Genomic DNA, 122,750 nt, shown 5'->3' with positions numbered 1-122,750 from the left:
GCTGGAATCTCCTCTGCTCAAAGCCATTTCCTGCTGTCTTGGCAGGCAGGAGGTTGCAATTTGCTGCTACCTGGCTAGCTGACTTTTTTGGCGAGAAGGTGGGGGAAGGAAGGAAGGACCCACAAGCTCCCAGCTGACAAAGAAACTTGACCTCTAGGCCAACTGTTCCCCTTGCAGCCAGCACACACAGGACAGGCTGGGGAATGATGCCATATGCCTTCTCCTCACTGCCAAACAGATTTGGATACAGTGAAGCTGACACATGAGAGAAAGCAGAATGCAGTAGTTTCCAGCAACAAAAGAAGTGCTGGGAGATAGAACATTTCTCCTATAAATAATTTCATTTCAGGGGAGGAAAACTTTGTCATTTCCCAAATCAAAAGAAGTAAAGAAACTAAACCAAAATTTGCTAACATTACAAATTGAAACCAAGAAAAGGAAGTGAAAAACTGCTCTTCCACAACAGTATCAGCCTCCAGGGTTCTGCCATTAGTTATGTGCCATAGATTCACTGAATTCAAATGAGTTGCAATTTCCACAGGCTGAGGTTTGGGAGTTTAAAAGTTTCCAACTCATCTCAATCTCCTCCTCTGTCTTGCAGCCTGGCTACTTACTCTGAACACAGTGAAAACAAATGGAGCTTGAATGAATTGATAAGGGCAAAAGGGTTGGCTTCTCAGAATACCTTGAGAAATTAGCACTGTCCCTTGGTTAAAGAAAACCACTCTCTTTCAGGACTGCCAAACCTGGACACACATACAGGGATGTGCACAAAGCTCCAATGACTCAAACAAAGTAAATATGGAAGCATCTGCCTCCTTCAACTCTGATTACCATGAAATACTTCACAGAGCCTAGACAAAAGATTCAAATGCAAGGAAGTAACATTAAAAATACTCCAAAAACATTTCTGTACAAATTGGGATGAAAGTGAAGACATCATAAGACAACAAAGTTAAGTTTTCTAGTAACATTAATTTTATAAGAATAATGTATGGTGGTTTAAGTAGAGAAGCTGTTTCTAGGAAATGATTCTGCCCAATTTAAGACCACAGGGAGTGAAATGGCTCAATATTTATGTCATCAGTAGCATTAAAACATAGGCATAACTGAGTATTAATAATCTGACTGTTCTCACCAAATAAGAACTTAAACCACAACACATGCTGGCTAAATAAAGACAGATCTTTTCTCAACACCAATTTATTCTTACAGTGAAGAGGGACATTAGCTTGCTTAACAAAGCTAATGTGTTAGAAGGCAGAGGGTATTTACCTGTGCTTAGATCCTACTGCAGGCAGACAGTGAAGATGGACAAAAACTATGATTTGACCCAGTACAGTGATGGTTTTTAGCTGCAGTAAGAACTTAAGCACACAGGCAGCACTCCTAACTTAACATTCAGACTGTAGTCATGAGCCCACTGCTTCCCAGCAGCAGGTGAGTCACAGCAGCCAAACTTGAAGGATTCCAGCAAGTCAGCCTGGAATCTGGTCTGAGGTGCTCACTGCCGATCTGTCACAGCAGAGGCTCAAGAGATAACCCCGAGTGATATTCTTTAATGCAATATGCACTGACCCAGAAGCAGGGTCATCAGATGTCTCTGTTGCTTGCCTTTGCATTGTCCTGTCTACATGGATAAACAGTTAGGATAAAGTCTGACCACACAGTGCATGGCAGATAAGAGCCTTGACCCTCTGTTCCCCTAGACACCAGTATAATTCAATACGTTATTTAAGTTGTGAAACTGCTTAACTGGAAGAGACTCTGCAACCTACAGATAAAAAAGCAGTGCACCACTCTTTGGTGAAATAAGTAACACCAGAGACCATCACCAAGTGCAGCTTTTTCATATCTGTACAGACACATAGAGGTGGACAAGAATCCCACCTTGTCATTACTTCCAACAGAGATCACGACCTGGGAGTAAAGGAGAGACAAGGTGCAAACTATCTGCTCACTGAATCTCTCTGCTCCAGTTGGGACCGCTCAAATCTTTCACATGCTTTGTGCTCTTCTAAAAATAATCACTGTTCACAAAGCCTGCGATTTAGCATCATCTAATAACATATAATTTTTGCCCACATAACACAGGCATCTTCTGATTGCCAAAGATCTTCAGAACATCAACTCTTTTCCCCATGACTTCAAGGAACTCTGTTCCTGTAAGGCTTCCTTTATATCTGTAGCAATCTAAGGCTGTAGATCTGCTGTGGGTGTATATCCAACAATGTCCAAAGTGGGTCTTCACTTCCAAACTCCATCAGGTTCTGGATAAATGATCCTAAATGTCAAGTTTATCCGTTCATCTCTAGAATGATACTCCTTAGGCACTCGATGCTGTAAGTGGCATTAGGGAAGAAGAAAAAAAAAATCAAATAATGAGCTTGTGTATTTAAAATACAGGTAATCAAACAATGACTAATGATGACATCACTGACTGTGATGGCTTTTTATTTGTATTTCTAAACACTTAGGTAAGAAAATCAGGTTCTGACTGCTCAGGGCCACTGAAAACAAAAAGTCTTCATACATTAATGTAGAACTCTTTAAATTAAGTTACAACTTTTTGATATTCCAAATTTCTACATTGATTTTGCTCTTTTCACTGCAGGCTACTACCTTTGTTGCTGAAGTTTAATGCTGGAACATCTGAACTGATTCTTACTGCATCACTTGGCACATGAAAGCAAAAGAATTGTTTCTGAGGCAGAAAGCAATACTAATGCCTTGGAAAACAATTGTGCCACTGGAAGCAGAATGTCCCATACCCTCATGGGAGTGCCTTGGCATATCTGGAAAACAGCACTGCAAGTAAAGCACATAAACAGCATCAAGGAGTTCTTACCTGCCAATCCTCCTGGGTGGCTCCTTCCATCACCAACAGAGTCCCATGATCAAGTGGGATTCTGAGTCTTTCGACGTAAGTATAGTCTCCATCCTCCTCCTAAAAAGAAACATTAGACACTGAAGAAGCAGGCCATGTGCATTTGGTAGAAAACCAGTCCTTTACAGAAGAGCTTAAAAAGCCTGTGAGGGAGGAAGAGGCTCTTCCAAGATCAAGTCTAAGTAAACCTCTCTGTATCCATATTTCATAAATAGTCCAGGAGCCAAGCATTTTAACAATGAAAAGAAGCCATTGTATCTCACTACCTGGATGCCACAGGTAAAGTTCAACAATCAGTTCCTGTATTTAGGGCAAAATTCTGGAGTGAGGCTGCAAACCTTATGGAAACATCTTAAACAGTTCAGTGTGGAGACATTCTGCAATAGCCACCCTAGATTCCAACAGTTAATTATTTCATCAAAAGTAACATCTTCCTGCTATTCTGAATTGTTACAACATTACATGCTGCTATGGCACTAGCTGCTGGAAGAAGAGTTTTTGTTATTAAAAAAAAAATCCTCCTTTTCCCACAATACCTTGTAAAACGAGTTGTCTTAATCACCACTAAGCAAAACAGAATGCTAGACTCAAAGACAAATAATTTGCAAACTTTTGTTAAGCCTTTAGATTATGTGCAACTATTTAAAAACTCAAATATAACAACTAGACATAGTGACACGCTCCAGCAGTGGTCTCACACACGACACATGAGTGTGAACAACAACTCTATTGCTTTGCACTATCCTTTCCAACTTCAAATCAGATTCATACACTGCTAAGTCAAATGTGCAGTAGTCCAGCTTAAAGGAGGTTTGTCCTTTTGAAAGTTCATGGCTTGCTGAAAAGCTCAAAATAATGAGGTATAGTAACAAATACTGGGAAAATTATGCCCTCAACTAAAACAGAGTTTGATTTTCAGAAAACCAACTGGGAGTGTGTGTGAATTTATAAATAAGGTGCACATAGAAAGAGGACTGTACTTTCTAAAATGCAAAAGAGCTTGGTTGGTATCAAGTTAGTATCAAGAAATGTTTTCTTATCTTCAGTGGAAAAAAGAAAAAAATTTCAAAAATAGATACTGTAAATATGACTGTGAGGAAAAGAAGAGAAATATCACTACACACGTACTTTCTATTTCAGAGGATTACATCATTTCACTTTGTGATGGGCAACAGTGAGCTTATTTTTATCTCTTGCTCATCGTAACTAAAAAGGAATTCTGCTAAGATAAATGATTTAGGAGAAAACACCCTTTTGGCTTAGAAAAGTCAGTACGTAAAAACAGCAATTACTTTCCGGTTTAAATGGGACATCTCTGAACTCCATTTTACTTAGAAAAAGATATTTTCATGTCGATTTGCTTTGCAAAGCCAGGGAAACAAGAAGTTTTTACGTTCTTACATGTCGTTACTGTCCACCAAAGGTCATTTCAGAATTTTTATTGCTAGAGCTGATGTCAGACAAACAGAGAACTCACTTGACTTTCAGAGATCAAGAAGTTTATGAAGAGAATTTATTTTTGACATCTAAGGTAGAAAAGACTTTCTGGTAACAAACACCGAAAGAAGTGCATTAGGTGACTTCTTTATGTTCACTTTGTAACTCTATATATGTACCACAAAACCACCTGCTTACAAAAATATGTATAGTAAAGCAACTGTTCTGCTTTTTAATGTATGAGAATTTTCATAGTCTTGAGCTACACATTTAATACAATTCAAGCTTTACACTATCCAAGTACACTGGCTAAACCTTTTTTTAAATCCTTAACTAGAGTAACTACAGTTAATAAGTAAGAAAAGCTCAGTGTGAGTTGATGGGAAGCTGTGAATATAAAATCTGTAGGAATTCCAGGACTCCAACAAGGTTGTTTTCTTGAAATGGTATCAAAATCAGAAAGAGAAAAGATCTAGTATAAATCTATATAAATCACCCAAGTTTGTTTCTTAAGTCTCAGTAATGTTTATTGCTATAGTGGTAGGAAATGGTTTCTGGACTGTGTAGAGGAACCTTCTATAATACGGAAAAGTAAATGGAAACATCCTGTAGAAGAATGTATAAATAATAATACAGTTATACAATCAAATGATGCAAAATCATTTTCAATTGCAAAAGTCAGCATCATTCATGGAGAATACTGGCTCCTAGTCTTCTGCTTCACCTATTCACCTACTACCAAGAGAATTATCTTTACGAAAGCTCAAACCTTGTATTTTTCAGATTTCATCTTGATTGTATCCCTCTTTTCCAGTTTACATCTCTAGCACCAGCTCTGTAAACACCCTCCTCCACAACAAAGTAGTGCTACCTATCAATACTTCTGTATTTAACATGTTTATTTTCACTGTCTCCAACAAAATCCTCACCACACTGCTTTTCTCTACAGACTCAGTAATGATGAATATCAGTTACACTGATATACTCACATAATGCACTGGCCTGCCTATACAGGCCTACCTTTAAACTCCCTCAGTCCTTCTGCAGCTGAGCACTCCCTTCAGCCTCTCTGCTTACCTCCACCTTCTCAAGCCCTGCCACTACTGGTGGACAACACCTCCTCCTCCTCTGCAGCCACCGCTGTCTGTGAGTCTCTTTCATGCCAATCTACAAATTCAACTCACTTCATCTAGATCTGAATCTCTGCCTCTACCATGCTCCACATATTCCCAAATCCATCTTCAATTAGCTCTGTTAATACACAAAGGGTTATTTTTCTGCTTTTTCTAGAAGTACTGGGAGATCTCTACCTTCTGCTAGGAAAAAAGGACTGTGCTTCAGGGATCCATTTGAAGGACAGACCCATCTGAAGGTTGATTCTTTGAATACCTCGAACATCCTGCTATTATCTAAAAGGTGTGAAGCTCCCTCCCTCCCCAGCAGCCATCCTGCTATTATCTAAAAGGTGTGAAGCTCCCTCCCTCCCCAGCAGCCATCCTGCTATTATCTAAAAGGTGTGAAGCTCCCTCCCTCCCCAGCAGCCATCGGTTTCCTTGGTTATAGATGGAAGAGCAAGCTGACAGCTGGCTTTCTAACTCCTTCCACAGTTCACATAACCATTTGCTGGACAGCCACCCAGCTGGTACCTATGGCAGCCACCCCTCTGCCACAGGACACCTCCCAGTGGGACATCAGGTATCACCCTTCCCCCCTGTACTAGCATTCCCCACTCTTCCAGGAGGACACAATCAGATAACCTGGCACTGTCTCAGAGTTGAGCAGTGAACAAGCAATAGTAAAAAATGGTAGTGTGACTGTATCAGAAACACTCATCCCACAGAGTGAAATCAATTCCTCTCGATTGGGAGGAAGAAGTCACGTCCAAGTGGGCTTGGGGGCTTGAGGCTGTGTGGGGAATGGCAGGAGGTCACGGTGCCACAGTGGTGACACTCAGGCTGTAGGCAAGCACAAGAGGACCCACTGACTTAACCAAAGGTGTGTGAACTGTGTATGAATCACAGCTCTAAAGAAAAGAATTTGTCTCCTGATTTCAGTGTAGGCAGGAGCTACAATGATGGGGGCAGGGGGAACAAGCAAGCAGAAGCAAGGTTGAAGTAACTGACTGGAACTGGAAGAAGAAAATAAAAGAAACCACATCACTGTAGACTTTTAACTACGAAGAAGGCATCAAAAAAAAACTAGAAACCATTTAAAGCAAAGGACAAATACCAGCTGCAATCATGTAACTGGTCTAAATAAACAGAAAAGGCTCTATTTAGAAAAACAAATGCTTAAAAAGAAAAATTCCAGCAGACAAAATAAAACAGTTTCTGGAGTCATGTAAATTCCCATGAAGTCTCCTTATTCCAGTGAGAAATTTACACCTGAAATGTATTTGCAGCTTTTTTTATATTCACTGGGTTGAAATCCCAGTACAAATTATTTCTACTTTTCCACAAAGGATGCTTGTTTAAGAAGATACAAACGATCTACACATCTCTGCACTCCTTTACCCTCTCTTATATGATAATATAATCCAATAGTGTTCACCAAAAAGAAAAACAGAGGACTGAACCTTTCCTTACCCTCAACCTAGAACAATTTTCAGGATAATAAAAAAAACACTTAAACCTAAGTAACTTTTTTTCATTTTTGCCAAGTGAAAAAAGATTTCAGATTGCATGATTGTTTCAGAGCGACTTACGAAAACACTACCAAATTACTAACAGACAATTGTTAAAATTCACATAAACATGCAGACAAAATGCAACCCCCATCAATACCACTGGTCATCTTTTCAGTTAGAGAAACAGGATTTTATTCCCTATCAGGTTCATCCACATTTCAAGATACAATCTAGAAAATATTTGCAGAGATACCAACACAAACTGAAGTTTCTGAAGGCTCTGATCTAGTACTCTTCAACTGCCCTTCAAGCTGTGACCTCACTTGTGGTACATACGGTTTTGTATTCAGTAGATGATCCCACACAGGAAATCACATTTTTCTTAGTACCATTTATCCGCAGTGATGTTCTACCATAGTATTTCTCATCTTGTATGTTCATTATATCTTTCATCTCAAAATATTCAAAAGCACTTAAAAGAACAAAGGGAAACAAAGGCCTCTGAAACCCTAGAATCTGAAATAGCACAGAGTTTGCCCTCAAAGAGGCTTAATTTTGGGAGAAAAAGGATTTACTTTCTATTTCCCTCCTCAGTGAAGACTTATAAGACTACAATACGTCTGGAAAACCCAATGCACTGATACTGAAACCAGGGAGAGCCTGAATGTCTGTGATGACTGTTAATCTGAATTCCTTTTCCCTAGATTGCATTCCTCTTCCTGTAACTTGCTTTTTAACAAAGGAATGATCAAACTTCAAAGATCTACAATCAGTTTTAACTTTCCCTTAATGAAAGAGAGAATGCTACAGTACAGTAGAGTATGAAAATTACTTCTTTGGCGGTACAGCCTGAAAGGTTGTAATTTCCATCAGAGCCTCTTGTAACTCCCACTCAGCAAAGCATCCATTGTCATAGGATGTTCTCAGGAAACTTCAGGCTTCGGGAATGTGCAAAGAATACATAATGTGTGCCATGTAATTATTAAGTATGAGTTCCCTTAGACATGGGACACACTTAATAGCAACTATTTCAAAGATCTGCACATGGGGATTCTACCCCAGAGAAAAGTGTCACAGAGTATGTGACAGTTGCAAAAGAAATACACTTCACAGCTAGCAAGACTCAGGTAGTCAGAGATATCAAGTCAAAGGTGCTAAAAAAAAATGAGGAGAGCTTGAGGGATACATCTATAAAAAACCATCCATCTCTGGAAGAAAAGGGAAGAAATTGTGCAGTACAGATCAAACAAGGCAGCCAAGTACAAATGGCAGACTGAATTTCCCCCTTTGCTAATAGGGGTTGTCTTTTCAGAAAATCTATAAAAAAGGCATCTTACTCAAGAACTAGGATTGATTTTTAAGACAGAACCTGCAAAGTTGATACTGAAGTTTAAGTGTATTTTATTCTGATCCATTGATGGGGAACACAAGCATTTCTAAAATTAATCCAAGCACCATTTACAGTTTTTTAGAGGAATAAACTTTCCAGCTGACATTTGATTATCAACACAGCATCAGGGATACTTACTCATGCTATGCCCACTGACATAACAGACTGGTTATGTGATCTCATGCTCAGGGACCAAGATTAAATTCATTTCAGGCAACAAAGAATTTACAAATCGGAGAAGTGATGAAAACTACCAACTATTTGTTTTCTGGCTCAATTTCTGACCTTTGCTGTTCAGACTAGGTGACCCAAGATGACTCTTGATGGGCAGGCTTCAGCATATCAGCATAGAGTTTTCTTGCAGGCTGGTAATTATCACCTCTGCTTTCTGTACTACCTACTCAGAATAAATAGCAACACAAGCAGAAAGAAAACTTCTTTCCAAAGTTGTCAAAGACTGCACAAGCAGAAAATTCATCTGAAACTGGACATCCTAAAATAAGGTCTGTATTCTCAACACATGTGAATCCCTTACTTGGATAAATATGACCTGCAAAGTTTAAGCTGGTTTATAAACAAAGCATTCCCAAACACAGCACTTTATCTAGAAGGAGTATTCACTACTGAATCACCAATTAACTCCTGAAAGGATATTCCACACAGCCTCCTTATCCTTAGCCTGCGAGTACAATGTGACAGCTTCCAAGGCATTTTACAGACAATAAATGAGCTTCTTCCCTTTGTTCACTGCCCCTCAATCCGGATACACACACGTCCAAATGCAAACACTGTTAGAGGATTTTCACTTACAAGAGCAGTCAGAACTACTCTTCATCCCAAATACACTCTGCATTACATAACACTGGCTTGAGTTTAAGAAAATGGTAGCAACTCTTTGATTCATTTGCACAGTGTAAGTCCACTTACAGCATCACTGATCTCATCTTATGCACCCAAAAGGGCCCTTATTTGGGCACAAGACTGCCCAGGTTCCAATTTCTCTGCAGCACTACACTACACTGCTGCACATTATTAGAGGTTTACTAGAGATTAGAGATTTCTTGATCCCTACACTTATTCCACAGAACTTTCCAAGTTGTGTTTTCATTAACTTTGAAATGCTTGAGTAATTAAGTTCCCTTAAACGGGGAAAACAATAAACATATTAGTAGCTATAAGACTCTCTCAGTGTGATACAAACACTCACAGGGGAAGGTTTTTTTCTCATCTCAAAGGTCCGAGTAGCACCAAAGCTGAGTGAGGCAATGACAGGATTTTTTCCCAGTGATGGCTCGTCGTCACTGTGCCAGTCCACGCTGTCCTTCTCATTTCGGTAGAGGTTGCAGAGGAGAGAGTTGAAGGTATAGCCAGTGAACTCTTCAATGCGCTCCTTCAGCATGGTCAGCAGAGGATGCCACTGCAATCAGCACAGAGGTGAATGTAAAATACCATGAATGCAGGCCAGGGGCAGGTAATGCAAAACAGAAGGCAAAAACTACTAAGAAACAAAATATACTGCACTCTAATCACAATAAACTTAAAATCAAATAAATGACTCACAGCAATTCTGATGCTATTTTTAGTAGAGCAGAAGAATGGGCTGGGCTTTCTGAAAAATATGCACACGTTACCCATCGCTCAATACTAAATCATCTCCTTAAAACTCTGAAACCAGGCTGCCTTTCATACTAATGGAGGCAATCAGTGACTAAATGACACTGCTCTCAATTGCCTGCAGCTGTTGACAGAGAACAAGAGGAAATGGCTGGCATATCACAGCCCTCTGTCCCCACTCTGTTAGCACAGCTTGTTGAGCTCAACTCATCACCTCTGGGGGCTTTCACTTCGACATTGTAACTCTTCAGTGGGTCACAAAACCGATGACACTGGCCCTGGATTTCATCTTTCCCCTTACTAACATCTTGCTGAGCCCACAGCCCAGGGAAGCTCTTCACATTCCATTACAGCTCACTCCAGTTATTTAATGTTATAAGCTTACATCATGACTTTCATCTGTCAGAGAGCTTTTAAGAACCACACAAATATATAAGAAAAACAAAAAAGCCAAAGCAATGTAGGTCAGAATTTTTTGTCCATTATATAAGCAAAAACAGAGATCAAGAGAGGATAAGAAACTCATTCCAAATCTCCCAGTGCACCATTGGAAGAAGAAGCAACAGACAGCTGGAAATATTTTCTAGTATCCACCACTAATAAACAGCACTGCACTACCTTCTTTCCAAGCTTCCCCAAGTTTAAAAGGTATTTAACTTAGTAGTTTACAGTGCAGGGGCCTCAACATACAGTGTTTCTCTAATGGGGTATTTCTAGCTAAGTCATGCCTTCAATGATTAAGCATCATGTGAGTAATTAATTCTACATTAACACAGCTTGCAGCTATGGAACATGTTGGGAAAGCAGTAATACCACCCAAAAAAAACCCCCCAAAAAAGTTTGCTTGCAACTGTGCTGCCTGAATGCGCAGAAGACTCCAACAAGAATTATTCAGAGCACTTTTCAGTGACCAACCAGGACTAGATTTCTTCAACTCACATCACAGAAGTATGTACTACTAAAACGCTACCATATGTGAATTTTACAATGTAGTTGAAAGCCCACTACAAACCTGAAGCAGTGGAAGTAGTTTCGTTGAAACATTTGTTGAAACAACTCTATCACTGCTTACAGAGAAACATTTTTTAATAGCAAAATTAATTTAGGCGCTAACATTGGATTATATCTAGAAGTGCTGCAATCACACCAATTTTTACCAAACAAAAAAAGGAGGGACACGAAGCTAATTACTCCTACAGATCAACTGTTTCAGGGAGTTATCAGTTTTGGCTAAGCTGTGCACTAAATTACATTTTATTCAGGATATTTTTGTGATAGAAACCCTATTCTACAGGTAGGGATCATGCTCTTTACACCATCCCCCACTTCTTCTAGCTACAGGTACTTCCACCTGCAAAGCTGTGTGAAATGTCAGCGCCCATGTGCAGTGGGCCTACAGGCAACCTTCCAGCCTGGGAAGGGCTGACTTCCATCTCTACAGCTTCTCCAGTGCATCTCACTTTCTGCTTGAGTTTCTTTCTCTCAGCAAAATGCAGAAATATTCAGGAATAAAAGACAGATCCAGCCTGAGTGATTCATTTAGGACTTATGCCTTTGGGATGAGAGAAACAAGCCAGTGGCCCAATAAGTGCTAACTCCTTGAAGAATTTGATGCAAACTGAAGTGAAACCTTGCATCCGAGGTATATGGGCTCCATCCAATCTCCAAGTAGCAATGGGTTCCACAGAAGGCAGTTCTGAACTGGATTTAAACTGGATTCATTAGCGTACAACAAAATGATTTTGTGAGGGCACTTCCAATCCCTAAAGACATTCAGCTTTCAGAAAAGCCCATTCAAAATAGTATTTTACAAATGAGGACCAAAGAAATGCCTGTTTTTCCACCACAAGTTCTGTAGGTCATAGAATTTTTAACTACAGTATTTTTGAGACTAAAATCTTTTCAACTCATCATGTTAAATAACGCCTTTCCAACTCTTCCCAAACATCCCACTTTGGCAGCAGTTCTGGGGCTTGGGACGCTGTTCTCTCATGCTATCCAGCTTTCAACAGTGACACCTAATTACTGCCATGGGAATTTTAAACAAAGCAATACCAAGAGACAGGCTGATGGGACAACAGGCTGAGAGAGAGAGGTGGGGAGAGGGAGAGAAAACATGAACAAAACATCACTGAGTCACTTGGAAGGTTTTTAACTCTTCCAAAACAGTGTGGGAAATTACATGCTACAATCTGGAGTTGCTGAGCTGATGAGCTGCATGTGTGAATTTCACAGCATCCACATAGGAATCAAAATATGCCTAAACTCTCATTTAAGCAGTATTAAACCTAAGTGTTTCTGAAAGCAACTATTTCAGTAATTGGTACTTACTGTATCTTTAAAACAAAAAAATCAGTATGACTGTGTGCAGTACGATCTCCCATGCAAAGACACTTGGAGTAAGTTACACAGAGCAATTCAGAGTTTTGTTCAAAGCTACAGTGACTCAAAGTAAAACTTTAGAGTAGTAACTTCCTATTGGCAATATTTGGCAACTAAATTACACTGCTCTCAGTCGACTCACTCAAAGTGCATTTCATAAAACTGACCACATTCCTGTACAATCTGCTGCTGATCACAAATTAAATGCTAACAGATTCTCTAGATAATAGAGGAAATTTTTGTCTCTTAATGTCTGCAAAGGATTTCTTTGTAGACAGTAATAAAATACATGCAAACATATACATACATTTGGATTTGGCTGCATTGTTATCCTGGAGTACGTGTAAGGAAGTTCCCCATACCAAGATGTTAGCCGTGGTTCCTCAAAAGATACTTCTAAAAGAAAAACAGGAAGACATTCTCAGTTGACCTTATCAAAGGATTTGAAAATGGAAAGATGATGCAATTCTGCCAAGAAACTTCATCAAAAAGAGACTGTCCATTCACCTAAAGTTAAAAAGCAGCTCCTTAAAATCCTCGGCTTTACAAAATGAACTCAAATGAAGGAAAGAAATTATTCAAAATCAGGTGTGCATCTGCAGGAGGAATTACCTTGTCAAAATCTTGGAAACATATCCATTTTCTGGATGAATTAAAGCTAGCAAATGAAACTGAAATTTTATCTTGTTTTACATTCACCTGGTTCTGGTGCCCAGTATGCTGGCTTACGTTGCAAGATGAAGATGAATCCACTGTAAAGGTAAAGTAGAAAGGGCTGTAGCATCCTTGAGACATTACAGAAACAAAATGTGGCAAGGCTGGACACAATATTTTATCAAATATGTGTGTGCTCTGTGGTGTAACACAAACATCAGGTTAAAAATACTTCTGGCTTCTGAAAAGACTATCTTGGCAACAACTTCTCATGCTTGACAGGTAGCATTCTCCACTATACTGCCCCTTTACTGGCAGCCAAGAAATACACATGTTGAAGACATTTTCCAGCCCCATCCAGTAACTACTCTGATACATTATCTTACATCAGTTCCTGACTGAAAGTGAAATTTAGCTACAACAGGTGCCCCTTAGTGAACAAATCCAGAATAGCAGCCTCTTCTCCTGTTGCACACTGGAAGTAATCACTAAAGCCAAAGGAAGAGGAACATGCTCTGCTGGGATTTTCAGTAAAAGAGGCAAAAAATATACCTCATGAATGAAACCTCCAAGAACACATTTTTTGCAGCATTGCTGGGAGATTGTATGATGGTGACCACACTTAATCTTAAAAAATGAGTGAGAAAAAGAACTGGAGATGACAGAAGAGACAGTACAGCTCCAAGATTTTTAAGACAGGCAATTTTAATTTGGAAAGATCTCACTCAGTTGGCCACAGTAACATGTCATTAGAGATTGCAAAATAAGCTGCAGTAGTCTTCAGATATGTACAGAAACTTAAAGAAGTGGTAATACTGAAAATTTAAACAAATTCTAAACAACACACAGATTCTGTTATGGAATTGACCTGTGAATGACCTGAAAAGGTGGTCTACACACTCCTTACCCTGTCTGATGTGAGTTCGCTGGCCCCAGGGTATGTCTTGCAGGAGTTGCTCAAACATCCAGTCTGCTTGTTCTGAGTCAATAAAGCCAGGAATCAAATGAATCCTAAGGATTAAAAAGAAAAATAGAAGGAATATACATTTCTATATCTTCTTTGGGAAAATATTTTCATTTCCAGGATTCCCAAAGGAGTTAAAAGTGGCTGTAATGCATCATCTCAAAAGTCAAAGCCCAGTATCCTGTTTCTGACCCCAGCCAAAAGCAGGTGTGAAGAAAAGAACAGAAGGGCTCCTGTTGAGTCTTACCCTCACCAAATGTATGTAATTCCTTTTCAAAACTTCTAAAAATGTATGACAACCAACAACATACCATGAATTAAAGAGTCAGTCATACGCTGTGAAAAATGGCATCTTTCTGCCTGTTATTAACTTCACATCTGATAAATCAGATAGACTTGATTATGGTAATACAGTCAACATTAAGTAAATAATTGCCCTTTTTTCTCTGTCTCCACATCACTTAGAATTTGATATCCCTTTATCCCTACTGCCATTCCTATTCTCTTTTTCAAAGCACAAAGGAAAGTATTTAGCATAAGGACAGTACTTAATGTGTCCTATTTTTTCATTTCCATATGTACATCTAATATGTTGATTGGACTAGCAGTCATCCAAGAATTACAGCTACTGTAGTGGGCTGCAGAGTAGGAATGCTGCTAACAGCAGTTTCCTCTCACAAGTATTCCACACCCTAAAGATGTCACTGTAAGAGTATATAGTAAAGGTATTAAAAAAAAAGATTCAAATCTGATTATTAACTTTCCATCAGTGTATTACAAAAACAAACTCCAGAAAATGCAGGATAACCCAGCTGACTGTGTATATTGTCTCTTTCCAGCTGGTCAAAGTTTTTACATTTCAAAATGCTTTAAAAATTTATTTGCATATTTAGAAGAAACTAAGATAAAGGCATAAAAATGAAATAATACAATAATCAGAAGAAATTAAATAAATGCACAAAAAATTACTATGTCCGTGGCATTTTTTGAATTTTCTATCAAATTCAAAAGAAGAGGATTAATATTGATATTGCAGCTAAGTCAGCAAGGTAAAATATATTTTAGTTAGTAGGAATCACAGAATAAGCAGGTTTTCTTTTGAAGTGTCCTTAAGCTGAAATAATTAAGGCACAGCATATAAGCAGAAGGGACAATCCTGAGGTTACCACAATTGCCTATAAAGTTAAATGCTTTTATTGGATTTATTTAAAACAATTCCAATTTACAGCTACAAGTTTTGGGCCACTCTTAACTGTACAACACAGACATCCCACACTTGCTAACACAGGAATACCGATCCAAATCTGCAGCAGCAACTTGTCCTTATTCTGGAAAGAGCACCGGATGTCATACACACCAGATGTAAAGAGGTTTATTTTTCTTCTCTTCAGTGCTGCTCAGAACCATCTCAGTCCCTGCTACCTGTCACTCAAAAGTATTTCCAGAAGTACTCTAAACAGATGACACACAGGAAGTGCAGTGTGCAAATGCTGAAATTAAAACCCTCTGCAGAGACTGGACTTCAGAAAGCTGAGTATCATCACATCACTCTGCAAAAGCAAGTAATATTTCATCCACTTACCTAGAAATGCCAGCTGGTCCCTTGCTGAGCTCATACACACCAGGCTTGCTGAGGATGTAGAAAGGAAAGAGCCATCAGAAAGACAAACAAGAAATTATCTTAGACTGAGCAGGACAGACTGGAATTGCTATAGGCCTGGACTAGATAAAGTTTTCTTTAAAAAAGAAAAGAAAGTTAGAAAAAGGAAGAAATAATGTCTTGGACATAAAGGTCAGAGTAAGGCAGCAAATGAGTTTGCATGTTCTTCCTGTCCCTCCTTTCACCAAAGAAAGACTCAGTACAGTTTTAGGGCTCTTAGAAAAAAATAAAAGAGGGACGTCACAGGGAACCTGAAGGAGACAACCGTACATGACTGCACTCAGATCGCTGTGTTTGCTTTTATAGGTACACTGAGAAAGAAAATTCTGCCAAGATAGCCAAACTGAACCAAGCTGGATTTTCAGTATCTCTAACTCCACCATAAACCACACTTTGTCACACTTCATGCCAAAGTTATCTTGGGAAGACCCCCATTTCAACACAAAGGGTAAATAACGTACAGATACCCAGCTTCAGTAGGAAACTTACCATCAACTACTACTCTGAGCCCTGAAAGGTGCCATACCAACTATATCTCTGGTATATTCCAGAGTAAGTAATTTCCAGCATAGTTTACACTGGGATTGTCCCAGGAAAATGCACACTGCTAACCAAAGAAGACGTACTGGCAATTGTGCTGAACCAGAATGTCCAACTGACCATGATTACTGGCTTCCCAGCCATACCAAAGGCATAAAAACCAGTTAATCGACTTGGGCTCTCCTGATAATACATTCAGCTCATGATAAAAGGGTTAAAAGTTCACAATTTCTGCTCTTACCGACCATGATGACAGAAAAAGCACACAGAGAAACCAGTAGGGTACTCACTCTATCACACCTGCCTCAGGAACCCTGCGCTCCACCTGAAAGGGAACAAGACAGTACACCATGAATCTTAAAATATCTGGCACTCTCCAGTCGAACAGAACTCACAGTCATCTCTAGTGATTCTGTGTAGCCACACACTGATAAGCCAGTGAGAAAAACACACCTCAGGGCAAGAGCGAAGTAGCAGAAAACAGTAGTAGTAGAAAACGGTAGTAGAAAACAACTCAGCCACTCCTTCCTCGTCCCAGAAACTCTCAAATGCAGCTTCCATTGCAGGCTGGTTTTTAGCCATCAAGTGCCCCCTAAAGGACACTGATTTCTAAATTATTTTGATTATCACAATACTTGCTATTTATCAACTGCAATCAAGAAAATGCTTATCTTTATATTTATAAAAATATCCTTATGTAAGGAAAAATTCAGAGCAACCCTAAGAAGCATGAACAAACTGCAGGCCTCAGTCAAATGAGCAAAACACAAAAGATCAGACATAGCAGGAGCTTACACTGTAAAGCGGTCTGCACAGCTGAGACAGCTGTATTTTGTTAAAAAAACAGAGTAATTTAATCCAGCCTTGGCTATCATCCTGGTTGTCTCAGGGATTTATGCTTCTCTTCTCTGAGCTCAGTGGAGTTCTGATTTGCAAGGAGTTACTGCATTGAGCCTACTTGTATTTTGATCCTGCAAGAGGATCAAAATACAGTACCATAGAGATAGCAGGTCTCTGCCACAGGGGAAAGAGAATTTTCCCAGGCTGTCTTCAATGCTTCTGAGCCAAGATGACAGCCTTTCAAATAAGTCCAACTTAGAAAGAAGTGTTCACGATTATTTTTTTCCCCAAGCAAAGAAGTGCTCTGTATAGAGCACAATATCCTTCGTCAGCTGACGGTGATAGAAAAAGATTTTAAAATCATAGAAAATTCAGTGAGTTAGAAACAAAGTTAGGCTTGGCAAGCCCTGGAAAAAATGTTAAAGGTAGGCCCTGAAAAATGTTAGGCCTTGTGCTTGCTAAGATCATGTGAAACTGCACCTGTGCAGTCAGTATATGATAAATGATATAATTGTTAGATATGATTAGATATAATTATTGTTTAAAGAACCATGAGAAACTATGTTAGGGGTTTGAGGGGAACCACGAGAAATCCATGCTTGGATGAAATCAATGTATACAATAGAACAATGTAAGTTTAATAATTAATATGTAAGTTATATAACGATAGAGTATAAAAACATGTTCAGCTCAAAACAAAGTCAGGTCAGATTTGGGTATGTGTACTCCTGACACCCAGAACTCTTACTAAAGCACCTTCATATAATCATTCCTTGATTATGTGTGTTCCTGAACGCTAACAACGGGACATAAAGTATATAAAACAAATCCCATGCTCTTCCCCTGTAACAAGTTAAGACAGATAACCCATCTGATGAAAACAAGAGCTCAAACCATGCCTAGACATTGCACACTGAATACTTAGTAGAACATACTCTTTTAGCTCTCTAAAAAAAAAAGTAGTTATGAGCAGGCTAAACAGAGGGACCATGACTTTCTGTTTGCCATATATACAAAACAATTCCCAACTCTGCTTAGTGAAAGCTCAAAGTTCAGCTCAGATTTTAAACAATGGACTATATTCTCAAACAATTTTTACCTATCATTTAAAGCTTAATAACAGATGAGATTTTGCTATTTACCCTGTAATTTTTACCTCTGATGGCTTTTCAAAGACAAATTGGTTTTGAATGTGAGGCTGATCTTTCTGTCTCCATGCAGGTCTGGCACCTGCAAGGGCAACGCTGCTGGCCACAGGTACCTTAGGTGCTAAAATAAAGAGAGAAAGAAGAAAAGATGCTTCAATTCAATTGAATATCACAACACTAAAAACATAGTTAGGAAAAACATATGGAATCATTCCTTGGAGTATTCTCCTATGATTAGCAGAGATTTCAGGAAATTGCCAAACCTAAGAGTTAAAACTGCATAGAAACTGAATTTTTTATATATATATTTGTTATTCATGGACAAACAGAACTGAAAACATACTTTTATCAGAAAGGATGACATCTATAACTTCTCAATTGTACAGCAAACACCTATCACACACCAGCAGAAATTGCTCCATGCAGCTAAGCTGCTTCCCTCTGTATTACTTTTTTTAGGAAAAAAAAAAACCCAAACTTTTATTAAAACAGGATTTTTAAACCAGGGAGAAAGTGGAAGAGCAACTTCAGCACACCACTTCAAGTGTTTTATTTACACATGCAAACAGGCTTTAAAATGGGCCTGAAACACAAAATCTTCACTCAGCAAAATTCAAACAATGGGGAAATTTTTATTTTTTTCAATCCACTCAGGAATAGGAGCAATGAAGTGCACCTGAGACCTGAGATAATTTTGAGGCCACATGCACAAAAACAGTTGGCTATTCTTTTTCATGATTAAAAAAATCAGCTTGCCTAGGATGCTCAGACTGCAGAGATATGGGAGCTTTATGGAAACTGTAATCAGGTGAGTGGAACATGTTTTGAGCACGTTCACAAAAACAAACCAGTTCCCCCTGGTTTCACAGACTGAAAACCTTCAAAGTACTCCTCTTCCTCTGCACTCTTTGGTTTCAATGTTTGCTAAAACCCCTGTGACGCTGACTCCATCCCTTTCCACTAGTTCTCTTTATTTTACAATGTTTTCACCTTGAAAAGCTAAAAGACACATAATGCGTTTTATGAATAAGTGACTGACTGTTCTTACACAAGTCAGCTCCACCAAACTCTACTCGTCTGACCCGAGCTGCCCCGAGATGCGAACGACGCGCCCACCTCAACGTGCGCGTTAGCAACACATCCACACCCTGCGTTCTGCATCCAAAATCGCCGCACCTGTGGCACACGCCCAAACTTTACTTAAAAGCTGGCTTCGAACACCTGCAGTTCAGTTACCGACGGCAACGGGGCAAACTGGGCCAGCCCTGGGGCCGCGCAGGGCGGTCGGAAGTGCAGCCGGAGACCGGCCCCGCCGCTCGCCCCGCCGCGCCCAGGACGGCAGCGGAGAAGTCGCGGCCGTCGGGAAGGAAGGGAAGGGCGGCTGTGGGCGCTCCTTACCTGCGGGCCGCCCCGCCGGGGCGCCGGCCCAGCCGCCCTGCACTCGGGCCCGCTGCCGCCTCTCCGCCATGCCCGGCCCGGCCCTGCCCACGGCCCCAAGTCCCGCCTGGGCCCGGCTGTGCGGCCGCAGCTCCGCCCGCCGCGCACGCAGGGGCCGAGCTTCAATTAAAGGTGCCCCGTGCCTGGGCAGCCAGCAGCGCTCAACTCGCCTCCCAACCCGCTTGTCCCATTCCAACACGGGAGTCAAAATGCCAAAATTCCAGGCCTTGCATGGCGCCGGTAACAAAAACAGTCTTGGAACCAGCAGAGGACGGGACCGATGCCACCAGAAACCCCCTCCTATTTTCTGACAGGTGCCCAGGGTAGTCCCACACTGCCCTCCATCACCGAGGTGAACACATTCAAAATCAAAGTCGAGGTAATTTAGGTTAAAGTATAAATAAAATTTAGATAAAAAATTAACTAGTGATTCCCTGCTGCAGCTTGGGAAATAGAAGACCTCAGAGGGCATGAGAGGGGGAACCCAACCTGCAGCCTGCCACCACATGAAGGGACATGGGGCTCTGAGAACCTCCTTACCTGCACACCCCTCCCTCTGTGCCAGATGGATGTGCATACCATTCTCTCTGCCATACCCTTCTGAACACCTTCAATAGTTAGAAAATTGTTACTTGGAAATATTTATTAATACTTAACAGTTCTAATAAAATTTGTATTCTGCTGATTTTATATATATATTTATATATATTCCATATTATATATATAATATAGAATATATATATTTTATATACATATATATATTATGTTAAATCATAGAATATCTTGAGTAGCCAGGGATCCATGAGGATCATCTTAAGTTCAACTCCTGGCCTTGCACAGGACAGCCCCAAAAATCACATCATGTGCTTTTTGACAGTGTTGGCCAAATAATTCCTGAACTCTGTCAGGCTTGGTACCATGACTGCTTCCCTGGGGAGCTTGTTCCAGTGCCCAAACATCCTCTGGGTGAAGAGTTTTTTTCCTAATATCCAACCCAAACGTCCCCTGGCTCAGCTTCATGCTGGTCCCTTGGCTGCTGTCACTGGTCACCACAAAGATCGGTGTCCGCCACTCCATTTCCCCTTGTGAGGAAGCTGTAGACCATGATAAGGTCTCCTATCTGTCTCCTCCAGGTTCAACAAACCAAGTCACCTCAACTGTTCTTCATAAGGCTGCTTCTCCAGGCCCTTCACCATCTTCATACTCATCCTCTGGACACTCTTCAGTAGCTTTATATCTTTCTCATATGGTGGTACTCAAACCTGCACATAAGATATTCAAGGTGAGGCCACTCCAGTGCAGAGCAGAGCAGAGCAGGAGTGTCACCTACCTCAACTGGCCAGAGATGCTGTGCCTAAAGACCCCAGATAGGGGGTAAATGACAGCCAGGAAAACAGATTAATATAAGCATTGGTTTTGGCATGTAAAAGTACAGCAATTTTCACTGTAATTACTCACAATAAAGGACAATCAGACACTTGAATGTACCCGCAAACATTTTTAGGAGAAAAAGCAACACATTAAAGACTCAAGAGTAATTTCCATTTTATTTGTTTTACAAAGTCAAAAACATACAGATTTTTATAGTCCAATGCTTTCACATCAGATCCAGAGGAAACCAAATCACGTGCTCTTAGAGAACTAATACCACCAACTTCACCATCCCTGTTCCAAAAAATTAAGAAAACTATGGGATAGGATCTGCATCTCAGATTTGATCAGCACCATTGCATCGGTATTCAGGTTTTTTCAATGTACAGAAATGTTAGCCCCAAATCATGTCTCAGTGCAACACATCTTACTTCAAAATCAGAGCTTGAAATTATTCTTTGAAGGACAGAAAAAACTTCCCCTCTTCAACCATAGGAAACAGTGGTATTTTCTTGCAATTTCATTTGCCTTGCTAGTCTTATACATTTTATGTTTATAAAAAGGAATGTTAGAGACCAAAATCTTTAATAAAGAGTCAGTAAATACAGACAACAGCAGTGCAGACTTCTCATGTACTCTATTCCCTGTGTCCAGGAGTTAGGTAACTTGAGCCTTATAGGAGCATTCCACTTTGGAACAGAACCATGAAACAAATCAGTTAATTTTAATTCAATTAAATTAAAACTGTTCTACTCATTAAGACATTTCCTGGTTCTCATTTTAAAAGCCGTCTAAATATTCAGGATTCACATTTCAAAGGACATTACCAGACAGACTGATACATAACTTCAAAAAGAATTTAACCACAGTTGCTAACAAGTAAAGTAACTCATTTCAAGCTCTGCATTTAAAGTACCCATAATCTGTTACATAGCAACCAGCACATAACATGTAACTTGTGACATTTATCTACATTGTGTTATCACCACCTATTACAAAGAGCAGGCACTGAACTTTTAAAAATGTTATTACAAATCATGAAGATTACATATTACTGAAAAGTTAGAATCCATATTCAAGACCCAAGATTTTAAATGCTTTCTGCAGTGTTACTTTATGTATATATTTATAGATGAGTTATTACACTTATTTTGGTTTTTGGCCTATTTTCTTCTAGTTCATAACCAAAAAAAATCACACTGGACCATGTAAGCAGGGGAGCACTCATGATCTGGCTGATAGTGCAGAATCCTCGCAAGTATCCAAAACCTGAGCTTCAAGAGGTCAGTACTCAGGAAATAGTGCCAGATTACCTTTTCAAATAATTATGCTCCCTTTCCTCCCCTGCCCACCTGTCCAGGAATCTTTGAGAACTACTTTTTTTCTGCCCTTCACCCATGAGCACAATAATATATATGATGGACACTATATAACCGAGATGTTCCTCAACAGTGTGATGTCTGACCAAGTCCATGAAAATATTTTGTAAAGCACAATGCAATTTTAGTTCAAAGCACTTCCCCCCTCATAATATCTATAAACAAATAAAGCCTATTTTTCAATCAATATTAGAAGTCAACAGTCTTGTTTTATCTGTATCCTCAAAACAAGACTGTTCTCTTTGTTAGAAAGCACACCTACAACTGGAGATCTTTAAAACATTAGGTCTACTTGATGTTGCAGCATGGTATGGAATCTGCAGGAGTCCCAGGTTCCCAAGATGAAGTTGCTTCCCACTTACTTCTCCTTCATTTTTTTAAAATAACGAGCCCGTATTTGTTTGTTAGTTTTCATGATTAAGTTAATGGCAGTAGATGTAGGTAGAAGAGACATGAACCATCCCTAAAAAAAAACCAACAAAAAACCCCAATTAAATAAAAATTAGGAGGTGAGGTCTCAGCATTTTAAAACTTGTATTAATTATTCTCTTTTCCATAATAAACACAAAGGACATTTCAGATCCTTACATCTTCCAAGGTGACTTACCATGAGTGCATGAGGTAGGTACCCATTGGTCCGGGACTGCAGGCCCACCGTGCCCAAGGCAGCTCTGACATACGTTTCAGGACTTGGCTTATCAAAGGTTGGCTTGCGGATTTTGGACATTTTTGTTGCCACATAATATGGTAGAACACTCTGCACACAGGAAAACTCATGTTAAGCAGGAAATGCTTTTAAGATTAATTTACCAATCCATTAAAGAGCTAAAGTAACTGGAAATCAGATAATCTGTACACTGAATTCTTGCTTAAGCCAGCCTTATTTTCAGTTCTAAGATCACGATGGGATCCAATATAACATCAAAAAATTTTTAATTGGATAACCTGACATAGTTCAGTTGTCTCGTGACAGTCAGCATCACCAGCTGGAGCCCTAGAAAAACCACTCTTGCAAGCATAGCATTGAAAAGCCATTCTTATAATTTGCCTAATAAGTACAAAACTTCATTCTGTTGTTTAATAGAAAATGCTGTGCTGTTGCTTGTCTCAAACATCTCCAAATGTTTGCTTGGGAAGGAGGTGCAGAAACCAAGACAGGAGTTTTATAGTAAAAGCTCCTCAGTTTGGCACCCGTGCAAAGACAGGAGGAGGATGGAGAAAACAACATCCAGGGACTCAAAACATGGAGCTTGTAACTCCACAACAGGGCTCACAGGATGAAGGAGATTATCAGTACCAGAGTGGAAGGACAGAAGAAAGAATCAAGAAGCAGAGCATAGTTAATGAGCTTTTATAGCAATGTTCGGAAGCAAAACAGAAAAATGATGTTGGGTCTCGGAACTGCAGTGGAGAAGCAAGAGGAAGAAGCGTAGGTATATCTTGATGGAGGGATGTTGACAGCAGAAAGGCATGCCCATGGTAGGGCAAGATAGACCTGGAGGATCCAAAACCTCATTCCACTTATCCCAGTCTCATGCTGCTGGAGAAGGAAAGGGAAATGCACATGTTCTTGCACAGTAGTAAGCAATGCCCTTGGCTCATGGTCATGCTTTTGGCAATGCTTTCAACTTGTCCTCAATTTTTGCTTCTAAAAAAGTAATCAAAAAAGCCCTGATCTACAGTGCTTAAACTGATATTAAACATACCATATCTCAACCTGCTTAGACATGCTTAGACACCACTTCAACAAGGACCTCCTAAGACACTGTCAGTGGCTCTAGCACTTCAATACATCCATCCACTACTGCCCAAGTGGCAAGTGCTCCCACTGCGGTACCTTTACAGCAAGTACCTGAGAAGTGTGTGCCCACCTCTGCTACTAACTCGTCTCCAAATGAGAACACCATCTCCAAAAACATTTGGGCAAAAAATATTTGGGCAAGTTACAGTTTGTAAACCTGCTTCCCCATGTTAGTCTCTTAAAGAACGACCACACATGCCTGATCTCAGAAACATCTGTTCTCAGCCGCACAGCAGGGAAAGGACCCCTTCAGTTCTCATGGAGTGTACATCCATGCCATAGCTGTGCACATTTCAACAGAAATTTTACCACCACAATGGTCTGCTCATTCCTTCATATGAGAACATGAAAACTGTCCCCTTCTGTCTATAAATAGGACTTTCAATAATATATTACATGAGTCCACTTTCAAATGGGAAGGAAAAATGGAGACCTAAACTTCAGAAGTGAAAGCAGCTACATTGCCTTTAAAGTCACCAAAAGCTACAAATACTCGGATAAGAAAACTATTCATTCTGCTACCATAGCAGCATAGGTACCTCATTTCAGCTCCAGAACATGAACTGCATCTATTTTTCAGATCGCTTTTCTAAGCTGAATCTCTAGTTTGATGTTTTAAAAAGTTAAAATTTTAAGCTTCTTACTCACTGCCAAATTATATCTGCAACATCCCCACCAAGAAAAGCACAATAGATGTGATTTATTCTCTTTCTCTGCTCAAAAGACTTCAAAAGTGAACTGCATTACCCATTTACACCACTGGACAGCATGAAGGGGCAAACAATTGTGTATGATGATACTTGAAAAAGCAAGCATATGGTAGCACTACTGTATTGATCCACAGATTTCAAGGCACATAGAAACATGGGATTATACTCCAACATTTTTCTTCTAGATGCACTCCAGAAAACAAAAAGACAGATACTTAATTTCAGATACATTATATTTACCATCTTTGTATTAACAGTACCTTATTTTAATAGGTATCAAGAGACTTGCTGAATCTATTTAGTTTTCTCCCCTTTTTCCTTCCCACAAGGAATTCAGAGATTCATGAACTATATCCAAAATAGGCATAACAGATTTTTTTAAAAAATTTAAAAATCACTCCTTAAAGCCTTTCAGCATTTTACATTCAGATAAATAGAACCCACACTACCTGGATAAATAACTCTCCTTATTCAGGGAAAGCTTATCCTGCCCTACAGTTTCAAAACATGCCTTAAAAGTAGCTTATGTCAGTACATTATGTCCTGCTCACTTAAAAAATTTGCTACTGCTTATAGCTCTGATGCTTATTAAAATTGGCTCACACTCAAAATTGGGTTCTTGAATATTACTTAGATGTAAGAAGCCAGATCTCAAGACCTGAATAGTCAAGTAAGTCCTCTGAAGTCAGAACAGCCTGTTTACACAATTTTATCACCTTTTTAACCTTACTTTAAAAAAAGTAAAAAGATCTGAACTCTTTGATGTTGACAAATAAGCTTCCTTCCCTTTCCAATGGACGAAAAAGGAGATTGAGGAACATAAAAGGGAAATTGAAGAGTTACATCAACCAAGGCTGACCTGTATAGAAAACTAAAAAGCTTTGGAGGAAATAAGGTAATGCCATAAGACATCAGTCTGGTAACAGCACACTTTTGTGAATACCTGGCAATAGAGCTGGGCCTGTTCAATGTTGTAAAAATGAAGCTGATGATGACATCCTACCTAAAATCATTTCAAAGGCACTTATGAAGATAAGAGCCAAACTCTTCTTGGTAATGCCTGATCAAATGACAAGAGGGACAACTGTCAATTTTGGCAATAGACTGTCAGACTGGACATTAGGGAGAAAGCCTTTTTACTAGGACAGCAATATAAAACTCACATAGACTGTCCAGAGACTGCTCTTGATGGTTTCCAAGATTTGGCTGGATAAAGCCACAATTAGCCCATGTCCTAGTGCCAGCAGCATTCCCACTGCTAAGTGCTAGGCAATCCAACTGCTGGGAGAGCAGAAGGTTAGGGTAGAAAATTTTCTGGTAATCTTTTTAAATGGACATTTTCATTAATTTGTGGTCTGGTATTTTATGTAGTAAATAAAATAAAATAAAACAGATAGTGCAAGTTTCTACCGCTATACTTTTGCTACACATAGTAATGAAGTATAAAGGGACAATGCCAATAACTAAGTGAAGCTTAAAAAGAGTAAAAGAAAGGGTCAAAGAACCAAGCAGTATTTCTAAACATATTAAAAGAGCAAAGATTTCATAAGAGTCTGCAGAAATCTTTCAAGGCGAGATCTTTCTGAAAGTCTTGAATAAAGTCATTGTCATCTTCTTCCTTATTTATTTTCTTTTGCCTCTTTTCCCCATGTAAACACACACAGGGTTTTAACCTATGCTATTGCTGTGCTGCTTCTGAAAAAATAAGCAGACATGTCAGCCAGAAGAGTATATTTTTAATCCAAAGATGGGTATGTTTCAGTAAAATCAGTATCAAAGCTAAGCTTCCACAGATAGTAATCCATTTGAGCAAGACACATACTTGAGAGGCTGATAGGAAGAAACTGCTAAAATCCCACCAGCACTTTGTTTCTGCTTTTTACACAGTGGTGCTCTGCAGGTATTTCACAGCAAAAGTTAACTGGTTTCAGTGATGATGATCTAGCTGGAAGGGCAAATATGAAATTAAAAGTATAATGCTTCTAAAGGTCACAGAGATGCACTTCAAAAAAAAAAATCTAAGAGGGATGCAATCTTCCTTGGGGATTGAAGGAGACAGGTCAGCTAGTCTTCACAGGAAGGTACTTGTAATATTCATTACTGGCTTATAGTGATTTAGGCTGAAATAAGAGGACAAGGACACGGACTGCAACAAAATTAGCATAACAAATTGAAGCTGTGACAGTTATTGAAAATCAGACCCACATAACTCAATGGCAATTCACTATCTACACTTAAGTGATAAAAAGCAGTGCTCTGCTGTCAGGAATTTAGCATCCTAAACCAACACCAGAGTCACAAAAAGACAGTTTACCACAACCTGTAAAGGTTTGTACAGGAAAACAGAACTGTAGATACAGAAAGTTACATTTAATTCTTTATTTGTTTATAATGCTAAAAATGGAAGACACCAAAAACCCTTTTCCTAGCTTTTCTATACCCAAAAGCTAGAAGACCTTTCCTATCCTACATACATTCATACTGGTCTTAATGCCTTTAGCCAAGCATGAGTCACTGGGTTATTTACCTTGTCAGTCTTAACAGGTACTCCATAGTCATATACGAACAGTTCTTGCACCTCCTTCTTTCTCCTCTCAAACTGCTAAGAGTACTACTCAGACAAAATCTGGGGAGGAGAAAGCTGCCCATAGAAACAACGCATCTCAAAGATGCAACACTTCTTTCTCCTGCAAGCATCTGTCCCTAAGCACCCTCGCACTAAAGTGACTTAAGAGCAGCTTTGCCCAAGAAAACAGAGGTTAGATATAGTACCACAACACAGGCCCAAAAAAGTTCACACTGTCTTTATTGTCAGTGAAGCTGTGTATTGAAGGGGCCTGTGGCTCACTTTGTAGACAGACTTCAGCAGAAAGGAAGTCTACCCAGAAGACTTGATATTATTGATGTAAGAAAGGGCAATATTCTACCAGTTCCTGGAGTCTCATTTTGAGACACTGATCACAGACACAGAGGGCCACATTGCACATAGATGAATATAGATGAAGAATAACTGTCTGATAGTGGAGCTAAATCTGCTAGTAATACAATTTGAAAGACACTGAGGAGGTAGAAGTAATCAAGAAGGGTAGAAGTGAAGAGAAAGCTGTAAGGAACTTGCCACGTGGTAAACATTGACCCATTGCAGGACACTTTGGAGCTAAAGCTCTGTGAGGAGAGAAAATAACAAGGAGACATGAAACACTGAAAGTTACTCCAGCTCAATCCACTTCAAGAACTGAGAGCTCACAAAATGACTCCTGCATGCTGAACCTGTTCAGAATGCTACCTTTTTATGCATCCTTCATAGCTGCACATTGGTTTAACTGTACAACCCAGAGAGCTAGGGCATAGAATCAAGCACCCAGGGGAGAAGTCAAGGTTTTGGAGCTGTACTCCAAGTTATGTTACCAGTGTAAAACTAAAGTCAAGCAGCTGGAATGCTTTCAAGGTCCACCTTCACTAGCTTCCTCTCCACTGCCAACAGATCCCAAAAATATACAGCACCCCTTCAGATATTTAATATAAAGTTTAAATCTAGGTTTACAGGAGGTTCCCATTAAAAGATTGGGGACTAAATTAATTAAATTAATTAATTCCCATTAAAATGGGAATAGCTCACCAACAGTCTTTTCTCGTAATGCAATCCATTCTCAGGAAATGTGACAGGACATTTTCTGGTGAGAAGTTCTTGTTTTGCTGAATATATTTAAAAGTAAAAAATAATCTAGCACACCAAAAAGGTAACATAGCCTTAATCTGGTAACAACTTCCCTACAGTATTAGCCAGTAATAACAGCTGTGCTCTTTTGTATGGTGATTACACATTTAAAGCAGGCAACTTTGTGCCTCACCTGTCATAAAGCCTTTGAAGTTCAAATGGCTTTGAGAACTACCCCACAGAACAGAGGAATGAGAGGCATGGACATAGTTAATCCTGTTTGTAAGATCCCTAACTGAACTTCAAAAAGAGATACCATTGTTTTCACAGTACAGGTAAGATGTCATACCACCTTTATTCAACTGATTCTTGCTCTGGAGAGGTTTAATAGCAATGGAAGGTTCACTGTTTGTGACCAAATCTGGAAATTTCAGCTTTGGAAGCAAACACTAAGAGTATGTGAGAACTGATATTAAAGCAAAATCCTATAAAACTATGAGAAAGTGGCTTGGTTTGCTTTTGTGCCACACTAAAAATAATTAAAATCAAGGAAGGTAAACAAATGGGGAAGGGGCAAGGAGGGGTGTGAAGCAACACTCCTTAACAATACAGAAAATTAAATCAGTCAGTTACACATGAAGGATCTTTGAGGCTTTGTTCCTTCTTCAACTATGATTAGTTTAGCAGTTGATTCACTGACACTGCAGGGGTTCTATTATTCCAGTCCTTTGAGCTGTTACCTGTGGAATGCCTGCACAAACACATTCCACAGTGTATTCCAGTAGATGAAGCTTCATAAAGATGTATTCCACAGCACTATGCAGAGTTTTATGGAATATGTTATCTATAAAGGTTCAATTAGCACCACCAGCTAAAACCACACAAAACCAAACCATGTCTTTTGTTGCTTCAAGACCCATGGTTTCAGAGTAATTTAAGAAAGCTGCTAGTGGGATCAAAGGAAATCCTTATCCTTAATCTGTGTCACACACTCATGAATAAGAGAATATGCTGATTCCTTTTTGTTGCCAAGACACCAATGTTGCTGTGGTAACCACACTTACATGAAACAAACTACTCACCTGCACAATGATGCCCTTGCTCTTGTATTCTGCATGAAGGCCTCGGGAGAAGTAATCCACAAAAGCCTGGAGAGAGAAGAAGGGAAACATGCAGCATGCTACACGTTACAATGGAAACTCTAGTTTAACAGTTTTGTGTGAGGGTATTTGAATTACGATTTGGAGTTCCTGTTTTCAAAGTGAAAACCTGAGGTATTCAATGAAATTGTGCATACAAGAGCAATGCCATTCAAATAGAAACTCTATGCTTATGAAGTATTTTTACAGAAGCAAGGCTCAATCTAAACAAATAACCCTCTTTTTAATATAGAAGGAAAAGGAACTAGATTTGTTAAACAAAGCCTAGTTAAAAGTGGAAAAGACGACTTCATGTTCACATTGTTCACTACTTATGTCATCTTCTTAGATATTTTTAAGACTGATTTAATTGGGTTCCTCTTGTGCATGGTTTTTAGAACACAGTGTTTAAACAGTCTTCTGCCTTTACAGTTCTAAAAAATGCCACCCTATGGTGACACTTCTTCCTAATCCTCAAGTCCACCTCCACAGATCCTCTTCCAAACTTCTGGAAGTTTCAGAAATTGCAAGACTGAAAGTTCAAAGAAAGAAGTTAAAGGGCTTAAAAGGTGGATGTTAGCACCTGCCTTCAAGATGCTCTCAAAGATGATATAGCCATTTCCTTAACCCTGCCAGGAAATATTGTCTGAAAAATCAAAGGCTACTCAGCAGTTCAAACCAGAAGAGATTTCCACTTCTCAAATTCTTCTAAACCACCTTTCCACCTTATCCTGCTGTCCAGTGAGACAAAAATAGCAGGTTCTGCTATGGTTTCTTGTTTAGTGAAGCGATACAACCAAGTAGGATGAACAGACTATCTTCAACTGAATGAACTAAACCATCCCATCCATGCTTGAAGCTAAAATAAATACTAAGTAAATTAGTTCAAGTATTTAAGAAGCAGTTGCTCCACACCAGATTCAAAGTGAGCAGCAAAGTTCTAGTACTGCACCTCTTGTACAGTCTTCCTTTGGTCACCATGTCTCCCCAGTGGTTTAACACAAGTCCTAACTGAAACAAATACAAAGTTGGCAATGGCCAGTGTTTTTCGTATCAAGGCCATCCCACTGAATTCAGCCTATAAAAGAAGCAACAGAAACACTCCCATATTACTGAACTATTTCTATAGACACTCTTCTGAGCATACCTTGAAGATCTGAAATAAAACTGGATTTTGCTGTATAGCAGGTAGGTCCTTTTACTCTTCAAGTTGCATGCATAAGCTAGCAGAAGGCTCCATAAAAAGCTTATCTGCTGTTCAGCTGCTCTTTTTTAGTCACTCTCCCCTGAGTATAAGTTCATAAGAAAATTCAGAAGTCAACATGAACAAGACGAAGTCTGGCTTAGCAGCAATCATTCAAGTGAATCCTCTGACCATCCTCTTGCAAGAGTAAGGTACCTACACGGACATGCCAATTAGTTTGGTTCAGTTTCTAAACACAGCAGGCAGGTGCATGTGCAATAACTGCACAGAGTATACTGATAATCTATTAAAAATAACTACATTATGCTAATGAAAGTGCTTTGATCATTCAAATTTCTAACTACTCCTCCATGACAAAAGTCCTGATATTAGCTACTGCTTCAGATACAGACATTAAGTATAAAAGACTGTCTTCTCTACTGCTTGCAAAGAGCTTGCTATAAAGAAAACATTCATTTTATATGAGAAGAGAAAGCAACTTCCAGTATACAAATAAGCTTTGGAGTTTTTTTCTTGAAAAATTTATTTCAAGACAAGTTGGGTTTTCTACCTCCACAAGCTCAAGTCCCTCAACAACTTTGAACCTGAAGTCTTATGAATGCTCTCTAAGTAAACATTCCCTGAATACACAGATAAGCATTTCATGTTAGAAAATTTATTCTCCTTGGATATCCAAATATCTAATAACAAATACAAAGGCATAGGGGTGAGGTGGGAAATGATATAATCATATTTCACTTCTCATTATCATTAACGCAGGTAGGTAAACCTGTCAAAATATAGCAGTATGATTCCTTGAAAAGTCTCAATTCAGTGTAAACCAGGGAATTCTCCACAGGAAGGTTAAAGAGTTGGACCACATTTGTCCCTGATAATTAGTCAAAGTCATTGACTTACACATGAAGGGTATTATGCTTTAAATTCCCTTTAAATGGATGAAGGTAAAAAAAAAACCCTAGAAACTGCAGATACAGTCTTTCTATAGCTACATTAGGGGAGTCACTTTCATGCTCACTAATCTTGCTGCAGGAGATGATGGGTAGTGCTGAGAATAGACAGATTACTTGACCTGTAACTTCAGTTTTTTAAGGGGAGGGGAAGAAATATTTCAGATTCCCATTGAAAAAAAAAAAAAACAACCTAACCAAAGCAGTGTAAGGTATGTTAGCACTAAAATCAAAAGCTCATTTGATTGCATAAAGCTTAAAGCACTACCACAACAAAAGTGACCATTTGTATTAAAACAAAGAACTGTCCTCAGGAAACAGTTATTCCAAGGGGAAATTTTATCAGCTAAAGCTACTTCAGGCTTCTAAACTTAAATATCCCCTCTAGTATGAATGAAATAGTGTGCATCAACTCCCTTCTGGGAATATGAAGATGTTACTGAGAGTCTACAGGACATGTGAGGCTGTTCTGACATGAATGACACTACTGAAGGTTTCCTCATCCTGTCAAGGTTCTGCTTAGACTCTGAGACGCTTGAAATAGTCAAGTTAATTACCAGGTATGCTTGAAAAAGGTGCAGTGCCATACTGCTTTAATACCAGTGCAAATGTCTCTTGCATTCTATTTCATCACATATGCCTCAGCTCCATGCTGGGTACCTACATTCTGTCATATGTATCCAGTGTTCACTGGAGATATTGTAGGCAACCTTTTAGAATCCCCTGGGAAAGAAAAAAATAAGACCAGCTGCAAAAAGATGAAACTGTCCCAGTGACACAAAGAGAAACCAGAGCAGATGAACTTAAGATGAAATGTAGATCATAGAATCATCACTGAATTTAGGGGAAATAAGTTTCAAAGAAAGTGTGTTAAACTTAGTCAATGTCCTTTCTCAACTTTACAGTAAGCTTGCTTGGTACACTACTATCCTTTTCCATGTAAAAATGGAATGCATGAGGAAATACATAAAATAGTCATTTCCATGCCAGTAAATCCTTGCAATCAGTTTTCTCTCAACCTTCCAGCTTTCACTATTGGAAAAATTCAAGACAGAAACTCTGTACTTTTAGTTCATGAAAGCACCACTAGATGGACACCAAAACATTTATTCCTATAAGTGTTGCCTTATGTTTGACACTTGATTTCAGTGTGGAAGGGGAACACTTACTTTGGTTGCAGAGTAAAGAGTCAGCAGTGGAGTTGGACACATCCCTGAAGCTGATGCGATATTCAGGATTATCCCTTTTGATCTGAAAGGAAGTAAAGATATATTATAATGAAATAAAGGAAACATCTTTCATGTTTCCAAAAATTACAGCAAGCCTAAAAAAAACCTTTAGAACGCAACTGAAATTAAGATCTGTTTAAAAACCCCAACCAAATCCTGAATTTAAATTTGCTTTATGCACAGTTAAAAGTATCCAAGCAGCTGGTATAAATCAGGAACAACTCCAAGGTCAATACAGCAAAAGAATCAAAGTTGTATTTATATACACACACACTGTGAGCTAAACTATGCAAAACCATTGAGTCAAGCTGTCACAAGTTCAAGAGGAGCTCCTACATCTTAGAATAAGATGGCAGAAATGGCAACACAGTTTTGTTGTATGATTTACACTTTGATAATTCCTTTCATCTTCTAAATATTACTTCATAATGGATCTTCAAGATAGCAAGGATCTGAACTACTGCTCAAATATAGAAGTATTTTAACAAACATAGAAGATGTTCAGTGGATGAACACAGAAAATGAAAGTTGTCTTACAGCTGTATTACAGTAACACTGAAGGTATTCATCAGTAGTACTTTGGTAAATATACCTGAAATTAGCAACCACCTGCTCTGTCAAGCCATTCTAAAGCACATGCAGGTAGGACAGGAAGGCTCCTGACCTCCCAGTACACTGATTAGAGCCATATTTATTTCTGAGACCAGTTTTACCTACCAAATCAGACATATTAAGTGACATGTAGAAAAAATAATTAATTTTAAAACCTTCATGCAAATTAGGGCAATTACTGTGTTAGAAGGTGCTGCAAGACAGTCCAACATAATGAACAATAAATCTCTACTTCTTCTAACCCTGTTGGAAATTTAAGCCATTTTACCTCAACATAGCAAAGTATGCCACGCTCAGTGCAGTGAGAACACTCATGCAGGTGGACATCACACAGCTCAGCTCCTACAGATTCACATGACTTTCCATTGTATTTGATCAGCCAGGTATACCCTACACCACTGCTGCCACAATCATTTAAGTAACCATCTTAAACAGTAATTTAACAGTAATTTAAGTCACCGTTAACAACTAAAACAATATAAATGCTTTGGAAATCATGACAAAAGAGTCAAACCAGCATGGCTTGTGCCATGACATAACCGTGAGTTACATCTGTGACTGATTTGTCATGAGGAATGAGATGGCAAATGTGGCACAAAAGAATAATTTCAGTCATTCAGGATTTCAAGCATCTTTTCAAAAAGTTCATTGTGTTTTTCAGGACTTTTTCAGGACTTCCCTGAAAGGCTTGGTTGGTGAAAAGAGTAGTAACATGGATCAAAATACAGAGCATGGAAAGCATAAGATCACAAATTAATCAGGAATTTTCAAGACAGCAAAAGTGGATGCTAGAAGTTAACAGTGGGTGCTAATAGTTTTTCACATCAAGACAGGTGGTGACTGTGATATTTATTCATTATCTCAAATGAAGATTAGCAATAAAATGAGTATTTATGCATTTTTTAAGAGATTATCAGATTGGAGAATACTATAAGGAACTTTTTAAAAAGCTCAGGCTGCTATGTGAACAGACTACAGAACGGCAGACAAAAAAAACAATATTAAGAGTATCAATAACCAACAATGCATACTAAAGAAAAAATTGTGAATAATCACAAACCTTGAAGGAATCTAAATCAATAGTGTCCTTCATGAAAACCCTGAACAAGGAATTCTCTTTTGTGCAACAGTCGCTAAAACCAGCCAAACAACAGGATGCTGGAAATGGCAGGGACAGATCCTCCACCACCACCAAAATCTTGTATTACGTCTTTATCCCTCAAAATACAGAACAGAAATATTAAGAAACTGATGATTTAAGAAAGGGAAAGTGAAGAAAAAGATCCACCCTGATACATCCATTTAGTTATTTAAGAGACTATTAAGAGTAGCCATGATAAAAGGACACAAACTAACAACTGAAAAAGATCAAGATCTTGATTTATCTTCCCAGAATACAAAAGAAAGATGACATTTATTTAAATGAAAGATGGAAATTTAGATCCAATAAAAGAAAAGTGCTCTTCCCATACTCAGACTAGGGAGTACTTGCCACAAAACTTAACTGAGGACAAAAGCTTAACAGATTGAAAGAAGGATAAGCATTAATATGGATAAACATGAGCCTCACACTTTTAAAACAAACTGAAGCTTTAGAAGAGAGGCTGACATTCAGGCTGCAAGCACAGGTCTCACAGCATCTAGCCACGCTGCAACTTTTTAGCAGGAGTTGTGACCACCACCTAGATGGAGTGAATTAATGGTTTGACCCAGTAAAGAAAACCCTCTTGGAAACACAAAACATTAATAGCAGCCCCTTGCAGAAACTATGTGTATTGGTCTCTTTGAAGCAGTCAGTGCCACTGAAGGTTTTGTGGTTTGTATTTTTACATTTTAAAGAAAATAGTCCTAGTTTAAAAGCTCATAACTTAAAACCTCCAGATAAAATGAAATTGAGAAGCATATGAGTAGGGGGAACAGTCTCAATTACTCCAATTACAATTCTGCTTCTTAAAGGAATTGCAGAATAGACATTTTCAGAGAGGGACCTGAAGAATTACTCAAGCATCAGTGTGGTAAAAATAAATTTGGGCTCCATCTGATTTGACTGTGCCGTTAATGGGGAAAAAACCCAAAACCAAACAAAAAAAAGTTGGTTAAGATGAAGAGAGCCAGGCCCACACCCTCACACCTCCCTGTCATTCTACCTTAAGCAGTCCAGCACCAGGGAGGCTATATTTAGCCATCTCCCTGTTGCTGTGGCAACCAGTGCCTGCTCCAGCTGCATGCCAAGTGGAAAGAGCAAGCTTCTTCTGTAATGTAATTATGCACTTGCTACTTTCCTGGCAATAAATACCATAGCTTGGTATTTGTCTAGCAACAGCCAACTGATTTTTGGTAGCAGTGGCTTTTTTGTTGTTCCCAAAGACATCAAGCCTTATTTTCAGTTCTATGAGTTTCCCATCACAGACAGTAGCCTGCGTATTTATACAGGAACTGCTCATTTAAGTCTAATAGGAAGCTTCAGATAATAAATTGTCACTTTAAGTGTTCAGAGCACAGGAGAGAAGTCACAGCAGAGAACTTAATTACCAGAAGTGGCATTCATCGAATGCTGCTGTGTTTATTATAAATAAAAAGTAAAAGGCACACTAAGATGTAGCTTTGTTTTCTTTTATCAGAACTGGATGCAAAGCATACAAAGAACGCTCTATTTTTGTATTTATCTTGCAATATATTGTCATAAAACCAACATTCTAATATGCAAAAGTACGTACTAGAGCAAGCTGCAAGATGCTCTAACACACTATGTCATATCTATCTACTCAACATGCTTTCCTCCTTGAACAAGTGAGGAATGACAATGAGATTCTTAGTCTAGCCTTATTCTTAGAGCCTGGAGCCCTTTTTCTAGCCTGTGGTCCCGTGTGAGAAATATATGGCTGACCTAACCAGCAGTCAAGTCCAGCTCCAATTCATTCATGCCCTTGGTTTTGCTGGACATCCATGTTCTCCTGTGGTTACAGACTCCTAGAGGTGTTAATGGTCTGTGAGCTATGACTGCAGGAATTGGCAGCTGAAGGCATTGATTCTGTGCACTGCAAACCCAACCAACTTCACAAAAATCAAATAGAAAATGGAAGCTTTTTCAAATATTTTTCCTTGAGACAGAAACCAAGGCTGTCATCCAAATGGAGCAGTCTTTTAAAGTGGTTCCTTATATTTAGGAAAAAGTTCAAGATGTGCACTTAGGTTTTTTTAACCACTATTAACCTTTTCTTTCCAGGCTTCTTGAGCATTTATCCTTGGAATCCCTGAGGTAGTCATGCAGTTAGAGAAGTAAGAGGAAAGATGATGTGTGCTCGAGAGCAGTTAGAACCAGGACCCAGCAGGATCCTGGCTTGCTATGTTTCATTCAAATCATCTTACCCAGGGGGAAATGTAACAGAAAAACCTATACAGGATATTCTATAAGTAGAGTATACATCATTCTGTCCAGAGAAGCTGAAGAGATAACTCTGCTAAATGGATAGCTGCAATATTTCTTTAAAGAAAGTAGAAACCAAGAAACTGTTCAGAGTTTTTAAGTTCCAAAGCCTAATAATGAAATAACATTAAATCTCCTCCAAAGTATAAAGGTTTTGGTCATGTTAGGACCTTCAGGGGACAGTGGTTTTACAAAAACAAGTCCCTTTATCTATTAATAATAGTACAAGGAGTAGCTTCTGATCTGTAAGCCCTGAGTATGTATCACCCCTGTACTATAATCCTCAACCTCTACTTCAGCTTCATTGGGAAATATTACACTCCCTGCCCCAGAGCTCAGTCTTGGGTCTTTATTTCTAATTCAAATCTCTTTAGATGAAATAAATGTATCCGTATCTCCTGATTGGCTAAGTAAAAATCATAGCTCACCATCACCCTGATGTGCTAGATGCTGACTCCCATAGTGACCACTAGCTCTGACAGTCTGCACCCAGGAAGAAGCTTTGTTTTAAAAGTGAAGCATCTATGCAACAACACTTGAATAACTGAATTCTGGTCTGCAATGAAGACTCTCAGAGAGTGAGATGACACAAAACAAACCCTTTTTCTTTTTTTTCCCATCATCTTTCTGAGATTTGGAGGCTTGCCCCATACACGGACTCCTCTTACCATATTCGTTTGCATGGTTCTACAGAGGTTTTCCCAGTATTGTGAACATGGCTCGAGCCTGATCCAGTGCAAACCCCAGCAAGGCAGGGTTAGCACCCCAAGAGAGATGGCAAACAGCCAGCAGAGCCAACATCAGCTGAAAAACAGCCTGGGGAGACTAAATGGAAATCATGAACCTTTTGATTTCACCTGAGAGCTAAGCTGGGAAGTCAATACATGTCTTCCCTATCAAGAGTGGTGTGTTATTCTAAAGAGCTGGTCTCCAATTCTACTTTTCCAAATGATCACAGCTTTTCCTCAATATACCTCCTACTGTATAATGAGAACAAATTCTTTGCATCCATTTTACTTACAATGACTTAGAGAAATAGCCTTAAGAAGGTTATTCCCAGGAACTGTAACCACCCCCTCAGAATAGCAGGTTGTTGAGTTAGTGCTGATGAGTCAGACGGGCTTTTTAATTCTGTTCTAAAAGGAATCACCACAACAGTGGAGAAGGGAGAGGAAAAATAAAAAGGGAATCGAGTGGAAAAGGCTTCCACCGTCTGATGATTCATGCACCATCAGCGTGACTCACCCAGCGTTACTCTGCCATTAAAACATGGAGACCAGGCTGATTAGTCACAGTAATGAATTTTTCAAGAAAGGATTCTCCCCTATAAATAATGATGACTTTGTCTGGATAGTGTTAGCGTGACTCACCTTTCCAGCATGCCGGGCAGCACCAATCGTGTCATCTGCAAAAGGAAAACATTCGTGATGGCTGAGAATGCAGACACCAGACAGCCAGAGACCGAGGGAAGCCTCCCTTCCTCCCAGAAGCAGCTGCCACCCCCTCCACCCCAAGCACGGCTCGGGGAAGCAGAGACCATACTTTGCGTAGGCAGTTTATTTTTATTCTACCTGGATAACTTGGCTCTGTCAAGTAGTGTGTGCACTGAATCTGGTGAACCCATCTAGCTAGTAGCACAAGAGTAAATAAAACAAATGTCTTCACCACTCTGCAGTATCCATGGCCTCTAAAGAACATTAAAACACCAGCAAACTACAGCACATGTACCATCTTCCTCTCCCTGCAAAAAACACCCTTCTTCCTCAAGACTGACTAAATTTACCACCTATGCAAAGATTCAAAACATTATCCAATACATTTTAGCTAGGCTAACTGAACTGCTGAGTTTAAGACAAAAATAAATTATGGAGCAGCAAGAGCACTGACAGAATTAGTGAATGTAAGTTTCCTACATTATTACCTACAGAAAATACTTAAGACTCAAAAATACTTTTTGCTGATTACACAGATGTTTTCACACTGAAAAGACTACATCCCTAAGAGGAAAGTCGCCTGGCAAACATCCTCACTGCTCTGGAAACTCCTGCCGTTATTATGACTCTGAGCAATCCATCTACAAGCTGGCTGAAGGATTCTCCAGAGCAGTAATCCTAAAACAAGATTCCCAGTTGCAGACAGAGCATCTCTGACAAGGGAAACAAATTAAGCACTGAGCCAAAGTTGGGCAAAATTTTAATTAGTATAAAATAGTTAATTTTCCCACTACTAATTACTACCATCCTAAAATACAATTTAAATCCAAAACTTCTGCCTTCTTAAAACAGTATCAAAATTCTGCTTGTGCAAAATTCTTCCCTGCCCCAACTAACCCTACGCATAACTGTCACTGACACCAAAGACAGATCACACAAGAAATATACACTGCTACCACTTTTGACATCAAAAAGGTATTCTAACAAGGTTTTGAGAACATGGGGGGTAGGTAATAAAATACTAAAACCAGCATACAACAAAATGTAATGATACTCCCACTGATGCCAAATTACCTTGACAGCATAAAATAAAACACTGAATATTTGAATAGTATGGAAAGAAAAACACACACAAAACAAATCAGCTTATACAGGCACACAAAACACCTGTAAGAACTTGCATTACAAAGAAACCATTTTTATTGTAGGAAGCTACTCCTTTTATTATCACGACTACATTAGCCCTTACATATGACTCAATCTGGGTTTGAGGTTTTATAGTTTGTTTGTTTTTATTTTTTAATTATAAAACATACCCTTTCAGGAATAAAGGAGGAAAAAAAAAGAAAAAAAACACAAAAGAAAACAATCTCAGTTGATTGCAGACACACAAAGAAAATGCCAGAGGAGGGTTGTGTTTTGCATTTTATTGGCATTTCTTCCTTAGAATAGATTCTGCCATCAGCCACACTGCATGACAGTTTTGATAAGGGACTGTACAGGCAGGAGTTGAACAGGCCTTCCTTTCATGAAGTCAGCTGTTGATACACTTAGCTGTCAGCACTGCCCCAGAAGTCAAACTAAGTATTCAGAGCTGATAAGCATCAACAAGCTAAACAGATCTGATGCAGCTTCAAAAAACCCTCTAGTATTAAGCTTAAGCATACATGAGCTTTTTCATACACTAAGGCTTCAAAAGAGATGTAGAAACAACTATTTCTTTTAATCTTAAAGGATGAAGAATGATTTGGGCTGATTTTAAGACTAGTTCAAGATGGGAAGAGCTTTTATCTGATCCAAGTTTTATGATCTCTTCCACAGATCCCTTGGCAAAAAGCAGCATACTGTTTCTTGCCTCTCAGGGCAGTGTAATGCTGCATATCATCTCCGCAGATTGGCACACGGACATGGACTGGAATTGCCCTCCCTTAGGCAACCCATAAATGATCTGAAAAACCAGTACACAATTTCCCACTGTAGAGGAGATCCCATGTTTGAAACTTTGTCATAAATCCACACAAATGCATTCATTGGTCTAAGTCCAAATTACAACCCACCAAGCAGCTCTAACAGTTTATCACGAACCCACTGGCTACTAAAATATGCTACAATAATTGCTGGACTTACATAAAATAAAAAAAAAAACTATGAAGCCATTGACAGCTGAAATACAGCAATAGGTACACAATTTGGGGGAGAAATCGAGAAGTCTCTCACTACCAACTGTGTTAAATGGTTTGTTTCTGAAGTTCAGCTGGACAATTTTTTTTCCCCTCCACAGGCAAAGCTGGATTTCATACTCAACATCACTTCCATTTGTTTTACTAAAATTCTTATTTTGAGGGAACTTCAAAATTCTGTGAAATAAGGTAAAAATTTCTATAAGTATTTTTACACCTTTGTGATGTGTGAAAAAATGTATTTATGAATATTCAGTACCTTGAGGTAAAAATACCATTATTTTTAAAGAGCAAGATAACAGAAGGCAGCGCTCTGAGTCAGACTCACCTGACCCAGCCAACTGCACACTCAAAGTGCATGATTGGAAAAATGCTGGCAGAGTATTCTGCAGCCATACTCAGGTCTAGCAATTTTATACACTGTACACACATGTAAAATATTTTCAGCATTAATTCGAATAAAACAATTAATAGCAGAAATGTAGTTTTATCACTAATAATGGTGTCAGTGGTGTCCACCTGTGCTTGTATTGTATGATCCTTATCCAAAACAGCCAAACTGGTTCACACTCATCTGCAATAGCTGTAATTTCAGACACGCCATTATGAAAAAAGGCATTTCAAAACCAAAACATCTAGAACTGAATAAATATCTCCCAGATAAAGAATCGAAATTTTAGCTGGGTCTTGTTTAAAGATAGTCGGTTCTGCAATGGTGTGTATTTCATAAATGGCAAAGCCTTGCAAGTCAATCTATAGGAATTTGCATGCAGAATGTCAGAGAACTTTACAATTATTTGAAGGCAATTTAATACAGGTTGAAGGAAGTGTCAGGAAGCCTAAAGGAGAGGCTGGGAGCTACCCTAAAGAGTGCCTTCAGTTGGTGATTACTGAACATGGTTAAGCTTCCTTCACATGACCTTTTTTTGAAGGAATACTACTTTCCACAGAAATATGAGTGCTACAGTTGAAAATACAAATGTACCCAAGACTCTGAAGACTCAGGTAATTCTGGACAAGTAGTTGGACTACATGAAAACTGCCAGTTCATCTAAAACAAAGTGCTTTTTCTTTCTGAAAATTTACATGTCCATCTGACAAATTTGTTCAGGACAGGTTACTCAACATCAGAAGCTGTTAATCTTTGATATTTTACAGGGTCTGGCTAAAAGTTGTATTTAGCACACAAAACCATGAGGAGTGTTGTTGCACTCTATTTTTTTGTGTGTGTTTTCCAATTATTTCATGGACATATAACACTATCATGGAGTCTCGGGTATAGTTCCTTTGGTTTGGAGGGTTGCTTTGTTTTTAAGTCAACTTCTTTCATACCTAACCATCCAGATCTCAAGTTCCAGGATGCTCAGGGCAAATTACTAACTTAAGGCAGAGACTGATTACAGACCAGTTCAATAATCTTTTATAGGCAGCTATCGTTTCTTGATGCCCTTTCATCTGCAACTGCATTTATTACATTCCTGGCAAACACTGGTTGCATTGTCCACTCTTCCTCACCAAACCTATTCTCTACCTTCTAGTTCTGGAAAAAGTAACACCACTTTTACCCTAACAAAGCAAAGATTTCTACTTGCAAATACAAGAATGCACAGAATTATAGCTACATTTACATTCTAAAGCAGGCACTACAATTAAAAGCTGCTATTAGAGGACTAACAAATAAAGTTGGAAATTATAACCATGGATTTCCAGTGATTTTTTCTTCAAAGAAAACCTCCCATTCTTAGTTATCGCTGCATTGTAGTATTTTGTCAATCTGGTCCAAGCAATAGCCCAGAAGTAGAGACTTTGGAAAAAATAGTAAGATGCAAAATTTTTATCATCTTTCAAATGATGTTACTCAGACTACTAAAATACAGCAGGAAAAGGTGAGGTAAATATTCAAAGTCATCCTTCATACCTTATGGGCCCCACAACTGTTATACAACACCAGAAATCGAATACCATGGTTGTATATTTAGAGAGAAATTATTCTATGATGTTACAACTGCATGTCATTCTTTCCACTTAGAAATGGTATAATACCCTTTCTGTAACTAGAGCTAGGCAAATACAACAAAGGGTGAGGCTTAAGAATTTGGACAAGTTTGCTACAGTGCCATGCATCTAAGAAGCTTCCCTCATCCGCAAACCTGGGGTGAAATTTTAACAACTCAGAGCAACATAACTTCTTAAAGATCAGGAATTTCCCATGGTGCTCCCACTCATGTACAAAAACATCATTGCGACCATGAGCCAACTCAAGAGTGTCTGAGCAGAAGATTCACAAATGCAGTAGCTGTTTAACAAAGTTAACTGGTTCCCTTGCCTGCAGATGGTACCTGAAAAACTAAGGAACTGTTCTCATGCACTGGTAATTAAATTTATTGTGAAGCCCATTCTCAGCATCTACAAAGTTTTTTTATGTGTCCGTCTTGAAACAGTAACTTATTAATGCAGCTCATACCCCAAGCCAATCAAGAATTATTTGTATTTGTAAAAACTAGCAAATAAACCTGACATCAGCTCAACTCATACAGTAACCCATGTGGCCATATCAGGGGCGCCAGACATAAAAAGGGAACTATAAAAGTAATAAGGACTGCTCATTTTCACTGACTTTCCTCTGAGCAAGTTTTAGAAGAGAATGTTTTCCATATTTAGAGCCACAAACTTTTGAAGTTAAAAGCTGAAAGCTCTCAAAATAAGCATATTTCTCCTCTTGCCCTTTACACAGGACAAAGGCTACTCAAATAATAAAGCTGAACTTTCTCTTTTCAAGAGGCAAAATATGTGTTTGTGTCAACTCCTAATCTACAGAAAGCCACAGAACTCTAGGATTTCCTGAATTTCCCCAAGTTACTTATACTTTGAAGACAAATCCCCAGTGATTCTCTGACTATTGCTTAAAAATATTTATCAGAGCTACATTTCCCTTGATCCAGCTTCCTGTCTATCACACTCTCAGGTTGAAAGTCAGCAAGGTGGAAAACCACAGCATTGAATTTCTCCCTCTGGAACATCTGAATGATATTCATGACCACCTTCACAGGATGCTTACTCCTTTTCAAAGCACTGGCAACTGTCCCTTCTCAGTTTTAAACTTGTGTTATGTACTTGGCTAGATCATTAACCCCCTCTTTGATTATGACTGTGAATAAATGTTAAAAATCTCTTGACTAGACTGGAATACACACACAGGGTTCTTGCAGGGGACAAGCAACTACCACCTGATTTCTGGTCAAGTACCTTTACAGATGTAGCATTAGGCTGCATTAGCCCATCTGAATACACACTGGGGAGAGAGAGATATCATTTCCTCCTGTCTTTTCAGGATTGCTGCTCCACAGGCTTTTCTTCTTTCTACACAGAGGTCTGCATAAAATATTTCCCCTCTTTCTCAAATACACTAATTTCTGTTCTTCCTTTTAATTTTATATTGGTTTTGGGTTCTGTTGTTGCTTTCTTTCCTAAATTCACAGTTTCAGACTTTGTGGTATTTCCATGTCCTGCCTGAGATTCACAACCTGGTGGAATTCACCCCTCACTACTCCTCCATGACAGGGGCAGCTGACACCAGATATCTCAGTTCAACATGAAGCGTTTATGTATTTTGAAGTCTTGAGAAAATTAAAAGCATCTCAAATGTGACAACAAAAATCCTTGATGTTGTAAAGCCTATTAGCCTTTTGTGCTGACCATCAGTATAGAACATGAGTAAAATCATCAGTGTGAAGACTACCACAGACACAAGGGATGTATATGTACATCATTTACTCTCCCACTTCACCTGTTAATGCCAATTTCCAAGCAAAGCCTGACCTGCAAGCCTAAAATTTGCATCCCCCCATAATATAATAGCCTGTAAACCAATCCAGCTCCTTGCTTAACCAACCGCTAAGCCAGCACTCCCTCCACTATTTAGTCCTGCTCATTTCTCAAGAGAAAATAAGTTTATGCCTCACTCCCAATGCAATTAGCATATTGTAACACTGCAAAAGAAATAAACTTGCAATTCTTTGCGTACCAAGTAACTCTTGCAGCTTTCAAAGGACAAAGAAGGGCTACCTGAAGCATTTGAAGCTATCCCCTGTGCTCATAAACCTACCCACTTTTTCCACGGGACCGCAGTTCTAGAACCCTTGGCTTTCAGAACATTAAGCCAATAGCCAAATCAAGTTTATTTTTCCAAGTGAAACTAAAGGCTGTAGACTACAAAGATGAAGTTAATAGAAGATGAAGTTAATACAAAGGAACTGTGATTAGAACTATACAGAGCAACTCTAATTTTGATTTCTCAACACCTGCTGGTTAATGAAAAAACCCAGGGATTTTGACCTGGTATTTCACTCAATGCCACTAATATTTGTATCTCAAAATGCAACAAGATATCCAAAAGTTATAATACAAACACATATTACCTGAACTGCTACCAACATTCATTAAAGTTCTGCTACTTGAATCCCTCAAGAAATCTGAGATGAGATTATGACAAGAATAATGAAGCTACATATACTACCTCATCTTCTTCCTCATTTATTTGTCAATTAAATCCTTGTATATTACTGTATTAAGTCTCAAGCTCTCCTGAGAAAATACCACAAATGAAAAATCTTCATTCTATTTATGGCATCAAGACCCATAACACTTATTTGTTTGTATATTATATGAAGACCAGAGTAACTCCTGCACTGCACACATGAAAATGTGATATTGCCCTGACTGCTTAAAAAAGCATGTACTTGGGCTGGGGAACAGGGTGATATTTTGTCAATTTTTTTAACCAGTATTTTAAAAGACATGAGATTCCAACATGTTTTAAGCAGTTTTACATGGCTTATCTCCAGTGATATACAGGGTGCTTTAAAGGCACATCACAGTAATTAACACTTCATGCTAAACTGAATGAACCCCAAAATTGCATGACTTCGTGGTTCACAGGTGATCTTATCCAACACTGATCTAAGGACATGATGGGGGCAGGCAGGGCAGCATGGAATTGGATTTGGGAAAGACAGGTTTTAAAAGATCTGACAGAAAACAAGTTCTCAAAACACCTGCCAAAAATCAACAGTATTAGATACTTTGTAACTGGGAAAAATACTGAACAGTGGGACCAACTAGGCTAAAAATTTGTCCTGTGAGTTGAATATGTCATCTTCTCTCTCAGTGTGCCCCTTATTACACACCGCATATCCCCTAGGAAATCCAATGAGCTGATTAATTAAGAAAAAGATGGATCAAAAAGTTACGGGATGAGCATTATGCTTCAGAACTGCCTATACTTATGGCAACAAAACAGATTTCAACATTTCTGCAGAATCAATCTGCGTTAATTATCCTGACTTGCCCACTTCAAGTCCAAGGGCTGTTTCAGACAGAACTGGAATTACTTGATGTACACACCAGAAGAGTTGCGCTGCTCAAAAGGTGCTGCTCATGGCACATGGTGCAGGCTACTGAGAGGGCAGGGGACATCATAATCTTTTAGGCTCTGAGAAAGGTTGGTCCAAAAGGCAAGGAAGTGGATGTCAATGCTCTAGAACATGACAGTATAAGTTATGTCACACCTCTGACAAGGATCTGGAGATACTGTGGGCAGAGCCTGAACAGGTAGTAGCTCTGCTTTTCCTGTACTTTCACATTTCAGCAGACCTTCAGCTTCTTGCCTAAGAACTTTGTGCTCACTTCCATCACCAACTTTGTTTTTAGTCAGACAAGAAGAATATTCTTATTATTGTTTTAAAAACACACACAAATATTCATACATACACATATATATATATAAGAGATGGTATCAACCTCAAAAATGGAACTAAACATTCACAGGATTACATCCTAAAAGTCTAAGTGAAAAGATACACAGACTTTTCCTAAATTTTTTTTTTCCATACCATGATTCTCTAGTCCTATGGGCTCTCCTGAAAAAGGGTTTTACAGATGGCTCACATCCCTAATGTGCTCTTCTCCCCCAAACACTAAGCATCTAGCATGCCTACTGTTTAATTACACAACATGCTCATGCAGGAGAAAACATTTTCAAGCTTGGAATCTTAGGCTCAAATTCTGATTAAATGCAGTAGCAGGAGTTGTTCACAGTCAAGAAAAAGTTTTCAAACAGAAGCAAAACCACCATTAACACACAGCAAGCAGATTTTCAGTAAGTTTCTATATGTGCAAAAATAGCCATTTTTGGCTATTCTTGCGAAGAGGTTGAAAGGACACAAATTTTACAAAAAGCTGTGTGACAATTTTGTTACGTTGTTGATGAACACTGACACTACAACTGAAGCATTAGATTACTTACGAAAACAACACAATCTGGCTGCATCTCTGGAACTTTGGATGTATGCTGATTTAAACTATTACACTACCCTCCCATCTTCAGAAATACATACTGAAGTAGTTGATCTGTAACTTTTCTACTATAACAAAATGCTCCCAGGAAGACTGACACCCCAAATTCTTTTATCACTGAATAGTGCACTCCCTCTGCTGGCACAGCACAGACCTCACACTTCAGCAGAGGAGGTCTTTACTCGACACTTCTTCAGATGTATACCTGATGCAGCTCAGTTAACTTAAATTACTTCCTTAAGAGGAAGTTTTCTTAAGAGAAAACTCATTAATAATTGACTTCTCTGATTAAATCTTGCAGAGGGACAGTAAGACACCATGGGCTGTCCTTGGTCAACTAGAAAACTTGTACTTGTCAGGCTCACGGTCATTTTCCAAGTGAAAGGCTTCTGAAGACTCACTGTTATAGCATTTCTAACTTTCCAACAAGTAGTTCTGAGGTGTTAAACAAAACACACACAGAAGTAAGAACTTGCAGCAGTAAGCTGCCATTACCAACTCCCATTCAATCAAGCAATGGCTGCATTTTCACTGTTTGTCTGTTTTAAAGAAGTGTGAGAATCTTATTAAAGCATTGTTTTAAGAGGTGCTGTGCCTCCTCACATGAAAATCAGAGTTTAGAGTCCCCAAAAGAACTGTACTAGATTACTTTAACCGACCTAATCAGAAGAGCTGCAAAAAAGTCAAGTCTTTCAAGCAATCTTTGAAACCTCTAATATTTTAGCTCTGAGGCAGAAAGTTAACCTTCAGCTAATAGAGATACACTGTTATGCATAAGAAAGTTTAGCAGTAAATACTCACAAGGAGTTTCATCATTACACTGATAATACACTACCAGCATCCCTGTGACATGTAAGCAGCTATTCCCTCTTCTCAAGGTTTGCTATACCAGGATGAAAACCTCATTTTTGAATGGGCCTCATGTTAATCAACAAGAGAACCATCATATGTTTTAGCCTGAAGTCATGCTGATTTCTTCTCAATAAAAACTTCAGTTTAAATATCAAAAAGTGAAGGCAACTTCTGATGTAAAGTTAATGCATACTTCTGTGAACTTGGTTTTCCTTCTTGCTCATATATTTTGCAGAAAATATTTAAGTGCTTTCTCACTACAGTGTATAAAAACCTTAGGCATGCAGAGATAAGGGCTGCCCACCCCAAGAAACACAGATGCAGGGAGAGAAGAATGAAGCACTTACAAGAAGGACTAGAAGAACAATTGTGAAGAAGCATTAAATGCTGTTTTATGTACTTACCTTGCTCCTTTCAAATAGCTAATAGTCATCTTTGCAACAAATTACATTTCACACAACCATCAGAACAGTTCAATATTACAACTGGAACCTCTCCTCTGGGTTTCTCCAACACAAAAAATGAACCTGTAGTCTAACAGGTCAAAGTAATTCCCTCAGACAACTGAATCTTGTTTTCTGGTATTGAATTATCAGGAAGTGTTGTAACTTACCTTACAAACAGATATGATGTTAATGTTAACCATTTTGTCGATCATCTGGAAGAAAACAAAGTTTTGGGGTTTACTCATTTTAAGTTGATTCAACAGTATTTATACATCCTCTGGGTTTAATTATCCTCTGGGATAAATTATCTGCCTTTTCTCCTTGCCTACCTGCTTAAGTATGAGGAACAGTGACAGGCTTTCAAAGCAAAGTCTGTGAATTGCTCTTTGTCAGGTTTCATCTTTGATTAGGGACTTGCATTAACACAGAACCACACAGGTGTATCACGCTGACGCTATTTCCTAACACTATTTGCAGTACTTACGAACTTTAATGAATTCTTATCTTTTTACACATTTTAAAATTAACTACCATATTTTACTCTTCACCATTTTAATGACTTTCAGTTTATTCAGGAGGTAAAAAAATAGGATTTTATTTATTTAATTTATTTTTGCTAAACATCACGGAGCTTATTTGAAGGTGAACCAAACACTAGATGTATTTAACAACACTTAAGCAGAAAACACAAAACCACAATGTACCCAGTAAGCTACAACAGTTTCAGAAAGAAAATCATGCACTAGTGAAATTGTTCATAATCAGAGTTTTCAATGTATCCAGTACAACCAAGATTGTCCCTACATCATGAACTGTCTAAAATGGTCTTATTTAAGTTTTGTAAGTGTTATGGACTACGCAGCTTTCATCTATGAAATTGCTTCCTCCCCCCTTCAGTCACATAAGAAACCCCCTGCACAAGCTAAAGCAGCTCATAAACAACAGCCAGATGAGACCAGGAACAGGAGCAGAAGAAGCAGGGAAAATACGTAAAGAACACCACCAAGAAGTGAGACTGCCATCATTAGCATTGTGTTATGCTGCTTATGGGAATCTCCAAGCTTTTGAACACTTGATTCTAATCAGAAAACCTCATTATGTGTGTTCCTTAACCAAATCTAAATACTTTTGTAACATCTGCTAACCACAGTAGAACACTAGAGGGTACCAGAAAAGCACTTACCTTCTCCAGATCTGGAATATCAATAAAATATTCAGGATAAGCATAGGCAATTCCCACATTGTTGACTGAAAGAAAAATATAAATCACATCATTTGGATGCCCCCCTGATTAATGACAATTTTCAAGCAATTAAATGCTTAAAATGTTGCTTTTAAAGACATTCTAACTGCTTTGGCCAAGTTTCCTGAACTGGAAACATCCCGGCACACACGCAGCGGAATGCGGGAGCACAAGGCCGGGCCATTTTAATGTGTAAGCGTTAATTCTCTCATTGTTTACAAGCTGCCGTGTTTAGCACCTCGCACCCCCGCCCCACAGCGCGGGGGGCACGACGCTGCCTCTGCCACCAGCGGGGTTGTCTGCGGGGTGTGAGGCGGAGAGCAGCTGCCTGGCGGGACAGCAGCTGAAGCCGTGTCATGCCGTTTTTTCCACAAATAAATGAACGCCTGAAGCGCGGTCAAAGGCGAGGCGCAGTGCCCGCGGCGGGCGCGGTGCGCGGCGCGGCCGGCAGGTGGCAGCAGAGGCCGGCGCGGCCGGGCGGGCGCGCCCCGCACCCCGCCCCGAGCGCCGCCGCCCCCGCGGGGACCCCGCGCCGCCACCCGGCCTCCCTGCACGGAGATTCCCCGCGGGAAAGCCTTCTCCCCGTCAGCCCACACCTGCACCGGATTACTTAAACCTCCTAGACTGGGTTTTTTCAATACTTTACACTGGCACGGTTTTATTGTCGGACGTGAAACCAATATCCATCCTCCAAAACCCAGCCCCAACAGGAGAAAACTTCTAATTCTGTTCGAAAACGGTGCTGCTCTGCAGCCTCCAGCTCCATAGAGCACATTGATATGGAGACAAAAAGCAGCAACCAAAAGGGATCTCCGCTTCCTAAGTATCTGTTGTTCATCTTACGCAAGTGAATCGCGTGACATGTGGTTGCTGTGGCAACATTTTACATTTATATAGTGTCTTACACCCCAGAGAATCCCGAAGTGCTGTGTATGCTCAGCAGCACTGTGCACCTCCAGGCAGCAGTCTGCACGGGGACAAGAAACGTCGTCAAAAGGCACAGACGCTTTTTTCAAAAAATAAAATAAAATAAAATAGCCCCTCCATCTGTGCCAAAAGCTATCGTTTTAAGACCCAGCCTGAAAGATAATTTAAGCATCGACAGGGATGCAAGATGTGCAAGAAACAGGAGGAAGAGATTCTGGCAAAGTGCGCCAACTTCATTCAGAATTCCCTCAAGTTCTTTTAAGTCCAGATCTTAGTGTATTTATGGAAGTTCATTAGTCACACTGTGTGTTTCAAATTTTTAACTTTTAGATAACCTTTAAAAATTGAGGTGAGGAATCGAGGGGAACAGGGAGTTGGCAAATTCCCAGCAGACATTTGCTATATTTAGAAAGAGTGAAAAGTTTCTAAAAGGAAGAAGATCCAGTCTTGCTACTGCCAGAGTGAACCTAATTTTTTTTCTTCTTTTCATCCAAAAATAAACTATTTTTCGTTCCATCTCTCTGGAAAGGATTTTGGCTATGAATTGTGGCAGGGTTATGGGACTAACCTTGGTGATTCTCTCCAAATTTAGAAGGCTTATATGATTCATGCTACAGAGACAGTCACACAGAATTCACACCCTTTACTGCAGACTAGGTCCCAGATAGGTACCTTTCCACTTTCTGCAATCATCTCTGCTGCAAGTTTGTAACAGACCACTAAAAAATCGGGTTTTGGGTCATACCACCATATTTTAAAAAGAAAAAAATGGATGGCAACACTGTAAGATACTGTCCAGCACAAACTTCTTTCAAGAATCTGAGCTATTTAAGAACACCAAAGGGAAGATTTCCCACCTCTGCTTGTTTAACATATTGCTGTAGCTAGCACATGTTCGAAGTCACTGACAGACGCTGTTTTGAACACACAGCAAAACATTATGCAAACTCTTTTAGCCTTCCTACGTGGGTGAGAAGAAGCTTCCAAATAAGAAGTTTACAAGGATTTCAATATGTAAGTACTTTAGTTAGACTCTGTGCAACTCCATAATTAGAAGCTCATTCTTGAGCAGTACGTGCGGAGACTCCTATCTCTCCAAATATAAGGTTAAGAAATAATCAGCATTGATCACTGGCAGCTGTGCTGTGCTACCAATGCTTCTCATACTTACTGTTCCAGATGAGACCTGAATGGAGAAAATATGCTGGAACCTGAGAACTCAACCCTTATGGCTGGTCTCATTTAAATCCATGTTTTCCCTCACACAAACATGAGAAATACAGCTCAACAAAAGCTAAATTCTGGATTGCAACAAATATTACATAGTTTAAAATACAAGGCACTAAAGCAAGAGTAATTACCATAAAAAAAAAAAATTAAAATACTATCCTTCTGGAGTAGCCATCATCTCTGTGGAAAAATTACATTGGCAATGGTTTCTATTAATACAGCTATATCTGGGGGAAAGAAAATATCCATGTATCATGTAATCTGGTGATCTTGAGCACAAGATCTACTAAAACTGCTAGTGATTAATTAAAAGAGAGGTTTTTGTAAACCTGCACTGACAATGGCTGCAAGAAAAAAAAAGTGGAGGAACTCAGCTGGAGAATACACAACTCTAGAGCATTTAGTTGCTATTTTTACCATGTTTTTAGCTAAGGTGCTCACGCAAATAAAAGCAAGAAGCCGGCTATTTAAGGAACGCTTTGTTTTCCTGTAATGATCTTACACAAAATTTGACACACACACACACACACTGCTTTAGTGCCCAGTTTGTGCAAGGCTATAAAGTCAGATGTTCATGATTTTGTAAATCACCATAACCTAATCACAGCCTAAAAAATAATAAAACCCCTTCCAGTGGGGATATGTGCCTTGCACAGGAAAAGGTTTGCTGGTGTTTTGAGACATTTAAACGATCTACCATTCTGCAGCAATTGCTACGTGACAGGCAGCTTGCAAGCCTCCACTCTCTGAGTGGATTTTGACAGGATAGATTAGAATGTACATTAATTTTACTCTTCAAAGTTTCTTTGGAACTTATTTCCTCCAGAAACAAGAAACAAGGCATTCACAGCTGTGTCACAACTACTCTTTACACAAAACACATCCTTGACAGTTGAAGTTACTCCAATGGCTTTGAATTTTTATTGCAATTAAATACTGGATGCCATGAGTTGTATGTACTCAAGTCTGTTAAAAGTGGTAGGGAGCATTCTGGAGTTTATCCTTTAATGTTTTTTATTTGCATTTTTATATACACTATTTTCTGGAGCTTTATTTTCAAACAATGAACAACAAGATTCATCTATTAGCAACAAAGTTCATAGAGTATATTATCATGTATATAACAAATCTGTTTTGAAATATGCCTAAAACACACCACAGTTGCAGCTCCAACTACTGCACTTCAGGTTAATAAAATGGAGTGAGGAGTGCTTTATCAGATGACAGGTACTAGGAGATGTCTGAGCCACATTTTTTTTTCATGTGTTTAACCATCGGAGGTTCTCATCCCTATATTGACTAACCATAGAAATACAGGATATGCACTGACATATGTGTTTCCAAGGGAAAAAACCCCAGAAAACCAATAAGCAATTTTTTTTTAACCCCACTGTTCAAAAAAGATTCAGGTAAACTGCTATTATGTTGAAACTCTTCTTAGCTTGTAATAAAACACCTATATGAAGTCACCTCAGTTCTACATTTGACAAAGTAACTGGAGGGATCACCTTCTGTCTTTTCAAGGACTCCCACACCACCTACTCTCCTGTGATGTAGCAAACCATACTCAGCCATATTGTGCTCCTATCAGCAAAATAAACAGCTTACCAACATGCCCAGAAAAGGCTTTTGAAGCAGGAGACAGCTACTTGATGTCCTATGGTAATGATTGAATTTCAACAGCTCTGTAATTAAAAGTTCACAGTTCTCCCACAGGGCTCTACTCCTAAATTGAGTATCTCCTAAGCTAAGTATGTGAAGCTTGCTTAGGATCTAAGATGGCATTAGGTCACAGAATCATAGAATAGTTCAGGTTGAAAATGGACATTTAAAGGTCATTTAGTTCAATCCCTGTGACATCTTCAGCCAGGTTAGGTTGCACAGAGCCCCAACCAACCTGGCCTTGAACATTCCCAGAGATCGAGCATCCCCCACCTCTCCGGGCAATTTGCTCCAATGTTTCAACACCTTTTCTTCTTTATACCTAATCTAAACCTACACTCTTTTAGCTTAAAGCCATTGCTCCTTGCAACAGTCCTATTATACAGGCCCTGTTAAAAAGTGTTCCCATCTTTCTTACAAGCCTCCTTTAAGTGTACTGAACAGCCACAACAAGGTCTCACCAGAGAGAGACCTTCTCCAGGCTCAACAACCCTAAGTGTTCATGACACGGTGCATGCAGTCACAAGCTTCAGTCAAAGGCCTTTAACAATCACAGAGGAACACACTGAACACATTCAGTAAACATCACAAATTCCTAGAAATTAGGCACACATGCAAGCACCGTCTCATGTAGTGTATCAACAGCAAGCTAGAAAACATCTCAAGCATGCAGCAACAGAGCCTTAGTGAGAAAAGTAATAGCTTTTGTGAATTAGTTCCAATAAACTTCAATATGGGAAGAAGTTAGTAGGCATGTCAAGACAAAACACAATGAAAGATTTAGAAAGATCAGTACAAACCTAAAACACCAATCTCCAGGCCTTCCAATCCGGCTTTGATTCCATTGTAAATATCCTCTCTCTCTCCAAAGACTGCAACAATGACTTTTGTTTCCACTTTATACTTCTCCCCTAGAAAAAAAAAAGTTTTAAGAAGTTTTAAATAGTTTACCATTCAGATATTAAGACTGTTTCAGTTATTAGATTCTACAAAACATTTTAAGTAGCTAGCATTACACATGAACGTTTTCACCTCTCCAAGAGGAATCCTTGAATTTTAACATTCCCTGCACAGACATTCATGACAGTAATCTACTTTTGGTGAGAACAAAAATTCTCAAATGATTCAGTACATTTTGTTTGTAAGGGACAAGAAAGGTGTCAAGATAGTAAATTATATATCTTTGCATAGAACAGCAAAAATGGAGAAATCTGTAACCACATGTATACAAGTGTTCACATACAGCTTGACAAGAACACTTTTTTTCAACTTAAGCCAAATGGCAAATGAGTTGCTTCAGACTAAGCAAAACAATTCTTTATTGCCCTCCATTTCCGTTCTTACTTCTGGTCCCATAAAATTTTTGACTCTTTCATTTTCTGAATGTGTACCAAAAAGGGAACGTGTGGGTGAAAAGAGCAGAACTTCAAATCTGATCATTCCAAAGCCCTTCTGATGTGCTGCTGTCATCTCCAGCCTTACTAGAACAGGAAAAATACATGTAGGCAACTGCATTTTGAAAGAGAAGGCAGCAAGTAGTAAAAATACTTCATCTAGAAAGCAATTCTGCTTTCATCAAGCTAAATTATATTGAATTAAAAGCAGTACAATGTCCTCTCAGACTTCAAAAGAGCAGAACAGTAGCTTAACATCGCAGCATCTCTGTTTTGCTGCACCCGACTCCCACCCTAGCATTCCTTAAGGGACCCGTATACAGCTCGAGAAGGATTTTGCAGCACGTTGCCCCCAGAGCCATTCATAAAAACCAGTGCCATGTTAAAGGAAAAGAATCATTCACAAAAAAGATTAGAAGCAGCCAGATTCCCATGATGCTCCCTCCCATTCAAGGGAAAGCCGTGACTCCCATGATCCTGCCATCCATTCATGCAGAATCATGAATCTACTGAACTCACTGGTTTGCTGGCTGCTTCCCCTCCCCCCCCCCCCAATATCCCTAATGGCAGATGAAATTATTTCTGCTCCTTTTCCCATCCTCAACCTCTTCATCTCTCCTGAACAGCTGCATTGTTTAAAAATCCCCTGAGAGATGTTGCTATGTCAAATGACGACGTAAATAGCATTAAGCCCCTACTGCAGCAGCAGTCTTGTGATCGCGTCAGAAGAAAATCAAGTTCAACACTGGAGGGGGGGGCATAGAAATGGTCTATTTTTGAACACAGCTGTTCTAATGTTTAGCACACACATTTGTGTTTTTTACAGGACACAGAATTAAGAGCAACGTTAGAGGCTCATCTCATACGTGCAAATGGACTGGATGGGCAAAGCCCAAGCCACACACTTTACACACATGTCATTTTTAACTGTTCTGTGGGATCTGCAGCTGTCTTCACTGCCACTCAGATGCTTTGTGAAATGCCAGTTGTTTAAAGGACCCAAACACCATTCTCACAAACTGCTCAACTTGTCCTGTCCTTTTTATACTAAACACTCTTCATTAGGATTCTTACCAATCCATCTTCAAAGCTTCCTGAAATCACTACAGAGATACTAAGAGGACAAGGTAAAGACAAATCTGAACACTATAAATACAAATAATACGATAAATTATATACATAATACTATAAATAGAAAACAATAAAGTATTCACACTACTATTCTTTGAGGCTTTAGACCCTTCTTTAAGCCTTTAGAAAATTAGCAAAGAGCCATTACACTTACGGTAGCTAAGCAATACACTTAAAAAAAGCTACAGCACCCTTTGTGGGCAGAGGGTGTACAGTACAACATATAAAAACATGTGAAAAGTAGAAGGCTGCCCACTGGTATAGCCAGAGGATAAGGTCTTTGTGCTGTTGCTCATGCAAACATGCAAGGCTGTCTTGCCCCAGCAGATACCACCAGCTGACCAAATCCTCCCTCCTCATTTCACAGCAGCTTTCAGGTATCCTGTAACTTTTGCATACCCTGTGCTCTGTCCCAGAACCTGCAATAGGTGGGATGATCCCCTACATCAGAGAAAGAAACAGTTCTATGTCAAATGACAATGCAAATAGAATTAAGTCACTTCTGTGTAAACTTGGTCTAGTAGTCAGAGCACAAGGTGCAGAGGAGAGTAGGTGTGCTTTCCACGAAAAAATGGAAAAGGGAATTTCTTTGATCTTCAGGATTAAGATGTTCTCAAACAGATGGGCTAGAAGAGAGCACATTCCTGTTTTATCTGCCAGAAAGACACTGAGATGTAGAGTAATAGAGAAAGAAGCAAATAGGCTATGTCCTTATCCAGGGTATCTAGGAGTGCCTGGGCTACTGCTGTCCAAGAGAAAATCTGAAACTCCTTAATGGAGCTTTCAGCTTGAGGACCAGGAGGTACTTGAGAGCCACAGGGAGTGAAAGGAAGGTATAAGACAGTTTTTGCAGCCACAGCTAGAGGACCTGAAAGAGCTATTACCTGCCAGCATGTCCAACATTCCTGATGATATTTTGAAAAGTGGATCTGATGTTTTGTCTTCAGAACTATATTTCAAATGCTCCTTAGCAGGAGACTAAATATTACAACATCATGCTGTCTACAGTTGTGCAGCAGTCTGTCATCACCTACCCATAGGATGGGAAAGGAAATTCAGCAGACCTCCTTCACAATTCTCAGTTCTGACACACGTGTCCTAATCATCTCATTTACTAAAAAACTTAGGTGAGATCAGTATTGACCCTATAAATAAATTTTAACCTAAGCATTCACATGTCCAGTTAATTTACAGGATCTGTATTACCTTAGCCAAGACATCTGATAATTTAGCAAGACACCAATTGTGCTCAACAGTATCCTGGTAAACCAATAAAAGCAGACATGATCTTCTGCATTCATAGCATCATTTGAGAAGTAAGTTGCTGACCATGAAGAAATTTTCACAGCTCTGGAAAGGTTGAACGAACCAACAGTCCCAATAATGATAGAGCAGGCTGGTATAAACATTGTACAAGACAAAAAAAGATGAAGTGAACTTTTGCAGAAGATACTGGGATGTATTTTTTCCAAGATCCAGAGAGCAACCCAAGAACACAGACTCCAGAGGCAGGGGCACAGCACAGTCCAATACAGTGGTCATGCAAACAAAAGCAGTACATAAGATACACAATGAAAGAGGAACATATGACAACTTTTAAAAGTGCCTATTTTTGCAGTGATAAAAGAACTACTGACTTCCTGAGGCATGATCCCATTGTGCATTTCTGCACAATACAGGAATGAGACAGTCTGGAAACAAATACACTATTTAACTACATTCTTCACACCATCAGAAGTACAAACACTTTCACATATAAGTCCTTGAAGGACACATTACCTTCAGTATCCTCAGAAGAGGACTCCAAATAGTGCCTGAAACCTTGGCTAAAGTGTTACCTATTCAAAAAAAGCATAAAAAAACCTTACAACCATTCTGAGGAACAGCCAACAGGCCAACACTTGCCTGATTTTTAAGAGCATCAGTTGCAACATCAGTCGGTGAAGCAAAAGCTTAATTCATTCCAAAGGCCAGATTTGTCCGATTTACAGGAAACGTATCCAGTCTTGATATGCAAGGAAAATGCTAATCTTAACTAACAGGTAAAGTAGGGCATACCTTGTCTACTAAAAACATTCACTTGCAAAATAACACCACATTACCTAGAGCACCAGGAAAAAGAGAATTACACCATAATTTAAAAAAATAAAGCAGAAAGCTAGAAACTATGGTGAGGTACACCCTAAATAATAACAACTAAGAATTGTAAAATGATTAGAAAGCAAGCACTTGAATTTTTTATTTTTTAGGGTTTTTTTAAGCTTGCAAATAATTCAAATCATCAGCTCCCCTAAACTGAAATCTTTGTTGACAGGCTAAGAAAATGCTAAGGAAGTTTTCAGACATAGATAAACTGGGCTTGAAAGAAGGTTCCCCAAGAGAAGCAAGCTTGTATACTTTGATGCAACAGCAAACAGACGCCAGTTTGGTGGTCAGGAGAAGCATTCCTAATAAATAAAATAATAAAATAACATTATATTTTATCCCTAATAAAATAGCATTAGTTCTTGAACCACCTGTTTCAAAGCAGTTTACTATAGCAGCTTGAATTTGCACCAAGAACAGTGAGGCAAATCCAGTCAACTTTGCAACAGAGAGGTTTGGGATACAAGGCCTACACTGTAAGCAGGTAATGGGGATGGTTCTTTCAAGATCAGGGAAAGGACATAAACTTTCACTACAACTGAAGCATCTCACCACTTTACATTCAAAGCCACATATAAATATTGCCAACACAGTGATACACTATAATGCAACTGCTTGCTGAAACATAAAAAGTCTCACTTGGTCTTTAGCTTCCAGATGGTCAGAGAGTCTATGCAGTAGGAAAACGGCTCTCCATTTTTCATCATACAGAAGAGGACAAATTTCATTAAGTAAGGAGAATGAACTACATCCACAAATAAAGATGCCATCTTTCCAGTACCACTGAAGTGGCAAACTCATCCTAATCCAGCACCCAAGTCTCCAGAAACAGAGTTTGTAACTTTTCAATATAGGGTAAGAAGCTGAGAGATGAAAGAAAAATATTAAAACCACCTGCTTTTTAGTACTCTATCTATGCAGGACATAGATGAAGAATTTAAGACTACAGAGTGGCTTCTGAGAGCTCTACAAAGTATTTGGTTGGTTTTAAGGGAGAGCCATTCATTTTGGGAATGTAACCAATTTAGGACTTTCAGAGTTCACAGAAGTAACTCACAGTGTCATGGATGGATGGAATCAGTTTTCCAGAAGTACCAAGTACTTCCAGACTGGTGATAGCAGACTGTTATTACACAGTGATATATTTACCATGTAGAAGCATGTTAAAATCAGCTGGGTATAACAAGAGCTAGTTTTTTCTGAACATTTTGAAGGGTGTGAAACTCTGAATGCGAATACTGATAACCTAAGAAATCTCTAAAAGGAAGCTCTGTTGCACCTATTGCAAAGGAAGGTTATGCTGCTCCTTCATGGCTTAAGATGCCTGCCTACAAGCTAACAGCACTTGCTATGTTTCCATAAATTTGTTAAAGCACGTGCATATGAAGACTCGGTCAAGCACCTAGGAATAGGTTCCAATTCCTTTCATTCAAGTACACATGCAGGACTTCCAGGGAATTCCTTACATACTGCAACAGTTGCACATGTAATCTTATAGAAACAGTTTCCTTTAAAAGAATGAATATTTTTAAAAATCTGGTCATATAGAACTGTAGAGCAGGTAAAAAAATGACAGACCTTAATTAAAATGTTCTGTTAACTTTAAGTTTTGATATACACAGACATAAAAGTCAGTTCCCCACTTCTGAGCTTTCACAGATGACTTCAGCTCTCCAAGCCAAAGTCCAAAAACCATTGAGCTGTTGGGCTGTGTAAGTGTTTAATGTGTATATACAGTACTACAAAACAGAGGGAAAACACACTTTATTAATAGCTGCCTCCATTTGCTCTCCTCTGACTTCCATTACATCAAAATATATTAGAATTTCTAAGACACACTAACCAAGTCAGAAACACATTCTGAGCAACACAGGATCAATCAATAAGGCCATTCACCCAAATATTTTGCTTAGCATTGTAAGCTTTTCTAAATCAAGCTTGTTCTAATTACCAAGCTAACTAAAAACACAAAATCAAGCAGCCTGTGACAAACAGCTGCAGAGGCTGACAGCCAGGGGGGCTGCACGCTCCAGTCACGGCAGTGTTTGGAAATGCAGCCGTGATTGCAGGCAGCCAGGCGAGCTGAGCTGCGGTGCTCCCCACGCACGCCCCCGCACCCCAGGCACGAGAGGCTCCCGGGCACCGCACGTGCGGCCGCCCTCGTGCCATCAGGAGTCGTGATTCCCAGAATAGCTCTCCTCACCGCAACCCCAAAATATCCACTCTGGCTGAAGCTGCACAAGGAGTCGGTATGGGCACAATCCCAACCTGCTTCAGGGGGAAGCACAACGTGAAGTGTGGGAAGGTTGCTATTGTGTAGCAGGCAGCATCTCAAACTCCCCTTCTGGCTCTTCTCCTTCCCCAACACTATTTTTGAACCCTCCACCAAGATTTTATTCTTTTTTTTATATTCATTGATGTATTTGTTTTTACTAAGCATGAAGAGAGCTATTTTTAAATAAATATTTAATTTACTTAATCATTTTAGGAAGGGCGTATGGACTATTTCCCATACTTCCTGTAATATTTCCCTTCCTTTAATATCATTATTATTGTCTGTGACAATGTGAGCACCTGATACATCTATACATGTAGACATCTATACATGTTAATTTTGCATGACTTTTTGCAAAATGAAGTCTAAATTCTTCAGCCATATACTTATTAGAACAGTAATTATTTTAAAAAAAACAACTTTTTTTTCAGATTTTGGCTCAACACAATGAATTTCAAAAAGACCAGAAAAAATACACTGTAAGAAGAATTTAGGGTCACTTACAGAGACTGAAAGGTGTCACATTGTGGATTAACAAAAAAATTGTGGCCTTGCTCTGAAGTCAATTTCAAGACATTTAAGTCAGTCACTCTACTTGAATTAAAGCAAATTTTAAAAGGGAAACAAGTTGCTAGGCTGATTCAGCATCATTTTATACCTCCAATTCAGCATCCACAGTAAAATGTTTGCTGTAGCCCAAAGTCAGGCAGTTAAAAGCACAAGTTTTCAGGGTTTTCCAAAGTATTATTTGTAAGGGAGAATAATACATTGTTAATTAGTCCACATCTATTGCTCAAAGAAACGGAGTACCCAGCTCAGCACTGAAAGTGTGGCACATGCCTAAGGAGTTACAGCAGGCATACCTTTATCCAGTAGCTACACAATTTTAAAAATTGTTTATTTCTCATATTCAAGGATTATTTTTTTAAGAATTTGTTGTACAGAATGAATCAACCGAGTTTCCTTTCTCTATGAAGAGCTACTAACTAGCATTTTTTACCTCGCCACAACATATTCCTGAAAAAACAGAAGTGATTATCACCATTTCCTCAGCAGAGAAGTCTATCAGGGATTTTTACAGCTTTGACAGATAAAAAGGACTTGATGTAATGGAACTTAACCTGCTAAAAAAGTGATATAAAACACATTCATAGAAGGAAGTTGCAGAAGGAAGACAGCACTGTTTTCACCACACAGTCCTTTCTTGTGCCAGAGAGAGACTATTCCCAGCAGACACCTGAAAGACCTAATTTCAAGTCTCTTGGCAATAGAGCTTCCACCAATTGGCTTAAACCAGATTTGCAAATCAGACTTTCACCCAGTCCAATGCGAAAACAATCCAATACTTATCTTTCCATGAAATGTTCAGCTTATTTTACACTGAAAGTGATATGCAATAGATTGCAACTTCCATGTTAACAACAGGTGTTTAATGGCCCAGAGACCGGCACAAGGGCTCTTGTTTTGGCATCCCTAAAGGCTTATGTTACAAAGAGGTTGTTAGCAGAGATGGGCATTACGTTTCTGAGTATTACAGAAAATGCCATGTATTCCCCCACATAACTACTGCCAGGCAGAGGCAGCAGTGACCCCAAATGTTTTCAGGGAACACAATTCCTGGGCCAGTCTGGGTTTCAAAAGTACCAAGGAAGTTACCTGCCCATTGATCCAATTACCTAACAAGTAAAACTGTAAGACTCAAGAAACCATTAAGTTCCAGAGTTAGTCCTGATCCTACAGGCACAATATACAGAGTATGTGAGGAGAGGGAAGAGGCTACTTGTGCTGTGTTTACTTTCAGACAAGGAAACCCAAAGTACCTAATCCACATTTAAATAACCTTTATACATTTCCTTCCCCTGGAGTTTCTGGGTTTACAGGCTATTAATAAATACTGCATAGAACACAGTGACAGTAAGGTTCACAGCAAGCACTTTCTTTCTGGAAGAGGCTCACTCAGTCTTGCCAGGAGAGAAAAAGCACCACTTCCTAGAGCTTGCCAGCTCACCCTATTGCTTTGTGGAACCCCTAACAGTGACCGATAGACTTCCTGGTTTTCATCTTTAAAACCACCTGTGATATGTGGTCTGTTACTTCATATGCCAACAGATGATACGGAAACAAAGTCCTTCTCCAAGGATATCACTACTCATCTACAGAACATTTTACTTGTGGCTTGTCCTACCTCAAAACTCTCCTAAGAGGTGAAGTAGTTCTAGGACTGTATCGCGCAGCTTGCAGAACATCTGTCAAGAGTTCCTCTCTAAGTATTCTGCTCATTTTCTTTAAATGAATCCAGGAAAAATGTCACCAAGAACATTCAAGAGAACTTGATTAGAAAAGAGGGACTAAGGGGGAAAAAGATCCAGCCAACACCACAGAACCAGAATTCTTCTAAAAGAAGAAAAAAATTCAAAACTAAAAATAAGCTCCTTTTCCAACTGCTCTTTTACATCAGGGTTCACCTATTTAATTTATTAACAAATTAATAAAAAATAATTCAGTTTGAATCCTCTGTCCATTTTCTACAGCGCCTGCCAACCACTCCTTTCATAAGCGGCTCACACAAGGCAAAATCAAGAGATCCTCCTTCACTTCACCCAAGGGAAGCTTACTTCAGAGATGAAATCCAAGACCTCATTTGGAATCAAAGATCCTCACACTACAACTTTATGTGAAAGGTGACTTCAGTGCATCAAAACAAGTCTGTAATATTTGAAGTCATTTTGTCAAGTTCAAGAAATATACGGGGATTTCAAGTATGTCCAACTGAACCTGGTTCAGATGATAGAAGGCTGAAAACACATTCATTTACCTTAGAATAGATCGCCAAAGGTCAGAATAACTGCCGGATTCACTTAGTCTTCAAGTTAAGCTCAGGCAAGTGAATCTTCTAATTTCTGTGTGAGAAAAGTAAAAAGACATCTCCTTCCTCTCAGAGCTTGTCTGCATTTCAACCTCCTCTATTAAACACAAATATTCTTACCTGCCAACTCCAAAATGTGAGGAGGATTTAGTGGGGTGCAGTGGGGAGGAAATCCAAGTGATAGGGCAGAGATGAAGGAGCCAAGTGCTCCAAGGGAGCTGATCATCTGCAGGGAGCAGATTTGTCATGGGGGCATGGCCCATTTCTTGCAGTGGGTCATGGTAAGGGATGGGGCACAAGCACATGGGTCAGCATCAGGTCTGCTTCAGAATGCTGCCCACCATCTGGTTACCAAGAAAGCAGAAGAAAACAGTAAAACACACCTATCTAGTAAACAGGGAAGAAACATTTCTGGGTTTGGCACCACATCCCATTTTTGTACTCAAAAATCATGCCAGAGTGGTAAGAACACAAGAGATCCTGAGCATAACAGCTATCAGTTTACAATACCCAAAATCTTAGAGTTCAAGAGTAGTTCAAGATGAAACTACCATGACCAAGTAACTTAGATACACTACACACTGGGCTGAGGAAATGCATTGGAATGAAATAGCTACATAGATTTTAATTGCAAAAAAATATATATTTCCTTATAGAAGAAACCTGTATTTTCTTATAGTCATGTAGCAGAATCAAAGTTTTGGACATTAGTTGCCAAAATGTATGAAAGGCTTACAGTGTATTCCAATTAAATGTTAACTTGTGAGAATACATTGGAAAAACAATGGATTTCTCATAACTCTAACAATTTAACTGGAGCCAGTTTTATCACCTGGGTGTACGTAACACTAAACCACCAACTTTAAAGCAGTAAATAGAAATTTTCTTTCATTATATAGTAACTGATGACAAACTCAAAATCTGCCATGTTGTTTTTATATGTACTCACCTACAAGCAAGTAGGTACCTAGACTTATAAGTAGGAACACTACCAAGCAGTAACAGTTTTTTTCCTGGCTCTTGCAGCTCATGCTCAACTCCAAGACCTGTCCTGTGAAGGTACCAGCTATAAATGGACATCAATACCAAATTCTCTTGACAATTTCCATATAGACAAACTGAAGTTTTTCTTTGTTTAACTGGTCTGCACTACATTCTTCGTATTGCAGCCCCCAGGTAATGAGTTTCTACAGCAAAGTAGTTCCCAATTCTCCTCAGAACAAACCTATCCAGTGCAGTAACTGAAGCCTTTCTGCCTGCAAATCCATGGTTCGATAACCAACTGCCAGCACAGAGCACCTGAGATGTCTTGGACCATGCTTATTATTAAATACAGCAAATCAAGGAACAGACTCATTATGTGGCACTCAAACAATTGTCTCCATTCACAGAGAAATTTTCTTTCTGATCCTCCCTGAACCTTTGGAAGTGTTTAACAATGTGATGCAACAGACGCTTCAGAAAAGTGGTGGAACAGTGAAGCAGCATGAACTAAACTAAGACAAGCAATTTTTATAGTGACCTTAATAGTCTGTGCTTGTGCATCACAATTTGATTATAAGAACAAATGTTTCCATAAAACTTACATAATTCCTCATAAAGGTTGTCCATGATGACTGAAAAGGAAATTCTAAATTTTTCCTTCAGTCAGTGGCTGATATTCTATTTCTTAGGGAACAGAAAGCAGAATTTCTCTTTCATGGCAAATCCTAAAACACCTAAGTACTCTGTAAAAAAAATAGCCTTAAAACATGCTTGAAAACACAGTGAAAAGTCTTCTGAAGTCTTTAATGACTTGTAATTAACCCACTAATTTTTGTTGCTCAGACTGAGCTGCACACTCAGAACATCTGGCATTCCTGTAACATCCGTTCAGCCACTTTAATGCGCATACACACATGAAAAATAACAGCTCCAGGTCAGCTGGCATTTAACATGCAGAAAGACATATCAGTATTTCCCTTATGATGGTGGTTATACAACTTGCATTTTGTAAATAGATGTTACTCCTAGCAGAAGTCTACCCTATGAGCAGAAGAGTCTTCTGAAACAGAATGAACACACCTGAGCCTCAAAAGCACTCTCATTATTTGTGGCAGAGTGCACCTATCCATTCAGTAGGATAAGCACGAAACTGATTAGTGAAAAGGAGGTCAAAACCAAAAACATGCACAGAATCACACAAAAGAACTGGAATTAGTTAAACAGCCATTCTTCCCTCAAGAGGAGCAATCTCATGCCAATTTGAAGAACAATGGACCACCATAAAGAAGTTTAAAGCTACCTTAGAAGCCTGCAAGGGCAGACCACTCAAGTAATTACAGCTTTAGCATTAAAAAAGTCACCCACCTTATGTATGACATCTGAGCAGACTGCTGAGACCAAATGAGACTGAATACAAGACAATTCTGCCCAACTAAAACCTATCAGGATCTGAAAGTGCAACTCGGGCTTGCTTGATCATGCAGACTATCCTAATCCTTCAGTGTATGCCACAATGAACAAGACAGACTTTTCAGTAGCTCAGTGTTGTCAAAAGAAGTGTTCTGAAAACCCAGCGTGAGTCATCTCATTTCAGAATGGTTTAGGAAAGGAAGCAGAAAAATGTTTGGGTGAAGCCTAACACTAATTATGTATTACAGGCTGCTTCACATAGGTACATGTACCTATTTTTTTTAATCTGAGAACCTCCCCCAACAGCTATCATGTAAGTGCTGAAGCTCAAAGCAGTAGATTTATCGGTCTTGTCAGCATCATGTTTAATTCCCAGGGAAGAAGAGATACCCAGATTGTTACAGAAAGGGTTATGACCACTTTCAGGAAGCTTGACACTTCATGCATAGGTGTTTGATTCCAGAACAAGATTATTTGTATAGACTTCTTTCAGTTATAGTTTGACTTAGCAAAACAACTTTATGTAACGTTGCTAGAAACGTGACTGCACATGCCCACACATGCAGCAAACTGTCATCCAGCTACTGCAGTGAACCACCAAAAAACACCACCTTGTTGTAGCTTCTTTATGTATTGGCAGCAAACATCAGCAGTTACACAGGTTACCCAGGCAGTGACACCTATTCTGCTGCACTTACATTGTCACTGGACCGATCAGAGCATCACAGGTAGGTCCAGACATTGCATTGACAACCTTAAATGCGGGATACTAATGAACAATGCCAATTACTTCCAAATCACTGAAGACAGAACTTGATGAGAGCTTTGCTCTAAGAAGGACTTTTCTCTACAATTTAAACATACACATAGAAAATAATTTTCTGTCCAGAAAACAGTTTCATATGCCATCTTACATTGGACACTAAAAATCAGAAATAGCGACATTTATATCAAATAGAATTGTATGGCCTGACTTTCACAGATCGAGTACAACAGCTACTGTTCAGCAAGCTGAAGTCCTTGATTTTTTCAGTCATCCTTACTTTCACTCAGCAGTCCCCTACAAGTTAGTACAGGACAGTGTTTTAACTATTGACTTAGAGGGATTGTGCTTTATAATAAAGCAGTGCTACTAATAAATTCACAGAAATATTTCGTAAACCTAAGCCAAAATTGTACATTTATGACCTTGGAAAGAGAGCAGTTCTTACCATTATCTATGTTATGTACACAAACCATTTTAGAAAGCCTAAGCAAGACAACGGAGAGTAACACAAAAGCATGATCTTACAGGTTTCTTTGCCCAACATCATTATGCTGAGAAACCTGCTTTATAGTCTACAACTCCTACTCCTGCTTATCAAAACCTTTTCACATGGTTACATTTCTCACTTTATCTTGACATACTCTGCACAAACTAATAACCTTGCGTGAAATATGCCTTAATAAAAGAGATCTAGATTAGAAGAGGAATTCTTGTAGGTTAGATTATACTTTGCACTGATTGGAAAATCATTTGTCAGCACGAGACTTGAGGAAGCTTTTTCCTAACTGGTCCTGTACAAATATCCATTTGTGATAGAAACACTAAAGCTGCTCCCTTATTTTTCCATTACAGCCACTTACTACACACTTAATGAAGGAACAATCCCAAATACAGTAAACACATCAACTCATTCCAAATATTCTTATGACTATGAACACTCATCACCTCAACAAAGCTTACAGGTCTCTAATCTAATCTTTGAGTAGTTTATTCAAACAAAACAAAAAAGAGAGAGATGAGGCAAGCTACCCACAATAAATTTGTACACTTGGTAAGACAACAAGTAACATAAGGGAAATGCTTTGAACACCTTCTAGTTGCAAAGAAACCACATATGGCTGGAGCCCATGAAATCAAACTTGCTTCAAACTAAGGGAATATTCAGATGGGGAAATGACTGCATGTTTCTTACCTTATTATGATTTTAGATGGCTACTACTACATGAATAGGTGGTATTTCAGTCTGGCCTCGTAAGCTGTTCTTATGGAAGATTAACAGTTTTAGGAGTACTTATTCCAGAACTAACCTCGATTGTTCTCAGAAGCTAAATATGAACAGCTGTAAAATTGATCTGCAAGGCCTTTACCACTTATATCTGTAACATTTGCACTGTGCACAAGAGCAAAGCATTTTCAAAATCAAAGCTGTATATATTAGCATGTATGAAATTCATGTGCAATTGTATTTATTTATAAGCATGCCAGTGAAGTGTAGGAAAAAAGTTTTAACTCACTTATTTCAGCAGAAACCTGGTCCAGTTTTTCTTTTGACCTACTGATTAGAACCACTTTCATTCCACGTTTTGCTAACTGCAAGAAGACAAAAGAGGAGACATTAGAATAGTCATAAATCACTTCCAAGTTAGCATCCTAATCAAAGGAATTGCAAGGTTCATAAAATACCGCGACAATATATGACCAGGAAGTCTGGAAAAAATACAGTTTTCAATAGAGACACAAAAGGAAAAACCAGGACAAATACTTCCATGTTCTTTCTTACTTAATTCCCTTCACACCATATTATCTTCTCAGTCATCTAGTATAAGTGGATAGACATACTCATAAAATAACAAATAGTAGATACGTTACAAAACTTTTACACTACCTCTGCAAGTCAGAGCGAAGACATTAATTAAGTTTAACATGCCAAATTAAGATATCCATGGTCACTTGAGCACCTATGTTGCAACTCAATACTTCCTCCCTATAGTAAGGGTCCACTCTGACTTTGTACTACTCACAGATATTAATTTACTTCTACAATTCTTTTAGAGAAGCTATCTGTGGAACTTAAACTGTGGCCAGAGAAAAACCTTGTCATCAAATCAGACCCATTTAAAACCACTGCAGGTTTAAAATGGGCTCTAACAACTTAATTGAAAAGTTGCGGAAGACAGGAAGACAGTTACCTATCTGAATTACTCTAAAATGAAAATTATGTTTGTGACTACTATAAGTAGAAACAATATATCTATCATCCACAGTTCAAAGTGGCACTGCCTTTCAGAGACTTAAGACCTACATATAAAAAACACATGCGTTGTCATCACTCCCATAAAACTCCTTCACTGCCTTTAGAATCTGATGAGAACGGATCTTCAATGGAATTTTAAAAAACAGCAAAAAAAAAAATCCCAACCAACCAACAAAACACACAGATCCAAAAACCTCAAAACACCACAGCATTGTATAGCAACAACCTGAAGTGGCTTCATGGCATCTATTTTTCTAGCAGGAGAACGCAAAGCAGTAGTGATTCTGTCAGAGACAGGTATGGCAGAGTCCATCAGTGAATTTTGTACTTTACTCCCAGAGGTACTACTATCCTCTAAGCAGTAGAAATTTCATACTGGATCCTATGAGCATAGAGTAAGATGTGGTGTAACAAAAGACACCATAGGAATCACTAGCAGACAGCTGCCAGGTTCAGGCTTACAGGCAACTTAAGACTTCTGCTCAAGGAAATGACGTGGTGTTACAAGAATTACTGTCTAAAGGGGATGAACACATTCAGCCATCTCCAGACAAGTTTTACATGAAGCCCAGAGTAGGTTTGGAAGGCACCAGGAAAAAGGGAATAGCACTCTCCTTCCACAGGATCCAGGCAGTGAAGGCCTTGATTACCCAACCTGCTAGGACAATCTGACAGCAATCTATTCAGAATCCAAAATAACTGTGGTCCCATGAGGCAAAAAAAGCCTGAGAGATCTTCTCATGGATGCAAAGCTCCAGACTGGTGACAGAACAGTTTGCTGTCTTTTCATCAGTCATGACCTTTGGGCTCAGACTGCTCCAGTAAGTACCTGGGCATAATGGAAAAGTATTCAGCTGTACTTGTCTCAAAAGCCAAGAAGGAAAGTGATGCCAATACATCCAGTCAGTGGAACCTCACCATATTTAGAGAATTTCTACAAGGGTGAGCTTGGGAGAAATCTCTGCTATGTTCATACTAAAGGGATGCATTCTGAGAAGTACATCTGAAAGCAGAAACCCTTTTGCAAGTAAGTTCTAAGTAGACAGCACATAAACCACCCAACAAAAGACCCTGTAACTAGGAACAAATACCACTAAGAGAAGTAATCAAATTTGGAAAAGATACAGCACTTGAGAGCAGGTTCAATTAAGGTGCCTGATGAGCACTCTACCTTCACTTTCAACCTAGTTGGTTGAAAGGAACCACAATCATCCAAAGAGAGATAATGATCCCCAAAATCCCAGTTACTAATTATATTTTTATATAGAAATCAAGGAAGACCCACTTGCTTTGTAGATAACCTGTTATTATACTTGTCCCTTTGGTCAATATCCTTCAGGTCCTGGAATAGCTGAATGACAAGTCCTTAAAACTTAACATAAAAACTCACCTAGAGTAGCGTATGTTGGGAAGATATCCTTGTAGCCTAAGGATTGACGCAAGCAAGGGTCACCATTCTAATGGAGCTGATGAATGGAGGCGTTTAATTTCCTTAAATGCCATGTTAGTGACTACCACATTTTCCATTCTGCTAACAAAACACAGCTGCTGTTCAAACCCTTTCTCTCCAGGATGGAAAACAGTGACATCAACAGCCAACCAAAGCAAGGTTAAAGCTCTTGTTAGAGTAGACATAGCAAGAGATTCTAAAAATGCTATACTCAACAGATGGGCATAGTAGAGTACTACAAAGTATGCAATGGGATCACAACCTCTAGTTTATCACTAGAGCATAAATACGGCTAAGATTGAATTTATACTAATGATTTTCAAAAGCAAGCAGAAGATAATGATAGAGGGGCAACAAATACTGACTCCTGACCACATCCTCAAAATACGAAACCTTTCACAAAGGGGTGATCTAGCAATGATAAGAATATCACTGCTGGGCAAAAATTAAAGGTCTTAATACTGCAAGAGTGAAAATGTGAAAACAGTTCTTTGCTTGGAAAAGGAAAATAATCTACAGAGCAGAGTATAACCCAAGATTCCACACACTCATAAAGCTTGTCCATCACTTTCCAGTGAGACCATATCAAACTTTCAAAAAGGCAATTCTCAACACTCAGCTGCAATACTCAACAATCTCTCCAAGAAAAAGGAAGTTGTCTGCATGACTATAATCACAGCCATCAGGGCCCAAGCAGCCATATGCCAGTGGAATTTATAGTAGCGAGAAGAAAATTTTTAGTAGAAAATCAAGACTCTGCTGGCAGCCTGGAGATATTTCTAGAGTTAATTTAAAAACTGAGACGTCTTTTCAGGTATTCCACCTTTCACTCTACATCCACACTTGACTTTATCAAGTATTCTTCATCTGTCTAAGCTGTCAAAGGATGGATTTGTGTTTTATTCTAAATAAACACATAAGTACCAATAATAAACACAACTCATGAACAGTGCATTTTATTCTGTAGCCCAAGAATGAGTATCAGTACCCTTTGGGGTGCTTTTGGTGTGCTCTTTGCTTATAGCAACCACTACAAGGCAGCTGTAATAGACATGGTGTTCCAACAGTATCTCATACTCAAGACGGCTTTCCTAATGAGGGTTTGAATGCAGGAGTCAGCCAGCAGCAGACATTCATGCTTGAAAGAAGCCTAGTTCTTAGAGACATTACAGAACATAAAGCAAGCTGCAGTTTTATTCACCCAGTATCTTCACACACAGATCCTGAAACTAATCTCCCATGATGTTCGGAGGGTGTCTCCCACACTAGAGGACTTCCTCCTAATAATGCTCTGCTGTGGGCACAGTGACCTCCTTCCACTTGCTCCAGACAAATTAAATTAAATTAAAATTAAGTGTTGCATCATTTGCTTTGGTGCCATGTAACTGAGATACCTGGCACGTATGAGCTGTGAACAATAAACCAGGATCAGGTGCTGCTGGCACCAGGCTTAATTCCTTTTGCAGTCCATTCCCCTTCCTTGAACCAGTACTGTGAGGTACTACTTCCTGCAAAATAGAAAGGAATTTGGGGGCTAGGGGTGAGGTAGCAGGGCAAGGCACATCAGGATGACAGGAATCCAAAGGACAAGGACTACCCATGAAGAGGAATGCCATTTTCCCTGTGGGCTTTGCAAAACAAAAAAAAAAAAAAAAAAAAGAGCAAAACAACATCAAAGGAAAGGGAATCTCTCACCACTGATCTCACACAAAATCACGCTGGTGTTTCAGAGAACACAAAAATGAGCACAGACAAGCTCACGTTGATACTAGTGCTGAGTTTAAAGTTATTTTTGCTATAAATTGTCGTAGTCAGCACTATTTGTCATTATGTTCTCTGAGCTTACAGGCTAAATTACCCTATACTAACAGGCACTTTCTGTCTTAAGCAATACATTCCATCACGTGAAATATATTTGGAGCCCACAAATCCATCAAGAGCAAAAGTACAGAAAAAGAGATAAAGGTAAAACCCAGCTTCAGAGACTTCACGAACTTGAGGAAGTAATTGGAACATACTGCTGGCAGCTGTAAATGCCATTTAGTCAGTGCCTGGAAATACCAAAAGGAAATACCAAGGGCTGAGAAAGTTAAAATTCTTTTAAAAACTAGAAAAGTTAAAAACTGAAGGACAAGGTAAGAGCTGAAAATTTAGCTCACAAATAAACAAAACTAACAAAAAGAGATACAACTTTTGGCTGGTTACCAGAGGGAGGCAAGGTAGAAGACCTCTTTCTCCACAGGTATCTATCTATGTTACAACAAGGTGAGGAGATATCATATTGCAGCTTGACAGAGTTGAGACAGCTTGACATATTGCCAAGAATCAAGACAGACTTGCAAATTATAAGAATTCTTACCTCTTCTGCATAGGCTTTTCCAATCCCATCAGTAGCTCCTGTGACCACTGCAACAACAAAAAGACAATTCTACATTAGTTGCTTCACAGAGGGAACTGCAATGGGTGTTTTCCTATGTAGGCTATTAAAGTACTCATTCCAGACAGAAACACATCAAAGTCTTTGGAATAGGTGTACAGCTTTTATGAAATCACCTTAAAAACTCACACTAAAACCTTTCCATAGGTAAGAAAGGAGAGAAAGAGATGGAATTAGGAGGCTAATGTGTTTCAAGAATCAGGTTCAGCACCCCTTCTCAAGCCAGTCCTCTGTCCCAATACACTTCTTCAGAGGCTTGTGGACTAAGAGAGATTTCCAAGCCATTTAACTGAAAAAAGCTGACTTATGACTACTAAACCAGCTGCCACCTTAGTTTTAAGTATACAGTAAAATAAAAGGTATCTCCAATCCTGTAAGCATCCAAGATTACAGATTTTAGGACACAGGCAACAGGCCTCTGCTACTGCTCCTCCAGCAGATTTCAGATCCCTATGACCATGGTGCTCCCCAGCAGCAAGTATGAGTGACTGATCCAGACATCAATTGCAAGCTGGGTTTCTACAGCTTAAACTTTCTCACCTGTGGGTGACTGGATCTGTGTCAAGCTTCAAGTCTTTCTAGGATTCTTTTCCACAAGCTGCGAAGCTGTGAGTGACTCAACATGCCATTAGTTTGACAGATTATTCCAGGGCTCTCGCCACACTAGTAGCTGATCATCTCAGTAAATAGCAATTCCTCCATACAGAAACTGCTTTTCCAACCACTTTTTGCTCAAGTACATTCAGCACCACTTCTTTTCTCCCTCAGCTTTTGTTCTCACCAAACCTATTGCCTACACCTCAACATCCTTACATTTTTAGCTCTCCTGTCTAACCTCATTTACCTGTCTCTGCTCTCACTCTCCAAGCAGCCACACAACATACCAGATTTTTTCTGTCTGTCCTTTGATCAGATCAGAACAGCTTGGTTTGTGCTTCTACTGCTTATTGTTGAATGTAAGCATGGCCAAATAACTGGACTTGTTTAATGTTTCAGAACAGTGAACTGGGAGTGCTGGTTTAATTCTCAGGTCAACCTCTACCTGAATGAAACTCATAGCATAGAGGTGCTGTCTGGCATTGGGATTCAGCAGTAACTTCCCTTCAGAGCACCGGAAGGAGATGTGTTTGCAGATGATTTGATTAGTTACTGCTTGCAGATCCCCTCTACCAGTTGGCATGCAAACTGCAGCCAGAATATTTCTGATTGAGTACTAACAGCTGTAACCCCTTAATGCTGTAACCCCTTCAGTCTCTATGCCTGCTATCTATAAATAAATGGAGGTAATAACAAAAGATTAAACTGCCAGCAAAGGTCCTACTTGAGTTTGAATGGTCCAGCAACAATTCAGTAACAGGCTAGAAGGAAAGATCCAGTCATATCCCTGATTTAAGTGAGATTCACAGATGACCACAGATGAAGGTACATACATATATGTTTATCCCTTCCCTAGTTTCAGGGTTCATTTGCAAGATGCCGTAACTCCAGCATATAAGGACGTGCATACTGCACACAATGGATGCTCCAGCTACTAAACAGAGCTCTGGTTGCTGCACTGTCAAAGACAGGGAATTTTATTGAGAAAACCAAGTGTCTGTGTCACACTGCTTTTGCCACTTCCTATCCAGCCACCATTGGAAAGTGTGAGTGGCGGGTTTGGTAGAGAAATAAAGTCATGTAATGAAAGGTGAATCAAGGGTCCAAATGACCAATAAAAATCAGACTTTAGGGAAGAAATCAAGAATACATTATCAGGAGCCCATTTCCTGCCACCAAACTTGTACCAGTATTGTTACCCATTCAGCCAGCCACGCCACAGTCCTGCAGGACAGCACAATCCCTTTAGTTCAAGAACTAACAAGCTTCAGTTTCAGCCTTGCTGACCTGAAATTCGCATTATGTATTATCACACAAGTCATCACTACTTCACCAAAACAATGAAGCAAACAGGAGTACAGTGAAAACAGTACCAGGATCCCTCCCTGTAAGGATCACAACAGTAGCTGGACAAGTTCTAAGCTGACCCCATGTGGAAGACATTCAACCTCAGTGACTCGGTGAAAAGGGTTATTTCTTTCACTATAGTTAGTGAGACATCTAAAGAAGAGCCATTCCCTGTAACACTTAGATTGTTTCTTCTCCTTCCAACTCAGAATTTATGGACTTAATGGTTTTATTCCCAGATAACAAGCTCAGCATTTTTAAATACTGTTTTCTGACACTGCAAATTATTCCACTTCTAGCAGCTGCAGCCAAAAACACAATGCTCCATGAGGCAGGGACTCCAAAAAGCACCTGTAGCCCTTTAAAGACTTAGTAAAGTACAAGTAGTTTCAGTCAAGGATATTTACTCATTTATTGAATCCATTGCTTAGGTAAATGGTAATGGAATCAGCTGGAGCATGAGACATAAGCTGAAGATCAGGGATTTCTAAATGAAGTGTGAGTAACAGGATTTTTTTTTTCCCTTTATAGCCCCTAGTTCAAATTAAAATAACCTGTAGTCCAGAGGTTAAAGTAGCCTCCAGAACAGAATGTGAGAAAATTAAATAAATCTGATGCACATAAAGATTACAAAATCCCGTCAGGAAAAAAGTAGTGCTTGAGCCATCACCTACAGAAACAGACTCCTGGTTGATACACATCCCTGTTCTGTTTCTGCTGCAGGAAAAGGCATAGGCATGAGGATAAAGTATGCAGCTGGTTTTTCTTAGCAATAAGGGAACTCCTTGCAAGATGACACTGAGACCATCATTTAATTAGTGGTTCCATGTGGAGAAGGATAACTCTCTTCTGCTCCATGCTCCCACACCACCTTGAAGAACAAACACAGTACAAGGACTGCTTTCCAACATCTAACCAAAACCCTATTTTTTTCAGGCCACACTTCTCTTCCTAAGGCCCTTTGAGAGAAGCCACCTGGCTCAGTTCCCTCCCATTCAAAGCAAATGGATTTCCCATCTTCAGCTGCATTGGTGGAGAGGACATCTAGGTCAGCACCCATGGACTGCAATGGGAAACATGCACTAACACAGACCTGCCCTGCTACTGACCAGTAGCACCCAGTTCAGCCACCTCTGGTTACTGCCCATTTACTGAATCCTCGTGGGCAGTTTGGCCAGAAAGGCTGTCCTGACAGGAATCTGCCAGAGCGGAAAGCATAACTTAGACCCTACATTGCAAAAGAAGGGAGAAGAGGTGGGTAAAGGCAACTGATAGGACCAACATCACAAAAGTCAAGATTCAGCCACTTTATCTTCCTCCACATTTTGGATTACCTAAAGCTTGTACATTAGAAAGTCACTTACTATTTTCACATTGATTACATTCATCTCAAGCTTCCATACTGTAGAAAAATGTTGCAGTTTTAACCACTCCAAAGCTGTGTCTGTTTAACTAAATTTCTACTATCAACTTGATGTGCCCAAGCTATTTGACTCCAAGTGTAGATTAAGCTTTTGAATTTTGTTTCTTCTACAGACTGCCTTCCAACAAAAGTTACAAATTGACTGCAGTTGGCAGAGCTTAAAGAAGGCAAAGCAAGTAGGATAGAAATAAGTTATTGTCTATACAAGAAAGCTGCACCAGCACCTAAGTGTGACTATACACATTTACTCAGTAGTCAGACTAACTGTAGTAGCTTCCCACTTCAGCCATCTGCTGTCTCCAGGAGAGAAGCAAGAAGAGTGCCCAGGCAACTTGTGTGTGAGCCCACAAAGTAAATGTTTGCCTGAATGGAAGTATTGCAGTATTGGCTAATTTTAGACAAAGAAGTCAACACACATCTTTGCCTTTTCCCCTACAGCCCTAAAAGTCAGGGGACAAAAAATAAGAGAAGGTATCCAGTAACACCACATACTCTGAGAGCACCTCACTCCTAATAAATCATTACATGCACTCACATTGGGCTGGAGATGTTCTACCCTGGGAAGTTCCCACAGGTCAGTCTTCAGCAGCTTTGGATACATGGTATTTTGCAAAATAATTAGTCCTCACCTGGAACAGACTCCCATCTCAAGAACCTTCTTTGAAATTAGTATATGCGTAACTAAAGAGCTGACATATATATACATCACCTTTTTTAAGTTCCAAAAAAGCCTGTCTAAAAACTCCTGTTCTCAAAGTCCACAAAGCCTGGCCCTAGCAAGTCCAGCACACTGAAAGGAACATCTCTTGCTCTTCTAGGAAACAGTATTTTGGGTAAGCCTGGTATAATCATTGTTATAATCAGTGACAGATGTATGTATCATCTTCTAGTTCTGGTTTTCATTTCAGTTTTGCATCAATAGTCTTATATTCCAAGACCTACGCCATTTGGAGTGGTGGGCAAGAAGTTGGAAAGCTGCTAAACTAAAATCACTGTTCATGCTAGCCACTAGTGTACAGCACATCAGTATAAATGACTGTGAACCTGCCCGTGCTTTGGATGCAGTGATAGGGTGCAAAAAGAAACTGCCAATGTAGTATCGAGGTCTCCAAACAATGAGAGCAGTGTGGAGCATCATCTGCTCACACTGTTGGAGGAGGTTACACTATATGTAGGCTGTAGATGTTTCTATTACCATTGTCTATATACAAGTCATCAGCACAAGATCGCAAATAGTTAAATTTTTTATTACAGTATTATCCTTTACATATCATGTAATCATTTCCTTAAATCACCAGAATCTTTACCTCAGGACAGTATAGCATCTTTGCCCTAATGGCTGTGCCAGAATTTTGCTTCCTATGTGGTTGTGGGGAGAGAAGAACGAAAAACGAAACCCATACCTCCCCCCACAGATTTTTCAACTCCCACTTGAAGCTTAACTACGCTTATTTGACCTCTTACAGTGATCTCTTTAATTTAAGATAGAGCTACACAGGCACCCACCACAGCTTCCACTACTAGAACAGCTATTGACACAACTCACTAATTCTCTATGATTTAATACCACCTAGTCAACTTATCTCCTAATGCATAGCTTTTGTCACATACACAACAAGTATGACGTAGTGTATAAGCATTGGCAGCATTTCCTGGCCAGTACCAAACTCAGGGCAACCCTTGACAAACAAAGTTAAAAAACCTCACCAGTCACTGAGGTGTTACCTTGCACTAAAAGGGAACAGCTTTCCTGTTATTAAAAAAGCCATAAACCAAGCCTGTGGAGCACATGCAACCAGACAGTGACTTCAGTCTAGAAGATTAAAATGACCAGTGGTACTTTAGGGGAGAAAAATGTAGACACGTCTCCAAGAAGCCTTATATAGGGGTAAATACACAAATGTTTCCAATAGCACCTGCATCCTTCAGAAATCTCACAATCCATGGCTAAATATGACAGAGAAAGTGCCACTAACTCTGTGAGGAGCTCACATATTTTTCTGATTTTAAGAAGTAACAGCCACTGTGTTGCCAAATAAGAAGTCACCAAAAACCATCCACCACCTCCTAAGAGATATAACAGAGGTGTATTCCTTGCTCATAAAGCAGGGACTACCATCCCAGACCCAGGCAAAAGCAGAACCCAGCTGCCATTGACAGTCTGTTTTGTGACTGAAGTGAGAGTATTCAGGGCCCAAGGAGAAAATTTTTACTTGCTTCTCATGCAGCCAGGACATCTTAAAAGCAGAGTAGTGCAGTAAAGCATGAGGCAGGCATGTAGAAATCATCTCATCTCACAATGGGAGCAAGGACCAGTGTTGACACAGGGAGAGGGAGCAACAGCAAGCATAGAAAATTCTACTGCAGTTCTGCAGAGCAATCACGCTGAAACAAGATTATAGATTCGTGACTCCCCAACTCAAGGTTAGACTACAGTGAAAAAAAAAGCTTAAAGAGATCAAGCCTGCCTTCAGATACAAACACACGTTTTCCACAGCAAAATGAACTTTTGGGATGCCTAATGGAGATAAAGCACAGAATACTTTTATCCATATTGCCTCTAGCAAACAGCACCAGGCATAGTCCTTGCAGTGCTTTGCCTACCTACACAATGAAGCTAGCAACTATTCGACATGTTCTCTACTAGTCTCTTCAAACTACAAATTCATTTTGGTTCAGCCATTTTCCTGTTTTCATTCAGAAAAGCCAGAGTTCTCGGGCAATCTTTCTGAGTACTGCAGATGCACTCATGCATGTCATTACCTAGGAGGGAGAACTCAGGCCACCAGCAATGTTATTCTCCCCAGACAGATGTGGGTCCAGCAATTTGGGAATACCTGCACCCTTTTCCTGTCAGAAAACTGAGCTAGCTAACAGATTTCAAGACGGGTAGCTTAGCTACATCTCTGATCCCCTGAGAAGTGTTCAAATTTGTTGTCAAAATGGTCACTGCAGAGCTAGTCTGTCTGCAACATCCTCCATTCACACAGAAGACCCATCCCTGTCCTGCAAGACTGAACCCACAATTGAGTGAGGGTCTGTCACAGCACAGAATCCAGCTGCAGCACATATCAACAGAAACTAGGACCCTCTGTGTATTGCTAAAACAATACAGTTGAGAGAAACTTCAGAGCACAGCTAACCTTAGCATAGGTTTAAAGTACATCCCATAAATAACTGAAGACTCGAGATTCTTCTGCTACGAAACACAGAGGCTATATTAAGAATATGACAGCTCCTGGGGAAAACAAAAGCTGGCAAGGGGAGAAAAGACTATCCCTGCTTGGCATCAAGCAGTGCTTCATTTATTACTGATTTATATAAATCACTGGCATTTGACCAATACCAAGCTTCTAGATTATCTCTAGCCAACAAAAGTACTTTAGTCTATGCTGGTTAAAAATATTCTACTTTTTGTCCTCAGCTTGCTAGGAAAGGCTATTTTTAGTAAGACTCCAATCAACCTTATCAAAATCAAGCATCAAAAATAGACTGGAGAAACACTGGAAGCATATACTATTTTTAGCTGCTCCATCTATCCCTGCCGTTATCCACAAATTCTGGCTGCACAGACCATGCATGAGTGCTTAGTTATTCTAGGCAGATCTTAGTCGTGACCCTTTTTTTCCCTGAACACCTGAATGCAGAAAACACTCGATTGATTAAAGATTAATACAGCCGCAAACCATGACAGCTGCCTTTCGTCTGAGTGCTTTTGGGGAAGGGGAGAATACAGGATGACAGAGAGCTTACATCAGTATTCCTCTTGGGGATCCATTACATGGAAAGAAAATTGCTATTTCAATTCCCTTTTGTTGCTAAAAATAGCAGCCCCAATTGATTCAAGCAAACAGGGCACCGGCTTAGCAATGCCAAATTTAGAAACCACTGAAGTCCCAAAGAGTGAACGCTAACGCAGTCTAACACATGCCAGCTCATATTTAACAAAGAACAAAGAAGATAAGCATGCCGGCTGCAAGTTAATAAGACAGCAGCAACTCTCCGCATTTTTATTAAATAAAAACAGAAAACTCTCTGCAAAAAATAAGACAAACTTCATATCTATTCTCAATTTAGCTGCTGAAATAGGAAGTCTCATCAGAAAGATCTGTACCCAAGCTGGAATCCTAGAAATTCAGTTTTGTTTTGTTTTTTTCATATAAAGGTTTTCTTTCTGCACAGAGGAGCTAACACCTAATGGTCAGGCTTTGAAAAGACAGGCTACAGAAAAAGGTTCAGTTCCCAAAACCAAACACTTACTTGGTAACAGCTTGTGTCTAGGAGCTAGGATTGTGGGTAGAAAAATATTCTATAAATATCGCAGCACTGACAAGTTCCCAATTCACCCAGAACTACAGCAAGAAAGGTTTTTGGGCAGCACACTCTGAAGATTCTTTAGATTTGAGAACTAGAAGCAATCTAGAAATCCCTACAAGAAAATCATGCTGAAGAATTCATGAAAGTTACACTCAATGCTTCAGCAATTCCAGTTCCAGTTACCTCTATGGGAGCTCTCCCAGTTCAAGCTGGTTGTCTTTTATGCACTCAAACTCCAGCCTTTGCTGCAAGGTCTTTTTTTCCTGTCAGTCAAGGGCTGCTGCATTATGGACCTGGGAGTCTGGGAGAAGGGGGGGAATTCTGTTATCCTATTCAGAAGCCCCCACCCCATCCTTTGCTGCTTTTAAGCCTTTTGATCCAGAAAATGTCAGGTGAAACCAAGATTGCCCTGAATTAAACTTTCTGCAGTAGCAAGAAGTTGTTCGGATCACCTGTTCAAGCCAGTTCGAGTTAAGCATTTGCAAAGGCTACAGCTGCCTTGTGCTCTGTAAAACACTACAGTAAGAGTTACTGCATAGCATTAATATTCAGCAAAAACAACCTCTCGTTTGTTCATCGTTGTGAAATACGTGACAGATGCTGACTGTCACGGCAAGCACGACCAGGCCAAAAAACCACATGCATAGAGGTCACTCAAATTACCATTTCTGGTTCTTCCTGCCTCTAGGAGGGGGCGAATACAACACGAACGTTTTAAAGATCAGATAGCTCAGGACTGGCACCATCTGAGGGCTTTCAGTGTGTTTGCCACTGGAAATACGCATAGTTAAGTCACTTTTCTGAGAAGAAACTAAGCAGCCAGCAGAATGGCCTCTGGGTTTAGAACCTGCAATGCTGAAAGAAGATTTTACATCAGAAGTCACTAAAATAAATCTGAGATTTGTTTTTCCTCTTTCACCAAGTATTAGTAGCAGGCAGAAAAATAATTTCCAGTTAGCGATGTGGCAACAAAGAGCCAACGCTTGCAAGTAGAAGAGAATAAACAAGTGATCCTGGCAAGCTGTGGGCATTTCATTTCAAGTCAAAGCTATGCAAGGTGTCAGAATAATTGTGAACATACAAAAAGTGGAGACTGGTATAAAATGCAGCACTAGATCCATTTTTAATCAAAAGGCAAACTGTGTCAAATTTCTAAAAGGTATGATGAGTTTAGACAAGAATAATGCTCCAGACTTATGAGGCAAAAGAAAATGTTATATGGTGAAACATAAGAATCTTAGAACATCATCAGGGGCTGCCTGAGGGGGCAGCTACAATGGTTCAGACCAAAACCAGAATTTTATCAGGTTAAAAACAAATGACTAATTACACTCCTCAGGAACTGATCTCAGCACAAATCCTGTTCAGCACTGTTACTAGTGACCGTCACACGAAGAAGGAAATGCTCTATGAACTTCACAGACAATCTAGCTCCTGAAAAGGATCATAGTGTCACACTGCAAAGAATGACATGGGTCTACAGACCACACAGGAATAAAACATAATATTGCCAGTTATTACACAGTTGACACGGAGATACCACATGTCAAGATATACATTTGAAACTAACTTTGGTTAGAGGTGAGGTGACCATTATAAGGAATGGAAAAAAGGTATCTGGTCTTTCTATCTGATATAACCTATCAGTGTCTGCATATAAAATTGTCTGTAAATTGTCCTTCTGATGCAACTATGAAGACAACTTGTATAACTACTGAGGTGCTTCCTATAGTAATAAGAAACAATAATACATTAAGGAATTTAAATGGGAACAGCTGCAAAAAGAATTTTTAAAAAAGGGCTGCTAAGATGATTTAGAGTTAGCTGTTCTGGGAGATGAGTTTAAAAGCATTTTGTTTGCTCTGCATAAGCTCCTGTAGGGTAATCACCAGAAAAGGAAAAGTTTAGGCTAAGATAGGGAAGACAACGTAAGTTGGTTGGTTGTGACCAACTGGAAATCACTATACCTCAAAGGAGGAAAAAAACCCCACCCTATTTCTGACTCTGAAAAGCAGAATAAGGGTAAGGAACCTGACCTGCTGGAGGAGATCTGAGATGCAGGTCAAGCCAGAGCTAACTGTGGAATTAGAGCTACAAACTCACAACAAGAACCTGTTCATTACTATCCATTTAAAGGATCAGACAGAAAATGGGAAACAAAATAAGCCTGACTGTAATTTATTAATTGTTTTTGATACATTCTGTCGACTGCATGGTGCCATACTTCCTCAGGTTGTCAGAGGGCATCACAGAAATTATCATTCCTCCCCCATCATCTCAACACACAATTTGACTTCCAGAGGGTGTCTTGTTCATCTCTCCATGAGAAAGGGGCTAGGTGAAGCTAGCGATACATAAGAAAAACAACATGCAAGTCAAATGCACAGTGGTCCTAAGAGAGCAGAGACTCTGGTTCCATGAAGCACTGGAACTAGGAAGGGGTTCCCTCTTGAACCCCTTATCCTGCTGGCAATAACTCAAATCTTCTTACTTAAGCACCTCCTGTTCACAGTGAGGACACCAGTCTCCATTTGGGGCATGAAAAATACCAACGGCACCTTGTAATGGCTTTTTAAAGATCACACCGTGGGCATGAAATTGGTGCAGTGCTAAATACAACCTTTTCTCTGCACCTTTGAAACACTTTGACCTTTCACAGCTTCACGACTAGGATCTGAACTATTTGCAGTTATACGAAACACAGTCTTGAAGAAATTTTTAAATGAAGGTTTGGGTATATTTCAAGCATAATGCATCATTCTGTATGAGCTTGGCACATCCAACGCATCAGGTTATTAGGAAAAAAAACCCCTTGTTAGCATTTACCTGTTCCTTTGCCTTTGCACACATCCAACCATTTGTACTGGTTGGGAAAAAAAAAAAGCACAATGTAGACAAGCTATCTCACAGTATAACCATTTTATCCCAAGAACAGATCTTCCAGCTCAAAACAGAGATCCAGCCAACCCAAAACTTGGTCTCTGGTAGTCATCAGCAAGAGGTATTGAGAGGAGATTTTGAGAAGTCAAGTATAATGGTATCTCTCCAGGATGCTCCTCCTGTCTCCAGCTTGCAATTTAGTGGACTACAGCTGGTGAGTTTGGACAAATCCACATGAGACAAAGCTATTAAGCTATTTCTTTTTTTTTTTTTTAAATCCATATAAACCTTTAGCATGTAATACAGACTTCACAAGAAGCCACCCAGCTGAACTGCATCCTACATGAGACAGTATCACCTCCTTCTGTTCTTTTTGAAACTCATCTGCTAGTTTGGGATTTGGTGCTTTCTCCACTACCTCTTGATAATGGCATGTCACTGGTCACTTGGCATAACTTTCTCTCTGTCCTTTAAATTGATGTTGTGGATTTTCACGTTATTTTATATATTACTAAACAGGTGAATCTAATGGATGTAACAAAATGTATTTAAGAAACACTTTAATGGGAGCCTCTATCAGAATTCCCTTGGACTACAGGTTTGCAGATGGCAAATTTAATCTTAAAAATTAAGTACATTTAAAATACCAAATTAACCATATTCCACTTATTAGAAACACCATGTTCCTTCCCTACTCCCAGAATTAAAAACTTCGTTTCAAATGCAAGTCACAGAGTAGAATTTCACTGCATCAACAATATACCAAAAATAGACAAACTGGGAAGCACAGAAAGACTATGGAGACTCTCAGGAATATAGTCTCACAACGCAGCCTGCCAACTTTCAGCTGAGAAGCCCATCCAGACCTAAGTAGCTCACCCAGAACCACTGTGTGCCTCCATATGGAGTTTTCTGAACTCCTAAAAAGCTAAGGAATGCCTTCAAGTCTTATATTCATCCAGCCTTGCTCTCACCCAACAAACCTCCTTGCAGCACAGCCCCTGAGAAGAAAAACAGAGAGCCTCACCTCTTCTTCCTGTAACATTCCTTCAATCTGGATACCACTATCATTTATGATATTTTGGATCTAGTCTCCAATCCTTAACCAATTACTTACAACGTGGTTTCAAAACCATCATTGACAAAATAGATGAAGGAAATCAAACACACAGGCTACTTAATTTCTTCTGAAATATCACCTACCACTTTACTTTCTTCCATAAAGCCACTTCCTTAGGGTTTCCAAATTCTGATACGCAAAAATTAGAATGTTCCATATTTAAGGAAGGAAGACACAAATCAGACGTAATCAGCTGTTCAGCTGTGCAGAAGCAAAAACAAGTTTTAACCCTGAGAAAGTGTTGTATTACCATCATATATGATTGATAAAGTGTATCTTTGATAGGGCTGATAAAGTCTATCTTTGATAAGCAACTTTTTTAATTACACACATTTAAGGAGGTTACAAATCACACCACAAGCTCAATATGTTTTCTTTCTGTACACAAATGGGTACAACTGTACCCAAGAACCTTCCTTCGGAAGATCTCAACTTTCAATGTCTCTACAAATATGATCAAAATCCTACCCATTTTCTCCCCCTTAAAGCACGTTTAGCATGTGTGGAGATATAGTTTCAATATACTAAATCTCCACTTCTAACTCCAAAAGTGTCAGCAACCAACCATCCTAAAAATTGTATTGCTCTTACATTTGGGAATACCTTTATTACTTATCATAAGCTTGGCCTTGCCACAACAAGCCATCCTGGGTACCAGTGCTCCAAAAGCTTTTAAAACTAAAAATAAAACTAATCAGGACAGAGATGATTTAAACCTTCACCTACTAACAGAGTATATTCACTCTTTTCTCTTGTTTCTCTCAGTTCCCTTTGAGCATTTGAGATCACATGATTCAGGTAAAGCCTTAGGAAGCAGCCAGACCACAATGAAACCCATCACCCTCAGAGGTGAGGCCCCCTTGGGTTACAAGCTAACTTGGCTCCAGCAGCAAGTTGTTCCTGGCATCCACCTCCCATTAGCAACAACTCTTCTCCAACACCACCAAAAGCACCAAAGAGCTGCTCAAAAACAAGCTCCTGTCACTGCTACAGAAAGATTCCCATGTTTGGGTTCAGGGGAGGGAGGGCCATCAGCTGTACCAGTTGCTCTGATGACAACAGTTCCCTGTCAGCCTAGAGGCTCTTCAAGGACACAAAGCAATTCTTTAAGAAAGCCTCAGGTTTTCTCTGCATAAACAGGGCAGCTGCACTATGGAGGTTCTGAAGCCCACCACCCTAGAAAGCAACTGCAATGTGGCACTCCTGCCATAGAATCTGTGCTGCAGATTCACATTTAGTGAATTACCGCCTCACCACCCAACAACTGTGTGGCTTTGAGCCCCTCCTGCCAGGCACTAAACAATTCTCAGTATTACACATCAGAAGATATTGCACATCTTCTCCTGTTACAAGTCAGCTGGCTCATATACATTTATTGCAAAGAGACCTTGAATAGTTTATCCAGGAAGTAATTTTATACCTGACCAGCACCCCAAAACCATACATGAAACTACTTCTCCACAGCACAGCCACGTGGGGCTATTTTGGGGCAAGCAGAGAGGGCAGCTGAGGTGACCAGTCAGGCAGGAGGCTGGTTTTGCCCATCCCATGCTTTTGCTGCTTGCACCAGAGCAGTTCACCCTCTGCAGACAATAAGTAAAGCTGCGTAAGCAGCCGAGCACAGAAGATGAATGAACCGTGTGACGCTAAAGATCTGTGAATTGAAAAATCTAATCCATGAATTAAAATCCATACCCTTGTTCCCCCTCTCCCTGTCCCCCCAAAAAAGAAATGTATATAGCAGGATATAAAAGGAGAAATAGAGAGAAGTGGAAAAACGTGGTCTAACACATTTAAAAAAATTGATGGCCTGTCACCCAGACGCTGATGAATATTTTTTACAGGATAAAAATGGCAACCTAGAGTCTAAAAATAAAATGCTGTGCTGCAGACCTGTCTGGTTCAGCAACACCACTGGAATACAAACACACTCCTTTGCTGGTGATTTTTGACTAAGATTTCAAAATAAGAGAAGGGAAAAAAGCACTGTAAAACATATATTCTGTTTTCAAGAGAAGGGATTTGGGGTTTGTGGGGTGTTTTTTTAGTAATAATTCAGATTAGCATTATATTTCACTTGCATTGTGTAACTGCCATTAAAAAAAACCTCTGCTAAATTTTAAGTGATTGATGAGAAGAGCAGAATACCTCATACTGCACAAAGCAATTTTTTTTCTTCCCCTCCCCTGACAATTACAATATAAGAACATATTTATCAGTGCCTTTAAGCTGTAATTTCAGTAAGCTTAAAAATGTGTTTTTAGAATCATGCTGCACACAGAACTGTGGACAATGCTATTTTGAAACTCACCCCACCCTCAGAAAACAAAACCTTTTGCTTCATTCTCTATCACAGGTTAGATTAAAAACGTGCTTAGCTGAGAAGTAAAAATGACTGAACATCATTCATAAGAAGCACTAAATTCTCAAGACTATCCACACTGCAGACAGGCTGCCTTATGCAGTATAGATGCTATTTTTAGCAAGTGATGCAATAGCTGCAAGGGCTCTCCCAGAACCTTTAATTTAAGAGCCCAAGCCATACTAAAACATGTTTCAAGACAGCTAATATGCCTGCACTGTCACCTTCCCATTCTCTGCACCCACTAACTACCCACACAAGTCACTCCTTTTTATGTTTCATCTTCCAAGAAAGAGACAGATTCTACATGTGAAGAGAAAATCTGTATCTATACATTTTTCAGCAAACACACCTGCCCTGCAGTGTATATGACAAGAAAGTTACACAACACTGTACAGAGTTTTTCTAACCTCTTGGTTTTCTATTGAAATACAAAGCAGTTTGGCTTCCTTGCTGAATTTTTGTGAAGACTTTGAAAAGCCCACAAAGCTAATATATCTAATCTTTCCCCAAGCTGTTTCCATTCTTGGAGATCTTTTTAGAAGTTCTTGTGTATAACAGACAACTGTTAAGACACATTTCTGCTAAGTGACTTTCAACAGCTAAAAATTCTAAAAAACAAGAAGAGCTTCTGAAATGCTAGGGCTTTTTAAAATTGTTTTTAAAATAGAATAGGGATTTTCCAGCTCTTTGGATCTGTGGATCCTTTATGTTCTACAATAGCATGATGTGGACCTCCATGTGACAGAGTCAAGCTTACTGATAAGTTTTGCACTGACCCCTTTTAAATTCTAATTTCATCTGCTCTCTGCCAAAACCCCTCAAGTTAATCCCAAAATCAGAACTACCCAAGAAACTACTCTTGTTTAATTTCTTGTCTCCAGGGGCCCATGGGAGGGGACACCATCCAACAGTTCTAAAAAAGCCTTTAAGTTTTGAATGTGTGGTCATGGACAAAATATATTGTGTGTGTATGTTACATAAACCCATGAGCCAAACTTGCTGCCCTGCAGAATTTGAGTCCATTGCTTATTAACACAGACAGAGGACATATAAGAGCTCTTACCTCCTCTTTCATACCATCCATTTATCAGTCATGGCCAGTCAGCATTTAGGGCTCAGGAGATATTCCTGTATGTGTATCATGTTCCCAAGTTTTACACCTCAACTCCCAGAATGCACTAACAGATTGTGGGAGAGCAAGTATAAAGATGGCTCTGGGGACAGCAAAAGCATTTGCTTTGTGTAAGGATAGCTCCAAGATCTTCCCTCTTCCCAAGTTCTCATCGTGCCATGTACCACGCAAGAAAGACAGAAGTAGGAAAGCTTGACAAAACTTCTTGTTTGGAGCAGAAAAGGTCTGCCTCCCCACCACCCACACTATGTATTCACTTCCTCCCCCACCAACACAAGCATGGGGAAGCAAATGTCAGCAGAATTTGTAAGATCTCCAGGCTATCTGGGAAAAAGGAATCCAATGGCAAAGAGGTGAGACTTGACGAGATTTCATTCAGAAGCTTGCTCTCTCAGAAGAGCCTGACTGCTCAGAAGTAGAACAGAAATTGAGCAGGAAGACACCCAGTGATATTTTATTCATTTAAGCTAGAAGCAGCATTAAAACAAGCTGTAGGATGAGAAGGTAGCATTAGCTCCAGGGACACAGAGGTATGAAAATAAGGATTCTACAGAACAGCTGAAGTAGCAACAAAACTCATACCCAAATGTGTAACCTGCTCAATAGCAGGGAAGTTGGAGCACAGAGACTTCCATATCTGATACCCCTAAACAGCAGGATGGAAAACATCACACGGGGAATTTTACAAGGCCTTGTGAAGGTATCAGGTGGATAACAACTGCAGAATGAAAGTTCAGGCCCTTCAATGTATATACAGCAGAAAACAAGTGTACAAATGTACATCAGCTTCACTCCAGCACAGCAGGAACAATGACAAGCCAGGAGAACAGACCAGTTTCCATAGCCAGCTCCTCATGGTTTTACTGAGACTAAGTAAGAGCACAGCAGCCACATAACATGTGTCACATTAGACACGGAAGTAAGAAACATTAGTGACAGAAGAGGCTGAAAGAACTGCTCCTATCTCACCCAACCCACTGCTCCTCACTTGAGGCTGCAGAACATTCACAATCCTCATTACATCTGTAAGCAGCTTGTCTAGGATAAATGCAGACTGAAACTAACGTGACCATTACAGGTGAAAGTCTCCAGCACTTACAATGGATAATAAAGTGGAAGAGTTTAGAATAAGAAGACACCCGAGCTAATTAGCAAAGTAGTTCACGTTAAGCAAGAACCAAAATCATATTGATTGGAGACAATATTGGATCTTCTAGTAGAATCTTATGCTTCTGTTCTCATGACTGGAAACATTCAAAAACTCAGGTCACCCAAACTGTCAGTTCCCAAGGACAAAAAAAAAGGTGGACTGGACCATTTAAACCACCTGTTGCTATCCAAGACACAAACCATCACCACATAAAACCCTTCCTTCCTTCTCCCTTGCTACTTTGGAATAAAGAATGTGTGCAATCTTACTCAAACCAACTGCTAAAGTAGCTTTTTTGGGGAGAGAGGAAAACACCCTTCAGGGTGTCCCCTTTCACAGGTTCAAGCACAACCACACATATACCAAGATCCACAAGAAGCTTGTAAGCATATTCATGCTATGCTAGGAATGGCTCTAAATCTTTCATAATCCCTAACTCTAAATAACACCGTTATTTCTGTTAAAAAGTAGAGCCCTCTCAGATGTACTGGAAATAGTTTCTCATGGCTTGTTAGAGGCAAAGAAGGCTTCAGGATCATATTTAGTAGACGCTACTCTGTTAAAAAGATGTAAAGAGAAGCAGAGATAAAAGATGCCATAGCTGACAAGCCTTTATTCAGCTGTCAAGATCCTATAAAGGTAAGCCTTAAAACGTAGAGAAGTAGGACTAGAAGAATTTAAATTTCCACTATCACTAACCTAATTATGGTAAGAAACAATCTACTCAAATAGGTGGTTCATACAAACAACAACCTCTAGAAATTTAAGTTGTTGAAAAGCCAAAAAAACTTCTCTTCCAAAGACACCCTGCCTACAAGAAGTGTGAGGTACTCCGTAGTACGTTGCTTCTCAAAACCACATTTTGCACTCTAACCTTTGCAGCGGCGAGGAACACAGAGGGCAGCTGTGTTTAAACTGGCTTTCGCGTCCCGCATCCGCGGAGCGCAGCCCGAGCCGCGCCTCGCCGAGCACCGCGCGCTCCCGGCAGCGCCCTCTGCCCGCAGCCCGCGGCAGCGGCGAGTGCGCCCGGCCGCTCAATCGAGCACAGCCCCACCATTCATAAAAAAGGGGGTCTCGCAGCGCCGAGAGGCCACCCTGCGCCGCTGGAAACCGAGCGAACCTGAATGCCACTCTGCATTTTTCGACCCTAAAATATATAGTTTTAGCTAAAATGAGAATATTTGGTAATTACTGCTCCACAGAGGTCCCTTCCATCCCACGCTCTTAATTACGTTCGGTTTAATTAAGTATTTCTATCCATCGGCGGCGGCGGGGGGGGCGGGGGGGGGAGGAGGATATGAATTATGTTAACACGCCCAAGTTAATCAACTTAGAAGGCAACAGTTGTCTCATGAGAAATGCCCTCGATAAATTACCATAAAGCATTAGGGAGACTCTTACGTTAAAGCGCTCTAGAAATCCTTGACTGTTTTATTCGTATCGGCACTGTTTTGCAATAGGTGCTCGCCTTAAAGATTTAAGGAAGAACTCGGGCAACACTGCCTTTGCTTTCCCGTTTCTAAATAAAGAAACGCCCACCGATGCCTTCTATATTTCACTCCAAGCCCTTGAAAACTTGCAGTATTTCCCCGGTGGAAAACTCCCCAGATTTTCCCATGGAAACGAGGCTGCCATCACGCCTCCTTAAATGTTTCAGCTACGATTGATTTGGTGCACTTTCTTCTCGCTGGCAGAGCAGGGAGGCAGAGGAAGCGCCTGCGGTCACTGCCTGGGCTGGCGCAGGCTGTCCCGGCCCCCCCGGCCGCACGTGGACTAGCCAGTGTCCCTGGCAGGATCCCTGGCACGCGAGGCGGCCGCGCATCCCCGGGCCCGGGCTGGCGGCTCCCACCGAGCGGCGGCGAGCGGCGGCCCCGCCGATCCCCTGCCCTCCCGGGAAACCTCGGGAGGAGGACACGGGGAGCGCTCCCCGACCACCGCCCGGCTCTCGGACGGGGCAGCCCCGCTGCCCCTCGGGGCGGGAAGCCACGGCGTCCCGGGAAGAGCGGCAATGAGGGCGGAGGAAGCCGCCCGGCAGGGCTCACACCGCCTGCCCCCACCACCGCCCCGCAGGGTCTGCCGGGCCCCGTGACGGCCCCAGGCGCTTCTTAAGCGGAGCGGAGGGAGCGCGTTATGTCACCGGTTAGGTAACGGCGCGGGAGCCGCCGCAGTGACGGCACCACTCCTCCTCCTCCTCCGCCCCCTCCCGCCGCGGCCGGGGCGGCTGAGGTGAGGCGGCATTAACCCTTGGCGGGGCCGGCTTTTCTCCGCGGGCAGCGGCTCCCCCGGGAGCGGGGCGGGCTTCCCCCGCCGCCCACCGGAGGCAGCGCGGAGCGGGGTCGGTCCCGCCGGGAGGCCGGCCCCGAGCGCCCGCACCTCCCGGCGCGCCGTGCGGGCCGGCAGGGGGCGCTGCTGCGCCGCGCCGGGCGGGCGGGGGCGGACAGACGGACGGTCGGACGGACTGACGGCCCGGGGGCGCCGGCGCCCTGCAGCCGCTGCTCCGCGCCCACGCGTGAGGCACGGCCCGGCGTGCCAGGAGCACGTCCTATTCCCGAACCCTGATCCCAGCACGCCCGCGTCAGGGCGCAGGATGCGAGCAGCCCCTGATACCAAGCACGCTGCTCGATCCCGGGCTGCTGGATCCTCGCTCCCGGCCAGCAGCCGGCACTGCCCGAGCGCCTGCCTTCCAAAAGGACCAGCGCGCCCAGCCCAAGCTGAGCTGAGGCCCAACCCAGAGCATTCCCCGCATCCCTCGCTGCCGCCTGCCCCTCGGGTCTCCGCAGCCGGCCTTCACAGGATCCGCCCGCAGCAGAGAACTCGCCCTTAGCTCGTGGCCAGCAGCCCTGCGAGCTCCTGTCCCAAGCACAAAGCAGCAGGGCACACCCGGCAGAGGGAAGGACCTCCGGGCCAGCCAACACCACGCATGGATTTCAGGTCCCGCCGAGCTCCGGCTCCATCAGGGAACACTGACATAAGCACAGCACTATCCACCTTGTCTTTAACATGCACTTTGTCCCTGACCAAGTGGAGACTTCTATGGAGAGTTAAACCAAAGATACAGCACCCCCCTGTCAAGATCCACTACAACCTCCTTCCAAGGTCTTCATTGCAATCTCCCCAGTGCCCTTTTCATTTAGAGTCCACTCAAGCAAGTGACGACAGGACTCTTCAGCGTGTCCCAAGCAAGCAAACCTGCAGCCACGGCTCGGAAAAAAAGGAGGAATTTTCAGCAACATTCCCTATCCGCAGATGCAGTGCCATAAAGGGAGAACAACCTTCACCAATTTCCAGGATGCTCTGGAAAGCAGCATGCTCAATAGGTTGTACCCCTCAGGCTCCTTGTTTGACTTCAGGTACCTCCTGCGCTATCTCTCTTCTACTTGCTGCTTTCCTTCCTTTTTTTGACATCCCATTCTTGCAGCCCTCCTATCAAAACTTTTCAAGGACTCCTTGATTTAGACAACTTTATAGGTTCCACAGCAGAAAAGGTTTTCACTAGTGTTTCCCCAGCTCCTTTCTGAGTGAGACTAGGGGCCAGCAATTTAACTTCTCTCTTTGGTCCAAGAGAAAACCCCGCTTTAGAAGTCTGACACCAGAAAAAGCAATGGAGGCTGCTCTTAACGCATCTGCGTAGACTGATCTTGCCACCTTTAGTTCACTGACCAGAACCAGACTGACAAAACAGCTTTACTACCCACAGGTCCTTCTAGCCTCTCAAAAGACCCCTCAAAATTTAATACTTTCCCCCCACCAGTGGTACCCATTCCAGGATTTCTGCTGCTCTCCTTCAGGTCCTGTAAACCTCTCCTACCACGCATTCAGCCAGTGCCACCTCACCAAAACACTGCTGTCCCACAAGTACCAGGACACATGCACACCAGGACAAACATAGGCCAGCTGGGGCACAGCATAGCCTGGTTAGAGGCCGAGCAGCCCATTGCACATGCAAACTCTCACAGCAGTGAATTTAGGTGCATCATTCCTGCTGAAAATGGCCATTGTGGCTAGACAAAGTAGCTTGCATCTAAGGAACTAAGACTCCGTAAGGAAGAGAAGGAAAAAAAATGCTTTTTAAGAACACGATCACTGCTCCAAGATTTAGGAATAACAGCAAACTTCAGATGGCAGAAAATCCACAGCTAGTAAGAATATGTGTATACAGTACCACACAGGGCATTGTAAGTTTTAATCGGCATCCCTTACTTACATGCATCCCCATAGTAGTAATTCCCCCCAAAGTAAAGCTTTAAAATGAATATATAAACCAACTTCTACAGTAAGGGCAACTTTAAAACAATATGCATTTATAAAAAAATATATATTGTTACTCAAATCTGCTTCTTCACTTAGTAAATAATTCGTGCTGAAAGTCAGTTTGAGGAGACTAATTCTAGGTTAGTGCACAAGAAACAGTTTCAATCCAAAGCTTACTAACAGTGACTGAAACAAGCTAGTCTATGCTGGAACATTACACATTTTTCTGAACAAATGCATTATTTTCATATGTTGCCAAGGCAATGTTTTACATCAGAAACTCTACACTTTGATTTAACCACAACCAGCAACAGCAACTAACTGACAAAGCCAGCTGGGATGAGATACTACCAAAATTCTGCATAGCTGGCAGATTGAAAATCCACCTTTTTCATTTTACTAAAATTTCTTGGCTTACAAAGACTTTCAGATTAACAGATTCCCAACCCATCATTTCCAAACACTTTAAAACATCAAGAATTTGGTTACCAGATTAAGAGTTTGAAACATAGCCAAGCACAACCACAGTCTGTCCCCAAGGACAAGGTCACAGAAACAACAATACCATAAACTATTGTAGAAAGAATGACAAACAGGTTTATTTCTTAAAATTAATAAAAACTTAGCTATCAAACCAATACAACACCATTATCCTAGTCTTTGAAAAGGAAAGGAACTAGTTAAAACCTGTTAGGAGGAACTAAAATCATACTCTGCAACACATAAACAATCCTCTCAAACACACAAGAGGTATGTGCCACCCATCTTGACCCACAAAAGAACCAAGTAAAACAAAACTTTGGAACAGTCCATCAAGATGGGACCAAGCAATAGAACTGACAACAGGCTCCTCCTGCAATTTCAGGCTCAGTTTCAGCCAGCTTAGCTGCAGGACATCACCCAACCATCCATGCCTATCTGCTTCCTCAGCATCTGATTGCCAACTGCTTTTCAGGCAGTTCAGGAAGCTGACCCAGTTGACTGCAGCTGGTCTTCCTTGCAGAGTTAGAGGTCAGCCACACAAGCAGACCTCACCAACACCACCACCAAACACTGACTGAGGCAATGTAACAAGCGGCGAGAGCTCCCAGCCAGCAGCAGAGCAGCTGCAATTCTTTTGGCAGCAGTCTGGTCTTGGAGCAACTCAAGCTGACCACTGGGCTCAACTGTATCTTCAACATACACTTCCATAATACTACCAAATTTCCCTTTTGTTGCACCAGCACTGGAATTCATATGACCAAAGCAGTCTATGGAGCACAAATAGCCCCAAGGGACTAATTTTCTGCAGGGCACACTCCTTAACCAGATCACCACACAAAAAGACCAGCCTCAGTGCCAGAGTAAGGAGGAAAACAGCAAGATAAGAACCCTCCATCCACTTTCTCTCTCCACACCAAACTTTTACATCAGAAAGCCATGATGTAAAAATACACTCACTCTTGTGACCAAAGGCATCTCATTTATAAACTGACACCATCAGCAAACCGATTCCGGTGCAAAGAAACATGAACAAGGCTCTGGAGGTTAGAGTGAACACTAAAGGTGAAGAGCCAGTCCACCAAATGGAGTGTTCTAGATCAAAATCTAGGAACAAACACAAAGCTGAGGAGCCCCAAAAGTCTTGCCATAGATCTGGGTCTACCAGGACAAAAAGACTTAAGGAAAGAGTTTGTATCAGGACAGGTAACTTGCCTGGAAGCACACCTGTAAGTTGAGAGGCAAACACATCCCTATCTGCCATGCCATGTAAACACTGGGTTGGACACGCAGGACAACTGAGGGCAGGAACAAACAGCAAACATCCTTACTCTGATGCCTTGTTCAACTACAGACAGAGTGGCAGCTTCTTCCAGCAGTGCAGTGATCCTTTACTGCCCTATCCTTGCTGCTTTTCCCTCCTGTTAGAGATCTGACTCGTGAGCCATACTGAATCCACACTCTGGGGACGGAGGTCTCTTTGGCTGATGAGATTAAGACAGCAGGAATACTGGGTATGTACACCTTTTTGAAGAAAAAAAATATTTATGCAAAATAATAGAGAGTAACAAGTTTATAGATTAATCACCTTTGCTGGCAGGATAAGAATCTTGGGGAAGGGAGCAAAGGGGCAGAAGCCTATGGGAAACAGGTCTTCCAGAGACTTCAGAACAATGGAAGAGTTTTGGAAAAACAAATCAGCCAGTCACAGATGAGGAATGTGAAAGCTGAACAAGGATCCAGTGGTGAAGTAGAATGTAGGGGAGAGCAGAATGCAAGCATAAGCAAGTGTTGGTTGGGTAGCAGCAGCTGCAGAAATAGAAATAGTTCTCTGCCTTCTGCTTTCTGTATCTATATGTAACCTCACACACATCCACAAACCTCTCTATCTAAAAGCAGGGACTAGATACCTTGTAAGGAGACCAGACTCTTTAGTCTGTGCACAACAGTTTTGTCCCATCAGCAACAAAAACCTTTGTCCCATTGAGCTTATCACCTCCCATTCCTCTTCTCTCACTACAGCTTTTCTCCCTTTCTGCTTCTGTGGTTGCCTTCTAACATACCCAAAATCTTTTGGAAAAATTGTAGTGATTAACAGTCCTAGAGCTGAGCTCCTCAAGTCTGCTCTTCTTTGTCTAGTTAAGTACAGAGCTCCTCAAGAAGTGGAGACAGAGCTGTCCCTCTGGCACGACTGATGTAATACACCCTTCAAGAACATGTGGCTCACAATTGCTTAAGAGGACAAAATAGAAGGGAGGTGTAAAAAAAAGCAAACATGCAACCAAAACCAAACCTGTACAGCCAACTAGACAGCAAGTACTGCACGTACACAGACCATGCCTGAACCTGAGCCACCCAGCTGTCTCCCACCACTGACAAGTAACTGATTCATGAGAGAAACCCAAGAGAACCCTCAGGAGAGAAAGAAGCAGGGAGGGTAACAAAAATTGGAAAAGAAGTAGAAGAAACAATGGGACAGGCACTACTTTCTCTGAGGCTCAGCTTCTGGACATCTCCACTCCAGTTCTAAGAACTGCTAAACAAGAGGTTTCTTTCAAAACCTACAACCAAACCCCAGGCTTTTAGGTGTCACCATCTGCTGCTGAGGGCAATGGAGTGAATTAGAAGCTCAGTAGGAAATTTTGCATATAGCTCTCTTCCCATGTGAGCTGGAGACGCTTATTTTGTGGAACAGGATTTCAGCACTGCTAATGACTCACCCAGTGGGTGATGGCGCACTGCTCTAGACTTTAATTCCAGGAATCTGGGAACTTGCAAAGATTTGAAAAACAATATGTTATTTTAAAGTTAAATCAGGAGTCGAAAAAGAGCAGATTTAAAGTAGAATTCTTTTGTGCAATTAAATGTACTACAGGAGAAGAAAGTTGAATTGCCCTAATTCTAGCATTTCCAGATATTAATGTACTCAACAAGAAAAATCTTTTGCTTTTCTCTAAGAACCAGGTTTTCTAAAACTTATCAGTAAGTGAGCACCAGAAGTCATCTGAAGCTAGAAGCAGCAACTTAGATAAGTGATGAAACCATGCAAGCAAAACAAATGGGTGCTTTACTTACTAGTGTTTATCCCACATTTGTGTTCATATACAGGCCTAAAGAACCACATTTGGCATTTCTATTAGAATAGTCAGGAAAGATACTTTCTTACTGTTATCCCTTCCATAGCAGAGATGGTCATCATCACCCTACGGATTAGGAATTAATATATTCACAAGACCAAGAACAACGTGTTTCACCCACCTACCAAAAAATAATTCCTAGGTGGAGAACTACTGCAGCTTTTCCAAAGGACACTCTTAGCTCTGCCCTCAGACCCTCAGGTCAAGCCTCCTGACAGCTTAATTGTTCCTTATACAGGAGTGTATTTACCCAGCTGGCACTAACACAGCACAATTCCAGCTGGGACTTCCTTGCTGAGGATACTTGTACGCTCACCACTTCTATGCAATGCCTTTCCTTGCCATCACCAGGGCATCCCACAGGTCCCAAAGTGAGGGAAGCACACTGGACAAAAGAGCAAACCAAAGAAACTGGAGGAAGATATCACTCTAGATTACATCCTTGTATAAATTCTCTAGTTTTAAGTAACCAGTTTCCATTACAAGTATTCCTACCTTAAAACACACATAAGACTGGGAGAATGAATGAGCTAGCTTGAATCACAGCTATTCATCTCCAGGCTAATAAATTGTTAAGCATTTCCCTGTCATGCTGTTTATCAGAGATGGGTATTCTTTTCACCTTAATGCAAACATCTGTCCTCCACTCATCATTAGCTGGTTTTTGGGTTTTTTTGCAGATGGAGAAACCATACTACAGCATCTAACCCTCCTCCATATACATCTCTCTGCTCCTGCAGCTAAACATGGCAAAGTCTGCTCATACTCTGAATCGAACTGCAGAGCTGTAGATTACGAGGCTTGGTTGATGCTGAGGCTGGTGGTACCCACACACACACATTTAGTGTGCTGGCATGAGCCAGAAGGGGAAGGCTGAGGTCCATCAGTAAGGACACAGCAGAACCAGGACTCAGGACCTCTGGACTCTGAGCAGTCACTCTCCCTCTACTCTTCTGACCAGAGTGCAAAAAGAAGCACCTAATGCAGTGTGTGCAATCCTACTAAGTAGAGGTTTTAAACAGTCAGTAACATGTGCAAATGAAAACACCTGAAAGAGGTAAGCAAGCATCAGAAAGAGAGAAAAATTATAGAAAACAGCAGAGTATGGTTCATTACTTTATACTGTCTAGGAAGCAGGACTGATTTTAGGGTATGTTAATAGCAGTAGCCTATTTAAAAAATATTAAAGAGCCTTCCTGACTCACCAAGAGCTGCAAGGTCTCTCAAGGAGTTACAGCCCCCTTGAACACCACACAGCATGAGCTACCAAGTCTAGAGAAACAGGTCAGAGATCCCACTTCTCTGGACTGCTCTAGAAGAACATCATTTGCTTAGTCCAACAAAGCTGAAGGGATACACTGACAGAAGTCTCCTAAATTACAAGCTATGAAAGCAGACAGGTAAATTTTAACTAGAGAAAATTTAGGATGGATACCTGGAAGTATTACATGGCAAATAGGTAAAGAAAAAGCCATACAGGCTGGAGCACAGTACTCCAGGAAAGTACAGATGGGACATTTGCATCAGAATGCTCTCTGAGCCACTCTTCAGTGCAGTAACCCCTCAGAAGCAGTTTGCAAATAGCCATACGAGAAAACAAAATATGCTCTGAGTTCAGTCTACACATTTCACTTGAGCTGTCACAATTGAACTTGGTGTCTAAACAAGTTAGTTTTCAAGCAAGCTGGCATATTTTCACACATTCTTAACATTACTTTTCAAGTTAACAAGTGCCATGCTTTATTTCATACAAGGATAGCGTCCAGAATTGAGAACAAGGCCAGAAAACCTTCACCATGGATCTGAAGTGCTGAAGTTGATAAATCCCTAATAAGTGATTCAGCTAAAGAATAAGAGATAATCAGAAGCTCCCTCCAAAGCTCTGCACACACCAGCCAAGCACAGTGCACAGGGAAAATGGGGAGTTGGGCAGAGCTCACATCCTGCAGGGAAAGTAATACTCAGAGAGGCTGAAACTCTCTTCCCCTCCATCTCCCTACTAACTACACCCTCATCACACATTGCTCCAGGGTGGCTGTTAAATCTGCAACAGTGACTTGTGACATGGTTTGTCAACTATTTGTCACTGCACATTGTGAAACACCTGCAAAGCAAGACTGCACTTTCTTGTGCAATCGGGACTGAAACTTGCTTGCAGAAGACTAAGAAGCTTTAAGGTAACAACTATTTCACTCAGTGCTAAGGAGTTTGAAAAACGACACTGATTGCAAAAGCTGCTCAAAGTCATCAACAAGTTAGCACCTGATAGCACTGAAGTGAATGTCCTCTGTATGGAGTTCTTATATTGCAACTAAAATATTTTATCATCTGACTTATTTCATTAAGGATACCCCAAGAACTTTATAAGGATCAGGGTCTGTTTCATAAGGCACCATTTCTAGGGACCACAGAAAGCACCAGTTTACAGATGGAATCTAACTCAAACCATTTACAAGCACAAAATCCAGCTAGTCCTCTTCTTAGATTTCTTCATCTTGACATAAGCATCACATCTTATTAATTGAATAATATTATCATCAATAAAGTCTAATTTATAGAGCTTGTTATTATCTCAACTTACTAGTCAACAAGAGTTTGAGAATTACCCCTGTATTCTTAGTCTTTAAAAGACCTGACTGTACAGACACAAAGAAGTATCTACTCCACTACTCATGTACCCAGTTACATACATTTTTCATGCCTCCCTCAGTGGCCCTAGTGCACAAGTTGCTATTTTTAGATGCTGAACTATGCATGGCCCTTGTTAAGCAAAAGAAGCCAACAAGAAAGTAGAGAAGGTCACCCAGCTTTGCTGCTGTTCTAAGAAGTTTTTGTTAAATTTTGTTAAATATTTACACAGGAAAAAAATGGTTTAAGACTGAATAAGGGTCTTACAGAAAGTCAGAGGCAGTTGAGAGCACCATCCTGATTAACGACCTCCTATAAATTCTTTTTTAAGAAACCTAGAGCAAATTGCCCACATTTAGTTAATTTTGTATGTTAAGGAATAAACTCCAAGAAGCTTAAGGCAAGCTCATTTCACAAATGTTTGTTGGCCCACATGCAACTGTACAGCGTATTCACCACATGAGAAAGCATCACCACTATCAGACATCTTGTAACCACTAAATGTACAATTATTCAACCATGACTCTATCAAAGGCTCTGGGGGAAGAAGTGGATGTTTTTCTAAACTACAGTGAGGCTTGAAAAAAAGCAAGACTTTTCTTCAAGTGTCATATGGCCAATCGCACAATCAAAACAAACTTCATTTCCAGTTAACACATTGTTTCAGCTACAGAAAATTGGGGAGGGGGGGAAAAAACATCACATTAATCATCAAAATATTTGCCATGTTGAGACAGGGAAAAAAGAAACAAAAGGTTTAAGTATCCACACAACCAAGTACTGACACAACCAAGATGTTAGATGCTTTAGAGCACCAGATCAATCCAACTTGCATTGACAGTGTCTTTTGAATATACAAAGTTGATTATCTGCATATACTGAATTGGCCTGATTAAACAGCTGACCCTGCTCCAAACAGGAAGTTGGACTACAAGCCTCCTAAGGTCCCTCCCAGTCTAAACTACCATAGGATTTTGAACTTATTTTGCCAAGTTACTGAAGGGAAGGAGCAGAAAAACGATTCCATGTTCTCCTGAAAAAGCAGCGGCTTCCTAAAATAGGAGACACGGCAACTCTCCAAATGGGAGCTATAACAGCAGCAGACAGTTCCCTGCTCCAGACACTCCATACTCCAGAATACACCCAATTTTCAATGGCAGAGAAGCAAGGTGGCTGCCTGCCACTACCATCAACTGGAGAAGAATAGGACTCTCATCCAACCTAAGGAAATACCACTATGGATCACAACAATCATCACTACCAACACATCTGTCTGCCTAGAGTAAGGCAGGGGAACAGCCACATCTTTGCTGTATTCTTGGTGAATTCAGAACGACTCCTTGGCACTCTGGTCCTGGTGAGCCTATACTTTATTTAGCTACTTTGTTTTTCAATCACAGGAGCTGCTACTATCTTCTTCCACCAACTTGTGAAGCACACTGAAGGTAGAACATTCAACCCAGGAGTTTTCACTGTATAGTCTCTCAAGATGCACCCATCTCACATTGAGACATCCACCCAACTTCCATACTGTACTTCACTGTACAGTACCCAAAAATCAAGCCAGATCCAAGTTATACGGAGAGAAAACCAGAAAAGCTGCCTACAGACCTTCATACATAATAGTGACCATAGAAAAACTAACTTTTTGTCAAAAGAAGTGCTACCTCAAGTAGTACAAACCTAATTTTCCCCCAGTACATTACCAGCTCGTGTAGTTGTTCCTCCTCCTTCTCACATCCTCTCCTTCTAAATGCCAGTAAATTAGACCAAGCAAAGACAGAAGCAGTCAAAAAAGTACCTCTGAGAAAAAAAGGAAAGAATTTGCAACTCAATTTCAGACATGCAGAAGAGTTAAAGGTTAGTAAGAAGTCCTTCCAAAAGGACTTGTGTTTTAGGGTTTTTATGAAGTTGCTCTCCAGTTGTGCACTAAAAAGAATACACTGACCCAGTAACTACAGCAGCCAATTAGCATCAAAACCACTTGTTTTTTTAAATATCAGAAAAAATGGAAATGCACTGCCCAGAGCATTTGGAGAGCCTGCCCAGCCATAATGTACTTCAGGGGAAAGCACCCCAGCGCTTATTCAGACTAAGACAACCTCTCCTCTTTTCAGCTGGAGACTACAGCAGCCGTCCCAATAAAGCAGCATCTCACCTGCATCAGCTGCACACGCAACAGCTAACTCATGATGGCCACATGTCTTGCCTGACATCACCACCCTCATTTCTCCATTCTCCTTGACACTGCAGCAATACTCCCACTTTAGAGCAGAGCAATAAACACAGAATTTAGCTGTGCTGCCAGTGCTCCTCTTCTTCCTCGCCTTGAAGACCACAATCTTGACAGAGATAAAACAACTTTTGAGAGCAGCCATTGTCCACATACCGTGGCCCACTGCTGACCACGCTTGTACAGAACAGTGATAGAGGACATTTGCACTGCAGTTCTCTGGATGCTAGAAGATGTGACTGTGGGAAGATCTGCTGTTCACAGTTTGTGGTTCCAGCTGATAAGCTGGCATTTGGCTCAAGCACTGCAAACTTCCATGTTTGAAACAATGCAAAACAAACTCAAGTGGCCACCAAGACTTCTGTGATGCACCACAAGTCAGCAGGCAACTGATATTGCAGTAATATATGCAAAACAAATATTAGAAAATCAAAGGTTTGGGTGTCCTGTGCCAGCCACATCTTTAACAGGTATAACATTTCTCTAGCTGAAAGGAAGACCCGGGCCTTAGTTATTTGTAAGTAAAGCTGTAACTTATCCAAGGCACAGCTGCTGCACTTTGAGCCTGTGCACACAGGACTCATGACATGCTCTGGCATTATGCATGCTGCAAGTAGCACTGCTGGTTTACTGGTATCTCACACAAGCAGACATTCAACTACCCAGACATATGTTCACATATGTTCTGTGCTGTCCGAAGCAGAGGTTGTGGGGGAGCACAGTCATAAGCCCAGCAATCAAACAGCTTGTTGCAGGGCTGCTCTGCCTACAGGTCTGACACCTGGAAGCAGCCGCAGCAGCTGAGCACTTGACGTCCTCCTACTCCCCTTGAGGGAAGGAAGTACCTTTTGCAGCCTTTTAAACTGCCATCTCAAACTCACACCTCTTACATGCTACAATTATTTTTGTGGCCCACCTTATTAATTCCCAATCAGGCACAGGACTTGCCCTTTACAATGATTTTTCCAATAATGGATTTGAAAATTCCCTTGGCCTGATCTGTTACACCAGCAAAGAAACCGTTTCTATCGCCTCATCATTATTTAAAGGCCACAGTGGCAGTGGCAGACTCAGACGGAAGACACTGTCTTTCCCCGGCGTGGCTTCTATGACCAGGAATCAAAGTACTGAAAAAAGTTAGAGCAGCGTAGCGCTGAAAACACCCTGGTAACAGTCTCTGCTGTACTTCCACAGCACTCCTGTATTTCGGGGATGCCAGCTAAATGCTGCCGCCGCCCCTCCCTGCCACCGGTACTGTCACCCCCTCCACAGGGAGGGCCACTTGTGCTTCAGTCCCTTCCTGAACGCATTCCGGGACCGAGGAGGGCCGAGCTCCCGCAGCAGACGGGGCCGGCACAAGTTTCGCGCCGCTCCACCGTTCGCCCGCCGCTCTCGGCAGGGCGCCTCCCTCACCCTCCAGCACAGCTCTGCTCCCGGGCCACCTGCGGCCGCCGCCGCTCGCCCGCGGGACAGCGCCGCTACTGCCGGTGCCGGGCGGGGGCCGCGCGGTCCCCGGCTCCCGCTGCGCCGGGAGCGGCCGCTCCTCCGGGGGCGGCGGGGACGGGGCGGGCCTGACGTCAGCGATGAGGTGCGAGGCCGGCGCGGAGGGGGCGGCGCGCACCGACCGGCCGCGCTGGGAACTGCGGAGCGGCCCCGGCTGCGCGGCCCCGGAGCCGCGCTGCAAGCCCGGCCGGCCCGGAGACACCAAGTTCAAACACGCCGTACTCGCCCGCCCGCCCGCCCACAAGTCCCGACACTCGGCGCTTCATCCAGGACCGACCCGACCGGCGCGCTCTGACCCCGCGCGTTTCGTAGGGAGCCTGAGAACGGCTCCCGGCTCGGCGGGGGCCCACCCGGCAGAGCAGTGGAACCCGCCGGCCCCTCAGCCGCTGCCTCAGGCCGGCCCGTCCCGGACCCGGCTTCCGCCCCACGGGTACTCTGCCAGACTGCCCCGGTCCCCCCGAGGGCCGGTCCTCGCCGCCCGCGTCCCCTCCCCGCCAGGCCGAGGCCGCTCCCCCGCGAGGTCCCTGCCCCGGTCCGGAGGGGGCAGCGTAGAAAAAGCCGCGGCGGGGGCGGCCGGGACGCGCACTCACCTGCCCAGGCGCCCAGCGCCGGCCCCACGGCGGCCGCGCCGCTACCCAACACCCAGACGCGGAGCCCGGTCAGCAGGCGGTACGAGGCCAGCACCGCCGCGTAGAGAGCGCCCAGCGCGCCCACCCAGTAGAAGAGGCCGGCGGCCGGGAGCGCGGCGGGAGCCACCATGCTGCGGAGGCTGCCGCGGCCGGACTGAGCCCTCCCGGCCACCGCCGCCCCGCAGCCGTCACGGCGCCCGCCCCCGCCCCGCCGCGATTGGCGGAGGGGCCGCTCAGCCACCGGGTAACCCGGCAACGCGGCCGGGCCCGCCCGCCCTGGGGCCGCCCGGCCCCGCCGCGCCGGCAAGGGGGGGCAGGCAGCGAGCGGCCACACGCCCCCGTACTACTTGCGGCCTGCGCCCCACGTGGTCGGCACCGCTCTCTTGTCGCCATTGGCCGGCGAGCATGGCAGTCATCCGGCCGCAGCACCTCGATTGGTCCCACCACCCAGGAACCGCGCAGGATTGGTGGAAGACGGGACCTCTGCTCCCGCCCCCACTGACGTCATATGAGCCCATTCATAAAATGCTCAGGCTCCGCCTCGCACTCGAATATGTCCCTCGGCTCCCCTCCCCCAGCCCCGCACTGCGCTCGCCCACGGAGCCGCGCCACGGTCACCACAGCACGGCCCGGCCCGGCACGGGCCCGCAGGGACCCCTGGGCACAGGCAACCCGCCCCGGGGAAAGTCCATCCCGGGCAAAGCGCGGCTGGGCACTACAGCCCAGCTGCCGCTGCACCCCACGCACCGCGGGGTTGGCAGCGCTGTCCCGTCTGACCGGCCTCGATCTTGTCTTCCTCGAAAAGATCCAGGGTTAAAGGAGGCTTCCTGAAATATTTCCCCTGAGATGACCACTTGTTGTGCCATGCCTGGACTTGCCGTGCCCCGTCGCCCTTCAGCTGCCCGTTTGACACGACCTCTCTCCCAAAGCCCCACACAGGACGGGTTAGGAACTCCTGGATTTGGGAGGAGTGTAGGAGAGAAATGTCACACACACCCCGCCGGTGGATCTTTCCGTGGTGGTGAAGGGCACAAAGCTGCCTTCTGTCCCGCCTCCAGCCACTTGCTAGGGTTTGCCATCAGTACCTCGCTTACGTGCCTTGGTTTTTCCCTCCCTCCCAGGAGGGAGCCTGGGGCGGAGAGGAGGTGGGACAGTGTAGGCTGTGGGAGGCTGAAGCCCTGAAGTAGCTCACGGTTGAGATGTATTGCCTCAACAGGCTGAAACGGCAGGAGTGGCTGAGAAATATGGAAGACCAGTGGCAATCTGATGTAAGGTGTGGGTCAATTAAAATGTCAGAGAAGACCAGTTGAGGTATAGGAGATTGATGTTTTTAAAAGGAGCCTCTTGCAACTTTCAGTGTCAATTTTTTCTGTACACAAGCCTTTCATACCGCTTATTTGACAATTACCTTAGTTCAAGCAGTAAGAAACCTTCTCTAGATGAGGTTTTTTGGAGATCCACATCCATCTGAGTAATTAAGAACAAGTAGCATAGGGGGTAGTCTTAATGATGTTGCCTTTCCTTTCTTTCTTGGAGTGGCAAATAGGTCATACCCAAATCCAGCCACTACTGCTGAGGATCTCCAAGCTGTACAAGCTGCCAGGCTGCAGCCATGTTCCCCTCGTCCACTCCTTTGCATTACTTGCCACACACCATGTTGATGGCAGAGGCAGCCTCCAGGAGCCTAATCTGCCAAATCCTGGCATGCCTCAGGCCTGGCTTCCCTTTGCAGATCCACTCCTACAGACCGCCCATTGTAGACTCAGCGGATTTACAAATGTTCTGCAATTTCTCTTTCTTCATCCCATTCCACATTTACTAAGATCTGTCTGCTTCAGAGTTTGGGAAGAGCTCATGTAAGGTGCCACCTTAATTGTAACAGGTAAACAGTACCCTGCATGTTGCACCTTGAGTGCAACCTGACCATGGTGCCATGTGAATGCATTTACAAGCACTACAGCCACCTCAAAGCTCTCATTTAGAAACGGGACACACTTGTATGACATCAACTACCTGATGCAAAGAACTGTGCATCCTGAGACACCTGAGGTTGTACTTTATCACCTTTCATCTGTGCTAAGGGAAACAAGACCAAAGAAAAGAAATGAAAATCTGCTGTGATAGGTTTATCCCTTTTATTTATTAGTTTAATAAAAATAAATGTTTGGTACATTTCCTGTTATTAAATATATATACATGAAATAGCTTTTCACTCAAAAATACATAATTAATAGAAATCAAAGTCTTCTGTTCATAATCTACTTGTGGAAAACAAATTCATAGTAGGATTCAAATTAAATTGGATTCAACAACACACTGTCTGCACTGATGTTATTTAAAGGCATGAAACTATCATACTCTTTGCAATGAAAAATTAGTCAAGTCAGTGTTTTATTGGCTGACCTATAGGTTTACAGTTGATTTTTAGAAATTAATCTTAATCATAAGCATTGATATCAGACCTAATAAGACAGAACATGTCACAGGATTTCATCCTATTCCACAACAGGAAGCATCCATCCTTCCATCCCCACAGTGAATTAGTTCACCTATTTTTTTTTTCTTTTGTCAATCACTCATGAGAGGTGACACTGCAGAGGATCCAGCTCTCACCAAGCTTTCTTCTGCATTTTTCCCAAGAGAGCCCACCTATTGCTTACTGAACACCTCTTTTAGAGCAGGGTGATATTCTAGGGCTAACTCCTTCAGTCATTTCACAAGGAAAATCCTCTTAGGTCTCACCAAGTGTGTAGTTGTTATAACACCCTCCAAAGACAGGACTTGGATTACAAAAAAATGCAAAATGCTGGGATAATTTTCCTCTTGTTCCATACCAGCCTTTCCTTAATTTGTAAACCTATTTTAATCTGCATAGAGAATCTTGGTATTTTTGCATAAACACTTGCGTGTTGGAAAGAAAATATACTGTTAGAGCAAAAGAAAAGAACAGAGGTAATCAGAGGGAGGTTGAGTGCCAGTCCTCGTTGGGATCAATAGTGAAATTGTTAGATAGAACATGTGCTTTCTGTGGTCATATCACACTATTTTCTTCTAGTAGCTGTCAAGGCAGTTCTCATCTGTTCAGATTATGCAGAATAAATTACACACTGCTGATCCTCACTCTTTTGTCTTCCAGAGGACAGGTGGATATGGCACAAACATCTGGAAAGAGAAAAGGTAGAAAAGATCTACTACAAATCAAAAATAACATAAGAGCTGAAGCAAAGGATGGAAGGTAACAGTGGTCAACAGAATCACCAAGTGTTGAGAACAGAAGTGGACTGGGCAGCTGGACAGTACACATAGAAGATGGAGGAAAGGAAATTAACATTGGGCAACCTGCTGAAGGGAGCAGGACATTCTGGACATTCATGTAAGCTGCACTGCAGTTACCAAGGGGATGTTGCCAATTACAAATGGGTCAGAAATAGGGAACTATGTAGGTGCTACAAAAGATTTGTTGGTCTCTGTCAGAGTCTACCCATCTTTTATTATAACATCTCCTGCCCACTGCAGTGCAGCTGTGCTGCTCCTGAGACCCCTTGTCTGAACAATCTTCTTGTTGCAGGTCAGGAGAGAACCTGCCTTGCTGTTCTCTCAGGGGGACTGATAAACCCCTTGACACAGAAGCATAGACACAGCAAGGAAGTTTTCTATTTTTTTTTGTATTAAAAAAATCATACTGGTTATTCAAAAGCGTTGCTATTTTTTATGCTACCCTGCTTGCAGAGAAGGGCAGTCCTCTGAGAGGCTTACAGTCTACATTTAGAAGATGAGTCACAGGCAGGGAAAGGGACTCACTGGAAGGGAAAGAATTATACAAAGGTCAGATGAGGGGGTTTGCATCTCTTGCTTATGGGCATCACACATTTCTGAGCAACAGGCCTATTCCCCTTTCCAGGGTTAATCCCAGTATTCTCATGGGCTTTGCAGGTCTGTTCCCATTTGCCATAAACTGCTGCAAATCCCAAAGGAGCACCCAGTCAGCTGAGCTGATGGAACAGACAGGCATTTTGAGTGTACTCACACATCAACATGCATACACGTATGAGGATACCTTGCAAGGCCCCAGAGATCTGAATTTCCACAGCCTCTTTTATCAGTTCAGACTTGTAGTCAGTTCCAGATGACTGCAGATGCAATCTGGGTCAGGGCAGTGATGCAAGCCTTGGTCACCCCACAGCTTGGCTACATTGCTCCATCATATGGATGGTGGCCAAGCTGTACAGCAGAGCACAAAAGAGAAGAGAGAGAAGTCCTTAGGAAAGTTAAAGGAGTAGTGACATGCATGACTGAAAAATGCAACAATAAGGAACAAAAAAAATGGATTAGAACTACATAGATGACAACATCAAAAGGAGACAAAGAAAACAAAAATAAAACACAGGAGCAATAAAACACAATGAATAGGGGATAAAAGAGCACCCAGTAAGAAGAATCATTCAATTTTTATCATGAAGTTTTTCTGGGACATTGCTGCCACAAGTGCCTCACAAGCAATACACATCTCAGTGAGACCACGTTCTCATGTTTCCCTCCTGCCCCACTCTCTCACTACCTGAGGAAAACACTTCTCACTACAAGCCCACAGATGAGAACCCAAGACAGTCACTCACTGTCCCCACAGTGAGACCTGTGGCTCGGGGGTCTCAGCATGCAGGAAGCCTCAGCACTGGGATCCACTTCTCACCCCAGCCTGCCCAGTGCTGCCAGAAATGCTGTCTGCTCTGCAGCAACCCTGAGACAGGGAAGGGGGTTATCTGTGATGTGTCACATTTTTTCCTGCCACTGAGCAGTGTAGTCATTTGTTTCATTAAATGGCATTCTTGTACCCAGCACTAATTTTATCCCTTTACAAATATGTTTTTCACTCTAGCAACTCAAGAGCAGCTCTCCCCCCTGTACAGTCATTCTGCTCTCATGCCTCTCTTACCATTACTCACATTTATTGCAGTGAGGCCAGATTCAATAAAGGGCCTGGCTGCTGCGGTGCTGAGCACTGCAGTCTGTCTTTGCCTAAATCCACAGCTCTGAATTAAGACACCCTGCCCCAGTGCACAGTGAAGGCAAAAATTAGAATACCTAAGAATGTAATCTTCATTGTCCATTCTGTTAAGACGTTGAAAAGAACCATTCAGACACACCAACAAATCTCTCAATACACCTCATCCGCTGCTGAGTTCATCATAATGATGGGTTTGTACCTTGTGTGGAATTCCAGATCTTCAGCCTTTCCTTAGGCACCTACTTCATGTCCTTGCAGGGGTCATGGACCCCTCTGAGTCCGTACACTATTTAGCATTCACCCAGGAGTTCAGGTTTCCCTCCTCCGCTCAAAAGGGCAGAAAAGTGCTTTAACAGCATGGCACAGGTGTGTGGAGTGAAGAGATTTTGGTTGAAGTTGTTCCACAGCACACAGAATCCCAGAATCATCATATCATAAAACTCTAGAATGGCCTGGGTTGGAAGGAACCTTAAAGATCATCTACTTTGAACTCTATTGCCATGGACAAGGATGCCTTTCACAAGGCCAGGGTTCTCAGAGCCCCATCCCATGGTCTTGGATATTCACAGGGATTGGGCATCCACAACTTCTCTGAGCAACCTATTCCAGTGCCTCACCACCCTCAGTAAAGAATTTCTTCTCAGTAACTGTTTTTCTTTCAGCTGTAATGATGGGATGGAAAGCCAGTGGGACTGGAAGGGCTGGAGCAGACATTCTCAGCACCATCCTGTGCATACATCTTCAGCATATGTTCAAGTGGTGTATTTGGGCAACTCTAGAAGTGGGTATTTGTAACCCTCCTCCCTCCTGGCATGCTACACATGAAGCAGGTGCTGGGGGATCCATGGTCCAGACTTGGGCTTTGCCAGCTGGCTCTCACTGTCAGTTCCTACAGCACAGGACTCCTGTGGGCCTAACATAAGGCACCTCGAGCAGCTCAGCCCTGCTCTGCAGAGCTTGCAGGAAACAAGGGAGCCAGAGAACAGCAGGTTGAGAGAAAGGGATAGAATTTGTAACATTAAGTGCCATAATAAATAACCAACTAAGCACAAATTTTGATTGATGTGTCACTCATCTGCAATTGCATACTTTTGGGTATAGTTTCTTTGAGAAGGGCAGAAACTTGCAAACACAAGGCAGCTGCTAAACACGAGTCTTAGCTTTGAAACTGAGTCAGTCAGGCATTTTAGGTTACCACACTGTGTAACAGCTATACATTGCTTGGTTCTCAAATAAACTTTGGGCATCAGCAACCTGGCCTGCTTCAGGAAATAAAGTCCCAAGTTTCTCAACAACAAAATACTCCAAGCAAATGTAGCAATGGAAAACAAACAGAATCTAAAGCCAAACAGTAGCTGGCATATTAACTAGTTGAGTCTATAGGTAGCAAATTTAACATGCCATGCAGATGTACACTGCTCTTTATGAGGTCTGTTCAGTTTTCCTTACAAACAGGAAACAATACAAATAGTTCTACAAACTTCTGGTACTTGATACAGGGATTTTTCACTTTTACCTACTATGGATTGTCAAGTACGTCTCCTGTTAAAACTCAAATTTCCTCTTTTTGTTGCCATTCTCTGTTTAAAGTTCTCAGAAATTATTGCAGTGGGGAGCTCCTTATTATACAAAGCAAGAAAAGCTTAGTAGGACATGCATATAAAGTGGGGGTTGGGTTTTAAAATCACCAACAACACTGGAAATTAATACTACTAAAAAAAAATTCTAATAGTTATATCTGCTGCAAATCCAAGTGCAGCATGTGTTTACTGGAGACATAACACAGCCATTGCTTCTGATTACCCTTTTTCAATCCTACAACTCACTGAAATATACTGATTTTGAGCTGAAAATATAATCTGTAGAAATGAAATGCTGTGTGCTCATTGTTTAATCCTTGTTGTCCCTTCTACCTAGTTTTGTAACTGTAGGTAAGCGATACAAATACTTGCCCAGATAAAATGAACAAAGTTCAGGAATGCATGGCACTCACACCACTGCCAACATTCAGTGTCACCTTGCATGATACATTCACTTTCAGCCCCAGATGATGGACTACATTTTGTAATAAATCTCCGTTTTCTCATCATTTTTAGCCCTCAGTGTCTCCTTAAAGATCCACATGCCAGACAGTTCTGGTGCCCCTGCAAAAACCCAGTACTTGTAGAAGACTCTGTCTTGGCTACTCCCAGTATTTCACAAACATGAATTCCACTTTGAATGCCTGTTAAACACAGTGTATCATTCCTGGAGGAAATGTGAGGGCAGAAGGTTCAACTAGGACCCTACCAGGGGCAAAAGTTGTGAGCAAAAAAAGTATCTCAGATTGCTATCTATCTTTAAATCCTTATTATGTATCTGTATAGTTTTCATCAAATTCTCCATATTTCTTTAAAATGTTTGTCGTCCAGACTTCCTAAAGACTTTTACCATTGAATTTTTAACCATTAAAATTGGCATTTCAAAACCACCATTGTTTAAAAACAATGTAGGACCAAAGACACCATAATAATGTTTCCACCCAGAAGGCCATCTGTTCAAGGTATGTAAAATGCTATCCCCCTCTGGAGACTTCAGTGGAAATCTGAAGATTTTACAGCCGCAATGGCCTGGCTCCAGAATATTCTCACCAAAGAAAAAAAAAAAAAAAATAAAAAAAAAAATAAAACCAAACAATGAGCAATCAAAAAAACCAACCCAAAAAATGCTGCCTCAAGCTGCAGTGACCCCTCCCTTTCTGAGGCTACCAAACCAAGCCCTGTCATGCTCTGATTCTGTTTGGTGTGTAGCTTCCCAGTACTTCTAAATATTGATTCTCTGTTAATTCTACTCATCAGCCAGCACCCGCAGCAAAGCAGGTATAGGTTTACACCTGTTCACATGTGTGTGAACATACACGTGTATACGTTCTCCCCGGACGTGGTTACATAAAACCAGCTAAAGAATGGACTTGGCTTGCTCTTAGTGACAGCAGTAACACCTTATTTTTGTTTAATACTAAAATATGAGATATTTTGCTTTTGTTATTGAGTCACACAAATGTCCTATCAGTCTGATCACATGACTGCTGCTCACTTCCATGACTTTGCTCCCCCTGTCAGTGTTATTTCAAGAGGCATAATACAGCACAAGAGGACTGGAAACAAGTGACAGCAGTGGAAGGGCCTCTTTTAATGGCAGAAAGCCTTGTAGGATGACACGGGCAAATCAGGTCAGAAAATTTTTCTTTGTTGAAGGCCTAATTCAGTGTTTCTACCATTTCAGTGGGAAGTCCACAACTTCCTTCCAATTCAGGAAGGTTAAGAGAAGAACAAGAGAAAGAACCTGATATGAATAGGAATTACTTTCTTTAAAGAATCAGACTCATGATGGAAGAGGAAAATAACTTTCAGGAATCGGGGTTAAGTATCAACCAAGCATGTTTCATTTCACATTCATACCATCACTCTATGGTCACACCTCTGCCCTGTAAGCTTCAAGATAAATGTCTGCAGCTCAAATCCCACTTTGCAGAAAAAAAAGTACAAGAAACCATTTAGATATAATACTTTTCTTTTTTTTTTCTTTTTTACTAGTCTTTCATACTGTCTCTTACCAAATGAGCTCTCCATTTTCATGACTTGTTCACCTCTAGGTATATGAAGGAAGTTTAATTCTTATAATCAATTCACTTCTTTGCTTCAGCAACTACTGAAAGTGCCAGTGGTAGCACTTAATGCATAAATTGATGATGAGATTGATTCTATCATTTAGTTTTCTATTGACCACTGAACAGGAAGTTACCTCCTTAAAACATATTATTTCTCTTTGAATAACCTGCTACAGCTGTGGACTGAAAAATAAAATTAAAATGGATGACTGAGCAATGATTGCTTAACTCCCTGCCCTGTGGAGATTTCCCAAAACCCAAAATGCCAAGTAAAAATCTAAACTGTCTGGCTAGAGGACAGCAGCCTTGCTGAAAAACAATGTTCTTTAATCTTTATATTCTTCTGTTAATTCTTCAGTACTGCACTAAGTGCTGTATGTAAAAACCATACAATCCAAAAGGCAGGGAAAAAAAAAAAAAGCCACAAGGTCTCAGGTAACATCCCAAGGAAGCTGATTATCCATACATTTTAGAATGCAACATTGTCTTGGCCTAGATGCCTAAAAACTTACCTAAAAATTGTTCCATTAAGACTCCTACAAGTAGCCAGTCCAGGCATAAGAAGTCAGGTAGCACTGCATTCAGCCATAGTGTCCAAACCTAACACAGAGCTCAGAGCAAACACAACCAAACTACTCTGCTGCTATTAAGAGGCATAAAAGGAAATTAATATGACAAAAACCAGCAGCACTTCCAAAACGGACCCACTGTAAATTAACATCTCCATCTTGGAATCCATTGATACACAAGAATGCGGTATTATGGGAGGGGATATCCAAGATTCCCCAAGTCAAATTTCCCATTACTATGCAGAACCCAACACAGATGTTCTTTCCTGGATATATCAAACTTCCTTCTATAAGAAATTTAAACTTGTTTCTCATTTGAAACCACTCCAGAATATCATTAGTCTGGTAGTTAGAGCTCCTCCTGCAATTTCCAGCAAAGTCTACCCATTATTCCTTTTACACACATTTATTTTGCTTTATTCTGATCTTGAGCTCATATAATTATTTTCCCTCCTTATATAACAGTGTAAGTGTCACTTCTATGTCTTTCTGTTAAGCCTCTCTATTCCTCTTAACATCCATGTGGTCCTTTTCTACATCTGTTCCATCCATCTGTTTGAACCTATTTATCTGAATGTGGGTGATAGTTGGGCTCCAGATAAGGTCTTACTAATGCCATATACTTTGACATAATAATATATAATTATAAAATACTATACATTATTAAAATTATATTTTTAAAAACTTATAATTACATTAAAAATATAGCCATATTTTTATACATATAGGAAATCCATCCCTTAACACTTTCTAGTGAAACTATTTTTTTTTTTTTTATTTTCTCAGCCATGTCACATGCTATCATTCTACTGCTATTACACCAGCTACCAACCTGTCACTGAAGCAATGAACTCTTCTAGAAAAAATTGTGATCAGTTTCTGTCTGCATCACTAAAACTCATCTAATTCTATTAATCTCAGTTTTGATTCATCTTGTCAGCACATGGATATTCCAGTCCTCCTATCAATACAGTCTACCAGTTTTGTGTCATTAAGATTTTATTATTGCTGTACCTTTTCACTAGTGTCACTAAGGAAAGAATTCCAACAGTCCTCAAAAACTCCAGTTTGCAGCCTTCTTTCCATCAGTATAATCTCTTTCCACCTTTTATCTGTCAGTTCATTCCAAAGTCACCTTACATGCAATTAATCAAAATTTTCTCTGTTTCACATGATTTCCTCACATGGAACAGTATCAAAGTTTCCTCACAATGAAACATAAGGTAACAAGGTAGCCTGGCACTGTCTATTTTGCTAAAAGCCTTGCATTTTATCCCACCTTTAATTTCTCTTTGATCTTATTTTGTCCTTCAAAAATTGTCCTACAGCTAAGTGTACAATGGCTGCCAGATTAGATCATCATTATTACTAATCTTGTCTTTCCTTTGGGTACCCTCAACTATTTGACCCCTTTTACATGTGGCTTCCACTGCTAATGCAGTACAGTATTTGCAGGTAGATTATACATTTTTGAAAAAGGGGATATATTGTATTTATTGAGCTAAAGCACAACTGCAGCATTGCCACTGAAATCAGAAAACAGAACCCAGGAAAACCTACTACTGCAAAACTGGAAAAGTAATGGTTAGAATGGGAACAGAGTAGGGCATACACTAACAAGTTTTAAACACTTCACAATAACTGTATTTCCCTTGCCTTGATTTTTTCTGGTTTATTTTGTTCTCGACTTTCTGATTTTGTATCTCATGCCATCTTCACCAGCTTCACTCTGCAAGTCCAAACCACCAGAGGTTGTATTGCTGGCACTGAAGGCATGTATCCCTTTTCTGTGGCTAGTCAACGATTTCTTTTATAAGCAAAACAACTTTAATTTCCTTCCAATAGAACAATACCTTCTCTTGAAAAAACCATATATTTCATTCTTTTTCTTTCTTCTGTGAACCATCTAAGTATACTTTAAAAAATGTATTTCAGGTGATATCACTGGCAAAATCTGATGTGTTTTCTGACACAAAAATGTTTGTAGAGCTCCTCACATACCTGTCACAGAAACTGAGCAATAGAAAACAAACCTACTGTGGCATATTTCCTTTTTATGTTGATGTTTGAGCTCAATCGTGTAATTTTCTTTGCACTTTTATTTATTAGTTAACAAATAAATTAGTCTTCTTCTGAATCTCAGTAGGATTACTCTTAGCAAGGAAAATAACCTAACAAGAATCTTCCCATTCCCAAGAGAAGTTTAAGCAAGCTCAGCCCCAAGTTCAGCTGACTGTGGATGCATGACACCACCGTCTTTCAAGATCTGCTTCCAAAACGTAAGGAGGAAAACAAAAATACACAAACAAAATTAACTAAATTCACTTCCGACTGATTTATTATTTGTCATTCCTTTGATACATAGAGTAAGTTATCTCCAGTTAATTAACAAGTTACTCTAAAACATCAGAAGGTTTAACAAGAACTGACTTCGCATTATTGGCATAAATTATACTACATTAACACTTAGTGTTAATTGCCTCCTTCTTCTTCCCTCCCCACTTTGTCCGGAGAGAAAATACCCCTCTGTCAGGCAAACTACCAAGCTCTGTTTGCTTCCTGGGTTTGTCCCATAACTTCAACGCGCATCAGCACTTTCATGCACCGTCATTCTTCCACTTCACACTTGACAAACTCTAAGGAAAAAATCCCAACTTGCAGATAAAGGCACCGGATCCCCCCTTGCCACGTGCCAGCCTTTTCTATCCGCGCCAGCTGAGCAGCGGAGGAGGCCGCAGGAAGGCATCTATCGGCCCTCGGGTTCGGTGCGGAGCTCCGCGCAAAGTGGAAGCAAAGGTCCGCACAAGCACTGAGCCCGTGAGCCGGTGTCTCTCCGGGGTCCCGAGCAGCCACAGGTGCGGCGGAGCCCCATAGCCAGCGCGGACGAACAGCCCGTGTGGTTTAACCAAAGCAAATCCCTCTCGGGAGGACGCGGCTCGGGGCAAGCCCTGCCGAACTGCGCTAATGCCCCATGGCCCGGCCCGGGCGCGGAGCCGCGGGCAGCGAGGGGCACCGGGAGGCCCCGGCTCTGGCCCTCACCCCGGCCCCGCCGATAGCGGGGCTGGCCAGGACTGGCCGGGCACCCCGGCACCACCGGCTCCGGGGCAAAGCCGCCACTGACCTGCCGGCGCTCGAGGCGCGCCCCCGGCCGGGCCGCGCTCCGAAGCCGCTGCACAGGGCGCGGGGATAATACCGGCGCTCGCCGAGACACCCGGCTGGGCACGGGCCGGCTGAGCGCGGACGGGACGGGACGGGACGGGACGGGACGGGACGGGACGGGACGGGACGGGACGGAGCTCCCGCCCGACGGGACAGCTGCGGCGCCCCCACACCAGAGCGGGTGGGCGCCGTCACGGCCGCAGCCGGCGAATCCCGGCTGCTCGTGGCGGTTCCCGTCATGCCGCGGCGCCTACAACTCCCGCCGGCCCCCGCGCTCTCGCCGCCGTTAACCCTCTGCGGCGCCGAGGCGCCTCCGCCGGCCCGCCCGCTGCCCCCGCGCCGCTGCCCGGCGCCTCCTGCCCGGGACCCCGGCCCGGCATATCCGCGGCCCCCGGGGAAGCGCCACTGCGCCCCGGCTCGCCGGCGGAGCTCGCTTCGAGCGGTCCGGCCGGGCCCGGCCCAGCGGCGGGCCCCGGGCCGCTGACACTGTGGCGGGTTTCTGTACTCCCGCAGTGTGGTTTCTGGTCCCAACCACAACTGTTTGTTACCGGCACTAACTGCACGGTCCCTGCGATATAGTAAAAGGTGAAATACCTCATTCTGGCTGGTGGGGCTTTAAAAAAAATTCTTTATGTTTGAGGAGGCAAATTGCAATAAGCAAATTAACTCAAAAATAGCTTTACAAGCACCAGAAAACTTTGGGACAAAGTTTCTAGGAAATGCTGGGCTACCCTGTAGTGAAACTAATGTGAAAATCAGTCGCACACTCATATTCTGCCCTCCTTCCCATACACTCTTCATACAGGTGCTCAGTATACGTGTGACTAACACATACAGCTCTTTTTCAGCTCCTCTCAAAATAAGTAGCAAACAATGTGCATGCAACTACCCTGCTGGGAACTAAAAAATATCCCGGAGACTCAGAATAAATTTATAAAGTCAGTGAGGGACAGGAGCAGACAGCACAAGTTGAGGCAAAATCAGCACCTCAGAGTAAAACCCTCTGGGTCTCACCCAGCCCCCCTCCACAGCTCGGCATCGCACCCCAAAACAGCACCTACACGCATGCAGAGCTCATCCCCTATTTTTCTGTTTTATTTGCTTTTTTTTTTTTAATGAAAGTCTCATGCAGCAAATAAAAGTCAAATAGCTCTAATTTGTAGTGCTACAGACTGTAACATGCTCAGACGTGTAACTGCCTGACAGACTACACAGAAATCTGGCTTAGGCTCCAACCTCTGAAACAAATGCAAATATCCAGAAACATTCTGCTATTTCTCCAATATTAAATTACAAGTAAAACAAACCTACTGCCAGATTTTTCATACAAATACGTCTTTAAAAAAAAATCACTACAAATTTTTTTTTATTTCAAACTATAAACAACACAGAGGAAAGAAACACATATACGTTTTCCTTTTCAGAAAAAAAAACCAAACAACTTATCTATGAGAAAAGCACACACATAGCCCCCTTTTTTAAGTTCATTTTTTAATACCCTTCTTCTGAAATCAGCCTACAAGCCCATAGATTTATCTAGAGAAAACACAGTTAGAAAACCTTTTTATGTTGCACTGTTTTTGGACACTTAACAGGAGGTTTTTAAAGACAATTCACAACCACACTATTTCAAACAACACAAATACAATTATTTAGAATTTATTCTTAACTGTAGCAATTTTTACTCTGGTATATTTTTCAGAATTTCCTGGGAAAACACAATCAGTCCTCATCTAGTTTAGCGCACCTATACTGTTACCTCTTACTCTATATTTCTTCTTAACAAATCAACCACAAAGGTTTTATAAGTGTTTACATATACATAGTAAAATAAGAAGAAGGACAATACCACAAGAAGAATGCTCAAAACCAAACTGAAGGTGTAAATGACCTCCTGCCATGTTCCAGACGTACCTACAAAATCCCTGCTCACTGGTACAGGATTATACATTCCATCATAAGTTCAGCCTTTTTATATTTTGCACTATTTTAACACCCTAAATTTATAGATTTTTAAAAGTGGCATGTTAAAAGGGCTTTATTTAAGAATTTCAATGAAAATAGTGTTATGTTTTGTCATATTACCATAATCCTTCTTTTTAAATCACTTAGAATTTCAGTATAACCTAATTAAGTAATTTTAAGTAAGTCTTAACCCAAATACATAGATCTAATAAAAATGTATTTTGCAAACAGGGAAAATAGACTTCTAAAATGGATTCCTCAGGTATGAACAAAGATGCTGAAACATTTCCTCCCCACAAACTCTGAGATCTGAACTATTTCACAGCACTTACATTTAAAACCAAAATACTTATAAGAAAACAAATTTCACCAAATATCTAGTGTAATATTTCATCCCAATTCTATTTATTTATTCCTTTTATATTTGAAAGAAATCCTTCTATTTTCCTTAAGGAGAGAGAACAGGGGAAGAAAAATACTTAAAAATCCTAACTACCTATCTGCACATACTATTTATTTCAAAACTCTTCTAACAGCAGTTTATACTTAATTTTAGTTAATGTATATTATTTTGCCTGTAGAAATGTTGCTATTTAGATTTCTGCCTTTTCAAAGGCTACAGAACAACATTATATATTTTAGAGACTTCTAATCATTTTTAATCTCTCACTTTTTTAAATGCTACAAACATCACATTTGGTAAATGGAATTTACAATTCTCTCTTGTCTTAATTATCAGAGTTGAATCAACAATTCAAACCAGGATGAACAAGTGACGTACCGTAACACAACAGCAACTCCAACACTTTAACACAGCTCCTCTATCTATTGGTGTATAAAAAGCTTACACAAAGTATAAAATACCTCAGAAATACAGACTCTTTCCTGATCAGAAAATTTTACTTATTGACTAATTTGAGCTCAAGCAACTGCATTTTTCTCAGAAAGAATCCTATCTAGAGCTTTATGCCATTTACTGACCTTTGCTTAATTAACCAGCATGCTTTAAAACCGAGTCTCGGCCCTTCTACTTAATCAAAACAGACTACTTTTAATTGCTACCATATCAAATATATTTGTCAACACAATAAAACCACATACAATTAGAAAGAACTATTTTTTCTAGCCCTCTCTTTGACCAATCAGAGATTGTAGCATCTACTTCCAATTTATTAGCTATTCTAATATGAAGCAAACTGAAACACACAGCACAGTTCACAAATATATTGATCTTTCTATAACATTCTATCATTTGCATCTTTTAATGGGAAAATCCGGTATACCACTGTCAGCACTGCTGTTCTCCTGCAACCGATCGGACATCAGAAGGACTTGGCATTAACTTCCCTCCCTCACAACACTTTGCCTCCTCACCTCTCTCAAAATAAAACAAAAGTATCTGTGTTTGTCTGAAATGTCAATAAACACCAAAATCTAAAAGGCCAAAAGGTCAGATATTATTTAATCTGAACAGAAAAGTTATTTTTTCTCTCTATTTCAAGCCATCAGAAAGAGCGTGTTACCTGAGAGGAGATGCTCTTGTCCCTCGGACATCTGTCCTTCTGTCCAGAACAGGGGCTGTGCTACGCTCTCTGTAATGTAAGAGGGAATAGATTAAAATTATTGCATACCCAGGAACATTTTTGAACATTCAGATTATCTGGTCTTCAAAAAGCTTTATATCTTTTGGTCTGAAAAGCATTTTAGAAACTCTTATTACATTCTAGTCTGAGTCTTCAAAATTGGTCTTGATAAGTCAGGTACACATGTCAAAAATTAATTCCATACATTGTCATTAGAAGTACCAGATTCCCTAGGCCTGGTTTTCAGTTCTTAGAGGCCTCTCTATCACTGCATGCTCCATCCCATTAGCAACATTTAATCTGCAAATGGTATGATCTTATATTTAAAAAAAAAAAAAAATTACATACATTGAAAAATTTTTAAAGCCATTTACGTGAGGGACAATGTCCTGAGATATTTCTTCCCACAGCAACTTTTCCCTCCTCTGCTTTAAAAGTTGAATGCCTTCCCAGATAAATATGGTCTTTGTTTTACCCATTTTTCTGTGATTTGTATTATTTTGTACTTACTTCTGATGCTGCAGAATTTACATAGGCCTGTAGTTTTGATACTTCCATCTCCTCCCTCCACCTGTGAGGTATATACCAGCTAAAATCACTGTCTATACACCATTTCCCCCTCCTTTTCCCTCTAAACTTTTCCAAACAAATGTGAGAGGGAAAAATGCTTAAGATGATGAGTAGAAATTCCTTGTGCTAAATTTAAAAAAAAATCTTGCTTCAGTTTGTCATTTAATAAGAATTATCAACATAAATCATGGTCAGAAAGCCTCAGCACTGTAGGGTGTAGTATTCATGACTAAACTGCCCTAAAAAAAAAATCAGTCCTCTCTTACCCCTTTTCCTTCCATGTATTTACCCTCCTCATACTGCTTAGATCTACAGTGGACTGTTGAAGCATATGTATTTTTACACACAATTTCCTAGGCACTGACAAATGTGAATCAAGGAAGAATTTTGCACAAAGTTAACTTATCTAAACCACTTATTTCCTCCATTCTCTCTTTTTTTGTCCATGGCACCCAATGCTTTTTTTTTTTTTTTACCCTCTGCTGTTGTCTTGATTGGTATTTCCCCACTTTCCTGTACATTTATCTCCTGCTGATCCTACTAGATCGGGCAGAAAGAATTGAAAGTCTGTCTCTCCCCATTGCTACACTTCCTCTCATTTTTTGGTGTTTTATCAATTAAACACATTCAACCATTATTTTCATATATTTTTAAAGATATTTTTTCTTTCCCTTCTCTAGAAACTTGCTGATTACAGTCACCAATACTTCTGTAAAGCAAGGTCATTTCTGTCCTGCTCTAGCACATGCTTCTGTCAGAATATTAAGGATACATGACTTACAAGTCTGTGCTGCAACACATGCAAAAGGAAAAGGCATGAGAAGGAAAAAGAGGGTAACATGTACAGATGCCCCTAAATATCATAAAAAAAAAAAAAAAAATATTTTTAATTGGTTCTGACTTTTTAAAGAGATACCATCATGAGAAAACACCTATCTTAGGGGGACTCTTTGTCTAGATCACTAACAACACTTTTTTCACACTAATAAAAGTAAAGGAAATTTTAAAATTCAAATTTACTGTTAAGCATCAGCACTTTAGGATTTCTGCATTTCACTCAGCCTGGGAAGGGAGAGTTGCCTGTTGGTTTCACTTTTGTTCTCAGCTAGTTTCACTTTCATGCACTGGCAGAATCTTTTACGTTTTTGGTTCAACAATGTTAAAGGCAACATTTGCATCTTTAAGCAATCCTCATTACACTTCTAATACAAACAATTTGTATCCATGTACTTCCCAGGACACTAAGAAAAAGTAATTTGGGAGCCTAAATATAATGGGTAGCATGCTTCTAAAGAAGCAGCTTTCACCTGTCTCATGTTGGGTTGTAGTCTGCTCTTTCTTTCCCTGAAATCAATAAGAAATGTGCCATTCACTTCAGTGATAGCAGGATCAGGCCACTGGGTCTGTAAAATGCAACAAAAGAATGCCATATGCAGACGAATATATTCCTTTTAACATACAATGTTTGCCTTAAATTATTTTCCTATGCACACACAAGGGGAAAAAAATGGTCCCTGCATTTACCTTTCTGTATACTTTTAAATTAGCAATAAATACTCTTCTTGACATAGGCCATAGGAAATTAGAGGGCATATGTTCACTTTGGTTTGCATAGGGAAAGAAACACTGTGTCTCCCTGCTACCAGCCGTGGTAACTTTCTCCTGCGTGTGCCAAGTGCAGTCTATAAAACACACTCCAGCCCAGACAGAACATTTGCTGTCTTGCACCGGGACCTTGTCTAACTAAAGTTTCCAAAGCATACATTTGTGTAACCCTCATTTTTTAAGGATAAACCACAGCGCTCTAGGCAACTAAACAATCAACAGCAGGACAAAAACCGGCTTGCATCTGTATTTTCCAAATACAAATTTTTTCCAAACCTGTATGTTCCCTTTTGTATTACCTTCTCTGTCTATGTTATAGACTCCAAAACATGGCTGTGAACTCACACACATGGAGGCAAGCACATATACATAGAGTGGAATCTTCCTCTAGGTACCAAAGCACTGCAGTTTCTGCCTTTGTAGACATAAGGGCTTCTGAGACACTGAGACTTAGTGGAAAGACTTAGAGGTTTATAGGAGCCGTGCAACAGCTACTTTTCAGCTTCTTTCATAGACATTTTGTGTCCCACAAGCACACATAGAAATTGCCACTATGTGTTACAGAAATTGTCAAGTTTACATGCCAAAAGTCAAATACTGAAAGCTCGTATATGCAACTCCTGTGAGAATACTTATATCATAGTTTTATTTACACTACTGTTTAATTTACCATATGAAATGTGAATAAAAACGCAAGTGCATTGTGATCATGTACCCATCTACTACACATTCACACACTTTTCTATCCCAGTTATCTGTGGTACTGTGTATCTGACTTATATTGTCACATTACACGCCTAGACCATGAGCAGCTTCCATAGTACAATGTAGCACACATTCCTGCTTTCTTTCTTGGATATTCTACACAGGAGTAACTGCTCTCTCAAAGAATTTGTCTTTGTTTTCCATCTCAACCATAACTTTTCCTCTCCTTTCCCCAGAAGACATCCTTTTTGTT

General features: G+C 40.9%; 2 protein-coding genes across 2 annotated transcripts; both read right to left on the bottom strand.

Annotated features, from left to right (window-relative positions):
* Nucleotides 1–1,188: 1,188 nt before the first annotated feature.
* ALKBH3 (alkB homolog 3, alpha-ketoglutarate dependent dioxygenase) lies at nt 1,189–19,657 on the bottom strand. The gene is made up of 9 exons (XM_058850022.1): nt 19,541–19,657; nt 18,151–18,263; nt 16,445–16,479; nt 15,537–15,584; nt 13,898–14,001; nt 12,644–12,732; nt 9,548–9,757; nt 2,849–2,947; nt 1,189–2,340 (listed from the first exon to the last, which is right to left on the bottom strand). Exons 1-9 carry the CDS (start codon nt 19,608–19,610, stop codon nt 2,248–2,250), a joined length of 861 nt encoding a protein of 286 aa, XP_058706005.1. The 5' UTR covers nt 19,611–19,657; the 3' UTR covers nt 1,189–2,247.
* A 1,450-nt stretch (nt 19,658–21,107) lies between these two features.
* On the bottom strand, nt 21,108–104,080 carry HSD17B12 (hydroxysteroid 17-beta dehydrogenase 12). The gene is given in 12 exon segments (XM_058855741.1): nt 21,108–22,792; nt 22,937–23,086; nt 29,581–29,646; nt 32,958–33,039; nt 38,427–38,461; nt 48,489–48,533; nt 49,505–49,569; nt 54,184–54,294; nt 67,869–67,944; nt 72,418–72,464; nt 103,649–103,822; nt 103,825–104,080. Coding segments are annotated over 12 exon segments (1,212 nt in total). The 3' UTR covers nt 21,108–22,687.
* Between the last annotated feature and the right edge of the window lie 18,670 nt (nt 104,081–122,750).

Source organism: Poecile atricapillus, chromosome 1 (genome assembly GCF_030490865.1).
Source record: "Poecile atricapillus isolate bPoeAtr1 chromosome 1, bPoeAtr1.hap1, whole genome shotgun sequence".
Lineage (NCBI taxonomy): Eukaryota > Metazoa > Chordata > Aves > Passeriformes > Paridae > Poecile > Poecile atricapillus.
Note: the sequence above shows the minus strand (reverse complement) of the source record. Positions and strands in the feature narration are given on the sequence as shown.

What these genes read in the sequence shown, in the direction of transcription:
- ALKBH3 (XM_058850022.1), bottom strand. Translation starts at nt 19,610, where the DNA reads ATGGCGGAGAGGCGGCAGCGGGCCCGAGTGCAGGGCGGCTGGGCCGGC. An exon ending in CCCGGCGGGGCGGCCCGCAG is followed by an intron (nt 18,264 to 19,540) that starts GTAAGGAGCGCC and finishes TCTTTATTTTAG; the next exon opens with CACCTAAGGTACCTGTGGCC. An exon ending in TGAGAAAAAAACCTTCCCCT is followed by an intron (nt 2,948 to 9,547) that starts GTGAGTGTTTGT and finishes GTTTCTTTTTAG; the next exon opens with GAGGAGGATGGAGACTATAC.